Source organism: Strix aluco, chromosome Z (assembly GCF_031877795.1).
Source record: "Strix aluco isolate bStrAlu1 chromosome Z, bStrAlu1.hap1, whole genome shotgun sequence".
NCBI lineage: Eukaryota > Metazoa > Chordata > Aves > Strigiformes > Strigidae > Strix > Strix aluco.
Genome location: NC_133971.1, coordinates 17,356,753 through 17,487,714, shown reverse-complemented (window position 1 = coordinate 17,487,714; position 130,962 = coordinate 17,356,753). Strand labels below are relative to the sequence as shown.

Here is a 130,962-nt window from a genome sequence, read left to right as displayed (position 1 = left end):
TCCTGATGTTCATTGAAATGGGATACTTTTTTTTTTTTCCCAAAAAATCTCACAACTGAAGAGACAAGAAAAATATTAGATCACATTTATGCACTCTATGGCCTGCAACGGAAAGCTAAAGAGAAATGCCAACTTGTCATACCTACGCTACAAAAAAGTATTAGTAAGTAGCTAGCATTTAATTCATTTTCTTTTTGCTTCATAGTAGCTCTACAGCTTACTTCCTGAAAAGAAGTCTTTAAAACAATTGTTCTGATCACACTAGAAATAAATCAAGTCCAGATTTACTGGTTAATAGCAGCAACAACTGCCCCTGAGTAAGAAAAGCAAAAGCTCAGATATGGAAAGCCAACACAAAGTTCTGGTTTGAACAGCTTCAAGTTATGCAGTAAAATAACTAGTATGTCTTTCAGTATTTTATTTGATTCTTTATATAGCCAGATTAAGAGATTATACCTTTTCAGATAAAGGTTATAGTAAAGAACACATTAGACTACACAAGCTTAGAGAAAAAAAGAGGGAAAATAAAATGTCTATCCTCTTGAACTCCAGAAAAAAATTATATATTATATATTAATACTTATATATAAAATACACCACTCCACACATAGGTACAGAGACTTAGATCAGAAGAAAGTGCTTCAGTTTAAATGCATGCATCTCTTGTGGGGGAATAAACCTACAGAGATAACATCAATTAATACAGCTTTATTTTAACAAAATCATTACAGTTACCATTATTAAGTGTTTAACAAAAAGGTAGAGACACTTACCACAGGCAGACTCATACCAAAGCTTAGCATTTACACTTCTTGCTAACTCAGGAGTTTCTTTGGTTCTGCTAACAAAACTGAGACTTGTAAATAATAAACCATATCAGAGCTGAAAGGAAAAAAAATTAACAACATAGCAAGGTCAAGAGGCTGAAGCTTTACATCCAGTCAGTTAACAAATATGATGATATGACAGGCAAGCCATTTATGCTCCAAATACACTGACTTTTAACATTTAATAGCTTATTTCCAGCTCTTACATTTGAGTACAAATAACTTCCTGACAAAGAACAGAGGGATTTGCTCAGAGTTAAGGAATCATTTCTCTGGGGAAAAAAAAAAAAAACAACAAACCAAAAACCAACAAAACAAAAAAAACCCAACTATGGTTTAATTTATTTATTGTAAAGGATTGTTAGTTTGATTTATTTAATCATGTTTTGTCTCTGGACCTAGGGAACACATAAGCAGTTGTTGTGAATGGAGTAGCTAACTCAGTGCATTCTGAACTGCTAAATATGCAGAAACACCCATGTATGGAATAGGTTTGGTAAGAGTTGTGTACACTGCAAAAAAAATTTTTCCATATAACACAAGTCCAAAGTTGTTAAAACCACATTACAGCTTCTGTTTCTACACTCCAATCATGTAGCACAAACCCAGTATATAAAACCCCACTTAAAGCCTTATTTCTCTTCATGTCTGATTGAACTTGTCGGCCCACAGGATGCATCTGCTCCTTCACCAGCAAGAATATAAGGAAACATCTGCGCTTCCAGCCCTTCATCCTAGACTCCAGAGCAACATGGTCACGCATGAGATGCTCCTTTGGCAGCATCACTGGTGTCCATGTGGATGATGGGGGGTGATGGTCCAACGGCTGGACAAAAACATCCCAGGTCAAAGGCCCTGGCAAACCTCCTGAGTCAGTAAGTCTGGTCAGTAAATGTAGTCTCCAGCCACCATCACTCACTCACTCTATCCTTGTGAGGGGACGTGTGTTTCAAGCTCAGGTGCCTTTCCTGACTGAGCTTGTTCCTGCTTATCTGCTCTCAGGGTGTTGCACCTGAGTGCCTTCAGCTCACATCTGCATGAGCAGAAGGAGCCATTCTCCTGCTGTCAGGAGTGCCAGCCTACTACAAAGGCAAGCATAGCCTTTAGCTGTCCCACTGCTTATGCAGCTGTCACAGATTAATTATTAAGAGAAGTCATTGTTGTGGAATTAACTAAAAGGTTGTTTTGATTATTAAATGATGATCAAATTATAATTAATTGATGATTGGATGATAATTAAACAGTGGTTTGACAGTGATTTGACAATGATTTAAATGATTATTTAAATGGTGATTAGACAGTGGTCAAACACTCTACACTTCTAATAATTAAGCTACAGCTGCATATATAAATGTTGCTAGCATACAATATTCTTTTAGGCCCAATATAAAATGCCACTTACCTCATTATGGTATCATATGATACCAGATGCCAGGTAAGGAGTCTCTCAACCTCGAGGAGTAACCTTGAGGAGGCGTCCCTGCTCAAGGGGAGATCACCACTGCACAGCCACTGTTCTACAGGAGAGTTCAGTGGGCTTGGGGAAGCTACAGATACCTATAGCATAAAGTGACTTGACTTGTACTCAACCCTCCTTTGCTGTATATGCAGGAGTGCAGCTGTAGCTGTTTTAGTTTTGTCCAGTGCCAGCTCAGGCTGGTACTGTTAGCTCCTGATAAGATGTTTTCTATCACCCCCCCATACTTTAGAGAGATTAGTAAGATTTATTTCCAGCTTCTTTGTCCTCTTCCTCCTCCACCTCCATATAAATAGGACGCAGAAAAGAATAGTGAGCCTCAGTTCTTAGCTTTTGCACTGAACCTGGCTCTGCTTTCCTCTCAGTTCTGGAAGAAGTTTGACATAACCTTGTACTATGACTGAATGAGTTGTCTGAGAGTAAAAATGATATTGTGCAAATAAGGCCTAAAAAAGCACTGAAATTAATGTCAGCAGGTGGATTAAATATGCACATAGATGAATGACACCTAAGGCAAGTGAAATATTTCCTGCTGCTGTTCTTGTGTCTTTCATTAGTACTGTAGTAGCTTTTATTTGTTATTAGAGCAAGACTTTAACTGTTCTGTGAGCCAAAATGTCTTACTAACAATTTTTTTTTAAATTCATCTTGCTTTTCATCTTGCTAAATATTTTTTTTGAGAATGAAGTAGGTCAATGTCAATGTAGCTTCTGGAAGGTGCAGCTGAAGGTTGGTGCTTTTGTGAAGAAGAAAGGGGTTTGAAGATAAGACAGTAATAAATGGGGCCTATTCTTGAAGGTAACAGGAACAAGGTCAGGACAAATCAAAACAAACCAGCTCAAGATACAACACAGCTGCACAACACCTCCTAAACAGACCTCTGTGAGCGTGCGTAAGCATGGACGTCAACCAGCAGACACGGTGAAGAAGACTACCAACGACCCCCAGGGACCCCTCCAGACCACCACCCAGCAAGAAAGTGCATGCATAATTAGGATGCAGATATTGTAATTAGTTCCAAGAAATCTAATGCATATGTAACTCATTTCTCAGAAAAATTATGAGTATGTATAATCTGACTGTATATTAGCTGCCACTTACAGATACGGGGGTGCGCTCACCTTTGCGAAGCTATTTGCATGTGCACCCAGTGCTGCAATAAAGAATGCCGCTTTCTAACACTCCAAAACAAGTCTTAGAAGAGTTCCTCTGCTGGCTTTTACCATAACAGTTCTATTTAAGTATAATTATTATCCACAGGGACTCCAGAGGATATATGTTAATGTAGAGCCTTCCCCTTAAGGTAGTAAGACATGTCCAGATGTTTTTTCCTCTCAGAAATTAGCAACCAGGGATACAGGAAGAACAACACTGTCCTTTCTACTTAGTGTAGTCGTGTGCTGTTTGACCACTGCTAGTGTGCACAGGCCATGGGAAAGACAGATCTTTGCCTCCTGATTTAGAGCCCAGGTGCTTCACTCTTCCCAGAGGCTTACAGTAAGTTTTGCACATTAAGTCTCTCACTGCAGGACTAAAGTATTGTCTGAGCAGTCTATAAAAGTGAAAAGTGACAGTATGCCTCGGTGCAAGTCACAACAGCTCCACTAAAAGCTGAGCCGCTACAGCAGCATGGATGTGAGCAAGTCAAACTCCAGACTTGGAGTTTTTAGCCAGTGCAAAAATAGTTCAGTATTTGCTGAACGAATTACTCTGAACCTTTTCCATCATTGATGACTAGTATATTAATTCTTGCAGAATCTATCCAGAAGTTAACCCATATTTTTATGATAACAGTGTTATTTACTTATGAATGGTTTCCTACTCATTTCATTAACAGTGCCTGTCTTGGATTTCAACACATTTTCTTTTTGGCCCAGTTTACTCTTTTTCTAACCTGCTTTTATTCTCAAAGCATTCCTTGTGACTTGTTCTCACACTCTTCATTTGGAGGATCATTACACGATCCTTATTTTTTTAAATGACAACAACTATTCTGACATCATCCTTGTGTCCTATGTAATACCTTCATACTTTATGTCAAACTGCTTTTATGTAATTTCTACCAGTGGCAGATTTAAACCTTTCATCCCAGTTGATTCAGGACACTACAGCAGTGATATTTAATGCATCCAACAAATTGACATTTTATATTAATGCTTTCTGCAAAGCAGAAATTCTGAAATTTCAGGTCTGGCCATCACCTCTGTAAAAAGTTCTTTAGGCTGGTATGGCTGCAAAATGAAAACAGGTAGCTTGAGAGTGGCCACATGATATACAGTATAGCAGCCTGGGGTCCGGAGCTTGTTTCTTCTGCCAATTTTCTGCATTAGTTTACTCCCCCCTTCATCCTGTTTGAGCTCTATCAGATGAATAACATTTTCTGTCTGAGTCCTGATCTCGGTAAGGGAGTGTTAGTGCAACTGTGATACAAACTATGAAAAGCACAGATCCAGCTTGTGTGCAAGGGTGTGTACATTGTGTATACACCAACAGTTTATTTGAATATTGGTTGTTTTTAGGGTGAGCATGCCCAAGAATCTAGTCCAGGTTAAAGTCCTCTACACTTTCCAGTTATGCTGGGAAATACACTGGTAGCCAGCAAAGACTTTTGCATTTACTGCAAGTTACATCATTACTCTCAATAGGGAGAGCAACTGCACTCCCACTTGCTATGGTGCCCGTAGTTCTTCTTTTCTGATGCTTATTGCAGTGACTATAAGATGATCGATATTATCCACCTCTGAAGAAATTCTGCAAAAACATTATGTAGTCTGGTGTTGAAGGCCCAGTGCTGACAGTCAAGTGACAGCAGTTTTACTTGTCTCAGTCTCAATTTATGCTTTGATTTTGGGTACATAATCCCATTATCAATTCCCTTTTCTTCAATTCACGTGGTGGAATCAATTTTATTCTGCAAGAGAACTGTATTGCTCCTTGACAGTACACCTGTGCCAATTTCGACTCGGGAGCAAAATAAGTATCTAAACTCCCAAGCCATTGCACTCTTACCGGGAATGACACCAAGCCTCTGCTAAACCCCATTTAACCAGTAGATGGCAGAACTTAAATGTTTTGATACTGAAACTAAACTAATAAGTTCAATAAGTATTACTGCAATTACATGAATTGAAGACTCATATTAAGAAAGTCATTTAAGTAAATCAGTGCTAAGACCAGCAGCAAATTATATTTATTAAAATATGTTGACCACAATTTCCTTTAGAGGAAGTACAATTATCTAATTAAAGATAGAGAAACAGCAGCCCCTCACTTACCTAAATAACCAGAACCCATGCCAGTATCTCTAACAGGTCTTCTGAGAGACGCTAGATTCTCTCTTTTCAGACTGGTACTACTGTTGCACAGTGGCAATTCAAACAGCTTAAAACAGTTGGGTGTATATGACTGACAATGAAATCTGAGCATGAACTCCTTTGTGAGCTGCCAAATTTATTTTCCTGTACTCAGGACAAGCTGTAGGCCATAGCCTGCAAGCTACTACTTCACCAGTTCCCAAACTTGTTCACAGGTGGCCTCCTGGAGTGAAACACTTTTGCTGAGTGCTGAGTTCATTTGAAAATGTTAATTCATATCATGCCTTGCAGAACATAGTATGTTCCATGGTGTACCCTTAGGTGCTGCTTGTGGGGACACAGCACTCCAAAGCAAACTTCAGGTAATTTCATTGTACTGCAGATAGCCAGGAAAAACAGGACACATGCAGATTGTGCTACTGAGGGACACTTCTTTGGGATGGCTACTTCAAAGGGCAAATACCTCACTGTCCTCTAGACTGACAGCTCTAGTTTATTGTGTCCCTCTCACCCCAGTCCTAGCCCAGTTTGAAACCAATTGCAGCAATCATGTGATTGCTGCAACTTCAGTGATCAGCTGAGACTACCGCAACCCTGAATTCTACTAATCACAGAATGGTTTGGGTTGGAAGGGACCTTCAAGATCATCTAGTTCCAACCCCCTGCCATGGGCAGGGACACATTCCACTAGACCAGGTTGCTCAGAGCCCCGTCCAACCTGGCCTTGAACCCTTCCAGGGAGGGGGCAGCCACAGCTTCTCTGGGCAACCTGTGCCAGTGTCTCACCACCCTCACAGCAACTAATTTCTTCCTTACATCTAATCTTAATCTACACACTTTCAGTTTAAAACCATTAACCCTCATCCTATCACTACATGCCTTTGTAAGCAGTCCCTCCCCATCTTTCCTGTAGCCCCCTTTAAGTACTGGAAGGCCGCTATAAGGTCTCCCCAGAGCCATCTCTTCTCCAGGCTGAACCCCCCCAACTCTCTCAGCCTGTCCTCACAGGGGAGGTGCTCCAGTCCCCTGATCATCTTCGTGGCCTCCTCTGGACCTGCTCCAACAGGTCCCAGTCCTCCTTATGTTGGGAGCTAACTGCTAACTGCCAAACTGCTGTACCTTAAGGCTTTATTGGCTGTAGTAAGCTGAAAGCTGTCCCTTGGGAATCCCAAGTATTTGTAACTTCTTGGTAGGATTAGAATGAGTGAAATATGTTTAGAGGCATGACACTGAAGTCAGCTAAGGTTTGAACAGACATGATACACCCCCTGGACTTCTAGGACACTGCTTGGTGAATAACCTCAAAGAACAGTCTGGAAAAAATCTGAGGTTAGGCCAAGCCTCTTGTAAATGGATTTCCCCAGTAAGACAGAAAGGAAAAAGGACTGACACACAGTTCCTCATCTGCTGTGAAATAATTAAAGAAAAACTCTAAAAAACAGGAAGTCACAAGCACTGGGACGCTCATGACTACAACATGAAAGGCATTGTTACTATTTGTGTCCATCTTCAGTGCAAGAACTGAAAATTATGCCCTTTCACCCTGATCCAGCACAATGCATGATTGCCCAAGAAAACTATCAGATGTCCTTGCAATCTGATATTAAAACCAAGAACTCATTTCAGTAAACATCTTCCTTACAAACAATGGATCTAATGTAGTACTTACCTCCTAGCAGTAGTGGGAGAGACAAACCCACAAACTTTTAATCATTTGCTAAATAAGCCACATTACTGTAAACTCAGTTCTGCTGAGAAGAATGACAGTCTCAAATACTCGTGCTGCAAGCACCAGCCTGCCGTAACCCTCAGACAGCATTACCATAAACCCTTGAATGAACAGCCTATCTTCCAATCCCATTGTGGCCTCTGTGTCCTTACATATAACCAGCAGATGCTGCAGCAGTGCTGTCTCTCTTTCTGTGGTAAGGAATTGTTTTGCTGATCGAGGATACCTATTAAACTCAGACATCTGAGTGAAAAGAGTAGGCTTATTTTACTGTTAATAATTAAAGAATATAACCAAGTAATACAGAGAATAAAAAAATCCACGGAATAGTACACTTAATTATTACTACATACAGTTATGGAAAATGAGAATAAGCAAGGTAATGCACCTAATCATTGCTACATGACAGGGGGAATAGTGATTAAGAAAGATACCTCACCACTTGCATACATGACCAACATTCAGATCCGCAGACATTAGGGATCCCTGGTTACAGTGAGGATTTGGAGCACCTTTCCCTGCAAGTGGGAAGTCCTACGTGATGCGTCCATCCGTAGGTGAGGCATCCAAAGTCGTGGCAATAGGGTCCAGCCTTATAGATCAAAAATCAGCAAGTCAAAATGACTTGCACCTTTTTTTTGAGCAGAAACATCTGGTTTCATCCTCCTGTTGGATTCCACCCAAAGCCTGGCCAGGGCTCCGGGGGAGAACTAAGGGAGTTTCTAACAAGGCCAAACACTTGGATTCTCAGCCTTGAACAAGGCTAAACAGAACCAAGGGATTCTCTTTATCTACTTGGTTCTGTTCCCACAAAGTTTCCAACAAGACCAGACACCTGGTTTCTCAGCCTTGAACAAGGCCATACAAGGAAAGTTGGATACATTCTCATGACATTTCATACTCATTACTGATCATATTTTGTCTAAGCTACATCTTTCAGTAATGAGCATACATATTTTGTTAATGATCAGATACTAATAATAAATGCTAATGGTAACACAGATTTTACTAATTAGCAGATACTAATAATGGATAACATTCGGTTGTGAGGTTCATCTAGAGGTCAACTTTGTTTCAGGGCCTGTTATTCAGGCCCTAGCACTACAGAAATCTTCCCCACACCCCCCAACCTTGGAGGCCTCCCCTCCACACAGAACAGAAAACACAAACCTTGCAGATACTCACTGGGAGAAGTCAGAGCTGATAAATGGATTTCCCATTTCTGTTGCTGACCTGCTATTTCACTAGTCTTTGCTCTTCAACCAAGAGATTTTAGGTCAATCAGATTTTGCAGCAATTGCTTTGGTATCTAAGTATGAAAGATTTTATTCATGATTCAAAACTCAGTGATGCACATGGGCCTTGGAAGTCTGTTCTGTTAGAAACAACAACAAAAAAATCAGAATCCATTTTTTCAAAAGGAAGTGACCCAAAGAGTTACTGCAGGACTTTATCTCACCAAGAGGAACATGCTGAAATGCTTTTATTACTGTTAACTAAACATACACAAAAATGAAAAATTCTATCAGTTAATGAAACATCTAAAACTCTAAGAAAAGTAGTTTTAGAAATTCTCTGGCTTCTCATACCACCAATCATCTACAATTTTGTGGTGTCGTGAAGAAAACACAGGCCTTCTCCTTGCGCTGCCAAACTACAAATATGACTTTGTTCTGAAAAACTCAGTCTTGTGAACCTCTCTGGCCAAAAGTTTGAAAAGAATATTATGAATGAATGCCCAGTTTCATGTCCAAGTTAACCATTTGTTAAAGCAAATTATGTGGTCTAAAAACTCATTGAATTCTAAAAAGACAACTTAGTGCCTGTAAATTACTCCACAAGATATTTATGCTGAACAGAAGACAGGACAACCTGGAAAAGATTTTGAATGATAACTCAGAAGTACCATATTTTGTAGATGACAGGACATTTAGAGGTATCAAGTCAGAAAATAGTAGGTTTAACTACAGAGAGGCCCTAGAAGTCTTAACTGTAACAATAAAATCAGGTGTGCCAAAGCCATGATTTCAGTATTTAGTTTAAAAAAACCTCTACACAATGTATCTTGTTTGCTAGACCCTGAGGTCCTACCACTGATTTTCCCTGGGCTGCAAGTTCTAGCTGGACAGTGTGCAGGCAGGAGGATCTGCTAACACAGGTCAGTCTACTGGAACCCAACCCACAAATAACCAGGAGAGCCATCTTGAGCATTTTCTAGGTTTTATCCTTCTTTCCAAGCACGGCAAAGCACTTCCATTTTCACTCTTTGCATCAGCTTGCTCATCTGAGACCTGCTCTTCTGCACCAAAGCCAGCAAGTAGCCCTGTTTGCACTTAGCCTGTGTTTTCTTCAAGGAAAAACCAAAACATTAATGGCCTTCTCTTCCTCCAGTTCAGACTCTCAGTGGTTAGCAAGCCTTCTAGCCACTGCTCTCCAAGACCTTCTCCAGACTTCTAAGCCACATCTACACTCTTTCTATGCAATTCCCTTTTCCTATTTATCTAATGATTTTCCTAGAATTTACTTTGTTCAGGCCCAAACTATACACTGTTCTACTGTAGGCATGGCGGACACTGAAAAACAACCCATAGCACTCGGCTGTGGAGGTGATGTTGATGAGGTCCTCTAGGACACCCTGTCCTCTGACATTGTTCATCAATACTGGCACCATGATATTGATCTTGACTAGTTTATAAGTAACAGGCTGCTTTCGCTGACAAGCCCGTGAGCTCCAGGAGGCTACTAAAGGTCCCTCTCCTATTGCGCTGCTACAACGAAGCCGTCCTGCGCGTCAGGCGGTGTCCCGAGTGAGACCCCTTCAACCATCGTTTTCAGGTCCCGGCCTCAGGGACGGACTCTCGGACCCGCTCCGAAGCCCGAGGACGAGCGCAGGCAGCGAGCGCCGCGCACTCGTGCCAGGGGCAGCACTCACCACGGCCCGCTGCCCGCGCCTCGGCTCGTAGCACAGGCCTCACCTGGTCCGGCCTCGGCCCCGCTGCCACCCCGTGCCCACCCGCTGGCCGCGGGGACCAGCCCTCCACATTGATCAGTGTTGCCTCGCCTCGTCCCCCCCAGCGAGAGGCGCCATCCCAGAAGGGCAGCGGCTCCAGGAGGGGCCAGCCCGCGCTGCTGGCAGCTAGCTAGCTGCCTGCCCACTCGTCTGGCTGCGCCTCCCGCCTCCCCTCGGGCAGCCAGCCTCCATGCCGCCGCGGCCGGCCTTGAGGGCGGCGGGGCGGAGCCAGCCCGCCCTTAGCCCTTCCATCGCTGCGCCCGGCGGCTCCTGACGGCGAGCGGCCGCGGTCTGTTCCTCCTCGCTCCCCGGTGAGTGTGGGCCGCGGCCGCCCTGCTTCCCTTCCTCCTGGTGGCCGCGGCTCGGGTGCCTCGAAGCCGCCGCGCCGCCTTTACCCGGCGGTACCGGGCCCTGCCGGCCGTGGGGGAAGGTGGGGGGTTGAGGGGCGTCCCTCGGGGCAGAGCTGCGGCGGGTGCGGGTCCGGGCGGAGGGCGGGGATCGGTGGTGAGGCAGGCCAGGCCGGGCTAGGCCGCCCCGGCGGCGGAATGCAGGATCCTGCGGTCTCCCGGTGGCGGCGGCGGGGCTGGGCGGCCCCGGCTCCCGGGGTCGGGGCTGGAGGGGGGCGTTGGAGCGGCTCGGTGCTGCGGCGGAAAGCGGCCCTGCGGGCGGCTTCGTGACCGCGTCTCCCGGCAGTAGCAGGCTGTGCGGCCCCCCGCCGCCCTGCAGGGGGGCAGGGAGCGGAGCGGCTGGCCAGGCCCTGGCCGGCTGAGGCGTGGTGTCTGCGAGACCTGGCTTTGAACCTGTTCACACCAGGTACGGGAGTCGGCTATTGCAGAGCTGAGAAAGAAGAATGGATTAGCGAGAGGTGAAGAGCGGGAATGGCGGAGAGTTGTGCTGCCCTCTCCTCACCGGGGCAAACCTTTTTCATTAACTTTCATACTAGAACAGCTCCAGCCTTGTCTGTTGGTGTTTCAGTAGCATCTAAATAGTAGAGGATAGTGCACATATCAAGTGCACAGAAACCTTGCTGTGTTGCAAAAAACCAATAAATCTGCAACGTAAATAGGTAAGACACAGAAGGGATGGAATGAAAGCGTTACCAGGTGAAGTTTATGTTAAGTAAAGAGACAGGTTTTAATAGTTTTGGTTTTTTGTTTTGGGTGACAAAATTCATGGCACAGACAGCAGGTGCAGGTGCTCAGTAACAATAACAGTCATGGAGGCTGCAGCACAGATGCAGATATTCACCGTGTAGTCTAACCTGGCAGAGGTTTGTGGCTGTGGAGATGCCCGGTTTCAGAATCTGGATTAGGTGTATGTATGGATTAGGCCTTGCGTATCTGTTCAGCACATTGCTGTGTTTCATAACACCACCACAGTTCCTTCTTATTTTTTAACTGAAGGTTGTACTTTGATATTTGGTTTCCACCTCTAAAGCTAGCGTGGGTGTGGGGGCGGGGGGGGGAAAGACGGAGAGATCTGGACTTCAGTATTCTTTAGTATCTGCAGGAAACTTGGTCTAAAACAGAGGATTCTCTTTCCAAACAACTGAAATTGAATTAATATCTCTGAGCACTCAGTGCTGTTGCTATTGTTCAGACTGGCTCATTATCAATCCATAATACTGAAGTAAAGGAAGACCACCCTAGAGAAATATTAACACTGGAATGTTTATTTAGTATTGCTTTGCTTAAAAGCAATTGTGCTCTATCAGAATGTCCCAATAAACTTCTGGGGATTGTTACTTCTTCAAAGAAAGTAAGAGGAATTTAATATGCATAGAGTAGGAAGTGCAGCTGACTCTTGTGCTCTCCAGGGTCTGTGGTGTGTGTGTGGAGTTACTCGGAAAATTGTCAATACTTTACTCATCCTGGACTTTGTAAGATAGAGGAAATTGCTGGAGGGGTTTTCAATGTATGAAGGAGTTTGATCACTTAGTGATGCTTTGCAGACTGTATCTTGCAGACTACTGCTGAACTGAAGACTGTAGGGCCTTCAAACTGCATTTTTTGTCATATCACATGTAATTTGTCACCTTTCTTTCTCTCTGGTTCCCTGTAGCCAGAGGATAATACACTCCCACTTTAATACTATTCAATTAAGTTTTTATAGTAATGGTGGGAGAGATGAAACAATAACTGGAGAAAACCACAGAAGAACTGTTAATAATTAAATAGTAAGAATAGCAGCAAATCTTTTTTTGCTAGTGTTTTCCAACTTAGACTCTCACTGTAGGATTTCACCACATCGTAGCAGGAAATTTTCTCCCTCCCTGCAGTAGCGATCCACATAAGATGACTGGAACTATGTGAAGAGTGGTCCCTTTCCTTCTTTTGAAACAGACAGAAGGTAGAGAGGAGTCTTAATTTCCAGTCTGCTCTGTTTGTGTGCATAGGAGGCAAGAATTTTTCAGGGTTCTTGCCTTCAGTGCTGCCTTAGGGAGTGGTTAGTTCAGAAGATTTCCTCTAGGGGTTGGGCACTCTCTCGCAGGAATTGGGACATCCCACAGTTTTAGGGTTAGGACTCCAGAAGCTTGTGAAAGAAGGTGTTTAGTTTGGTTGGGGTTTTTTGTTTGGTTGTTTGGGGGTTTTTTCCCCCCTAGCCTTTTTGTGGAAAACTGTTCTGAAAAAGCCAGTTAAGTTAAAAATGTTTTGTGGAAACTTAATTTGCCTCCCCAGGGGGCTTGGCTAGTAAACTCTGATGACAGCTAGTTGAAATTGATGAAATCTTATCAGATACGTGTTTATTCTGCTTACAGACTGAAGCCATGGGTGTGTGAAAGCAGGAATCATCTACATGAACAGCTGAATAGCAATTTTTGTTGTGAGAAAATTATCTTTCATTATTTTCAGAGCAAAAATTCAGGATTTGTCTTGAAATGGCATGAAAAGTTTGGACTTCTTTCCCATGATGCCAGATTTATTTCACAACAGTAGTAATCCTCTCATCAGTTCTTCATCCTGAAAGGACTCGTTCCACCTACATATCTTTGATAGCTCTGAAATGGTTCAAGTAGCAAGTTACACAAAAGGGGTTTTAGGGGTGCAGAGACAGCAGTTCACAGAGTTGGTAGAATGGTAGTTGTGTGAGTAGAGGGCTGATTCACAGTAGTCTCATTTTGTTTCCCCTTCCTGTGCACCTCTGCAGTGTTCCTTCCCCCCTTCACATGAGCCTTTTGAAACAAACAGACCAATACTGCAATGTCTTTTAATCCTGCCTACTGAAATTGTAAACAAATTTCAGACCAAACCGTTGTACACACTTACAGGTCTCTCTGTATTCCAGACTTCTTGCAGTGCTTCTGTGTTAACTTATCAGTGGGAACATGTTTCTGTGTCTTATATGGGATTTTTTTTTAATTTTTTTTTTTTACTAACACTGAAAACTGATTCTTTGTTAAATCTGGTCCATGCTACATATTTGTTAATGAACAGTCTAAGACATAGGGAAAATAAGCAGCAAGTTTGTACAGAGGTAGGAAGTAGGTTAAAGTTCAGAGTTGCTCTTTCAAGGAAAAAAAAAAAAACCTCAAGGCTTCATTTTTCAGTGTTCTGTAGCCTCCAAATAAGCTGCCCTGTATTCTCAGGCATAATACTGCTCATTTTCCTGCAACAAAAAGAAAATTAGTCTCTACTTTTTAACTAGGACACTCAGTGATGAGTCTGCTGACACAGCATTCTCTTAACACTTATGCCTGCTTAATTAGGATCTGGATTTTGTTAACTGTAAGGCTAGATTGTGTTCCAGGGGCTGTCTGAGGGTACTGGATATGTGTGCTTACCTGGGTCACCAAAAGCTGGCCAGATGTATACAAGAGAAGTGTTTTGACTGTCCCTTAAGCAGTAAGTGAACTGACTATGTTGAAGTGAAGGAGGAGGTAGCATTTAACTTTCCAGAGGAATGTCTTGTGGGAGTTTAATATCCACATCTCAGAAGTGGGCACACATCTAACTTCCAGCTCACTTGGAGCTGGGGTTCCTTTAAGACCTAAAGGTCTGATTTCACAAGCTTGATCTCTGAACTAAATCTTCAGTTCCTATATGTGCAATACAGAGCTGGTAACAAAGTGAAATAGTCAGAATGCTTATGACAACCTGTGGAATATACAGATTATAGGAATATGCACTTAGTAACCCGTCCAGTGCACTGGAAGAGTAGCACATTATGGCTCTGAATAAGTAAGTATTTTAGCATTGCAATAAAAGTTTTAGGCATCTGGAGAAAGCAGTAAAGTATGCAATCCAGCGTCCCATTTGTGTTCCAGTACAGAGTTCATCTTGAGTGTTACAGTTGATAGGGGATCCCTGAAACTTTGCTTGGAGAATGTTTAAAAAAACCCTACTTATTACTTTATTTTTTTCCGGTGTGAAATAATGGTGTAGTTTATACCAGCAGAATAGTTGCTTAGTCATCAAATTGTTAGTGGACTTCTCTTTAAGGATCTATATGTAACGATAGACTGTGTAATGGAGAAACACAAAGACCCTTTCTCAGATCTGTTAGCACTGAAATCTTGTCACTCAACTGCTTACAGCAATGCAGCACTGTATATTTCTTATATAGTGGCCTTATCTGTCATAGTAAGAGTTAAGTGTTAAATATTAAGAGCTTCTCTTAATCAAAACAAGAAACCTGTGTTTATTGCAACAGTAGCTGTACTCATCTGTTCTGTGCACATCCATAAGTAATTATAGCTAGATATATTATAAAACAAGACTCTGCTTGTTCTAGTAGTGGTGGTGAACTCTATCCAAATGCTAGGGGCATTTGTGGGTTTGCGAGGGGGGGTGCTTATTCTTTGCCAGGTTTTTCTATGTGTGTGGGTTTTTTTGTTGTGTTGCTATTTATTTTTTTATTTTTTTTTTTTCTCCCCAGGGTAACAAAAACATTTTTCTTGGGCAACTTGGATATTTAAATAAATATTTTTTTTCTACCACACAAATATCTGTATTAGTTTTTTTCTAAGCTGACTTGAGTTATGGATGTGTTTACTTACCAAAGTTTTACTACTTCAGACACCTGACTGATACTGAAGAGGTTGCCTTTCCGTATCAAAAATGCAGACTTCTGGCAATATGCTTAGCATTGATATTTTCCTTCCTTGCTTTTCAAGCAAGGTAGGCGTACACTGAGCATGGTGTAATTCCAATAGGACAGAAGTTCCTACATGCTGGACCTGCTATGAGATCTTTGTTCATGGCTAAATGATCTATAACTTAAGTAAACTGGAAGTAGTCATCAACATTTCTAATTAAGGCCCATTGCTGAGTAGAATGTGAAACCATGAGAAGAGTTACAGAGACTCATTTTCTGTTGGGGAACTGAGCAATAGCCCTCAGTTTAAGAAGTGCTGTTCAGCTATATGTAATTCTTAGTAATGTGAGAAAATGCACGCTCAGCCTGCTGCTCTGCTGGAGCTCCCCTTAGATGTTTTAGTTGGTTTTGCTATTTAGAGGTGCTTGTCATGGCAGCTAAGTACAGATACATGTACATATATAAAAACACACACAATGTCAGTTGGTTGAGTGGACAAAACTAAGGCAAATAACTTGGGAGAGTAGGAGAAGGAATGGTAATCACAGTGGAAGGTGGTAAGATCATATTCAGCATGTGTGGAGAATGCTGTATTTTCCAAGCAGGGCCATGAGTGTTCCTGATGTCCTCTGTCTTACCACCAGGCAAGGGCTTTTATCATAGCAGTCCTGCCAGCTCAGCTCTCCTTTTCCCAGTTTTCAGTTGGAAGTTTCTTCACAAATTTCCTGCAAGTACCAGCAAGTTTGAGCCTTCCCCCTTTTCTTGATGGCTGATAAAGTACCATCTCTGCTTTGGCTGAGTGTAACCTTTTCTAGCATTTCTAGTGTCTGGTAGAGTGTTCAACTAGGCCGCCCCTTTGCTGAGTGTGTGCTTCCCAGTGGTGGCTGAGAATTTACCCACTCTGCAGGAAAAAAGAGCTTTTACTGCTTGAAATCTGTTTTAGTCAAGCTATTAGGTGTTTAGTTTTATGAATAGATGCTTAAAATGAACTCTTCCTGTTAATAATGTAGCCACCCACGCATAATTTGAAAGAAAACTGCGAAACCAAGGATGGAATAGAAAAGGCACTGGTGGAGACGTGTTCCCTATCCCTGAGTGAGATTAATATGTCTGTACTAAAATGCTGAATGACTGTGCCTGTTCTGTTCCTACTTTATGGCCTGCAGCTTAGACAGAAATTGTCTCACCCAGAGGCTTTTTTCCTTTTTTTCCTTTCTTCAGGTCAAACAAAATAAATCTGTGTCCTTGGTTTGTCCTCAGGCATTTTTGTAATAAACATGATTGTTAACTAATCAGGAATCTTTTGTCAGCACTTGTGTCAAATACTACAGAACGTACATGACTTACTCTCAGCATGTATTTTAGCAGAAAAGTACTCTCTGTGCTAAGGTTTTCTTTTATTCTGGATGGTGAGAGATGGGTGGGATCCCTTGAAATTCCTAAAAAAAATACAAAACAGTATCATTGCTGGTATTGATCTGGTAAAACAAATGAAGATAAAAGCAGTTATGTTTTAAAAAAATAATATTATTTTTGGTGGTGTGAAAGAGATTGTTGCTTTTAGCCTGATTAGTGGTATTCATTTTCACCTTCAGGCTCTCCTGCAGCTCTAAAGAGAGTAGAATAATATGTTAAAAGTGATGTCTAGAACATCTCTGGTGTCTTTAGATTCTCTCTTAAGTACAGTGGGAAGCTTTTTTCCTCTCTTAAGAATAGTGGGAAGCCATTTCCTTCTCTATGGCCTGCATGAGATAACTTCTGCAAGTGCAAAACTACAGGATGTATCAGCATGCTTTCTCAATTCCATTCATTTCAGTAAAATTTCAGCTTGTTGAAATTGTTCCAAGTCACACTGCTGCTTTTAAAGTGTCCAGGGCCCACAGTCAATCAAGAACATGCTTTAAGTAATACCTCAATTACTGAACTAAGTCCTTTTCCAATAGAAGGTGTTGTGATGTGACTAGTCCTGTGTTTATGTTGGATACTCAGAAAAGTTACATCAGTTTAAGATTTGAAATCAACACATGCAACATGTTTAAATCTCCAGTGAATGTTCCTTTTTTTTTTTTTTAAAAAAAAGTGATCTTAAGTTACATACTTTAATCCTTTTTGTGGAGATCTGCATGAGACTTTACTGTGCTTTGAGTGTATTTGATTTAGTTGTTTAACTTTTAAGAGAAGATGAGGAAAGAGACACTTTTTTCCTTCTGTCCCCTTGGGCTTGTGCATACTTCCTATGTAATGATCATCAAATGATGTGGTCTTCAGTCTGCCAGAGAGATACACACACACAGTACAGACAGTAGACATTTTTGCAATGTTCTTTTGTTGCTAGTAAACATCGGAGCTCTCATGGTAAAAGCTGAGTTTGCAGACCCACTCAATACAGATGAAGTGAGGAATATCATGCTCAGATTTTGCTAGTGCAAATGCTTTGTTAGAGTATCACAATGTAAAAGTTGTGTTGCCAAAGAAATTTGAACTCTCCCGTATCATATCTAGAGATACGGACACTATGGAACAGCTGTTAAAGCCAAGGATTCATTCTCTACTCTGAAGGGCAAATGTTGCATGGACAAAAAACAGCTTCCCTTTTTTTATATTTGGAAAGTTGTGACCTTGTCCAAATAAATTTGCCCCTTCTCATATTCATGGTTAGAATCCTTCTGCCCTTTTGCTTCTCTGGGGGAGAGAGAAGCGGAGCTGGGAGAGAGAAAAGACAGAAATCAGACTTTGTGTGATGAGCTGATGTTCAGTCTGTGGGTGAAATCAAGGCATGCTCTGACGAGAGATGGAGCTGGGCGGCACAGTGCCAAGCGCCTGTATTTTTGTAACAAGGTGAGTGGAAAACAATATTGATAGTTAGGGAGTGTAGATTTAAAGATGATCAGCATTAGTATGAGCCAAATTATCAATTGTATTAGTAGGCACAGGAAGGGCTAAAATAAAGTTATTGTTTGTCTGGTACACTTTATACAAGTTATACAAGCCTCTGAGAAGATTCCGGTAAGGAGATTCTGCTCCCTTTTTTTTTTTTAATCTCCCCGGTTGAACCATTTTCATAGATTTCATCAGCTGAAACCTCTGGAGTCCTACGGCTGTGTCCAGAATTGCACAAACACTAAAGAAAGTGTGTCTGGGTAATTGGAGAGGGGGAGTAGCTTGGGCTAGAGTTGCTGCTGTTTTCCAAGGCCAGGATGAGCACTGTTTGTGTGGGTAGCTGATGGCTCTTTCCATTAGAAACCTCTTAATCTGTACTGTCTTCCTGAGGGTCACTGTGTGGAATCCCATTTCAGATGTGACCTCCACACAAATAGTTTTTGAAAATCAAGTGCTTTCTTTGGTATGTGTGGTCAGCTGTTACAGTGGTCATGGGGCACTGGACATGGTCAATGCATGTGACCCTGCACACTGTGCCAATCCCAGGCAGACAGATGTTAGCTCTCCTGCCCGCTAGCCTGTTTGCATATTTACATTTCAGTGCCAGCAAAACGTGAATAAATATTCTGTGCTGCAATGACAAGTTAATCTGTATCTATCTCAGTGATTACTTAAAAAAATTTGGTGTCCTCGATCTGCAGCGTATTGCTCCCTCACATCTTTTTTGGCAGATCACTAGCTTGAGTTCTGTGCTGTGGTCGCTTGGTTTATAATTTACTGTCTGGAAATAGTAGTTGGTATGACTGAGGCTTCTCTGACTCTGTGAAATTTGCTACAGTAATGCTGCAAGTTGCTATCTTTTATAGATACTTTACATCTTTGCTGGGATTTCTAAATGGTTGCAAGGTTGTAACAGCATTGTTAGTATCCATGTGACCAGGCAGGTGAAAAGAACGTGTGTTGGTCACCCCACAGTTCAGCTTTTTTGTGTAACTCACTGATGAAATCAGGTTTGTAGTGAAGCATCTCATACTGTGAACTAAAAAAGCTGTGTTCAGGGAAGAGGGTGATGTCTGGCAAAGAAATGGGAGCAAGTAGATAATGTGTCATAGCATCTTGAATTGCTGCTGTGGTTTGCCAAGACACTGACTTGGATGGGAAATGTTACAGCTGCAATTTATACTCAGATGAGACTATGTGAACTGAGTACAGTGTACTTGTTATGGTCATATCAAAGTAATGATCTGCTTTATCTGTCAGGGGATATCTCAGTGTTTTCTATCTTCAGTTACCCTTAGACTTTCCCATGAGAAGTGGATATGCATAAAACAAAGTTCTCCGCTTGGACGGCAGAAAATAAAGCTCATCAGGAGCATAGCTGGCAAGGAGAGGAAGGAAGGGGTTTATTTTGATCGTGTTTAGTCATAGAAGCAGAGAGTTTGCTTAGAAGAGGAATAGCGAAGCAGTTCATTCTGTTTAAAGAAGACACCTAAAACTTGATGTGCTTGTGTGCAGGATGGGTATCTGCAAAGCTGGGAAGAGGAATTTCAGAAAATAACACATAGATGGGAATGTGAGAGGTGATGTATTTGGGGGAGGTGGTGTGGGGTGTGCCTACATTTCTGCCTTCTCTGGGCATTAAACTTTTTTATCTAGAAATTTCTGTTATTTTGTTTGATAGAATTCTGGAAATTTTTCTTTCTTTTATAGTATCTTGCTGCTTTACACCCTGGACCTTCCTTTGTCACCATTTCTGCTAACTAACTCTTCATCTCAATCTAACCTCTAACTTGGTGGTTGTCTTCAAAATATGTGAAATATGATTTGTGCAGGAATAGTTTAAAAATTCCCTATAAATGTACTCCACATAACAGTATTCCCTGAACAATCAATGAGCCTGACAGGTGAGATAAATTAATTCACTCTTTGGCCTTGCATTAACTGTTTTTAACAAATACTGGACTTGTGCATCCCTTTGCACCAAACAGTCTCCAAGGCCTGTCAAAGGATGTGCATCTCATTCCTTGTTGGCAGTGTTTTTGTTTGAAAAACTGGGACAAAGGAAGATAATGTAACTTGAATGAAGACAGGAATAGTGCTGTGGGAAAACAACAGCAGATCTGGAAATCAGGGCTGTGATTATCTCTCTTCTAAAAAAAAAATTTTAGTCGTGACTGGGAATGTTGCCAGGCACTGGAAAAGAATTGTCCTTACTGTTAAATCGTTAGCTTGTTCCTTGACATGTGTTGGCCTAAGCCAGTGCTCCCAAAAGAACCCTGGGCAGAGTTCAGGTCTTAAGAGTGTCCTATGGACTGTTCCATTAGGCAGTTTGCATGCAATTAATCTTTTCTGGAGATTGAGGGACGTTTCTAGAGTGAATTTAGGCCCCTCTATGCTAATTGGCCTTGATACTGGGAATATCTCAACGTACTTTAATTTATATACGTGAACCCTAAAAGTCCTAGGTCCCAGTGGAATGCTTTATCCAGTAAACCATTAGGATAGCCACAAAAAAGAAAAGATCTCAAACTAAGATGATGTTTACAGTACAGTCTAGTTTAATTTTTTTTTTTGGTGGTGACAAATCTTTCTGAAGTCAGAAGGATTCCTTGCATCTCTGATAGTCAGGGTTTGTAATCTTAGTCTGTAACACTTTCTGGCTCAAGTAAAACTATTATGTTTTCTGGGTTCAATTTTGAATGCAAATGCCTGTCTGTTTAGCTTTAGATCAATGCCACTTAAGAAATGGGACCACATTGTCATGGTGGTTCATGGATCACAGAGACACAAAGGGCTGTCTAGAAGCAGTGTAAAGAAGAGAATAGTACTGACATTGAACTTCCTTTGTAAACCATGTGGTATATCCATATTTTTCACCATGCTCTTATACTTCTGCAGACCTTTTATCTCTGAGGACATGTTACAAGTAGATTTGTAGGGGAAGGGGCACGACTAACACAGGCTGTGCAGTACCTTTTTGTCTGGTACAGGCCTTGTATGTGGGAGAGATACATTGTGGGACTGTGGGACATGTACTTTGTATGCAGGACAGATGTCCCATAAATGGCTTTGATTTTTCTTTTGTGTTCTAGTGATACTAAGAGTCTTGAATAACCATGAGCAACCCTTTTGTACGGATTGTGGAGCCACTGGACCCTAAACAGCCTTTGAAGAAGTTCTTTAATCTGAGCAAATTGGAAGATGTGAGATACGGTACGTTGACAACATAAGGAAAGCATTTCATTAACATTGATGAACAGAACCTTGAAGAGATGCTGCAACATTGGATGGTGTTTGGTCTCTGGAGAGAACTATGAATTCAAAAGATGGTTCTTGAAAACAGATTTTTAGCAAAATTCAATTCTGGCTATTTAGAACTACAGAAATACTGGCAAGATCACAGTATTATTTTCTCAACATGCTGTGCACGCAGCAGTCTTGTTTTTCTTGACTGGATGAGAAGGACTAGGCAAAACTAAACGCACAAGTTTTCTCACATACTGCTCTGCTGCTGTGAAAGGCTGGAAAGGTCCTAACACTGATATATGACTGAATCATCCAGAAAGATTGTTCAGCTTTAAAAGAGCTTCTCCTTTCAGAGAAGGCTTTTCCTTTAGTTCCTCTGACACTTCCTGAATGTGGCATCTTCCATGTGGCACTGGTAGAAATCTTACAATCTGTGCCACTGACTTAGAAAGCGAGTATGGTTTAGAGCTGTCTATGTTGGGTATTTTTCCCCTTTCAAAAAGGAAACAGATGATTAAGGAGAATTCAGGAAGCAAGAGGAGGAACATTTTCTCTGAACATCAGCAGTGCATATCCATTGCAGGCTCAGATAGTGTGTAAATGAGAAATCAATTAATGTCGGACTTGGTGTGTTCAAAGCAGAGATGAGTCTTAAGAAGAAGACAAATACATATATGGTATTACCTGCTGATCCATTCTAGGATTCTTTAAAGAAAAAAGGATGCAATTTTCACTGTCCATCAGAAAAATGGAATAACTTAACAACAGAAGAATGGGGAGGGGGGGAGGAGGGTAAGAAGTTTTTAAAAAACCCAAAACAAAACAAACAATTGATTCTGAATGACTGTGTCCTGAAAAATAGTTGGGTGGTTTTTTATGATAGCAGTAATGATGTCTCACAGTGCTTAAGTGACTTCTGTGTCTTGGGGCCCCAAACTGCTCAAGAGATTTTTGAATGTAAATATTCTGAGAGGAAATCAAATAGCTATTATTACAGTGGACCAGGGAAGGAAGGACAGAGAAACTTACTGGGTTTTGTCACACTCATTGCTTGTAGTAAAGCTGTCAGGACTGCTCTAACAATATTTTGTGTTATCTTCTGTAAGTATTTCTATCCTGAAGTAAAAGATTAGCAGATACACAGTCCTACTGCTGTTCAGTTTCATTCTCCATCTCTGGAGAACAAGGGACTGCCTAGATCACTAACGCTATGCTTTCCAACATGTCAGGTAGAAAATTATGTTCTAGTGCTTTTGTATGTGTTCAGCGGCAAGAGTGAGAGGAAAGTGCAAAGAAACAAGGTGAGCACAGCATGTTTTCAGAGTAGTATTGTTGAGGAGGATGGAAGAGCTGTGGAAAAGAGTCCTTTTAGCAAAGATGCCTGCTGTCTCACAGGGACTGAGATAATAAATCTGCCTAAAAAATTGAGTAGAACAGATCAGTTAGCACTGACCTGACAAAGCTGAAGGCTGGGAAAGGGTGTCTGATAATTTGGGATAAAGCCTTGTGAGAATATGGGGATGGCACTTGAGGACCCATCTGCCCTAGACATGGAACCCTACACTTGCTGACATATTACCCTAAGGTAAAAACTTAATTTGTTTCTTGCCTCTTACCCATGCAGCACGCCTGCCATTTTCTATTCGAGTCCTTTTGGAAGCAGCAATCCGTAACTGCGATGAGTTCCTAGTGAAGAAGGGAGATGTTGAGAATATTCTCAACTGGAAAGTGGTGCAACACAAGAATGTTGAAGTGCCGTTTAAGCCTGCAAGAGTTATTCTGCAAGACTTCACGTGAGTCTGATGCTCTCTAAAGCTAGGAAAGTGCAAAGCTCTTGAAAGTGCAGAAATGTTGAGCTTGGGGTGGAGGGGTGAGCTGAGGGAAAGAGTAGCAATGAAATGTTTGGAAAGAGCTTTTTCAGCTTTCCTGCGTGTCAGGACAGACAACACTTGGAGAAATAAATATCTTTATGAAACTCTTCAAAACAGAGGGGAAGAAAGTGGGATGCATAAATTGGATCCAAATGATGGAATTCAAGAGTCTAGAGGTTTTGTTGCTGGAGGGGCGAGGGGTTTCTCTCTCTCTTCCCCTCCTCCACCGCCAAGGGACTCTTCCTTTCAATTTTCTACCCTTTTCAATTCTCATTTATAACCCACATCATTATAACCCACCTTGACAGGTGGGTCTGTGCAAACCTCATGAAGTTCAACAAGGCCAAGTGCAAGGTCCTGCACATGGGTGGGGGCAATCCTAAACACAAATACAGGCTGGATGATGAGTAGATTGAGAAAAGCCCTGCCAAGGAGGATTTGGGGCTGTTGAGTGACAAGAACCTCAACATGAGCTGACAGTGTGTGCTTGCAGCGCAAAAAGCCAGCTATATCCTGGTGCATCAAGAGAAGCGTGACCAGCAGGTCAAGGGAGGGGATTCTCCCCCTCTACTCTGCTCTCATGAGACCCCACCTGCAGTGCTGTGTCCAGCTCTAGGGCCCCAACATAAGAAGGACTGGGACCTGTTGGAGCAGGTCCAGAGGAGTCCATGAAGATGATCAGGGGACTGGAGCACCTCCCCTGTGAGGACAAGCTGAGAGAGTTGGGGTTGTTCAGCCTGGAGAAGAGAAGGCTCTGGGGAGACCTTATAGCGACATTCCAGTACTTAAAGGGGGCTACAGGAAAGGTAGGGAGGGACTCTTTATCAGGGAGTGTAGGGATAGGACAAGGGGTAACAGCTTTAAACTGAGAGAGGGTAGATTCAGATTAGATCTAAGGAAGCAGCTCTCCACTGCAAGGGTGGTGAGACACTGGAACAGGTTGCCCAGGGGGGCTGTGGCTGCCCCCTCCCTGGCAGTGTTCAAGGCCAGGTTGGACGGGGCTTTGAGCAACCTGGTCTAGTGGAAGGTGTCTCTGCCCATGGCAGGGGGGTTGGAACTAGATGATCTTTAAAGTCACTTCCAACCTAAACCATTCTGATTCTATGATTATTTTCTCTTCCAAGTCAAATGTTATTCCAAAACATTTTTAAAGACTTCTCTGCTATTGAAAATTTAATGTCTACTTTCTCCCAGAAACACAAATTGAGATTCCTACCTAATGGACTCTGAAAACTGGGCCTTGTTATTGCAGTGTGGTTAGTCCCCATGTCAACACGTAATAGTTCCTGATAGATGATATGGAAAGTCAATTTTTGGGTGGAACAGTAGCTTCTAACTGGTTTTAGTACAGCATTTGACTTGCAAGTCCACTGTCCTTTGTACCTTTGTCCTCTGCCTTTGTAAGAGAGTTTAGTTCATCCGTGGTAAGCCCCATGCTGCTAAGCTGTCAGTTGATTTCATTTCTCAGAACACTAAAGTGTCTTAGCTGTCATACCTTCTGTTTTGCATTTTCCCAGAGGTTGGCCAGGTGCTAGAGACCCAGTACAGCTCAACTCCTAAAGGCATTAGGAAAAATTGGCAAAGTCTCAATTGAAAAAAGTGCTGTTTTTCTAGCTATTTTTCACCTGCTGACTGTTGTTAGGATTTTGAAAAGCTCGACCACAGAGGAAGCCAAACTTTCAAGCAAACATTGTTCCCTTTGTTACTGCACTTCTTTCTTACCCCCTACTTTCCTGCTGACTTTTAAAAATTTGCCTGTAAGTCTGTAGAGCAGCTGCATTCATGGAAAATGAGCTTTCGAACAGGCTCCTGAGTGGGATCTTTTGGAAAAGGCAGCTTTGGCAACTTTCCAGAAGCCATACAACAATTAGATTCACATGTCCTGGATTAGAATTATCGAATTTCCTAGATTTGATCCTTCTGTCATTATCCTGAGTTCTTCTAAGGCTGGAGATGGATGTTGTATCTGTTCCTTTTCAATTATATAACATTTGTAAGCTGTCAGAAACACTCTTCCACACTGTTCCTCCCACCCCTGCCTTCCCCCCAAATCCACCTAGGTAGCATAACATAACATTTGCTCTTTTTCTTGGAATATGCATATCCTGGGGCAACAAATTGCTTCAAACTGCTGAACATCAGTTAATCATGTCAAAGTTAGATAATGTGGACCCTTTTTTCTCTTTGTTTTTGTAAACACTTCAAGGTGACATTCTGTGGAAATTGCAAAGCCTTTTCTTCATTGTTTCTGATATATTTTAAAATTACAATAGCTTCCTTATAAGCAGACTTGAAAACATAAACTCTCACTGCTTTGGGCTGCTCTTGCAGAAACATATTCTCAGTGGGTTACTGAATGATGCCAAATCCTTACGAGCATATCAGGCAGCTCTTTCTGTCTCAGCAGCCAGCAAAATCAGATACACTGGTATGCAAGAGACTTTCCAAAACTGATTGAAAAATGTCATGGTAGTACGTACCTCTGTAGAAGCTGAGTGTATGTGCTGACAAACACCAGAAGCATTGTTAAAATAAATATGGAAATGTGTGTGATTTATTAGGTAAGGTGGGTGTTGAAGTGCTAGAAGTTATGGTTGCTACTCCTTATTTGCCTATGACTAAACTTGGGTTGGAAGACTCTTGCGTGCATTACTCTGACCCTCTGTATAGTTTACCAACCTCACTTGGGAAGGAAGGCTTAATTTAGGGATTTAAAAATCATTTTGGATGAATGAGACATACAAGCATAGAGAAGAAGGCCTGTTAACATTTTTCTGAGTCACTTGGAGTTCAGGGGCTTGCAGGATTGCAATAGGATATGTGAGAAGGCAGTAATGTGAATGTTGGCCTGTAGACTGAAAATGTGCACTTTGAGTGTCATTTGTGATATAAGGTCTTTTGTCAGCGTAAGTACAAGAATTTGTTAGTAAAGATGAATGGTACACCTTATTTCTGCCTTTCGTGTTTGTCCAGTGATCTGCCAGGGCACTTAAATCCGCTTCTGAAAATACAGTTAATCTGCAAAGGGGTTTTGTAGTCATGTTCTTTGTAATTTAAGAAATCAGATGCTCAGCTCTGCCAGTTTCACTTGAAGTGTGGAAGGTATCAAACAGCCCTAATTATGGAGAAGATTCTCCTGTGCTTTGCAAAACTTGGAAGAGATGACCATTGGCTTAAAATCAGCTAAATAAACATAGCAAAGAATCAAAGAAAGGACCTTGTCATTTTCCCCCTCCCCCTTCCTTTTTTAAACAGACTGCGAAGTAGAGAGAGGCTCAGAGCAAAAGAGGAGAAGCCAGTTCAAGGTCTCAAAGGAATGCTGACTAGGACTAAGTTTCCAGATTGTCAGCCAAGCAGTTAAACTGCTTCTGCTAGTTGATGAATTTGGGCTTTAGCTTGTCATTCTTACAGTGCTCAGGATATAGATACAGTTCTGTCCCTTCTGCTCTTCTGGCTTTGTCTTCCCAAGGGTACTGTCTCTGCCATAGAGTATTGATCCCAAAACTCAGGATAAAGCTGTGGTTTGCTTTTTATGGAACAGTAGGTGTCTGTTCTGCATCTCAGGATCTCAACTGTGTTTGTTTTGTTGTTTGTTTTTTTCCAAATTGTTTCACCTTGCCTTTTTCTCTTCTGTTTTAGTGGGGTACCTGCTGTGGTTGACTTTGCTGCAATGCGTGATGCTGTGAAGAAACTTGGTGGGGACCCTGAAAAAATCAATCCTATCTGTCCTGCTGATCTAGTGATAGATCACTCCATCCAAGTTGATTTCAACAGGCGGTAAGGATACAGAATTACTCTTACTTCTTAATGGTAGTAAGCTGAAGCTGATTACTGATAATGAAGGTAGTCCCATTGGTGATATTCTCAGCATTTGGACTGTTAACATCCTAGATTCTTAAGAAGTCTTTGACTGTTGTTTCAGTTGCTGTGAATTAGATGGGGGAATTTTGTTTTTTCTGTGGTACGTCTCTCAGCAGCACAAGCCTGGACTAAATGTTAATAGAAACAGGCTCAGTCCAGACCTATTGTAATCATAATTTTACATAATAATACTTCATTATTATTCGTTGCTCAGAAATAGCTTTTTTCCACACGTACTTTTTTTTGACCCTGTAGGGCTTTTTGGAAAGGACAGGTGAGAGTGTCTCCTTTATTTTTTATTTATATAAGAATTTATATGTTTATATATTTATATAAGAATTTATATATTTGTATAAGACCTGAGCTGCCCTAGCCCAGCTCTGAGGAACTGTTTGCAAGTTCAGTGCCTCCACACAGAAGAGCACAAGACACTGATTAATACAGCTCCTGTAAGTACAGGAAAGAAACATAATGCTATTCAATCCTCAGCATGCTACAGAGAGATGAGCACTCACTTGCACTGACTAGACCCACAGTAAAATACAAGACCTCTGCATAACGGTCCTTCTACGCTTCATGATATCTAAACTTGGGCCTACTGAACTACTCTTCTAAACACATCGTGCAATTGCATGGTTCTTGATGGCTTCCTTCCAACTTCCAAACTCCTGGAGCTTTTTGGTCTGCTAAAATACTCTGTATTTATTGTCCTCTGTAGGAGATAGTTTTGAAGTGGCCACTTAAGTTATAGCATTGTAAAGAAGAAAATTCCTAGAAGGTGGAAATTAAAGAACACAAAGAGGACTTTTGCAGTGCCAATATTTAGAGGCTTCTTTAGAATGAAAATACTGAACTTCTGAGCAGAAATGTATTGCGAAGCCTGCTTCATAGAAGAATGTTGCCAGTTTTCAAATACAACTTTTTTCCTACTGTTTTTCTAACTGTAGCCTAGTAAGGATACAAATTCTCACTGATGCCATTTCATACTTGGCAGGGGAGAAAAAGGGCCAAAAAATTTTGACTTATGTAACTGTCAAAAATCAGCTCCCTTTAACTTTTTTTTCCTAGAGATGCTGTATCTGTTCTTAATCTTAACACTAAGGAGTTTAGAAACAGACACAAAATAACCATCTAAAGACTGATCTCTCGAGTAATGGGTGTTTTAGCACTAATCTATTAAACTAGAAACCCAACCTTTTTTCTTTTTAATTTGCATCACATCATTTTTTAAGATCTTTGCAAAACAGCGTATTCCTTCGTGAACAAGACATGATTTCATCTTTACCATAGGACAGAATCAACTGTTATGGTTCTTATTCTGTATTATTTTAATATTCATTTTATGCTATCAGTAGTATCTGGGACTTCATTTAGATGATTTTTTGCAAATAAGTACTTTTTGTCACAGCCTTATTTTATTTCTATTAGGCTCATGTATATATAGAGAGAACATTGGCCAGCCTTATGCTTCAGTTCTTTCAAACTCTTCAGGCCTAAGTTATGCAGCTGATTCAAGTGAAATATTTGTTAGCCCTGTCTGCTTTGAAACACAGGGGCTTCAGGCAGCCCTATATCATCAGTGATAATCTCTTTTTAACTGAAGTTACAGAGCAGTTGTGTTCCAGTTCCCTTTACTGCTTTGCTGATTGCCTCTGATTTAGGTATTGGAAACTTCACGTTGCTCTAACATGTAATGTAGCTTTCCCAAGTTTTAGGTCTGCCACATATGTGATAGACAGAATACACTCACATTTGAGGCAGACATCAGGTATTATCTCTTAAGATTTCCTTTTCATTGGTTGCCTGCAGTTCACAGCTGCAGTGAGATTAAAAGATGAGATTGATCAGCATTAACATTAGCTAGTAACTCTTCTTTTCTTTCTACCTTTCAGTATATCTGACCAGACATAAATTTCAGGTGGATACTTTTGGTTCTGACAGCTGATTATTTTCACTTGCAGATCAGACAGCTTGCAAAAAAATCAGGACCTGGAATTTGAAAGGAACAAAGAAAGGTTTGAATTCTTAAAGGTACTGAAAGAAGTAATTCTATTTGCATGGAGAAAAGTGAAATGAACAAAAGTTCTTCAGCGCTCATGTGCATTGAAAATTTTTTACTCCAATTCCTTCTGTTTCAGTGGGGCTCTCAGGCTTTTAAAAACATGAGGATTATTCCACCAGGCTCTGGGATCATCCACCAAGTGAACTTGGAGTATTTGGCAAGAGTGGTGATGGATCAGGATGGCTACTACTATCCAGACAGCGTGGTGGGCACTGACTCGCACACCACCATGATAGACGGCTTGGGAGTTCTTGGCTGGGGTATGTGCAGTAGCGTATCATGAATAGTCTGTTAGCCAGCTAAGCTGTGTTTCAGACTTGGGTGAGTTGACCCTGGCTGGCAGGTTAGCCCCCACCCAGTCGCTCACTCACTCACTCCTGCCAGCAGGATGAGGGAAGAGAATTAGAGACAAAGACAGTTTAATAAGTGAAGGAGAGAAGAAAAAAAAGAAAATGAAAGCAAGTGATGCAAAGACAATCAGTCACCACCTCCCACGAGCACACCAAAGCCCGGCCAGTCCCTAGGCATTGGCTACTTTGGAAAAATTCCTCCCTTGCCTTGTCTTCCTGTTTTAATGCTGAGCATGATGTTATGTGGCATGGAATATCTCTTTGTTCAGTTGGGCTCAGCTGTCCTGGCTGTGTCCCCTCCCAGCATCTTGCCCACCCCAGCTTACTTGCTGAAAGGCAGAGTGAGAAACAAAAAAGACCTTAATACCGTCTAAGTACTGCTCATCAATAGCTAAAACATTAGTGTGTTATCAACGCTGGTTTGGTCACAAATCTAAAACATGGCACTTTATAGGCTGCTGTTAAAAAAAGTTATCTCCATGCCAGCCAGACACACTACACAGAATAACCCCAAACTCAAGGAACCTGATAAGGTCTCTTACAGTTATTGAAGACTTTGTAACTAACCCCCCTGTTCTGATAACAGTCTCAGATGATTTCTGGTGCATGTGTTGTTTGGGTTTCTTTTCTTTCATGTACTTTCTATTCTGCATTTAAAATACAAGGAAACGGGCAAGGAAAATAGTAAGACTTCTGGAAGCATCTTAGTCATTTGAGAAGGCAAAGGAATTGAAGCATCACTGAACATCCATTTGTTCCTTAGTCACTTATCTATCATTGTGGGAAACAGCACTATGAATTACATTCTAATACCAGTAGTCTGCAGAATACTTGTTGCAGAAATAAATACAAATAATCCATTTTTTGCTTGTAGGGCAAACTGCAGTGTTTGAATTACTGACTAAAGTAGTTATGAAATCAAAGTATTTGCAATCATCCCACATATGGTAGCAAAAACTTCTTATCTCGCTGTGATATGGTGATAGGAGCCCTATTGAAATAGATATTGTACAAATACAGAAGACATTCTGGTTTTAGATCACATTTGCTAGTTGTTCACTGAGATGCTTGTCAAGTTCTGAGTACCACCTGTGATAGAAGTGGGACATTGTGTTTTTTCTACTCCACGCAATACTGGTCGTCTGAGACTTTCTGTCAAGGCTGGAAGAATTCCTGCTGGCCTAGAATACAAATGTAGACAAGTTCAGTTTATTTAAAACCATGACATCTTTGAGATAAGAGATGTCTCTTTATTCTATATTTGATTTCACCTTACGCATGGAGCTGTCATTTAGATGATGTCACAACACAACAGCTGCTTGGAAGCGTGTCTGTAAACTTACCCTCATTTTTCTCCAGAACTTGAAAAGTATGGCTGGACGTAGTCCATACCATATGTGCTCGAGGCGCAAACTCTTGGATCCAGCATTTCTTGCTAGTGGCTGGTAATGCTGAACTTGCTTCATACCTGTCTGTGGTAGCCCATCAGTCATGTCAACTAACTTGACTGTTTAAAAATTATTCAACAGCTAGTGAAAGGAGTTGCATGATTGGATCTGTCACAGAATTATCTCTTTAATTAACATAGATATATCACTTTTCATAAAATAAATTGGAAATTTTCTTCAGAATCATTATTAGATTAAGTGGGAAAAAGGGTAGGAGTAGTGGTTTGGCATACATAAGCAACTATTACAGGCAATTTGTTCTAGCTCAGTATTAATTAAGGTAAGCAAAAGGTAGAAGGAGGTTTGAAAGTGGAAGATAAACATGAAAGGGACTTCCTACAGGCAGGAAGTTATAAAACTGCCACCTAATGCCAAATTGTTAGTAAACATCATCTTGATACTTTACCTTATTAAATCAGCAAAATGAAGTAGTCACTTGAATTGCACTTGTCTAATACTGAAGGTGTGCTTAGACAAAGGTTCCCACCTGTGCACACCCCAACGGGGCTTGTTGAAACTTAATAGACATAAGGAAGATATTTCTGTCTTAACAAGTAGCTTTTCTGTTAGTATTTTTAGAACAGCCTACAGTCTTGACTGTAATAATCTTTCCTTCCTTCAAAATAACTTCTAAGTTTTTGTTTGACGACCAGTAGTCGTGGTCTGCATACATTTAATTCACAGCACACCATGTTCAATGCCATCATGTCAGTCATTCTTGGTTTATGCATTGCATGTTTAAGTCATTAAATAAAATTTTTACATCTGCTATTGTAAAAGCCAAACATCCTCAGAGTAAGTTACTTAGATTTACCTAATATCCTATGTAATGGCTGAGGAACAGAGGTGAAAGTATGAAACAGAAAAAAATTTAAAAGCCCAACTTGCAGAAACTGAACCAAGATGAGGAGTGCCTCTTAGCAGAAGGCTAAGCCCTCTGGCTGTCTGCCTTCTCTCCCCTTTCACACCTTAAATCGAGTAATTATCTGTCAATTGTACTTCATGGGTTTATCTTTGACACATTACTGTCTCTGAATAGAATAGTTGGATTGTATACTCCTGTTGCATACAGGTGTTGGTGGTATTGAAGCAGAAGCAGTGATGTTGGGCCAGCCGATCAGCATGGTGCTTCCTGAGGTGGTTGGCTATAAGCTGCTAGGAAACCCTCAGCCACTGGTAACATCCACTGACATTGTGCTCACCATTACCAAGGTAATGAACATGTCTGCTGTTTTGCCATTACTGCTGAAAGCTATGCATGTTCTGTAGGACAGAGCCACTGTACTGCATGCTTAGGAGCCTGTGTGTGCTTCCATGTAGTCGTTTTGGACTTTTTTTAAGCTTTATCACTCTGTATGGGTTGGAATCAGCTGCCCAAGGGCAACTGCAAATCTGCTAGGCAAATCTCTTTCCCAGAAGGCATACAAAGTAGAACAGAGCTGATATTTCATGGCCTGTTCAAATCCTTATGTGCAGACCTGTTTTGGAACAGCAATGCTTGTAAAAGGATCCTGTTTCTCTACTGCCTCGAAACACAGTGACTTTCTTTTTTGAAGTCCTCCTTTAAAATAAGGCAATGTAAAACCTGAAAACAGACAGTAAGCACTGCAGTCTGATTTCTTTGATCTGCAGGTGTTTGGCTCATATGTCATATACTCATAGTATGTACCCCAGAGTGTTCTCCTCTCTGTCGAAAAATAACAGTTGTTCTGAGGTAGACTCTAGTTTAAATGAGGGGAAGAGCAAGTTTGGAAGGAATATGTCTCTGTGTTGTACCTTATTATTGAAACTTTACATCTGTGTGTCCTCATCTTCGTGATTTAGTTTACCAAGGCTTCCTGGTTTCAGATGGCTATAGAAACCCTCAGAAAAGGTTTCTCTGAAGTTGAAAGCTGGATTTCATAACATACATGCTCAGGTCATTTGACACCTAGCAATGACACAGGCACTGTATTTTTATAACAGCACCTTCGCCAAGTTGGAGTCGTGGGTAAATTCGTGGAGTTTTTTGGTCCTGGTGTAGCCCAGCTGTCAATTGCTGACCGAGCCACCATTGCCAATATGTGTCCAGAGTACGGAGCAACAGCTGCCTATTTTCCAGTGGATGATATTAGCATTGGGTACCTGATACAAACTGGTGAGTGTAAGAAGAGATCACAAGTTAAAGATGTAATTGAAAGCAAGGACTCCATGTCTATATGGTGTAGTCAGCAGTGAGGTTGAATCAGGTGGAACCTTCTGATCTTGAATGCTTTTTTTTTATCCATACTTGCTTATTCAGGCTGTTTATTGCTCTTAGGGTCCATGTTTAGGAAGAGCCAAGTTCTAGACTGTTTCGCAGCTAACTGCCTGCTTAGCCCTGGCCAAACCTAGCTTGTCCAGGTGATAGAAGCAGGAACCTAAGTTTTAGTTCTGCAAAAGCCATTAAGTCTGCTCAATTGCTTTGTTTCTAGAGAGTCTCTAATATTTGTGCTGAAAAGGTCTTGTAGGCAATGTACAGTGTGAACAGTGAAATAGTCTGTTATGCATTTTTTTCTTTTACTGTCACGTAGTAGTTCCTCAGTTTCATTTGCATCTTGTTTTTGCTATATCTGCCTTTCACCTTAGGCCGTGATAAAGAGAAAGTTATGTGCACAAAAAAGTATCTTGAGGCTGTAGGAATGTTAAGAGATTTCAAGAACTCCTCTCAGGATCCAGACTTCACACAGGTTAGAAACTACTTTGTCTTCTGTCTCCTTGCTTTGTGCCTTGCCCTGTTTCAATGTGACAATTGTCTGTTTGTCACAGAAGCTAAGAAATAGTCAAGGGACTCCTTATCCTTTGGCTTGGTCCACACAGCTGTCTTAACTTAGGGCCCAGTGGAATGAGTTGGCTGGCTTTCCAGGTGTCAGAATTTGGGCATAGATATAAATTGGGTCTCAACTGAGCTCTAGCTGGTGCAGATTCTGCAGTTTGATCCATGCAGTTTTGAGAAGTCCACTCCAGACTCAAACACAGCTGTGAAGATAGTGTGGATGTTGTTTGTATGAGCCTTGTCCCAGTTTTACCCTTCGCTTCAGCAACTTATTTTGCTGTGTGAATCAGGACACTTAGTCTCTGTGGTAACCGCAGACCACACAAGCCGTTTTCTATGCAAGAAAATCAAAATCTTACTCTGTGTCAAGGAAACTCAATTATATTCCTGGTAAGAATTTATCCTGTAACTTATGTTCAGGTTTGCATAATTATTTGAAGACCTTAGTAAATAGAGAAAAATGCAGCACACTCTAAAAACAAAGTTGAAACATGAGTGAGGAATAGGAAAATATGATAATCTCCATTTTATAATAGATCGAATGTTTTCCCCAAGGCCAAGATGAATAGTCTGCTTTATTTTATGCCAGTACGAGGATTTCTTCACATCATTGTCTTCTGAAGAGGACCCTGCTACTAGCATGTGAAAGAACATAATTCTCTGAATAATCAATATTGTTTAGATGCTTTAGTCACACACTGGGTTTTCAACAACCAGGGTACTTTTGAGAGTCATACCTGGGAGCTGGCAAGGTCTGAAAGTAGAACTGTTCCTTTTCTTCTGATCTTTCCCTTCTCATATGTCTTTGATAATTTCTGCAAACATGAAGATGTGCAGGCTTAGCCTTGATTCAATAGCAAAGGTAAACATACCTGTGGCTTAACTGGCTTCAACTTCTCATACGGTGCTGAACCACTCTCTGTTCCTCTTACTGAATAGGTTGTTGAGTTGGATCTCCATACTGTTGTGCCTTGCTGCAGCGGACCAAAAAGACCTCAGGACAAAGTTGCTGTGTCAGATATGAAGAAGGACTTTGAGACTTGTCTGGGAGCCAAGGTACAGACTAGGAACATTTGGGCATACAAACTACTGCATGCTTCTGGTGTGTTGGTTGTTTGCCTCTTGAAAAATAAATGAGGATGTTTGCCATTTAGATGACATTAAAAAATTTAAAGTTTAAAATTGGAGTGATGCTTCTTCCACATGCAGGTGTTCATGTCGTATTGAAGTAGTAGTTCTTTCTGATTCTAGATCAGTCTTAGGCCTAACGTGGTTTTGACATAGACTAGGGATTTCTGAACTAGCCATGATGGGTGAGTGGACCAAGTAGCTACTGCACTGAGCTGTGTGCTGCCTACCCAGCTCTTCAGCTTTCCAGGCAGGTTATGCCCTGAGCTCCACAACATAATTTTGCATTCAGTACTGAAACTATTCAGTAGATCAGAACTACATGTGTCTCCATGACTCTTTGATGTTGGTGGAAAAGACAAGAAAAAAAGACTTCTCTCTACATCATCCAGTCAAAAATGGTCATTGAAAGAAGAGCAAAGACATTCATTTGGATTAATATGCCCCAGACACTTAAGTTTCCAAAATCAGTTTGAATCCTTACCTGATACGGTAACTGCCCTTGTTAAAGGCACTACAACACTCTAGTGATGTAAATCAAAAAACTTAAACTACAGCAATTCCCAATAATTCCTGTTTTGTTGCATGTTCCAAACTCCATTAAATGACCTTATGCTTTCAGATTTCTAAGCATAATTTTTCACTGTTAACAGTGCCTTCTTCCTCTTTGTTTGTTTTTTTTTTTTTTTTTTTTTCCCAGCTGTCAGGCTTTTGCCTCTCAAGTCAGCTCTCCGTATAAGTTTGAGCTGTTTGATATTCATGACTTAAAATTCTTACAAGTTACAGCTAAAATCTCAGGACTGTATTGTGTAACAAGACTATATGTAGTCAGTAATCTGGAGCATACAGGAGCAAGAAGCATCTGAGTGATCTGAAGAAGGGTATATTAATGCAGGAAGAAAACACAAATACATTTTGCTGCAAAGGCTGCCTCTTTTACCAGTAAACAGAGAATAGGATAGACCCTAGAAAAATAATCTTTGTGCACCACTTTGACCAGAGGTGCAAGCCTTCACGACCAGACCTGAAAGTGCAAGCATGGATGTGACTGACAGACGCTTCTCACTCATTAAATTCTCAGCTCACCTGTAAAAAAATATTTTACAGTCAAAATACTTACATTAACCACATCCTTTTGATTTTTACTTTCTGCTCTTACAGCAAGGATTCAAGGGATTCCAAATTGCCCCAGATCGACACAACAGCATAGTGAAATTTAATTTTGAGGGCTGTGACTTCGAGCTTGCTCATGGTTCAGTGGTGATTGCTGCCATTACAAGCTGTACAAATACCAGTAATCCTTCAGTTATGTTGGGAGCAGGTAAGTTTATTTGCTTAATGTGCAGTAATTTCTCTATGGCTCTGGCTGCGTGTCCTAAAGACAGATAGAACACTGATGTAATTCTACAAGCACAGTGCTGTTTTTGTCATTTGGGGTGCTAAAACTGAGTTTAGTCCCTAAGGGTAGCAGGAGGAGTTCTGGAAATGGTAGCTACAAACGTGGGTTGAAGAAAATGTATTTTTCCTGCACTGTCTTCTCTACAGGGCAAGCTGGAACTGAATTAACCAGCACCTCTGACACTTGTTCAAATGCACAGAAGCTGTTCTATAGAGCTGAGAAGAGACTATTGAAAGTCAGAGCCACAAGAAGAGGGACAGTGAAGAACGGTGTATGGGTTTAAGTCTGAAGGTGCTATGATCTGGCAGCAGAGTACAAAACAGAGACTTAGCTAGAGGTGTATCAAGTTGTTAAAGCAAGAGTCTGATGGCATGTGGGATGTGCATAGAGGAGAAAAAGCGTGTTCTCGTGGACTGCCATCTTTCAGAGCCTTGTCATTTACATCTTAACTGCATCCAAGAAGTTGTCGGAGGTGGGCTTTTAATCCCCCGCTTCCTTGCTTACCACCATTCATATGCTATAAAACAGTTAGTCTGAGTTGGTTGTGTTAAATTTCAGATCAGGAGGTTGTTCACTTTTAACCTGGTTAGTTTGAGCAGAAAATGTCTCATTCCCAACGTGTGCTTCTGGCAGCAAAATATGAACAAAGAAGGCAGCTCAAAGGGTTCAGTCTATACTAGCCCAGTTCAGCCCTCTTTCACAGGTGCTTGGCTACATGCTCACAGATTTCTTTCTCTCCTCTGCAGACATATACATAGGCATCTGTCACTGCAAGATCATCACTGCATTAGGGCTTCCTAGTCTGTCAGACTATACGATGCAGGCTTATTTTCTACAAAGATTGGAAAGGATGTGCAATGGGCAATGCAAGGACCCTTGACCAGAGAGGATTACTTACTGATCAAAGTCACGTCATTTGTTTCCTTTATTCCTGTGCTGGGAAGATCTTGGCTTGTGGACAGCCTCTGGCAACAACCACTTTGTGTTTAGTTTGTCAATGTGTTATTTGTCCCCTGTTCTTGGACTAGTATCTTTGGGTACTCTACAGTACCTGCAGCTAACTCCCTTCCCAGGCACAAAAGGTCTTTTAATTCCTGGCAGTAGGAACAAAGTCCCATCATAAACCAGGATGTGGGGTGGAAAGGGAAGTGGAGGAGTGACCTGCTTACTCCTTTGAAAGTAACAGAACTGAACAAAGTCTCCCAGTTCACTTGTCCTTGACAGGACAGCCACATCAGCATACTTCTTTCCTCAGGTCCATCCTGATCATGATCACAGAAACAGAGCTGTATTTCTTTCTTCCAAGGATCAAGAAGTAGGTTTCCTCCAGGCAGACTTATCTTTGGTCCCATCTGTTCCCTTAGTTCTGGGTGGGTGTATCCCTCAGTTGTGCCACCTGCTTAGGATACTTGAGTTTCAAGTGTTTGGCTCCCAGGCTAATGGCATGCATTTTTAACACTCTCTGTGGCATTGGAGATGGTGATCTTTCAGCCTGCTAGGCTTAATATACAGATTTAAAGTGTAGAATGCTCTGCAGATACAAGTAAAGTTGGTACTTTGAACACATTCACTGCTCCTTAATGCACAGCAGCCTGGAGAATGTAGTCCGAAGGATCTCAATGTTTGCACTCAAGATTTAGTGGGTACTCTTACCTTTGCTGCCATTCCATCCAGCAATGCTTATGCTTTGACCTTTGACAAGGAGGGAAAAAGTAATTCTGTCAGTCTCCAGTAACTGTACGTTATGGTCTTGAGAACCTCTGAGATACCCACAAGAAACACAATAATTTGGCTTTCAGAATAGGGTTTAACATGAAAGTAAATAAAACATACAGTGCTCCCACACTAAATAACCAAGCTAAAAGAAATCCAGAATATGAATAGTTGTTTTGAACTACCACTGTATATCCTGTGCACTAAATGAGGTGCAGGGGCTGTGCATCTGTAAGGATAGTGAGTGTATGCTGTTGTAGCCTCAACAGCCTAATCTGACTTTACAAAGATGTTGGATTAAGGTTGCTCAAAACAACTTAAGTTCTGGCATTTCCTTGTCAGTTTTTAGAGTTTGACTTTACATTCTTTTCAGAACTGGTATTGTCAGGAAAACAGAAGCCAACACTTTCAAACAGGCTGTCAGGCTCTCAGGTCCTAGGATGAGCATTTGTTCATGGTCACATTTTTGAAAGTATCCAAGAGCTCCAGTTTCCACAGCTTCCTCTGGCAGCTGAGGAGCCTCAGCAATTTCAGGAATAGGACTGCCTTTTTAAATTCACGTGTCTACCTTTAGGCCTCCAAATCTATCAGCGTTCACCTTTTCACACAACACTTATAAGTGGAGATCTGCAAGGTCATGTCTAACAGAGCTGCCGAACAGCTGGCAAAGACAAAACAGTTTGATGTCTTCCTGTTGGATCAAAGCAGAGCTGATGTATTTTTTCTTATCTAAGATGTACGAAAGAGAGAACGAGGCATGGAAATGTGCAGTTGCATAGTTTGCGTAGTTGCTTTTATGTCCTTCCTGGGAAAGGGCTGGAGGGGGTTTGTTTTGTGAACATTGTTCTATGTATGGACAATTCCTTTAAAAGGAAAAAAATCAGGATAAATGTGTGTCTGTAACATGTACACTCCACTAAAACATCTCTATGCATTTTACAAATCCAGGAGTGGTAAAACAGCACTCCTGCAACAAGCTGTAGATTGTGAGGTACCATGTTTGTGGAAAGGGCCAGAGTTGGTGCTCTTATAGCCATCTGCTTCTGGGGGCAACCAGTCATATGTTGGCAATTATTTCAGCACTGGGTCACTGGACCACCTTAAGTGGAAGTTAACAATTCGTCATTGCATTTTTTGAGACACCTGTGTTATAAATAGTGTTCTGAGGTTGAATGTCTACATGCTGCCCCAGTATGAGTGCATCTTATTTAATGCAACTTCCAGCAACTTTCCAGTGGAGCAGAAATTGCAGACTGGATCTGCAGTTCAACAGAGCGCTTGAGCTCTAGTGGGTTATTCTGGGATTAGTGCTGTTGGCTCACTGTACAATTTTATTGCTGGAAATGGAGCCTTTTCTGTTTTCAAGTTATTTAATGGTACATCTGTTAACCTATTGATCCACCAAACTGTCCCACTTCCAGGAAAATCTGCAAATATCCTTTGCATTTTTCAGGATTGCTTGCTAAGAAAGCTGTTGAAGCTGGTTTGACAGTGAAGCCATACATTAAAACTAGCCTGTCCCCAGGAAGCGGGGTTGTCACTTACTATCTGAGGGAGAGTGGAGTTATGAGTTACCTTTCCCAACTAGGGTAAGAGTGCTTTTCTTACTGTTGTCTTATGGCTGCTTAACTAAAAACATTGACAGCAAGCGATGCAATAGAATAACTATTTCTCTGTACAGCTTAAAAGATATGACAAGTACCCTATGACATGATCCTGCATGAGTTAATGCATTGCTTTGTGCTGGCTGACTTTGTGCCAGTGAGGGAGAGGGCCTGTTGCCTGCTGTAGCGTCTTGAAGACTCATGTTCTTAAACAGGAAAATGGGTTATTTTTCAAGACTAATGGCTTTAAAACAGTATAAATTACACTATATTGTTGTTCATCTTGCTAGATAACACATTTCCAGATCTGCATTCTGTGTGCACGGACAGTCTCTGCAGTGATAAAAATTGAGCATTTGCAAAAATGCTGTTTTCAGCAGCATTTCATTTGTTAAAACAGTGCACCTTCTGAAAGTAACCCTAGCCAAGTGCTAAGGGGTTAAACATCCTGTTGCAAAATTGCTTTTTGTTCACTGATGATTTCTGTGCTCTGTCTAGGTTTGATGTGGTGGGTTATGGCTGTATGACATGTATTGGCAATAGTGGACCCCTACCAGAGTCTGTTGTTGAGGCCATTACACAGGTATGTAGTTTTTCCTGTGCAGCTTCCTGTAAGCTGTTCTCTGTTGTGTGCTGTTCTAAGCTGTGCTGTACTGTGCACTAACTCAGCTGCGTGTGAAGTAAATTCAGTCTATATCCTCTTTTCTGTGGGAAGTGCTTTGGTATTGTTTGGAAGGAGACAGTTCTGTGACTGTCCAGTCGTTGATGTTGCATCATGGTGCAGCTCTGCAGACCTGTTAGGTGTGTGGAGTCTCTAAGCACCTTTGTCTCAAACTCTCTTTTACAGGGAGACCTCGTAGCGGTGGGTGTGTTGTCTGGCAATAGGAATTTTGAAGGGCGTGTCCATCCCAACACCCGTGCTAACTATCTAGCCTCCCCGCCACTGGTAATTGCCTACGCAATTGCAGGGACTATCCGGATCGACTTTGAGAAAGAGCCTTTGGGTAAGACAGTGTCAGAATGCTTCTCTTCATAGCTCATAAACTGGTTGAAGTTAAGCTCTTCAGAAACATTTGTTGTTGAGCTACATCAAATGACTGAGTACCTCTGGGATACAAAGCATGCAGTCATTAAGAAACCGAGCAAGAAAGTCTGTATGATGGAGAAAGGGGGAAGCCAAGCCTCATCAGTATTCTAATTCCACAGGGGCATCTTTTTGGTTATATCTGGGTGACAGTCTCTCATAAGCAACCTGACACAGTAGACTTCCTGTGAGCAGGTAGTTCAGCTAGACAACCTCAAAGATCCCTTCCAACTTAAATTATTCTATAAAGTATTCTGGAAGACCATTGGAAATTACAAAAGCAGGCATATGTACAGACATCCTCAAGTTTATGAGGCCCTCTTCTGTCAGACCCCTGTAGGTGAAATAAAGTGTCTTAGAAGAGTTGACATGATTAGAAGGACCACATAGCTGAAGGACACCATGATAAACTTTTCCTTTCTTTCTTAATGGAAAGTTTATGCAACAAACATAACCATATCATGTTCTACAGGAATAAATGCTTCAGGGAGGAAGATTTTCCTGAAAGATATCTGGCCAACAAGAAATGAGATTCAGGCTGTTGAGCGTCAGTTTGTTATTCCTGGGATGTTCAAGGAGGTCTACCAAAAAATAGAGGTGAATTAATCCTCTGCACAGTAGTTTGGTTGATGTATTGCACTATTCTGAAGATGTTAAATAAGGTGGTCTTGATAATGAAATGAACCTTTTCTTTCTATTGCTGTTGCTCCTGTTCTGACAAGTATTCAAATGAGATTTATTTTTTTTTTAAATGTCTTCTGGTTAGTTAACTGGTTCTTACACTGTTGTGTTCTGAAAATTGCTCCTTAATGATTTTTTCATTGTAACATATAAATGATGTGTTTTAAACGGTCATCCCAGGCCGATATTAGAAAGTGAGATATACCAGCTTCACAGATGTTTGGTTTTTTCAACTGGCATAGAAGTCATTTGCAATACTTATTGGCATTCACATCAGAAAAAAACTTGTACTTGGCGATGTCTTCCTTCAAACGTTTTTGAGGTGTTGAAACAAAATATTCTTAAGGTTTACATTTTAGGAAAGCTTCTTAAGATCACTGATAAATAAACTTGAGAATTATAAAGTGTTATCTGTGTATATAATATAGGTTACTGTCAGAAAACTGGATGAGCAGCTCTTCTGTAATGAAGTGAGGGGTTTTCTAATGCTTTTAATAGAATAATTTAAAAAACAAAACCAACAAAGAAAAAAAACCTGACAACAACCCAAACCTAATGTATATTGTCATAATTTTCCAAAGTGCTTTAAGAAATACACAAGGCTTTTGGTTAAGTGAAATTTGTAATTTTACTTGTACTCTGAAGTAATTCCCTTGCTTCTGAAAAACATAAAAATCAGTGGGATACTTTTGTGTGTGTTTCAGACAGTAAATGAATCTTGGAATGCCTTAGATGCTCCTTCAGATAAACTATATACTTGGAATCCCAAGTCAACTTACATCAAGTCTCCACCTTTCTTTGATGGTCTGGTACGTGCACGCTTTCCCTTTGAATCAAGCCAAAGTGTGTAGTGACCTTAACTGATGTGAAGCCACTTCAAGGAGCCTGGGAGCATTCATCATAGCCTATTGAGGCCTTGGTTCTCAAATGTTAGAATTACAGTATTGTATTTATTTTAATACAGAGGCATGAGTCAATCTGAAAATTGTAAGGATTCTCTGTCATTTCAGGACTTTTGAAAAGTCTCCCTTTTAAGCTGAAATACTTTTAAATAGTCACAAAGTAAGTGAGGGAAAGAACAGGAAATGAAACCCACAATTCTGCCTGCCTGCATTTTGCACCAAATAGTTCAGAGTTCAGATTGCTATTTCAGTGCCATTTAAAAGAAAATGGAGATCTCGATGCATGCAGATGTCTAGGAATTCTGGATTTTTGTCTGCATTCATGCATGTACCACAGGAAGCCTCGGCTAATTTTTTTGCCTCATCTATTTTCTTCATGCATGAACTTTCTGACAGACAACCAGGACATCATATTTTCTTGAAGAACATAAAGATTTTTGATATGGTTGGTTTTTTTCTCTTTCTTCTAACTTGTATTAAAAGGGAGACTTTATTTTGCAGTTTACACTTTTGAGAAAGGTAAAAGAATTCTGTGTTATATTTTAATGATTTTGTTTGTATTTATGATGGTTTAGACTTTGGCTCTTCAGACTCCGAAAACAATAGAAGATGCTTATGTCCTGTTGAGTTTTGGGGATTCTGTGACAACTGACCACATATCTCCAGCTGGGAACATAGCAAGAAATAGTCCTGCAGCCCGTTATTTAACCAGCAGAGGGTAAGCACTACTACTTGTTTTTGTTATAAATTGGGAAAAGGAAACAAACCACAACTATTTTACCACGTTAGAGGCACACATATCTGCTCTCTGTTCACATATGGAGAATATATAAAGGAAGGAAAAGTATTTCTTTCTCTGCTGTTTCAGCAGCTCTCACCAAGTGTAAGAACTTGCATAGAGTGTGCACATCTATTACACTGGAATGCTGAAAACCTTTGTATGGAGAAGGAGGAAGAAGATAATTTTCAGGCTAGTTTTTGCAGTAGGTCTATTCATAAATAAGGGAATTGGGATTTGTCTCCCTATCGAAGCAAAATGATCATGGTCCTTAATGGCAACAAATGGTTTTATACTCACTTCTTCTAGCATGTGCAACTATTTCAAAGATCTAGGCTATCAGGAGAACATCCAGAAGCTTAGGTTTCAGTGCAGCTGCAAAAACTGGCAAAGCTATTGTGATTGGAGTCCAAATTGCTGTAAAATGTTGGTCTTTTTCTATGGCCAGCCTATCAGTTTAGTGCCATGGGTTCAACTTAACACAAGAAGTATTCTCTGGTTTAGCACTTCTTGTAATTTCAGTAGTGTTTTGAGGAATAGCACTGGCATAAAAAAACATAAATTCTCTAGACCTAATAATTCTGGAGAGGAAATTGATTAAAACAGTGTGATCTACTGAAAACTAACTGCTCTGGACTCTTTGGCTCTCTGCTGTCAGTCACTTTGAAATCTAAATAGTCCTACACACATTACAAAACAGATGTTGTATACCATAGCTGCTGTTTGGATGCAAACAGTCCCATTTTCTGTCACATTCCAGCATAGTTTTTGTTTACTGGTTAGGCTGGAGTGTCCCCTCATTCCCATATCTTTATTTGCAAGTGGGGTTTTTCTTCTTTAGTTCTGACTTGAAGCAGGGGCTCTCTCTGCCTTTTAGATGTTTAGCACAGTGGTGTCTGTAACCTTTGTTCCAGATTCTATGGTAATATTACAAGAAGGATTTTCAATAGCTAACTATTAAGAAAAGAATTGTATTGTGTCTTCTGACCTAACGTGAACTATATCTTTGCATCACTATCAGATACTTTTTTCTACGGCAAGGGATGAGAATACTATGGAAGCTGCTTTCTGTGACCAAGCTGTAGGCAGACTTCTATTTTTTAATTTTTTTTTTTCTTCAAAAAAAAAAAAGTAGAAGTATCAGTTAACCAGATGCTACTGCCATGATGAGAACTATGTACATACCTGCCTCAGAAACACCAGTTCATTACTTTATTTTTTTTCAAGCACAGAGTGCTTCAGTCTAAAAACAACAGTTTCCTTTTTTTCTTTCTGTTCTCTTAATAGCTTGACTCCTCGAGAATTCAATTCTTACGGCTCCCGCAGAGGGAATGATGCTGTCATGGCCAGAGGAACATTTGCAAACATTCGCTTGGTGAACAAATTTATCGATAAACAAGGACCTCAGACTGTCCATTTCCCTTCTGGGGAAACTGTAAGTACACATGCTGCTCTAAACGGAGGCTCATTGACAGTAGAGTGGATTAGTATTGGCTTTCCTTCTTACAGCTTAGGTCATTTACTTAAGTGCATTTTAAGTAAAGCTAATGAGAGGACAGGAGCTGTATTGACCGAGGGAAGCAGGTTGCACATACCTATCTAATGTGGTGCTATCAGGGCTGTCAGCGGAGTGTATATAACCACTGTAAAAACAGTAGTGGAACAAACCTGCACCAGGTTTGTGTTGGGAGTGAGATCAGGCTAGAAGCCACAAAGCACTGTATGGTTAATATCCTTAAAGTGCTGCTTGATGGGGAGCGTGGGTTTCAGTTATTTAAGTGGGGACACTTTTTTCCTTGTTTCTCTGAAACTGTGCTTCCACCCTGAAAAAGTGTGTAAAAAGTTTGGCATTTTTATTCCAGCTGGACGTGTTTGATGCTGCAGAAAGATACAAGCAGGCTGGCCATTCTCTGATTGTGCTGGCTGGGAAGGAATATGGTGCAGGAAGTTCCAGAGACTGGGCAGCTAAAGGACCATTCCTTTTGGTGAGTGACTACAGTAAACTAGGAGAAGGACAGTACTTAAAAGTGCATTGGTCAGGCAGAGACTAGCTTATGACCAACATCCTGGGTAGCTTATTCTTACTTCTGGTAGGAAGAACTATTTTGAAATCTCAGCTGCCTTGAAGATCACAGAGTTGCAAAAGCTACTTAAATATTGATAGATCTTCTTCAGACTGGAAGCCTTGGCTGATCTTGAGCTGGAAATCCATGGGGCTACATCAGAAAGGCCAGTTCCTTTACTTCTGCTTCCCATAACCCAGTAAACCTTGGGTCTGCTTCCAGATGCCTCCTTCAGCTCACTTAGCAGGGAGGATGGGAGGTGTAAGAGAAGAGTGGTATCAGTGAAAATGAAATTTAACAGGCTTCACCATGCAGATTAGATTGCAGGGATGCTTAGCAGTATTGTTATAGGAGCCTAATAGAAATCCATGTAGAGTGAAATATCTGTTTCATTCTTTGTCTGTCTTGCCCTACGCTGTTTACCAGCCCAAACTTTGATTCAAGCTTTCTTGGTGTGGAATTTGAGAAGGCAATAGCGTGTGTATCATTAAACGAAGTTTTAGAAGAGTTGGTTTCTAAGACTATGTTTGTCCAAGATTTTGGTTTTTTTTCCCCAGTGGTGATTTTTTTGCCTTAACTGTATCAACATGTAAAAATTTAGAAATTAATTAAAGTGCATCCTGAAGCTTGTAGTGTAGGAGAGCAATACTAAATTAGCAAGAGTTACAGAAATGACTGGTAGTGCTCTATGTAAGACACACTAAAGGAGTATGCAGGATTCCTGAGAAAGCATATGTAATTTTTTGACAATCAGACTTCTTAAAGATGTTTGAAAATTGATGCCTAATCAAGTCATCCTAGACAGTCTGCTGTCAGACAGACCTGCTGACTCTACTGGTAGTTGGTAGATGAAATGGAGGGGACCACAAATGTACCAATTTCCTTCCTCTGACCACAGAAGGACTATCCTGAACCATGAAGATAACTATACCTGTTGTGTATTTCCCAGGGTGTCAAGGCTGTGCTTGCTGAAAGCTATGAGAGAATTCATCGAAGCAACCTGGTAGGGATGGGAGTGATTCCGCTACAGTATTTACCTGGAGAGGATGCAGGGACTTTAGGACTCACTGGACGGGAGCGTTACACGATTATCATTCCTGAAAAACTAAAACCGCAGATGAACGTTCAGATTAAGGTATGAGACACCTAAGGGCTGAATTTTCTGAATCACTAATTTCATTCAAAATTAACTGTCTTTTCAAACAATGTGCTTTCATATGGCAGTAAGCTTCTTTCACTTCAGGAAGGCAGACTTGAGGTGGTGAAGGGGATGGAAAAAGTCATTCTGATAGGGATTTGCTACGATGGTATATTAAAGCAGCATGCCCAAAGCACAAACCAGTCCTGTATTTTGGACCAGCCTTTCAAAGTCCAGTATACATTTTTCTGTCTCAGTTAGATGTTTGAAGCAGAATAGAAAGTGAACTGTATTAAATTAAATAAATAAAACTAATTTATTTAAATGAATTTAAAATTAAAATAATTCATTGACAAGTCAGCTGACAGAATATTGTACACTGCAGCATCCAAAGTGAAGTCTAAGCATACCCAGCATAAAATCTAGTTAAACTTCAGGCCCTGTATTGAAAGACTGCTTTTTGTCTAGCTTTGCCTTGAAACCTATGCCGTTTTCTGAAAAATATTAGTATCTACAATACAAATTTGGTTTATTCTTGATTGGAATATCTATAAACTGACTGACTTAACCTAATAGCATCAAAGTCTGCTTTTTTACTGCAGGTAGCAAAACAATCTACTTACTGCATGTTCATTTAATACAGGTGGTTTCCCTGGATTAGTTTCTAACAACAGTTGTTTACATGTGTGTCTAGCTGCCCTGAAATGGAGAAAGTATAGATGCTAAAGAGTTGGTCAGCTTATCAGTCACAGATGAACATTGTGCATTCATCTGAAAGTACCCGACTAGGGGACTCTTCAGTAAAACACAGTGGGTTTATTGACTTCATGCACTTTTCTTTGTGCTTTTCTGATTCCCAAACACTAGGCCTCAGAGAAAGATAATGAAATTAGTATTGCTGTTGTACCTAAGCCAGATGAATGAATCCATAGAAGAATATCAAGAATTAGTATAACCACTTAAAAGGATTGTCAGCTTTCATGCCTCTAGGATTATATCAACAATAAATCTAAATGAGGCAGCAAATGCAATGCACGGAGACTCCATACTGTGTTTATTATGGTTTTAAACCACTTTTGTCTTAAGCAGCTGGCTGTAGTCTAGTGTGGAAATAAGTATGGATGTCCAGTGCCTGTTCACTTTAGCTTTCTATCACAATTTCTTAAGAAGGCAAAACTATTGTAATAGTCCTTCTTTTACTATGATGTCATGTAACGTGGTGGTTCTGCTGCTTGAATAACTTTCTTTGACCCCAATAGCTGGACACTGGGAAAACCTTTCATGCCATCATGAGATTTGACACTGACGTGGAGCTCACTTACTTCCACAATGGCGGCATTCTGAACTACATGATCCGTAAAATGGCATCCTAATCAAAAACAGTAAGCAAAAACGTCTAGGTACAAGCCTGCTTCTGGTGAGCTTATGAGATGGTAATCAAAGTTGAAAGTGTGAACCATAAAGTGAACAGTTTTTGTATGGATTGCATTAGGAGGCTTGTTTACAATACTGAATTATTCTGTGTATCAGGAAACTGGACACGCTTGCCCAATTAAAGTAAACAGCATTTATCATTTTTGTATGGTGATTGGCTTGACTTACCTTAGAATACAGTGCAAAAGTCATTAAAATACTGCTGGATTCTGTGGAACTCTTGAAGATCACGTGCTGATTTCATATATTTGGTCCATTTAGTATGACACTGAAGTTAAGTTCTATACTTATATCAGTGGTCCAAAAATTAACTGACAGTAGAAAAAACAATTTTTATTCCTCCCGATTACCTGATGTTGACTTGCTTTCTTATTCAGTTGACCAGAATCTAAATCTAATACTGAAATTAATTATTTAGCTGTTTATTCATTCTAAAAAATGTGAACTTTGTTGTTTAAAATCTAAGCCTTTGTGGAAAGGTGGACCTATTGGGGATAATATTTCTAATGGATACAATTAAACTTATTTTCAAGAATTTTGGCGGGTTTTGTCGTGTTATCCTCAGTACTGAGATGCAGAACAAAGCTTTGACTTCAAACTCATTGTCCCTGTAGGAGCAGAGTCATACAAGTCTTGACTTCTCATATTTTAACTCTTGTTTCTTTAAAAAAATCTACATGAGACAGGATGAATACAAATACTGGTGGTCTTCTGTAACCCAACAGAATACTGCTGTGATGTACTCCCCTCTGTTTTGTGTCCTCAAGAAGAAAATCTGCCACAATTTCAAGATCCTTGTCAGCAATTTTTATGGCAGTTGGCAACCAATGATTACACTAACGCATTCACTAAAGTCAATGACTGCCCAATCCACAATACAACATGAATCTATTTACAATGATAACAAATATCCTCTTACTCAGAGATAAACAAGGCTATAGTACTAATTCTTTCTCTTACTGTAACTTTAACTGTATTTAGAGCAACTGCCACAACAATTAACTTAGTGGAAAAATTCTTTCAAAGTAATCTCCTAATGTATTTTTAGTGCCGTTGGTTCCAGCTGTATCTGCAAAAAAACCCCAATGGAAATAGTTCTGAAAGAAGTCAAAAGGCTCAAGGAGCAGATAGAGATTGCGCTGTACCTGCAGCAGGCTATTCTTGCTTGGTTAAAACAAACAGAGCTCCTCTAGTGAAACCAGCAGAGGCCCAAGATGTTGCAAGGTCTGGGGTAGCTCTCACATGAGGACAAGCTGAGAGAAGTGGGACTTCTTTAGCCCAGTGAAGAGAAGCCTCAGGGGCATCTCTGCTGTTTGTGTACAACTACCTGAATGGAGGACATAAAGAAGATCCAGCCAGGCTCTTTTCAGTGGTGCCTAATGCGAGGGCAAGAAACAGTGGGCACAATCTGAAACACAGGAGGTTCCCTATGAACATCAGGAAACAATTTTTTTTTTTTTTTTTTTTTTTTACCATGAGGGTAACCAAGCGCTGACTGAAGAGAGATGGCCCAGAGAGGCTGTGATGTCTCCATCCATGGAGACGTTCAGATGCTGTCTGGACATGCTCCTGGGCCCATTGCTGTACATGACAAGATAACCTCTGGAGGTGCCTCCCAACTTCAGCTGTTCTGTGATGCTGTGAAACATCTTAACAGAGACCTGTTAATATGGTCATAATCTTGAGCATTATTTGGTAATAAAAATGCAACTTTGGGTTCAATTGGAAAAAAAATTCAGGTGTTCTCAAAGGTCAAGTAGAGTGCTGGTGTTCTTCCCTACCCTCCCATCTCCACTGTGTACTGAACTGCTTGTTGTTTTAGTCTTCAATCCTTGCATACAAACAATAGGAAAAGACTAAAACTACTTAAATCCCTTAACTTTACAGTAGTTGTTACTATAAGCTGTGAAACTTAAGACTGATTATTTTTTATGACGAGTCCCAAAATAGATGGCTCTTTCACACAGCAAACTGATACTCAAGGTCTGTGATTTTCCATGTACTTTTAATTTGAAAGCACTAAACCAGCCTTTTTCAAAATCTTTGTTCCTGCTATTTTTGAGGGGGAGGCATTATCCAACCACAAAACTGTTTCTTTTTTGGAAGCAGCTATAAGAACAGCAAATTTACTAGATAAAAACTAAGCACAGAGAAAGTTACTGTAGGACTGAGAGTCAGGCTTCTTGTACAGTGCATACAGCCTTCACAGTAAAAGGCATGGACTGGAGTGGAACATGAAGCAGTGCTTAAAATGTTGTTTTGCTTTTAATGTGACATAACACTGTTTAAAAGAACACCACAAGTCTCGCTGACTAGGGTTTAGGTAGTTTAATAATTTTTGGACCCTTAGTTAAGTTCCTGTTCAAGGTGGTTTTCTTCAGAGTTCAGGTGTTTCACACCCATAATTCATCTGTGTACTCCACTATCAAACACATGAAATGAACTGAAAATATATTTGATCTTGGTTCCAGAAATATTGAAGATTAAGCTCCTTGAAGATAAGCAGAATCAGCAAGTGCTTTAAAGTGTGCAAGTTTAACAGTGTTTCATAGCTGTATCTGTAGCAATTTCTGTTTTTCTGAAAGAACTCTGGGATCTGGGTGGGGAGGAGAGATTTAAACACACTAATGCCTAGGCTTTGTTCCAATTTTAGACTAGCTCTGACAAAAAATCTGTAGGACTAATATTAGTGTCTTAAGAGATTTCAGATGGCAATTCATGAGGCAGGACATGAGGGTAAATGCTGATCACCATCTAAATTAAGCCTTCACCCATCTTACAGGGCACTGGCCTCTCTCCCTTGAGACTTGTTCAGTTAAGCCACACATAGAAGGGGGTCCATTCTGCAACTTCAGTAACAGCAACTTGACAAATGTGTAGTGATAGAAGAAAACAGTGCTACCATTTTAATCCAGAAGCCTCCTCCAAAAGGGGTCAGTGAAGCCCTACTGCTTTTCTCAGACTGTTGTAGAAACATTCTCTATTAAAGATGGATTTAAAAAATGCAGTATCTTCCTTACAGAAAAGTTACTGGACATTTTCTCTTAATTTTCTCTATATCAAAATACCTAGAGTATTAAAAGTAATTTTTAAGAAGTTTTAAAGATAGCTAAATAGTGCCTGAAGTGTCACTGTGCATAAGCCATGTTGTCTGTGTAGAGGTACAATTAACTGGAAGTTACCAGTAACAAAGAAGATTCTGATTCACACAGAAATGCTTGAAGTTGTGGCCTGTCATCTAAGATTAGATGTTTAGTTATTCATTCAACTTGATTTTGTTTTTTTCAGAACAACTCCTTCGTAGCAGCAGGGATTAAGATCTAGATGCTTAGGCACATGTTTGTCCATGCTTATATTAAAACTTCTAGTGAAACATTTCATTAGATAGCAAATTTCTTTTAGTGGCCACACTAGCCTTTTTTTAATCTAGCCAGATGCTCATGACAGGCCTAGCATATGAGACAGCATAAAGAACAAGATTTTTTTTTATACACGGAAATAGATCATCCACTATTTCAGCTTACTGAAGTAGGGTGATACATGCATTAAAATGCTGGATTCAGCTGGGTGTTTCTTCAACATCAAAATTCTTCAAAGAAAAATCAATATTTTTCCATTTCTGAAGTTCCATTTGTGTCCCAGTTTCAACGTTCTCTACTACAAAGCTTTTGATTTTGATCACTGGTAGGTTATCAAATGTCTTGTACTTCACTATGATTCCCCAGTCATGTTGGCAGTTAGTATTTTGGCAATGCATCTTGCTTTTTTTCTCAAAACAATCAAACTGGACTGGTTTCTGGTGAGGCTTTGTTATGTAACGCTCCTTGAACGCATCTCCTAGGACAGTGTGATGAGATTCCTGGAACAACATGAGCCAGAAGTGCTTAATAGTAGAAATAAGATTCCTGACATTCCCCTTCCCCTCACAAATACCATTTCCCTGGTAGGGTGCTTCCTGTCATTCAGGAGGCTCACCTTCCAGCCCCCTTGTCTCATCACTCATTTTTTCCCCATTCATTAGATACCAGGTACTAGAAGGGCCCAGGCCTGGGCCTATAAAACCAAAATTACTATATGTCACCAGCTTATACATATCTGAATTTCTTAGCTTCTCTAAAAATCATGTTTGCAGTATTTGAGCTGTGCATAAAACTAACAGTCATCCAGACAACAGTCAGTTTGAGAGACTCCTGCTTCCCACTCATTTTAACTATATGACCCCACCTTTCTGTGAGGGGTGATACAATTACTTTGGAGTGGTAGAAAAAGTAACCCTAACAAGGTAAAGGAGTTACAGTTGTTGTTTATAACATATAATCAAAGATTTAAAAAAAATAACAACTTAATTTGAGAGCATATGTACAATTTGAGCTGAGTGTGAAAATGCTAGTTCTTCCTGGAAGTGCAGCTTCCATTAAATATATAGGCTGAACTATGACAGAACTCAGTTTGTAAGGACTACTTAAAATATTGTGAGGTGTTATTTGTAGAGTATTAATCAAAAACTCTTTCTGAAGAGAAAAGATCACCTATACCTATTTGCATGGGTATAAGTGATAAGCCAGCAGCACAAAATGGAGTAACAGAGATGCATGTTAGAGATCCCTTGTTATTTGTCAAAGAAATGTAACTAGGTTTTCACAAGACTGAGCTATTCCCAACGCCTCCCTGTGGACCTTCCCTGTACAGAGGAGTAGTGAACTCCATCTACATTCCAAAAACAGCTGGTAAAAAAAAAAAAATTTTCTTGATTTGAAAAGGGAAGTGCCTGAAGCCAAGCACTCTGCAATGCTCAACTGTGGCTTGAAGCCCCTTATCACATCACAACCATGCTTTTCAGAGTAGCACAAATAGAAGAAGCTTCAAACGGAACTTATTTCAGAACTAGAAAGGTTCAAAGGGCCCAGAAAAGGTTCTCATTCATGATCACCCTCTATGTGTAGAACATTGGCTTCTTGGGCCTAGAGAGAAATTCAAGTTCAGAAAGAGTATAATAAAAATGTCCCCATGAGATACATAGAAGCAGTGTGAACTACCTAAAGAATGCAAAACAAAGTAATATTTAAGAATTAAAGGGCTCCTCTTAAAAACCATGGTTTGTCTTGCCTTTCAAAGCTGAAAACTGGCCCATAAGCCAGTGAGCCAAACAGTGAGCTGATCTCAGTAGTTTGTACAGATAACTTTCAGTCAACAGAAATGGTGGGAGAAATCTCTCAACTGCAGGAAGACTTCCAATCTTACGCTAATCATAAAAGTAAATATCCAGCAGTTACACTAGTAAGTTATGTCATTGAAGGTCATGTAGTTTTCCACAAAATTCATCAATTTCTAACAGAAGGGAGATTCAGGAAGATTGAAGTGATTCCTGTCGTTTCACATATTTGCACACCTTGGACATCATCAAGTACCATCATAATATGCTACAGAAGTAGTTATAATCGGTCCTGTAGTTTACCAATTCACTCAGAATTTTTTTCTGCTCCAGGTTGCACAGAATAGCCTACTTTAACATTGATAAAAATTCCTGTTTGTTAGTTCAATAATGCTGACTGTCCTGGTGTTCATGGATATAGATTTGCATGCAGAGACATACCTTTATAACTCTGATGTCATCTGTACTACAGGCATATGCTTTGCATTTTCCACACAGAAGATTTTTTTTCCCTTCCACTACTGTACGTCTTGTTTCTTTCTTCCTGGAATCTCGTAATACCTTTTCCTTCATTTGCAGGTCATGTATCTTTAGTAAATAAATAAAAATCAAGATCATTATGAAATTAAGAGAAGCTCCAATGTCTGTCTAAACATGACTCAGGATATGTAACGTCTAGGAAGCTATTACTTGAAAGCAAACAAAACATGCCTTGTTCTAGGAACTCACACCAAAGAAAGAACATGGTACATTTGTCAGGTTACAAATGTAAGGGTAGAATAAAACTACATGATGGAGAGCATTTATGCCATGTGTTTCTTCCTCCCTTCTACCCCCCTATGGCCGCTTTGGTCATAATGCTAGTAAGTCCTTGAGAAGACTTAAGTCATATGAGACTCCCTACAGCAGAAGTAGCACTACTGCTCTGGGAAGCTCACAGTTTGGAAAGAAGACTCCAGAGACCACAGAAATTGTAGTCAGAGAAAGAGGCAACAGCCACAGCCTGGAGCTGGCAACCTGCAGCTAATGCAGAAACAGAATCCTCTGAGAAGAGGCAGGAACAGCCAAACCAAGCCTCAGAGGTGGGAGAAGAAATTTCACAAAAATAAGAGGGCCTTGGATATCCTTTGTTGCACAGCTCAGTGTCTGAAAGCTTGCCTGGAATCATGGAATGATCTGCCGTAGGGATCATTGGGGATTTGGCAGAACTGTGTACAAAGCCTTTTTATTTGTAGTGGCTGCCACTGGCTTATTCCAGTATTCTCTGAGAAATTCTTTACAAAGGTCTAGGAAGATAGAATCATAGAATCATTCAGATTGGAAAAGACAAGATCATCGAGTGCAACCACAAACCTAACACTGCCAAGCCCACTAAACCATGTCCTTAAGTGCCATGTCTGCATGTCTTTTAGACACCTCCAGGGATGGTGACTCAACCACTTCCCTGGGCAGCCTGTTCCAGTGCTTGAGAACCCTTCCAGTGAAGATATTTAATACCCAGTCTAAACCTCCCCTGGTGCAACTTGAGGCTATTTCCTGTCATCCTATCACTTGTTACTTGGGAGAAGAGATCGACACCCACATCACTATAACTGCCTTTCAGGTAGTTGTAGAGGGCAATGAGGTCTCCCCTCAGCCTCATTTTCTCCAGACTGAACAACCCCACTTCCCTCAGCCACTCCTCATAGGACTTGTTCTTCAGACCTTTCACCAGCTTCATTGCTCTTCTTTGGACACACTCCAGCACCTCAATGTCCTTTTTGTAGTGAGGGGCCCAAAACTGAACACAGTAATCGAGGTGCGGCCTCACCAGTGCCGAGTACAGGGGTAAGATCACTTCCCTGTCCCTGTTGGCCATGCTATTTCTGATACAAGCCAGAATGCTGTTGGCCGCCTTGGCCACCTGGGCACCCTACCGGCTCATATTCAGCCGGCTGTCAACCAGCATCCCCAGGTCCTTTTCCACCAGGCAGCTTTCCAGCCACTCTTCCCCAAGTCTGTAGTGTTCATGGGGTTGTTGTGACCAAAGTGCAGGACCCGGCACTTAGCCTTTGTTGAATCTCATACAATTGGCCTCACCCCATCAATCCAGCCTGTCCAGATCCCTCAGTAGAGTCTTTCTACCCTCAAACAGATCAACATTCCTGCCCAACTTGGTATTGTCTACAAACTTACTGAGGGTGCACTTGATCCCCTTGTCCAGTTCACTGATAAAGATACTAAACAGAACTCGTATAGGTACTAAACAGAACTGGCCCCATTACTGAGCCCTGGGGGACACCACTTGTGACCGGCCACCAACTGGATTTAACTCCATTCACCACCACTCTCTGGGCCTGGCCATCCAGCCAGTTTTTTACTCAGCGAAGAGTACACCTGTCCAACCATGAGTAGCCAGTTTTGCCAGGAGAATGCTGTGGGAAACAGTGTGAAAGGCTTTACTAAAGTCCAGGTAAATAACATCCACAGCCTTTCCCTCATCCACTAAGCGGGTCACCTTGTCCATAGGAAGAGATCAGGGTTAGTCAAGCAGGACCTGCCTTTCATAAACCCATGCTGACTGGGCATGTCCTGTGTGTGCCATGTGATGGCACTCAAGATGCTTTTGTCCATAACCTTCCACAGCACCAAGGTCAGACTGAGAGACCTGTAGTTCCCCAGATCCTCCTTCTGGCCCTTCTTGTAGATGGGAGTCACATTTTCTAACCTCCAGCCAACAGAGACCTCCCCAGTTAGCCAGGACTGCTGATAAATGATTGAAAGTGGCTTGGTGAGCACTTCTGCCAGCTGCCTCAGTACCCTTGGGTGTATTCCATCTGGCTTCATAGACCTGTTTATATCGTAAGTGGTGTAGCAGGTCACTAACCATTTTCCCTTGGATTATGGGCACTTCATTCTGCTCCCCATCCCTGTCTTCCAGCTCAGGGCGCTGTGTACCCTAAGAAAACTGGTCTTACAATTAAAGACTGAGGCAAAGAAGGCATTGAGTACCTCAGCCTTTTCCTCAACCTTTGTCACTATGTTTCCCCCTGCATCCAATAAAGGATGGAGATTCTCCTTAGCCCTCCTTTTGTTGCTAATGTATTTATTGAAAGACTTTTTATTGTCTTTTATGGCAGTAGCCATATTAAGTTCTAGTTGGGCTTTGGCCCTTCTAATTCTCTCCCTCCATAACCTCATGACATCCTTTTCCTCCTAAGTTGCCTGCCTGTTCTTCCAATAAGGTCATAAACTTTTTATTTTTTTTCCCTGAGTTCCAGCCAAAGCTCCCTGTTCAGCCAGGTGGTCATCTTTCCCACTGGCTCGTCTTTCGGCACATGGGGACAACCTGCTCCTGCACCATTAAGATTTCCTTCTTGAAGAATGTCCAGCCTTCCTGGACTCCTTTGCCCTTCAGGACTGCCTCCCAAGGGACTCTGTCAACCAGACCCCTAAACAGGCCAAAGTCTGTCCTCTGGAAGTCCAGAGTAGCAGTTCTGCTCACCCCCTTCCTTCTCCAAGAATCAAAAACTATCATTTTTTGATCATTGTGCCCAAGATGGCCTCCAACCATCACTTCACCCACAAGTCCTTCTTTGTTCACAAACAACAGGTCCAGTGGGGCATCTTCCCTAGCTGACTCACTCACCAGCTGTGTCAGGAAGTTATCTTCCACACACTCCAGGGACCTCCTAGACTGTTTCTGCTGTATTGAATTTCCAGAAGACATTGGTTAAGTTGAAGTCCCCCACAAGAAGAAGGGCTAGCAATTTTGAGATTTCTCCCAGCTGCTTGTATTTCATCTGCCTCTTCATCCTGGTTTGGTGGTCTGTAACAGACTCCCACCATGATATCAGCTTTGTTGACCTTCCCCCTGATTCTTAACCACAAACAGTCAACACTTTCATCCCATCATCAAACTCTAGACAGTCAAAGCACTCCTGAACATACAGGGCTAACCCACCACCTCTCCTTCCTTGCCTATCCCGTCTGAAGAGCTTATAGTCATCCACTGCAGAACTCTAGTTGTGTGAGTCATCCCACCATGTTTCCACGATTGCAACTTTATTATAGTTTTCCAGCTGCACAATGGCTTCCAGCTCCTCCTGTTTGTTGCCCATACTGTGTGCATTGGTGTAGATACACCTCAGCTGGGCTATTGATCCTACCACCTTTTTTGGGGGAGAAGCCCTAATTCCTATGTGACTGTTCTCAGGCACTCCCATGGTTTCTAAACGTCAAGAACCCTTGAGTCTTCACTGCTGTGTGGATCTCCATCCCCTGCCTCCACTGTGATGGCAGACCAAAGGACCTTGCTAGCACACCATCCCTCAAACATTGGCGTCCTGCCTCCAGGCTTATCTCTAGCAAGTCTGGTTCTATCCCCTTCCCCCTTCAAATCTAGTTGACTCTTTCAGTGAGCCCTGCTAACTCCTGCACAAAGATCCTTTTTCCGCTTTGAGACAGGTGTACCCCATCTGTCGCCAGCAGGCCTGTTGTCATGTAGACTGGCCCATGATCAAAAACCCCAAAGTTTGCTGGTGACACCAGTCATGGAGCCAGGTACTGATCTGCTGGGTCTTCCTGTTTCTTCCCTCATCATTCTCTGCAACTGTAAGGATAGAAGAGAACACTACTTGTGCTCCTGATCCCTTAACCAGTTGTCCCAAGGCCCTGAAGTATCTCTTGATTGCCCTCGGACTTCTTGTTGCAACTTCACATAAAAAAATCAGTAATGGATAATAATCTGAGGGCTGTGCCAGGGTAGGAAGTTTTCTCTTCACATCTTTAACCTGTGACCCACAGAGGCAGCAGACTAAGAAGTGGGTCCAGTCAGCATACTGAGCTTCTGTTCCCCTCAGGAGAGGGTCTCCTATGACAATGACCCTTCTTTTTTTGTTTATGGAAGTCATTTTGATGCAGAGCATAGGCCAACTTAGCCTTAGCAACACCTCCAAGCTAGATGAACCATCATCCTCATCATTTTTTGGTTCCAACTGCAGAGCTTCATACCCATTATGTGAGAGCACCTGGGAAGGTAGGGTGGTCACAGAGGAGACACACCTGCTGCACCAGGCAGGACCTTGCCTGACCAGGAGTCCATCATTGGCTTAGCCCGAGACACCTCTTTCATGTCACCTCAGCACCAGAGTTCTTGACACTTCTTTCTACTCTCACGATATTTTTTGATCTGGTGTGTGTGCAGCACTCAGCAGGGTTAATGTAAAGCACTGAATGTGTGCTGAGGTGTTCTACTAGGCTTGTTCATCTGCCAGACACCAGTGCTTGAAGCAAAGATGAACAGTACTGTAGGCAGTACAAAAGAAGTCACCAGCAGAAGAGCATGTACAAACCCAAATGTCATCCTATTAAGAAAACATTGCCTGGGACATTAAGTGTCCCAGAAACAACTGGTTTGAAATTCACAAGCACTTGGCACGGCAACAAACATCTTTAGAAAAGCACTTGTACTGGTCTGCTGCTAAGGCTCATGTTCAGAGGCACTTTACATGGATGGACATATTACAACCGTCTGCATAGTTTCACATCTCCCTCTCCACTATCCCAAGCAGACACAGCAATATTTTTCTTCCAGTGGCCATAACAGTTTATGTTTTATTTCTAAGCTGAGAAGTTTATATGAATTCTACCTCCACTTCTAATTTTTTTACAGTTACAGTAGAGATGACATTCTGCAAGCTAACAGGACACACAATCCCTTCTCTGCTGATCTAGCCTTGGTCTGAAAACAAGTAACAGTGAACACTTTTCTCAGGTTATCACTTGGTCCTAGATAGAGTGCCAGTAGATGAGGCTGATGTAGATTATACCTGTAGATTTGAGTATGAAAATTCTACAAAAGTACAAACCTTTCTTGCAAATGTTGTTTCATCCCAATTCTGTAGCTTTTCAATAGCTTCATTCATCATTTCTTCCTTGTAACGGTTGTGTTTCTCATTCTCAACCACTTCTGTTTTGCTTGTCACAAGGATGCACTTGCTACCTCTTGCCCTTCCACGACCTATACAGCAATACATTTATCCTCTTTAGTCACTCTTAACAAGATGTGCAAAAGCGGCAGCTATGGCATAAAAGAGCATTAAGGACCTTCTGTGTAGCTGCTTTTGTTTTGCATGTTCAGATTCAGATAATGCTGCTTCTAAAGAGGATTTTCTCAGCTCTTTCTCCTTCAATCACAAACCAGAACAAGATGCCCCCTTCCAGGTATCCTCATGGATAGCCCCCAGCCAGTGCTGTATTGGCTACTTCTGTGGCCTGCCTCACTGAAGCTCAGGCGTGCTTGACACTTCAGTTATTGTACAGCATCTTGCTGTCTTGTGCAGAAAAAAGCTAGAGGAGAAAAGTTCATCTTAGCCTTACTTACTAGTTTTCTGCCCTGCTAATTGGTGTCTATTAAAAAAAAAATAGTCTTATCACATAAAAAAGCCTGAGGAACTGGAAATAGAGTGCTGGCAAGAAAAGAGACAAAAAGAGCAAGTGCTATGTCTTCCACCTTCTCTATGCCTACTGCCTGCCTGCTTTTTGCTGCTGTGACATAGACAAACTAAGAACTACAGGGATCTCATGCCAGTTTAGAAGTGTTTCAGTAAGAAAGTTTTCACATATGCTTTTGAGCTCCCATTCCCACAAAGTCATGATTTTATGTGGTTTAAAACTGATGCAACCTATTTTCTTTCCATCTTTAACGGCTTGTAAGAATAAACACTATCACCCATAAACATGAATTCTGGACCAATTATTTCATTATAAGACAAAACTAAGAAAATCACAGGACACAAACCCTGATAGCAGAGGAATAAGTACAGTGGAGATTGCTTCCTGTCAAATTATGAAGTTAACTACTTGGGTGATAGGATAAAATTTTGCGGATCCACCCTTGAAAGACGTAAGCAGTTTTATGACATTCAGGAATGTTAAACAGAAACCAGTATTTAGTGTGGCTCTTCATTCCCCTCTACTGGCTGTATCGTAAAATCACCAAGATTCAAGACCGAAGTCAGACTTGTTTAGACAAGCCAAGACAGAAACAGGGTTTCCTCTTTTTTTTTTTTGTCTTCAGTGTTAGAGGTCTGCACATGCAAAGGCCTCGGGTACCTGCGTGTGGCTGGGTTGCTAATAAGCCACTGGGCGGGTGAAGGTCTTCAGAAGGCAAAGCAATGCACGAAACTCCATTGCAGCAGTCCTTTGTAAATTGTCACAGTCAGAACGGTTTGCGCTATTTCTAGCCATACTTCTGCTTATATGTATAATTACCCACCTAAGGGATCAGTCCTCAACAGTTCAATAACCTTGTGCAGCATGGCTAATTTGCATGGCAAAAGAAAAGTCACACAATATCCAGGACTCAGTTCTGTGAAGAAATTGTCATGTCTGGTCCCATCATTCATCTGACTTCACTCAGGGGCACAGAGGAACAACAGCAAGACATGCATATATTACTACAGTATTTCCAAAGTGCCATTAAGTAGCACTTTATGTCCACTTCTAGGCCAAAACAGGTTTCTAAAGTAATAACTCTGAAATTTCATACCTGTTACTTGGATCATTTTGGTGACATTACCAAAGTATTCATAGAGCACAACAAGGTTGCACTCAGAAATATCAATGCCTTCGTCAGCAACAGAGGTAGCAATTAGCAGTCTGCTGTCTTTGTTGGTTTTGAATGCATCCAGTACACCCTTCTGCATTGGGAGCGTCATACCTACAGTACCAAGAAACTGTGTCAGGAAAAAACACTGAAGAGTTCCTTGAGCAACATACCTGCATTTGCTCATTAGAAATGAGCATGTCCTCTTAATCTGGAAAAGTACTTTAAGTTTACATATCCATCTGACTGCATACTGTACTCACTGAGCAGGAATTCCTGTTGATGTGCCACAGGAATTGTCATCCTGGGAAACACCATTTCAGACACAACACCTAGCTGATCTTTATTAGAGACCTATACAGCTTAGTTAGTTTAAGCCCAAGCTAACTCTTAACTTAAACCATGCATAAGTTGGCTGTAGGTTCCATTCTACCTTAAACTATTTGTGCCAACAAACACAAAATAAGAGAGGGATCTGTAAAAGGAACAGGGAAAATACCACTAGAAATAACCACAAGAAGTCATGATAGTGAACAGTTTCTAAAATTATTTTGAACTAGCAAAAGAATACTGCATCAAAGGGTCACTGACAGTATAACCACTGCTTTAACCAAAGATTCTGGACAGAAAAAGTAGGCATCACCTTAGGAATGGTTAAAGGCCTTCCAGATACGGAAGAAAGCGCAGCACAACCTTGCATGACCTTCCTCTGTTTAAGAGCACAGAAGACGAACACAGGAGAGTAGGACAATTTTAGCATAGCCACCATAGGTCTAGCAACTGGGATTCCTCAGTGCAAACCTGTGTACCTGTTTTTTGATCTCTTCTTCCACGACCCATCAAGACATCTGACTTTATGTGGCTAAGCAGAGGGTTTGCTTCTATCCACTTCTTCAAAGCCTGGAAAGCAAATCAGGGTGTTAGATCACTGTCCAGATGAAATGTTACTTTGGATAGATAGGTAGATCCTGCCCATGGTTGCCTAGACAATTAATACTTCTGAGAACCAAAAGCAGAAAAGAAGGTGGAACTTTTGCGTCAGGAGGGAACATCTATTAATAGGTGAGAAAGCAAGGGTGACAGCCATGATGCCAAATCAAACTATGCCACAGCTGATTTCCACTTTTCCCACCCCTTCAACTTAAAGACTGGCTAGAGAGCAAGGAGCCTTTCACTGCTAAAAAGTATGCCTTTTTCTCTTATAAACAAACAGATCAGCGAACACTACACCTCTGGAATCCAAAGGAAATGAGTTGCCATTTACAAACTGCACTTTCCCACTGCACACTGAAAGCAGCACCTTCAAACTGCTTTCACGTAAGAACAAAATTCAGCCAAGCTACAGTAAGCTTTTACATCTATAATGGCAAGTTGCCAGCACATGCATGGTGTTGTTAGTTTGGACTTTAGCCTGCCTTTTATTTTTTTCTGGTTTGCAATTCATCCAGCATGTCTATACCCAAGGGTAAAATGGGGGTTGGGACTCTCACCTGATAAATCAGTAGCCAGAGACTATGACATCTTGCAGTAAATATTTGAGAGCAACAGAAGCTAATGATTAGCAGCACTCTTACTTCAAACATGAACTTTTTCTGGGAACATGGTGTTGGAAGGGAGACCTTTTTAGATTAGCCAGCCTAGATCCTTGATCCTAGGCACATATGTAGTAGACCAGTGCATCAGAAGGGTCCAGAGGACATCTGCTCCACAAAGTCTTTCTTTTTTCTTGATCAAGAACACAGAGACCTCCTTTGGACCCATATGAATCCTCTGGGAAACCTATATATACTTCCAGATGTGCAGTCAGTAATAGAGCAGAGCTCCTGGTTTGTAACACTGCCACATTAAAGCCAAAAACCTTGTAACACATCTTGTTAAAACTGACTTCAGACCTAAAGTAAAAATCTGACAACTTAATGATCAGCTAGGGCATGTAGCAAGAAGAAGTGGTGAAGGACACCATCCCTGTACTGTAGTTTTTAGAAAAAAAAACAACCCACTCATCCTGTCTCAGAGCATCAGTGCTTAGGAAGATACAGAAAGATAAATCTTTTCTTAGGAAGATCAAATACGTATATATTTTTCTGTTTCCAGATCAAAATGGGAAGGGTAATAGATGAGGCATTATATTTTCTCACTTCCCATTTTAGAAGCTTTAAAAAGAAATGTCTTACAGCTACTAAGGCTCTTGTCTTAGCAAAGAGAAGAGTGCGAGTCTGTGGGTTATAGCGGTATGCTTCATCCAGGATGCAAGCAAGCTCTTCCAGCTTGGGATTCTCATTTGATTCATCTTTTGAAAGGGAAGTCAGTTCTGGTTCTTTCTCTGGAAGAAAATAGCAGTTTCTTGAATAACTTACCTTCTTTAATGCAGAAAACAGAATTCTCACCCAAACCTACTTTCAAATGCCACCCACATTCTCTTTAGCATTTATTTTTATTTTCTATATCATTCTTTCAGATGCAATCAAAGAAAGCTATTGGTTAAATGCAACAAAATCCCCAGAAAAAAAAATTCTGTAGCAAACTGACAGGAGAACCTCTGTGACATACTGTACATCAAAACACAGCATCAAAACAAACTCAGTTCTTGCAAAGAGCGGTGCTATTCCTTCTTAGGAAACTACTGACAATAGAGGGCAGGCAGTCCAGTGATTTGAAACTGCAGTCAACACTGCAACACACCAGATCACAGGCTGGTTTACAACACACTACTACTAAATCAGAGGTTAGAGAACAGTGCAACCTCTAACTTCTAATCAGAAGGATACAACGGCCACTGCTTCTTCCCGAAAGTTAGGGATTTATCCAGGAGCATTGGGCAGGAGGAGGCTAGGCAGTGCACTGAGCAATGTATGTTGCCCTATCTAATGTTGCCAGCGTCCATGATTGTAGACCATCCCCCTACTTCGTGCCACACACCCTTATCTCCAAGTCAGGCATGTAAGAACCTACTACAGCATCTAGCCACAATTACTGCTACTTCCTTAGCTCCTTCACTAGATGCTTGCAGTCCCAGAAAGTAAGTCCCCCAGTGCCTACCCTAAGACTACATTTGCACCCACACAGACACTAGATCTTTTGAAAAGTGCAAAGTTTCTGGAAAACAACTGCACTTACTCTGAAGAAAACACTTGAATCATCTTACCATAAGCCACCTTCTCCTCTGCACCTGTCACAGGTACTGTGTGAAATACCTTGAAATTTGGCTGTTAGTTGCTCCTCTAATTCTGTATATGGTCCATTTTTAACATTTGTGAAAAATTCAGTTAGGTAAGCTAAAGCATCTTCGATGCGGGCGTCTTCACTGATGATGAGAGCATCATTGAATTTCTGCTCAGGAAGAGAGACATACACATTTAAGCCTCATTTTCCATGGAACAGGGGATGAATGCAGATTTTATTTAGCTAGAATAAGTATTACAAACTTGTGTTGTTCTTCCATTTGCATGACAACATAGGCATTACAAATCTCCTCTGCACTATACTGTTCTTAGCATCTTAAGACATAACTCTTACACGCCATGCTTTAGCCTGTGTCAAATAAAATGATTAGGTTTGAAACCTGCTCCTAAGTGAATATACCTGTATCAGAAGGAACAGGATGACTCCATCTCTGTATGGAAGGAGAGAAGATACAAACTTACCCGCAGGTGCTCAGTGCAAATGAAAAGGTCTCTACAAATGCTGCTCTCCTTCTCCTTATCTGCCAGTTGCAACAGCCTGCATTTTTTCTGAGTGGCAACTATCCAGTGTTCATATTTCTGTGTTCCAAAATTGTTCTTGTTGATTTGGGAGATAGTATCTAGTAAAGAAGGAGGAAACAAACATTTATTCATCTTGACTAACAAATAACCAGAACAGTTAACTAGAAGATAAAATATTTTCCATGAATGTTAGATCTAAAAAGCCTGTGCAGAAGAACACAGAACCACTGAGGCTGGGAGGCACCTGTGGAAGGTTTTAGTCCAACCCTCTACTCAAAGCAGGGTCACCTAGAGCCAGTCACTTAGGATCATGTCCAAATGGATTTTGAGTACGTGCAAGGACAGAGACTCCACAACTTCTCTGGGCAACCTGTTCCAGTGTTTGACCACCGTTGCAGCAAAGAAATTCTTCCTGTTTAAGTATTTCTGTTTGTGCCCCACTGCCTCTTGTCCTGCCTCTGGGAACCATCTGAGAAGAGCCTGGCCCTGTGTTTCAATGTATACCCAGATTTTACTCTAAAATTAACCCAGTACAATTCAGCTGAGGATCTGTGTACGTACACACATCTGCAGTCTATAGCAGTAAAATTAGAGCTCACTTATCCTATAAGAAGCCTACAGTATTCAAGAAACTGCATGTGCATTGCTCCTTGAATTACCAGCTACTCATCAGTTAAGTATTCATTTGCTGTACAGTCCATGGTACCTAAAAGCCTATTATCCAAGGGCCTGTTCTTGCGGCAGAACTAGTTAGTACCTGTTTGTTGAATACATACTCTGAGTGTTTCACAAACTTCAGTAATCAGAGGGTCCACAGAAGGGAAGCCAATGGCATTCATGCAAGAGGAACTGTGGTGCAGAAATACGCTTCAGAAGCGTCTGCTTAATTTAGCATGCACTTTGAAAATTCCACTGTATTTGTTCTTTATTGGTGTTTCTTGGGTTTTAGGTTGGGGTTTCTTTTTGGTTAGGTGGGGTTTTTTTGTTTTGGTGGGATTTTTTAATTCTGCCTTCCTGCCTCAGAATATAGTTCACTCTCCAGTATCGGGAGGGGTGGGGGGGGTGGGCGGGGCAGAAATCTAGAAAGTATAGAAAAGGTACCCTAGTCAGTTTGCAAAGGCCAGTCCAAGCACAGACAAAATCCTTTAATTCAGAGCTGGACAGACCAGAGCTGATCCTGAGCATAGCCATCCATGGGTCTCTGATTTGTACCCCCTGTAGTTCTCAAATTTCTTGATAACAGTCATTTACTGGACACCAGTTAGGAACTCTGCAAAAGCAGGAAAGATCAATTTATTTCTGAAGGGCTGCAGAATTAGGTCTCATGACCATCAGGCCCATTCTCTTCTCACAGCCATTCACCTCCCTCTCTGCAAACCTTCACTGCAGCTTCTGAGGGTGGAACCCTACATACAAGTGTTTCCTTTCTTAGGCAGCCATATCCTCTCTCTGGTGATGTTTATGTTCCACAGATCCTCCTCTGTGAAATTACCTTAAATGTGTTTAATAGGAAATAATGGAGACCTGGTAAACAGTGGAAATAGGGATACCCAGAGGTATAGAGAGGACAAAATGCTGGCCAGAAAAGGCAGTCAGTGCACCCCTAGAAATAACTCTGAGTGCAACTCGGAGAGGCCAGAGAAAATATGAGAAGTGTCAGAGCAGCAAGAGTGAAAGTAAACTTTGCTGAAAGGAAGAAACTACACCATCCAGAGTAACACCATAACCAAGACCCTTCTTGATTTCCTTAACAGAGACAGATTTAAGTACAAAGCATTTGGAGAAATGCTTAAATAAGAACATACAGGTATCTCTCATCAATGAAATCCAGCACATCACATTTTGAAAGCAAGTGCTTTGGTAGTTTTGTTTCAGATTCTTTAAACATTCAAAATTATTTGACAGTGTCAAAAGCACACCATCCTTAGCTGCACGAAAAACAGGTTGAAATCCAAGAAAACCATTTATGATTATCAAACTAATCACATATAACAGGAAAATAGTTGGCTCTTCTACCTGTAATCTGTTATGTAGGAAATATTCATTAAAGGCACGTAAAAAGGAAGGAGGAGAAAGGAAGTAGGAAAAGAGTGACTGTTCTGGCAGCCATGAGAATTTACACTGATGTAATCAAAGACTGAATCCCAGTTACAGGCATATTACAGTTTCTTACCCACTGAGTAAATCTTCCTCATCAACGCCTCTGTCTCAGACATCAGACCTGAGATAATGTCTGCAAAGTGATTCTGAACTCGCATTTTAACCCATCTGACATCTAGAGACAAGAAATGGAAGTCAGTGGCCTGAATAAGTAAAACATTTCCCTGGGCAGCACAGAACAAATTCTTCTCTAGAAGAATGCTACATATGGTGCTCTATGCAATCTTAATGATGTTTATCATTAATGAGCATTATAGTTGCACAGGAAGAAACAGCCCCCAGTCTTCACTGGCAGAACTGAATAAAAACCAGAGATTGTGGATCTCAGCAAAGAGAAAATTTGCCTGAATGGGCACTGGCTTACTGCAGGGCAACAGTGAGGTGCATGCTTCTCCTTTCAAGCCAGCAGGAAGCAAAGCTCCAGCTTAGTTTTAAGCTTTTAGCTTCACCTGACCATAGGGGAATTGGATAGGTGCCTTAATTATGGTGCTTTGCATCTCATGGGAAAAGAAAGTGTGCTTACATGTTTCTGGCTTGTTTCTGAATCTCTGCAGATCCTCTTTGTTCTCTCTGACAGTGGACAGGGACTGTATGTCAAGGTAGGAGCAGAGGGTACAGATGTGCTCTATCGTTTCCTCGACATTCTTGGCATTACCAACTCCAACAGAAGCAGTTAAACCTACAATCTGAGCACACACATGAATAGCAGTGGTTGATCCTTTGTCACAAATGAAAAACACCCAGGAGATGCTGTTACCAATTGCCAAGTCATCTGTGTCTTCAAAAACAAGGAAACAAAACAGGCAGCTGAAGTAAACATGAGTGCAAGGACTAAATCTTGAGAGCCTAACCATGTCCCCAGGGCCCCTCTCCAGGGCACTCAAGCTTAGAGTATTCAAACTGAAAATACATAATCCACCTACTTAAATTCATAACCAGCTGTATTCATCAGTGCTTATTATACGCAGAATCAACAAATCACCCCCAGAACTGTCCTCTGCATTCATTCAGAGGAGATGTCTTCTCAGCTGAACCAAAACTTCCTGCCAGTGAAGGCAGTGGCCCCATTTTACTGTTGCAGAAGACAGCAACAGAGAGGTGACAAGGAGATTACTGAATTCTGGGGCACATACTTTCTTCCTAGGCCAGCAATCCTGTTTGCTCTCAAGTACTCTGGTCTCTGTCATGCTTGATCAGTCCTTCTCAGCAGCTGCAGGGAAGATAGAATATGAGAAAACAGCCTGGAGGTGCCTGAGAAGAGGGAAAAAGTGTTCTATATGCTACTGTTTCAATTTGCAGCCGTTGTTAAATGGGAGTTTGAACTGGATTAACACAAAAGGGAAGACTTCAGGCTTTGCTGACTGTACTGCAAAATACTTTAAATGTTTCCACCACTGATAGTCTGGGTCTTACCTGAGGCAGCTGGCTTGCAGAGGAGTCAAATTTTTGTTGCAGGTATCTGGTCATTAACACATTGTAAGGGTGATTGCCCGTGGTGTTGTGGCACTCATCAAATATCATCAGAGTGAAGATGGAGAGGGAGCTAAGGATCCCCTCCTCAATGCTATTCACAAGAATCTGGGGTGTTAGCACAATGATGTCACTGTCCTGTATAACCTTTTCTACAGAAACATTTGCAACTGTTTCACCACTAATTCCTTGAACAGAATATCTAGGAAGAAAAGGAAAAAGTTAGGGTATGAAAAAGGATGTCTTGCAGGGCAAAAAAAGCTAGAAGAATGGACTTGTCAGCAAGCCTGAAGGGTAGTGACTAAGTTCAAAATGTCAAATTGTTGCAGCCAGCATTTTGACCCACAGAAGCCAACAAAAAACCTGGGTTTTCAATTCCCATTAACCAAAATACATTATCTTTGAGGGGTAATGAATTTGTACATTTAAGCTGCATCTGTCAGTTCACATGTAAGCTTTATTTGGAGATCCTTCCCTTCATCCCTTTTCTGTATACGATTGACGGCATGGGACTGTTTTCTGTCCAGCAGCCTCATTTTCCTGTAGCTATAATGATTCATATGTGGATGTTCAGTAATCAGTTCCTTCAAAATTAGAAGCTATAGGTTGTCTATACTTCGACCATTTCCATAGATGCTGCACAAGCAGTGCTTAAACTCTCCAAAAGCAGACTTCAGACTCTCCAGTCTATGATGGTAACTTGCAGTTCTTACCACTAGGCATCATTCTTATGTTAACGCAAAACACTTACCACCGGTAAACCCATTACATTTTGCCCTAGCCACAACTGACCTAGACAGCAGTTTATTTTGTGTGGAGGAAGCCACCAGGTAGAATTATACTTACCCACTTCTTTCAAAATGCTGCCTGAATACATTTTTCTGTTGTTCATACACTGGCACTTTGGTTGCAAGAAAGACAACTTTTGCTTTTTGTCCTGAGGACATGTTTTGGAAATGGTGTTCACAAATCAGAAGTGCGACAAACGTTTTTCCAGATCCTTTAAATGAAGAACATGAAAGGTAAAGCACTAGTATGAAAGGGTGTGTTTGTAAGCAGGTACCTGTCTCATCTGTGTGCCTGCAACAACAGGGAGCCAACAAGAGGGCTGTTATACTTCCAGACTCTCTGCGGATAGATTTGAACACATGCTTGCTGCTTACTCAGGTGGGTAATCATCCCTTCCTCTCTCACATTCTCAGTCTGTAAAGACCATGTAGCAGTCACTGAGAAGGAAAATCCGTTTGCAGTTTTATTTTAGTTCTTTGAAATCACTGAGTCTATTTCTGCTCTTAGAACGTGCTCCCACATCAAATCGGACCGTGGTACAAGCACCAGGCACTTTGCGCTTCCACCCTTCCCCACACAGCCTTGCTTCTCTCACATTTCGTTTCCTTCAGCACTCAGGTTCACTGTGCAGGCCACCCAGAGCTCTGCTGTGTCCGTGCCTCTGCTACCCCACCTGCCTCTGCAGGGCCCAGGGGAGAATCAGGCTAGCAACATGGAGAACACAGGTGTAGAGAAAGAGCCGATTTATCTCTCTTTTGCTGCTGAACTTCAATATTCTTAATTCAGTCCTGAGCTATTGCCGAAGTTCCCCATGGTGTTTTGATGTTGCAGGCATAGCAGTACAGAAGACAGGGGAGTCTGATGGCAACTCATCCTATTTTTCCTTTAACTTGCAAGTCAAATTTCTTTAAGATCTGCAAACATCAGTGAGTGATTTTATCTCAAAAATCCACACTGGGGAGTGAGAAAGCAGAGGTCAGAACATTGAAATCTGAATACAAGCACTGAAGAGACATGTCTGTCTTGCTCAGTCTCTGTGTTGCCCTTGGTCATTAATTTCAGGTTAGATCTGGATCTACTCCTGCAGGGAAGACTGCTTTTAAATAAGCAGCTGGAAAAGTTTGTCTCAGCCTTTACCCTTCCCTATCCTTCACAGACCTCTCCACCAAGAGAATTTTTCTAAGAAACATGTGTTTTCTTACCTGTGGGGGCACATATCAATGTGTTTTTCCCATTGATAGCAGGCTGTGCAAGTTCAGTCTGGTAGCTCCGAGCCTTCTTTGGTTCATAAACAGGTGAAGACTGACAGGTCCCTTCTAGGAGAGAACCATGCTTTTGTGAAGAGTGTTGCAACAGAAATGCATAAAATAAGTGCCCCATACAGTCACTATCTAAAATGATAGAGGTAGAGTCCTTGCAGTCTACACAGAGCAACTGTGACAGACAAGCCTTTTAACAGGACATACACACCAGACAGGAATCTTGTGTAGGTTTGATGGCACACTCTGTTACCATTTGACTGTGCTTCCTAAGCTTAACTCATTTCAAGATCTTGGCTGACAATTTTCATCTCAACTGGTCTTTTTTCAACTCAGAAAGAAAAGATAAGGGCTTATTTTCCCCAAAATAAATGCACAGTTCCCCCAAATAAATGCACAGTATTCCTTTTAGCTTTCTGCTCTCCAGACTTTTGAAGTTAATACTCTCTTAAATTGTGGTCTTGTCAGAAGGTGTGCACTTATGAAACCGGAACTAGAAAACACTGCTGGAGCAAAATTTGCCATACAAGACATGACAGCCGTGGCACAGATCCTTTGCAGCCACATTCAGATCTCTAAACTGGCTAATACCAGGTCATGTGTGAACTAGTTATATCAGAGGAGAGATGCATCAACAACAGTCTGGTGTTTGGAGACCTTCTTGATAATGTGCTGACAGAACAACTTTTCACTAGAAATGTGGTAAATGAAGGGCAACCCCTAACATGTGCATTGCCCATGTGATCCTTTAAACATTAAAACAGAAGACAGCTAAATAAAGTCAGAGATTTGTACTGTTCCTCAGTACCTTCCTGTGTGGTACACTGTGTCTGTGTCCTTCAGGAGTCTAAGGAAATGGAGAATTCCAGCCACAAACTGCTTTAAGTTTCTAAGTCTTACCTGAAGCTGAACAAAGATTTTCACTGAGATTATTATCACATTCTGCTTCTTCAAAAAACGTAATTGTGGTTTCAAAGCTGTTCTCAGAGACGTCTGTCATTTCACCATCAACATCTTTGCCATTATCTGTACAATCACCAAAAAAGGCATGTTACTGATCCTTTTGATTCTAAAATGTTGTATTTTCTGGGATGACAAGGTGAAGGAGTTGGTTGCTAGCATGGAAAGACTACATAAAATGTTGCTGCATCCAGGCTCCCTTCTAAGTAAGATGGATAGCATGGAGAGTCTTGGGTTTAGAAGACCCACATACTCGATGCACATTTATCTAGTGTTTAAATGTCAAAGGAGGTAATAGATTGGGAGGAAAGTTATATCATCTGTGTTTAGTGACAAGATCACAGATTTAACAGGGACATTAACCACAAGCATGAGAAATACTTAGGAGTTCAAAGAAGCTTTATAAATTCAAGATGTTGTTCTCCCTTCCGCCCCCCGCTTTTTGAAGGACCTAAAAATTATAAGATTGTTTCCATCCTTTATCTTACATGATAATCAAGAGAGGTTCCAAAGATGCTTGCTAAAATTTTCTTTGGCCCCATAATTATTACCTTCTCAAAGAACTGTCCCTGGGCTTTGCACGAAGAGTCTCATTGCAAACAGAACACATGATCACAAAGTGCTGCTTTTGGAGAGGGACAAAGAGCACATTTGCACCCTAATCCAGCTTCAGAAAGCACACAATATCTGCAATTAACTTCTACTAGCAACTCTTTTTATCTGCCAGTATTAAAATGCTTCCAATATGCACAACATTTCTTTAGTTGGCTGACTTTGACTTTATTAAGGTGTATGTTAGCAGAAGCTGCCCCAAAAGATGGTGATATCTTTAACTTACAAAATATAACTGTTAACCAAATAATGTGTATAGCCATCAGCAACATAAAATAATATCTATATGCATATAAGCATTATATATTATATCTAATTATTTATAAATTTATTTACTACATATATGATTTTATATAGATATGTAATAATTAAATGTCCAGATAAGAAATTACACACATTTGATTACAACAATAAAAACATTTCAAAATTAGAAATACTGTTTAAGAAGGCACTTAGAAGTACCTTGTCCCAGTTGCTAATTAAAAACAATTCAAACAATCACTTATGGTTTGGGAGAAAGCAAATGTAGATATAAAGAAATACAGTCCAGTTTATCTAAAATCACTTGTCTTAATTATTTTGTAGTGAAATACTTTATGATGCTCTAAATTCTCCCATGCTGCAGGGTACTCGGGCATTTTTCAAGTGGAGAAAGATAAAATCAATGACAAAAGCAAAATCTTTTTAGGGGAAATTCTGCATTTTTACAAAATATGAACATAGTCACTTGGTAAATGCTGCTTATCAATTTCTCAAAGAGAAAAGCATATGATCTGCTCTGTGAATCATGGAAGTGTATCACTTTCTAGAATATCAAATTACTGATCATATTTTATCAGAAAACATTGCATCTATCACAACTTAAGCAACCAAAAAGATGGAAAAAGGTGAATTACAGTAGAAGCGAGGAAAGATTATAAACACTTTGTGAGTTCTGTACTTTCAGAGTCTGGTATGCCGTTCAATTCTGTTTAACAAAAAAAAAAAATCATCATTCATAACCATATGGGAGGAAAAATACTCAAAAATTAATTTTTGACTGTTTGTAGGGTAGTACCTCTATTTCATTTTATATAAAAGACATTTTAAATAAATTTTTTAAAAGGGTTTTAAACAACAATGAGCAATGCAGTCTGAGAGTATTCTTTTAAATTAGTCTTAGTCTCCTGAAAAAAAAACTTTACTGTCTGGTACAATAACAGAAAAAGAGCATCATAAAAACAATTCACAGTTTACCTTCTCTCATATCCCACAGTTCACTTGCATTGTAATATCCTGCATTATCTAGTGCCAGCTGAAGGCTTTTCGGCCAGTTTTCCTTATCCGATCGACAGAGGCATTCAATGAGTTTAGTTACCCCAGCTGCTTTGCTTCTGTATTCGCTAATCTGCACACACAACAAACAGAAGTTGCTGTAGCTTCTGAGTGATCAAAACCACTGTTCTTGATTGATATCTTGATTTGTTTTGTTTGGTGTTCAGTTGAAAACTGCATTTCCTTCTCACAGAATAAAAGGTCTCCAATAAAATTCGGTCATTTACCTACTACTGCTGCAATTCAGCCAGTCTAGGTGTACACTAAACTTAGCCAGACTGTATCAACAGGTAGGCTATTTGCTTAAATATTCACAAGGTCAGAAACGTCACAGAGCTATACCGTGAATTTTCATCTGGCAAGGTCCTTGTAATAAGCTGTATCACCATAAACCTCTGAGGCTGAACTGAATAAAAAACATTCCAGAATTGGAAAATGCAGAAGTACAAAATTTATGGCAGGCCTGATGTTTGGTCAGATGCAATAGCTTTCCAAATATTATGTGTCTCCATAAAGAAATATCACTTTGAAAACCAAATAGCTGCAAGCAATCCTTCTCAGGAGTCACAAGGAGCGAGAACACCTGACAGACTCCTTCACATCAATAACATTATTAGCGAGTCATAAATGATGAGTGATTGGTAATATCACTTGGTATCAGCCATCCATAATGACACTGAGCTAGAACTGGGTAACAGTACAGCAGCTTCACATCCAAAGGCAATGAAAATGTTGTCGACTTCTGCGGCACAGCATTCAGCTAATGTCTTCAGATCAGAAGTTTCATTTTACCCTATGACCATCCCTTTGGGTGCTGACAAAATTCAGAGCCACACAAAGTTTCTAGGGATTGCCACAGTTAAGGTAATAGACTATGTCAAATCCCATGACAAGCATGAACCAATTTAGGCAACATCTAAATGCAATTTTGCCTACTTCCATCTGTATTTTTAGGAGCATTAATGTAGCATGAACACTCCAGAAAGGAGTCTAATTCAAACGCATGGCAAAGCACCCATTTCACTGTAACGTGGCACCTTCCAGAGCCCCTGAGGTCTCTTCAGGGGACCCTGGACCCTGCAAAGACACACATCTGGGCACTACCAAAGCCACCCCATCCTGCTTCCCTGCCTGCAACCCTTTCACAGGCCACTTCATCCACCAAGCTGGAGGGGTGAAGAACGAGATGTGTGGGTGTTGCAGACAGCACTGCTGTGTGAAGCTGCAGCTACACAGCAAAGCCTCCTCTAAGCAGAAGAAAGTAAAGTCCCTTCCTAGGGAACTATGGCTGGTCATCCCCCTCACTCGGCAGCTGATGGATGGGCAGCAACTCATCCCACAAATGAGACAGCCAGCACTTTTCCACAGCAAAACTAGACAAATACCAGGATTTTTACCATTAACAGTACCTGCAGGATCTCATCACACTCCCTTTCTATCAGGCACGTGTTTATGTAAGGCATGAGTGCTACCGGATCAACTTCTAGCATTGTTGCTTCTATGCGCTTCAAGAGCCGTCTGTGCAACTCCAGTTTTTCCAGTTTGCTGAAGTCCCAGTTTTCAATTGCTTCTGCCAGTCCAGTGTAACCTTTCAGAAAAACAGACACATTGTTACTATGAATTCAATCTCTAGCTACAACAGGTAGGAACAAGCTGAAAAAAACACACTGGAGAAATTAAAATTATTTTGGCCTTTTAACTGACAAAAACCTAGGTGAACCACAAACAATTTTTGTAGATTAAAGTGACAGTTTTCCTTTACAGCACTTGTATGTATAACGTGAAAAACCCTGTGCTAAAAGAGAGTAACACTTGCAAAGAGGAAAAAGAGCTACACAATGTTGCAGCTTACATCACCCAAGCAACAATAACAACCCCCTTCCTTTGATCCATACAATACTGAGATCCTTGCAATCCATGACAGTCTTCCACAGATCTCCCAGAGCACAGGACACTCACTCACTCACTCACTCACTCAGAATCACAAACACCTTTGGTCCCCTTTTCTATTATTTACCAACCCTTTACCTTTTAGTCCTGTCCTTGGCTCCACCCTCCTTCAAAAATCCTTATTATATTGGATTCAAGTCAGTCCCTGACTGAAAGCAACACAGACACCTTCAGCCTTGACAGTCAGCAAACAGCTGAAAATACTGTCCTGGAATAGACTGTGGCAGGGAATTATATTTAGAGGACTTATGCAATTTGCTGTGTAGGCTCCAGAGTTGGAAGAAAGTAAGTCAGGGTCCCAGAGGAACTCTGGGCAAACAGAAGGAATTTGCCAAACTTTTTGTTTTGGAGGAGAAGGAGAGTGGTGTGGATACTTACCACCACAGTGGTTTTAATCTAATTACCACCTAATCTCTACACCTGCCCAATACAAGAGTAACGCTAAATTCTAGTCTCAGACCCAATTAATAAGTACTTGGGATAGTGCTTAGAGTCAGCAGGTTAACTTTTCCAGTTTTCTGCTGAAGATACACCAAACTGAATGCTATGCACATGTTCAAATAAGATGTTTTTGCAGTTCAGAAATCGGGACTATCACAGCCTGGTACAAAGTTGCTCTGGACCTGGTATTTCCTTTAAGGGAAGAGTGGGCTACATCCAAGTGATAAGAAATTTTGTAATAATTGCTAACTGACATACTGTAACTATCCATAGTTAATAGTGAGTAAATGAAAACAGAAGTGGCTTATGGCATGAGATTTTGGGGTTCTAGATGTCTAGTAAATCACCAACAAGAATTCTATAATAGAATCTAAATGTATAGATGAGAGCTAGCAGATCCCGGTAATTTTACACCTTCACAATCTCTTCTGTCACATTTTGGAAAGGAAATTGCATTAGGATCTCACACACTAAGCAGTCATAGCTAGTGAGGAACAATCATCTCATTTATAAACTATTAATGGTTACTTCTTGAAACACAAGACTTTTAAGATCTCTGAATAATTTTTAAAAATCAGTTCTTAATTTAAGACTCTGTCCTTGAATGAAGTTATCCCATGCTACCAGTTAACTGCCATGCATATCCTGAAACCCATTTAAGCTTGCTGTTTCAGAGGACTTAGTTTCCTTTAATTATATTTGATGAGAACAACAGCTGTCTTATGTCGTCTCTAAACTCTCTGAGACAGACAAGTCTTCTGTCAACGAGGCTTTATTCTACATCCCTTCATCTTACAAATCAAACCTCCATAATCAAAATTGTTCCATCTGCTTCTCAGATGGGCATTTCCCCATGCCTTCGAAGTTTTATTTCCAACCTCTGTCAAACTCATTTTTCCTAACGCATCTCATCTGATGTGACAAGACCCGATGGCAGAAGCCCAAGGGTAACGGAGCGACCCTCCACGTCCCGGGCCCACGGTGCTGGTCTGCTCGGCTAATGCCGGCGGCGGCCGCTGCGGCTCTGGCAGGGACGGGGAGAAGCGGACGAAACCACGCTTGCGAGTGGGAACCGACCTGCTGCAACCAGGGCGTCCAGGAAGGCCCGGAGCCAGCCCTGCGCCTCCAGCTGCAGGACGGCGTCCAGAAACAGCGCGGCGGCCGCCGTCACCCCCTTCTCCTCCTCCTTCCGGACTCTCTCCTTCACATCTAGCAAAAACCCGAAGCAGGCAAAGAATGAGGGAGAGGGCCAGCAGTGGCGGCGGGGAGAGGAAAGCTCCCCACCCGCGCCCGCAGCAGGAAGGATGCGGGCGCAGGGCAGCGCCGGGGGAAGCCCCTCACCGTCGGACAGCCAGTCCGTCATGTTGCTCAGGACGTAGATGGGGTTCAGGCTCCTCTCGATGTACCGCCTGCAGCGCTGCAGGTTCCTCTTCTCCTCCGCGGTCATGGCAAGGCCGGCTTGGCACCTGCACCGACACCGGCACCGCTCCCGGTCCCGGCTGCGTGCGGGGTTGCGGAGCCCGGCCCCTGCCTTGGCACTGGGAGGGCCGCCGGGGAGTGAGAGGAAACCCCCTAGAACACGCAGCGATCGGGAAATAGAGACTTCAGGCCCTCGAGAAAATGGAAACCGAAAGTGGCCCCGGAGGAGGGGGCCGAGCCTGCGGGAGAGGCACAGCGATGCTTTCCGCTGCTGTCTGCCCTTAGCAAAACGGAAAGAAAGAAAGGGGAGAAAAGAAAAAGAAAAAAAAAAAATAAAAAGGCAAACATATGCGCATGCACACGGTTGGAAAGCCTGTGACCAGCCGCTGTCCGGGTGAGGGAGGGCACAGTGAGCTAATAGGAATAAAGGCATCACTCTGCCCCCCTCTTCCCTTTGCCCCCCCCAAACCCTGAACTGTTTTTTAAAAGACTGAAGAATAATTTTCTATAGCAAGGCAATATCCCTACTTGCTCTGAGCAAGTGCTTGCTAAACTGCTAGCATAGCTTGGGAACGTCAAAATTACAAGGTCTGTCCAACTGCCCTGTAGCAGGGAAGTGAGAATCAAAGCATAAGGCTCACAAAGGGGGCCAGCAGGTTGCAGAGCTGAAAGTATCTACAGTTCAGAAGTGCTGCTAAACCTGACAACTCCATATGTGAACCTCCCTCTAAACATTAATATATAGAGCATCCAGCTGTTTGCAGCTTCATAAATCTCATATTCAAATAGACGACTAACAGGTACTAGCCCAATACAAGATGCCTGCTTCCTAAAATCATGGCAACACAAGACCACTGAGTGATGGGCTTGCACTGGAAGGACAGGGGGGTGGGGGAGGCAGAAGGAAGTGCTACCATTGGAATTGCATTTTCTACTCTGTTCTAGTCCATCTTTACTCTTAAGTATTTAATATTCTTTCTTTTCTTTCTCTTGAGTCTTCTTTTTTTCTCCTTTCCACCCAGTTCTAAAGGGATTATAGGAAATCTCATTTGAACCATCCCCTATACCACCACCATGATGTAGTATCGTTGGCCAGTATCATCTCAGAGGGCCCTAGGATAAAAAAAGTCTTGCATTTAGACTGTTAGTATTAACCCTATGCAGTGAAATGGACCTGGGAAATGCCATAGTCAGCTGAATATTATTCACCCCTAGCTGGAGAAATGTCAAACAACCGGGAGAGCACAGCTTCTACAGCAAGAAATGGCAGCATCAATTACTTACTTCTCCACTCTTTGAACATCCTTCCTGTTCTGTGAACAAAGCAGGAGCTCCCAGACCTCACTGTGCACAGAAAGGTACATCAGCCCTCAATTACAGAACAGAAATAACAACTGATGAGTTTAATATTAAAATGAGCAAATGGGTGGGTTAAATTTGCCCCCAATCATGTCTTGTGCCTTCCCAGAGGAGCCCAGATTTCCTTCCTAGATAGAGCTGAGAACTCAAACCTTCTCCTCCAAAACCCCCAAAATTATTCTTCTCCTTCCAACCACCTGAAGAGCCAGTATTTCCAGGCAGAGCCCCAGGCCACTCTGCCCCTTAGCTCAGTGCATACCTCCAAGCACCACATCCACACCTCAAGAGCACATAAATGGTTCAAAGTAAATAAATCATATACACAATTACAGAATTGGTCCTGTAATGAGTCTGGAATTCTGGTTTGACATTATACCTTCCAGCTCCTTATTTGGTATGGAAAGGAAGGACACTGACTGTTCCTGTTCATCTCTATAGAATAAGAGAGGTTTGTTAATTTGCAGCCTACTGATGTGGCAAACAGCCTGATTTGACTTCTCAGAGATCACTTTTGTTTTTATTTATCCAGTCTGCTTCAGTAAGAAGATCCCTTAGGGCTTAATTTCCATGTGCATAACAGGGTGGAAGTATTAGCCTTCAAGTTAGTCATACAGCTCAACCTGCAGAGTGCAGCTCTCAGATGGGCCAGTAACAACATTCCCTGCTCAGCAGCTGACTTTACAAGTGCCTGTTACAGCTTTCACTCTACCAGTGACCATTTTTGATTTTAGCACTCAAGCTCCATCTAGCACAGAGAGAGTGTGCTCAGAAACTCAAAAATCAGTGCTGCAGCTGGATAGGAAACATCCTCCCATGTAGATGCCCAACCCCATGCTTTGTCTGAGACCAAGAGAGAAACAAGCTCCTTGTCTTTTGCTTCTCCAGCTTTGGAGATTGACACGCTGCTCTTAAACAAAGCAGGCACAGGAAAAAAGCACCTGCATACAGGAGGTAGGATGGCACCTACTGAGCAGGGTGGCTCCAGGCTGAGTCCTGCAGAGTGGCAACCAGTCCCACCAAGCTGGAGATGCACCTGATAAGAGCAGGCAGCTCTCCCAGGCTTGTATCTGCTTTTATGTTTGGAGGATGGTGGTGCAGCAAGACAGCTGTGGCCTGTTGAAACTCTCATGTTTGTGTCCATGGTGGCTGTTTTATGCTGCTCTTGCACTCGGTGTCTGGGTGCTGCAGCACAAGCAGCGGGTTGCAGGTGGCTGAGAGGGTGCTGCATTGTGTTATGTGAGAACAAGCCATGGAGCTGAGAATGCCTTAACCTGCTCATGCTGCTGCAAGTCATGGTGATGAGCAGTTTCTTGGAGACCTTTCTAGGCCAAGCTGTAGAAAAAGTGTTAGTTTTTCCCTCTGAAACTCTTGTAATGCTTGGAAGGATGCCCAGGTGACCCACCAAATCCTGCTTTAGGGTGCACTCCAGCAGCTGGTGGGGAGAATGTTGCTGCTGTGGTCTATGAGTCACATTTTTCTGTCATTTTTAGAGCAGAGCCTATGGTCGTGGTCCTCAGCTTTAGATTTTGCACGTCCAATATTTGCAGGTTATCAGATGTATATTTTCCCCAGGATCACCACCTGGAGAGTGGCAAATAATTGTCTACATGGCACAGGTGGTCTTGAGGCCGATGGGCAGCCTTAGCCCAAGTTTAAACTGATAGGACCACAAGGAAGGAAATTACCAGGTGTGACAAACAGGTGATGAAAAAGTGTTTGGCCCACACTGGCCTGCCTCTGAAGTAGTAAGGCAGTAATGGGAGAAGCTACCAGAGAAAAGGATGGAAGGATGCTGTTGGGGAGCCTGAGGGTGACAAATGACAGAAAATGTTGAAAGGGGGGAAATGCTGATTTACTGGTGTCACTGAGCATGGGTGTGGAGTCAGCAAATAAGGCTGCTGCATCAGCAGGATGGGGGCAAATGAGGAAAACAGGAATGGGGCAGGTTAATTATTTCAGAGGGGAAAAGTGGGGGGAAGGGAATATCAGGTCAAAGACATTTAGTGGGTAGGCTGAGTGTGTAAGGACAGTTACTGTAGGGACCTACAGAGCATCTGTGTGTGTGTGCACACAACAGTCTTTAGCCCAGCCACAGGTGCCCACTGAGCACATGTTTAACTACATTTCTGAATCCTGGTGGTTTCTAAAGCATCATAAAATTAAGTAAAAACATCAACTGAATCATCTTAGAAAGTTTTCACCAAAAGATTACCCCTCATCCCTAAAGCACACTCAAGCCTTCCACTGCAAATAAATTGCTCCATACCTCAGTAAAAATAAATTGTTCTTTAAAATGCAATTTTACAAGTACTGTTAAATATAATCTTTTCCATAACCCATTGACACTTTCCTTTTGCTCGACTGAGTCCTGTGAGCACTTAAAAAATTCCCAGCACTTGGTGGAAACACTAACTGACCAGCTGTTAAAACCAAACAAAAAAAGTGCTGGTGTTTATGGAAGCTTTTTAAATACTGACACATACACACCCACACTTTTTCCTCTACTTGGAACAACAAAAGCAGCTGGAAAGCAGATTTCGGAATGCTTAACAGCCCTAGGAAGGATGTAGCTTTGTGTCTCAAGTCTTGTAACAGCTTATGAGCACATGACTTACCTCACACAAATGCTTCCACTGAAGAGGATGACTTAACATGCCCAAAGCAAAGTATTAGCATGACACATGTTGAAACACCCCTACGTAAGAGGCATTTTCACTAGTTACAGAGATGTCACCCAAGAGCCTCAGTTCAGTGGTATGTTATGGAGAAAAAGGAAAAGGCAGCAGATATAAATGCTTGGCGTCAACCTTGTTTGCTCATAATTACGCTCCTTGACACACGTTTTCGTATGTAATACAGCCAGTCACAACTGGGAACTCCATAACTTAATCACAGAAGAAAAATTTCGAGTACCAGCGTAGAAGAAACATCTCCTGGTCTGCAGGTGAAACAATCCTTACAAACCAACATGCCTAGCTGCGGTGAACGGGAACGGGCAGGAGATGGCGCTCGGTTTCTGTAGGTCTTTCCAAGGTTTGACTGCTCTCTGGTGCACAACACGAGTCTATGAAAGAGAAAAGATTTAAATATTGTACTGACTAACCCTATTTAATATGCAAGAAAAAAGCCTAAAAGCAGACCTTAAAGTACGACTTCTAACCAAACGCAGTATCGTGGCTGTTCTTCAGAAACTGTGATTTCTGCTATCTGCTGCATATCTCCTAAGTGTCAGATACTGAATATGCTCCCTCAGAACTCCAGCCAGCCCTTCCCAGGACTTGTCTGAGGTAGCCACTTTCATAATTAACCATTTTCTGACATCCTTTTTCCTCCAGATACCCCTGGTGAAGTTCCATTGACTTAACAGAGGTGAGGGCCTGCCCCATAATATTTTAGTACCTTGTTTTTTCTCATTGTAACTGAGGTCAGAATCAGGCCTGAAATCAAAATAGTTAGGGGTTTTTTTCCCAACTAGATGGCACTTTTTCCCAACTTAGACAGGAACAAAACCCTGATGGCACTCACTAAGTGATTGCAATTATGGTCAATACAAACCTTGATAAAGGATGTGAATAAATCCTGAATCATGAAGAAATATTGGTGATGTTTTCTCTTTGTAGATAAAATATGACAAGTTTGTAGTTGTATACAAGGAAACTTTCAACCTAAGTCACAGTTCAGTACTAGAAGGGGTTAAGTAAGTTCTGCAAGTCTTTCCCATGCTGCTCCAAATGGGAAAAACATCCATCTTGATTGATTAATTTCTAAATCAAGTGTTTCTGAATAATGAAGGAAATAGTTCTGTTCAGAAGTGGTATATACAAAGGAATGGATGTATTCTCTGAGTAAAAAGTACTTAAAGTGGCATGAAGGAATTAATTACTTGGAAATATGACTTAGATAATTTTATACATTTGAAAAAGCTAGAAGTCTTAATAGAGAGGCCACACTAGGAGCCCACAGCAGAAATGAGAAATAAAATGCCATCTTCTAAATTAGAAACTTTGAAATGTCATTCTGATACTTCAAATTTAACAAGCCAAACAGAATCTGGATCCTGATGTTCAGAAAATACATCTTCACAGCTTTGTAAAGTCTCTTGTAATAGACACCCAAATCATGACAGCCAGCTTTCCTAATGTCTTCTCCAAATCTTCACTCTAGTTCCTCAGCCTTGAGGTTAGCTCTGTCTCCCCTTCTCAGCCCCTCAGATTATTCCTGTAGATTTTTAAAAGACAGCACACCACTGTTTATATGTTCTGCACCCCAGTGCTTGCCTGCAGATGCTCAACACTTGTTTAATCATCACACCAGAAATGTGCCATCATCATTTGGGTTCCAGCTTTTTGCATCAATGTAATGCCTGCTCAGGAAAGCTCCAGCTTTGCTCCAGTGAAGTCCCTGTTTACTTCAGCATTTGTGATGTCAGCACCCCCTGCAGAGTGCCCAGAGTCCTCATCCACCCCCAGCTGAGAGGCACAGTAGTTCCTCTGGTTTTGTAACTCCAAGGAGAGAAAACACCTGATCAGCAATGGAAATACACTGTTGGAAGGAAGAAATTCCTCCTCCAGCTCTGTGTCCTGCCAGCAGAAGATCATTCATATGAACAATGCATGAAGCAGTTTGGGAAAAGTATATGAAAATTATTTTCTCACTGAGCAGTGAAAGTAGAAACCACTTTTCTTTGTTGGAATACAAATGCACTAATACACAGAGAAATATCTTTCTTTCAAAGGCTCCTTGTATTTTAAATCTCCATAACCAGTGAGCAGCCACCATAGCTGTATGGCAACAGTGCCTGGTATCCATTTTCCTATAAATGTCATTTCTGTGAGCTCAAACTTTGCTAATGTATGAGAATAGGCGTTGACTAAATATCAGAGGTCTGTAACATTAATCAATTGGTTAAGAACTAAGGATTTTCCATGTGTCTCATATTTTTGATAGCTTCAGGAAACTCTTTTATGTATTTAACACTGGTGAATCTTTGGATCAGGTACTAAAACAGTCTGTAGAACAAAGCCAGACTCCTGGAGAACATCCTATTCCATGTTCGTGTAAGGCAGATAAAAGCAAGAGATTATCTCTTTGGGATACTAATTAATCTAGGTGGGATGTATGTGCTTCTATGGTATGTCATTGCCCTGGGAGTCCATGTCCAGTTGCTCTGTCTCCTTTGCTTACATGGTGCAAGCAGTACACATAGCTGTTAAAATGGCTCAATCTCATGGTGGTTTATTAAGCCACTACTTTAGGGACACCAGTGCCAAAAAAGCATGTTGATGGGCTGATTTTGAGTTGCCTCTGTCTTTTGTGATCTTTCACATGAGAATTTGCTTGGACCACAAGGCCTTTCAAACTTAGCAGCCAATTACAGATTTCAAACAAAAGTGTAACATAAAGGCAAAAAACAGTGCTACCTCTCAGGTATTACTCTCCTGGTTTCCAGTCACCTGAACCGTGGACTTCTTCACCAGAGGTGGTATCTTTATGTGTTATAGTCTTTAATGTTTTTTTTTCTTTCGTGAACTTCTCTAAGACTTGGAATCCTTCTACAGTTTCATCATCCACAACATCTTGTGTCAATCACTTCCACAGATTAACATGTTGTGGGAAAAATTGTTTCATTCCCTTTTGAACCTGAAATCTTTTGGTTTCACCTGCTGTTCCCTTGTTCCCATAGATAAGTAATTCTTTTTTTCTTTACTTTTTCCCATCCTACTCATGATTTTATACATTCTTACCATATTCATCCCTTATTGTCTGCTTTTTTGACCAGTCTGCTTTTCTCAGGGGAAAAATCCCACAAATTTGAGCTTTCATGTTGCCACTCTGAGAACTTGAACAGAGCTTTTTCATTCCTGCTCTATCTTTTTGTGATTGGGGGTGGGGATAGGACCTACCTACAGCATTCAAGAGGTGGGCACACCATGGAGCTGTATAAGGACACAACAAAATTCTCTCTTTTATTCTTTACTCTTTTCCTGCTAATTTCTAAGATCCTGTGGTTTTAAATTTTTTTTTCCTGCTAATTTTAATATCCTGTGGTGTTTTTATTTTTTTCCTAGTGGACACTTAGCTACTGTTTTCATGTTGGTATTTATTAGGTGAGAGATCCTGACATTCCCATTTAGTTTTGGTATTCAGTCACAATTTGCTAGCTTTTAGCCCTGCTCAAACAAGGGATCTGAGCAATCCAGCTGCCTCCCTCAAGACAGCATCATACATCTTGGCAGCACTGGCAAACTAGTGTGGAGGCTGCTGGGCTGTGTAGGTACCCACCTGCGCACAGAGGCAGGGGCTGCCAAGGCTGTCCTTGCTGGGAAGCCCTGGAAACTGGACATTTTTTAGCCCACACACCATGGGAGCAGGGAACATAGTGTACATCTGACATTTCCCTCGCCCCAGCACTCCCTCTGATGTGATATTTGCCAGGTATCTCTCAGCCATCTTAGGAGGTTGCAGTCACAGTTATTGGCAAGGCTGCTGGTCCCTGCCCTCATAAGTGCAACTGCTGAAAGAGCAAGGCAATGGAATGGGGGCAGGTGGTTTTTGTAAAAGTTAATTAAAATAATGTGACATTAGAAATTCCAACATGCACATCAGTCTTTGCCTGTTTACATTTTGTCCTCATGTCATGATTAACATTTCACTGGGCCCGCAGGAGACAGGCAAGGAGAGTGCACAGAAAGGGAGATTGCAAGCAATTTATCATCCTTGGATTGATAAAATGTCTCACTATTTTCCAATACAAATTGCAAAGAAAACCTGCTGTGAAAAGTTCTATATTTGTTTTTCTTTGAAGACCCAGGCAACTGTTTAACTTTGTGAGCTGATTATGACTGTATGCCAACATAGAGATGTTCACTATTGATGTTTTGTTAATTGGAAAGAAAACAAAGACAGGGGAAATTAAACTTACCAACTCCCCCAGACTGTACACAGCCATCACTAACAACTCAAAGGCAAGTACCAGGAGGCAACAGAAACTTCAGACTGTAGGCACATTTAATAGAGCTGACATGTTTGTGTGTTTGTTTGTTTCTATTAATTTGTTACTATTTTCTTGTCCTAAGAGTAAAACGTGAAATATTTAACATGGCTGACAGATATCATATGAGGATTTGTGTTCTCTACAGTGGGTGGAAGAAAGGACAGTTAGCCTGGGAGGAATACAGAGAAATTGTCTGAGCAGCCAGGGATCAGGTTAGGAAAGCTAAGGTCCTGATAGAATTAAATCTGGCCAGGGACATCAAGAGCAACAAGAGAAGCTTCTATAGGTATGTTGGTGATAAAAGGAAGACTAGGGAAAATGTGGGCCCTCTCCAGAAGGAAAAGTTGGTCACCCAGCATGTGGAGAAAGCTAAGGTACTCAATGACTTTTTGCCTCAGTCTTCACTGGCACAGGCTCCAGCCACACTGTCCAAGATGCAGAAGGTAAAGGTGGGAACACTGGGAGAAAGGACAACTGCCTACTGTAGGAGAAGATCAGGTTTGAGACCATCTAAGGAACCTGAAGGTGCACAAGTCTTGATGACATGCATCCACGGATCTTGAGGGAACTGGAGGATGAAGTGGCTGAGCCACTATCCATCATATTTGAGAAGTCATGGCACTCCAGCAAAGTTCCCACTGACTGGAAAAGGGGAAATATAACCCCCATTTTTAAAAAGGGAAATAATGAGGACCCGGGGAACTACAGGCCAGTCAGTCTCACGTCTGCGCCTGACCAGATCACAGAGTAGACCCTCCTGGAAACCATGCTCAGGCACATGGAAAATAAGGAGGTGATTGGTGACAGCCAACATGGCTTCACAAAGGGAAAACTGTGCCTGACAAGTTTGGTGGCCTTCTATGACAGGGTTACAACACTGGTGGATAAGGGAGGAGCAACTGATATCATCTCCCTGGACTTGGGCACAGCATTTGACACTGTCCCATGCAACATCTTTGTCTCTAAATTGGAGAGACATGGGTTTAATTGTCAGACCACTTGGTGGATAAGGAATTGGTTGGACGGTTGCAATCACAGAGTTGCGGTCAACAGCTCGATGCTCAAATGGAGAATGTCAAGCCTCAGGGATCCATGTTGGGGCCAGTGCTGTTTAATATCTTTGTTGAAGACATGGATGGTGGGATTGAGTGCACTCTCAGCAGGTTTGCTGATGACACCAAGCTGTGAGGTGTGGCTGACACACTGGAAGGAAGGAATGGCATCCAGAGGGACCTTGACAGGCTTGAGAGGTGGACCCGTGCAAACTCATGAAGTTCAAGAAGGCCAGGTGTAAGGTCCTGCACATGCGTCAAGGCAATCCCAAGCACGAATACAGGCTTTGTGGAAAATGGATTGAGAACAGCCCTGTGGAGAAGGACTTGGGGGTGCTAGGGGACAAGAATCTCAACATGAGCCAGCAATGTGTGCTCACAGCCCAGAAAGCCAACTGTACCCTGAGCTCAATCAGAAGAAGTGTGACCAGCAGTCCGAGGGAGGTGATTCTCCCCCTTTACTCTGCTCTCATGAGACCTCACCTGTATTATTGCATCCAGCTCTGGGGCTCCCAACATAAGAAGGACATGGACCTGCTCAAGTGAGTCCAGAGGAGTTCTTCAAAGATGATCGGGGGCTGGAGAACCTGCCTTATGAGGACAGGCTGAGAGAGTTGGGGTAGTTCAGCCTGGAGAAGAGAAGGCTCTGGGGAGACCTTATAGTGGCCTTCCAGTACTTAAAGGGGGCTACAGGAAAGATGGGGAGGGACTCATTATCAGGGAGTGTAGGGATAGGACGAGTGGTAACAGTTTTAAACTGAAAGAGGGGAGATTCAGATTAGATCTAAGGAAGAAATTCTTTAGTGAGAGGGTGGTGAGACACTGGAACAGGTTGCCCAGGGGGGCTGTGGCTGCCCCCTCCCTGGCAGTGTTCAAGGCCAGGTTGGATGGGGCTTTGAGCAACCTGGTCTAGTGGAAGGTGTCCCTGCCCATGGCAGAGGGGTTAGAACTAGATGGTCTTTAAGGTCCCTTCCAACCCTAACCATTCTATGATTTTTTAGAATATACATCTATCCTCTGTTATAAAGCCACACATTGATAAGTCAAATCTGCAAAAAAAAGAGATAGAAAATTAGTGTAAATCCTATTTACATTTGTCTCACTCAGCAAAAAAAAAGGAGACCACCTCTGAATCTCTGGAAGAATGTATAACTAGGAACATTTCACTCATTATTTCAGTTTGTCCATGGCTGATAAGCCTGTGTTTGTGGTCCTGCAGATAAACACCAGGAACAACCCAAGAGTTCAAAAGACAGGAAGTTAGTTTCAGTAACTTAGGCTTGGAACTGCATCTTCCCAGGTTGGACGGGGCTTTGAGCAACCTGGTCTAGTGGAAGGTGTCCCTGCCCGGGGCAGGGGGGTTGGAACTAGATGGTCTTTAAGGTCCCTTCCAAGCCAAACCATTCGATGATTCTATGTTCCAGAGCATAATTTGTTGAATTTATTCATTTCCTTGTATTAGAAATAAGAATACTTTAAAAAATAAAGAGCCAAATAGCAAGCATTTAGGTGTTGCTGAACAAGCAATAACATGAAATTAGCTAACCATAGTAGCACAGGTTCTTCATATTTAATGTTCAGGTCTCTTTAAACACACTGGTGACAGTTAATTTACTCCTGTTGTACATTTCAGAGGTCTTCAGATGAAATCCTTTGTAAGTTAGGTACCTAAATAGAACCTAATATTTTTGCAGACTTTGGTGTTCATAGCTGACAGATTTACAGCTGGCTCTGACTTAGAGCTGACTCCAATGCACCTCTATACTAATTTTGTCATAAAATGTGATTTGGTTTTATGGCCATGAGCAATTCTGCAGATAACACAACGTGGGAGTTGTCATGCTGAAAACCTGCCACCTAGGCTCTCTGCTGTGCCGTTATCCTTCCTGCTTTGTGGACTCAGTCATCTAATTTGTTTTCTGGCTCTGGTGAGAAGAAATGGGCCAAATGCTCCGCAGAAGCAGCTTTCAGTTAGATTCCACAAGGGTCAACTGCCAGAATATTGCAAAATAAGGAAGAAAGAGCTGCTTCTGCCTTTGAAACTGGCACTGGTCACTCTACAGATCAATCCCATTTCCCCTCGGACTAAGCAGAAATGAAAGATCTAGGAAACAGTCCATCTATTACATTGAGAAAGTATATCCTTTATATAAACCTCAACCTTCATCTAAGATTTGTTGTGACACCATTATGCATTAGTCCTAAAGACGTCTCCCTCCCTTGTTGCTTTCAAGCCTTAATTAAACAAGTATGTAGTCATAGCAAAAGGTGGAGAACCTGCTGTTTGAAACAGTGGCAGACACAAAGAAGAGAAGGAGAGAGGTGTTCTTTCACGGTTCATTTACAAAAATGGAGCAAGGGAAAACATGAAGAATAAAGGAAAGAGCTAATTTAGGGATAGTGAGTTCAAGAATGATTTAGTAAAGAAGAACAAACATATAATATAGAAAGCTTCGCCTTTGAGCAGGATTACCTTCTGAATACCTCCTCCAGTTACATGTGTTCAAGCTTTATTGAGGTGGGAAGGTTAAACAGAAAAAAGAACAACCCAAGACATAATTTATTCTTCAGATAGCATGATAATATCTGAAAGAAAATTAACTGTTTCTTTTAAAAGTGTACCTTTTTTTTCCCAAACATGGTATGTTAATTGGAAGGCTGTTTATCTTCCTTTTGTGTTCCTATTATTTTCTTCCTTTTACATCCTTTGTGGTCAAAGTTTCCCAGAGGTCTAAAGCAAATACTCCATATAATCCAGTACAGCTCATATCTGTCCTCAGCTTCCCCTGAAGCCCAGAAACTCTAGGGACAGCAAGACACAACATAACACTTGATATTAGATATTAGATGACCCACTTGTGGCATGGATCAGCTGAGGAAAGTGCGGCTGATTTTCAGATGACTAAGGACAGGAGTAAAAAGCCAGGTGATGAGACAGCCCTAAACCCTGGACAATATGTACAAAAGCTCAAGGAAAGGAGAACAGAAGTCATTGCTCCTCAATCTTGCCACAGAATAATGCCAGTGAGGTTGGAAAAGCAGGCAGAAGAGACAGCAGATAAGACAGAAAGGATTGTAGTGAAGATTTGCCCCTAAATGACTGAAAACTTGCCTTTTACAAATGCCAACCCTATTACACCTGATACCTTTGAATATCCGAGTCAGGAGTAAATACTGGCCTCTATGGAAATACACAGGAAATTCTTCCCACTATGATTTTCTGAGGGTCCATTTTCCCCCATAATTTTCTGCTCCATCAGAAGAAGATTATAAAAAGAGTAACCGCCATTTTTTGTTTGTTTGTTTGCTTGTCTGCTTGTTTGTTTGTTTGTTTAGGCATGACAGCCTCTTTTCCTCTGTTACAGTTTGATATCGACAGAATATTCAGTGGGGTACAGGTATGCTTTCCAAATTTCTCAGAAATCACATGTACACCTGGTCATGTGGGAGAAGCATCAGTCAATTTGTTCAGTTTCAGATTAGCACATAAGTAAAATGAGTTTGGAGGCTGAAGCTTACCAGCAAATTTTCTGGAGCTGCTACCAAGTGCAACTATCTTCAGGTATCAAGTGAGTACCTTCAGGTACCTCCTTGCACTTTGAAAAAATAAACAGCTGGGCATATTCTAGAAGAAAAAAAACAACCAAACCCAGCCCAAAATGCTAAAGTTTATTTTTGCTCTTGCAGATTGTCAGGTGCTGGGAAAGTATCACATTCTTTGTACACTAACTAGACAACATAAAAAAGTTTTATGTATACTAAGAAGAGTACTCCTTAGAAACAGTGAAGTATGATATACATTTTTGCTTCAAGAAACAGGCTTCACATTGTGCCATTGAGAGATACACAGATCAAAAAATTGAACAGATCTTGGCAACTACGCTTAACCCTCATGGTAAAGGCAGGAGATATATACTAAACAGCACTAACAGTTCAGGTCCTTATATGACAAACTTTCTGTGCATTACAGACAAAAATCAGTGGGATTGGTTTTTTTCATCTGTGGCATCTGGAAAATTTCTGAGCGTGCAGGCTGAGACAAATCCCTCATTTTGAGGGAACATTGTTTCTTTCAGCTGCAGTATTACTTTTGATGTTATTGCATCCATGTTTCCAAGAGACTGAGCATCCACATCTCACTTTAATCTCAGACAGAATTTTAATTATTCCATAAGGCTGAAAATTGAGTGTTTCTTGAATATTCAGACAGATGTAAAATGGCTTGATTTTCATAGATGGAAAAAACATACTGTTTCCCTGTCCTATTTATTTTTTAGATTGCAATCTTCACACCAATTTCATACCACTTCCATTTTATAAAGAGGAAACTAAGGCATAATCAATACCCAGAGATAAATGTCCATATTTTGTACTGTCATTTTAGTGGCTTCCAACTTTCATGCCTGTGAACAGGGGTAACGTACTACCTGTTTGGTTGCCTATGCTGCCACAGATAGTTTATGGGAGTGGTGGAAGAACTTTGCACATTCTCCATCTACCAATTTAACCATCTTCTTCCAATATAAGTCAACAAGGAATGCAGTGCCCAGCAGTTGTCCAAAAAAAAAAAAAATAAAAAGATGAGGCTCTCATGCCTAAAAGTGTTTGTGAATTATGTATCTCTCCTGAGAAAAACTGCAAACTTGAAGGGAAAAACCCTATATATTCCTAATTTGTCTTTTTTTTAAATTATTATTATTTCAGAGGCTTGAATGATTCATCAGCTCCTGGTTTACCTCAAATGGTCATTTTTCCTATCTCTATGTCAAATGAAGTAACCACTTCACTTAGAGCATTTGAGACTGTTTTAGAAAACCAAGATTTTTGGGGATCAGCCTGACTTCACTAGACCTGACAAGAAAAAACAAAAGCCAGCCTAGATGAAGGTGAGACAAAAGTGATCTTAGTTTCTTGTAACCTGCAGCTTCTTCATATACTAGGTCAAGATGAAAAGTGAGATGATAAGACATAAGCAAAAAGATGATTACAGCAGCCGAAGTAAAAAGACCTTGCTTGTTTATTTTTTCACTTTGTCTGCTCTATCCCAAAAAATAGATGATTGTTATTTTATTTCTGTTTTACATGTTAGCCTAAAAAATTGCTATTCATTTGTTCAGGAGAGGATATAAATGGAATAGAATTTCATTGTGGGTTTAGAGGATATTTTTAAATGAGTGATTTTTTTGGCATCTCCGTAGATTAAATTTGGTCTTGAGAAACCTGTGCTGCAAGCTTTCACTGGGGAGAAGTTGCCCAATTGAGACATGTTTTTCCAAGTCTCTGGTCAACAAAAGAAAGATGTGCAATAGCTTAGGTTTTAACAGTCTTGCAGATGGATGTGTTATACATTTTAATAACAGTGAAATGAAGAATAAAAAACCCCACTGGAAGTAAGGAACCTGGTTTTTAACAATAAGGTCAAATGGAAGAGTTTATCAAGAGAAGACATGGATTTCTCCTTACTTTGAAATCTTTAAACAAAGTTCGATGTCTCCCTCAAAAGTCATGTTTGTAGTTTAAATAAAAAATATATGACTTGAAGGGAAGATAAGTGGTTCGTGTTCTCCAGCCTACGTTTTACAGGATGTCAGACCAGATCAGCTTAACAGACAGTTCTGGCCTTTGCATCAAGAGCATGTGTAGTAGCCTTATTAAAATCATCAGTGAAATGCAAGCCTCTTGGTTACAATTTGGCATCTGCTTAACAGGAAATTTTATTTGCAAGCTAAGATGGAACAGTGCTCCACCTGAGAAGCACCATAATTCTTAGGAAGAACAGAATGAGTCAAACTCAGAACTTGGCCAGGACAGTAAGTTAAATCTTTTGGGATTTCTTATATGGGTTTTAATTACCCACATCCCCTCAAGAGCCAATTCTGATGTTTATGTCTCATCTAATCAATTAAACATCAATCACTGAAGTCCCATGTCAGTGCCTTCATTTGATCAGATCTGGTTACCAGTGGGGATATGGAGCCCTATTCCATAGAGAAGATGCTCTTTTCTTAAATACAACTTGTTTTAACGTAAAAGAGAGAGAGAGATGGAGTTAAGTATTGCCTCAGCCCTTTCCATTAAGGTAAGTGGCAGGCAGCCACATTTTGATTCAACACAGGGACACACCTTTCTTCAAAGCTGTTAAGTCTATGAATTACTTCTGCTTTGGGGTCACAGGAAAAGGAAAGGACACTTTTTTTTCTCTTATGGAATCAAGTTATATAGAAATGCTGTTAACAAAAGATTTAAGCAGCAGTACAATTTGTAACTGAATAAGATGCCACTTAGAGAAGAGAGATTACTTCAAGGAAAGCTTCCTTTCAGTGTTTGCTCAGCCCTAATAAAAAAAAAAAACCAAAACAAAACATAGTACCAAAAGCCAGACAAAAGACAAATTACACAGTTGTTGAGCAGCTTCTTTTTCCAGCTGGGGGCCAACACACCACTACAGTTCATGGACACATAAAGTCTAACTTGTACAGTGAAAACAAGCCCTATAATGTCACCAAGTCAATTTAATATTTAAAAAAAAAAAAAACAAAAAAACCAAAAAATGTGTTCTTCAACAAATTATTTCAAAGTTTAAAAGTATTCTTGGGTGCAATGGAATGAAAAATGGAATTGCATCAGTAGAGCTGAACTAAATACTCTATTGCCAACAAAACAAAGCTGTACACATTTCTTTCCACTCACAGATCTGTCTTTTGTTTCACCATCAGTGACTCACAAATGATGATTGTTCATCACATCTGAAGATAATGATATGGTCAAAATCTCTACCAAATTTATTCTATTAGGATTTTTCAAAACTTCGTGAATATTGGAAAGTAAAATACTTTAACGCAGGAAAAGTTCTGTGCCACAGTTTGGGAAGAACAAAAGCAAAGAATGATTTTATCTTCATGGAGAATAAATTCTGAGAAGCCATATTACTACAACTGAAATCAATCTTATCTTCTTTTTTTCTGCCAATTCGCCTTATCCTCACCATTGTGTCAAAACAAACAAGATCTTGCTCTGTTTTATGTTTGGGATTTGTGGCACTGAGGGATGATATTAGCAGTATGGATGTTGTGTGATCATCTGGTGAAGTGGGCATCATATATGAAGTGAAAAACTATGTACAGCTCAGCCTTCACAGTGTTTTTGTCCCCCCACACCATTCTTTAGGACAGAACGATAGTGGTGTGAGCACTGAGGTGTCTGGACTTGTTCTGGTCACACAGCTAGTGACACAGGCAGCATAAAAATTGACAAACTTATTATCCCTAATGTACTGTGCCTCCTCACAGTAGTAACCTGCTCAGCAGTGCTGATGCCTAAAGAAATATGGTTGCTCATTTCAAGCGGCCATACATGGACTCAGCAGCTTCTGTCAATGGGAATGGAAATCTAAAAAATAAGCGAAAGCTTACCTTAATTTTTCCAGGATTTAGAAGCCAAATTACATAATTCAGCTTCAGCTCAAGCAGATAGTGGTTAGCAACTACAGCATCAGTAAAGTTTGCAATATAGGATAATTTTTTTAAATTAGGATACATAGGATATGTATATATCCTATTTAGGTTATATCTTAAGTATGGGATAAGTTTTATAAATGTTGCCTTGGTATTTCTCATAAAATAGTGCTATATATATAAAAATATAATTTTATATATAAAATATATTTTTATATATTTTTAATATAATTTTTATATATATATATATATGAAAAAATCCCCGATTCTCTAGACACTCATTCTATTTATGATATCTAGACATGCCTTTCTCACTGGTTAATGGGTACATTATTTAGAGTCACCGTGAACAGAGAAAACATGTATTTCAGCATCTCATCCTTTCTTCCAAGAACTTTCAGCCAAGAAATTTTAAGGTCAAGTGTAAAAAATTTCCTTCCAAATCCTCCAGAAAAAATCAGCCTGTTGTCAGGAGTTTCCACATAATGTAAATACACCTCCTCTTCTATAGAGGAGAAGAATTTACCCTTAGGAATTAGATCTTTAGTCCTTCTGCTACAGATAGATGGTGGCAATGACTAAACCATTATTCACATTTCGGATTGTATAAGACTGTTAATTATGCATCAGCAGCTCTGCACACTCAAGAAGCTAAGAGTTAGGAAATAGTATTGTCCCTGCTGTAGATGAGAAGTGAATTTGTGTTTTGTGGAGACAGTTGACTTGAATGGCCATGTAAGTAATGACAATATACAGCAGAATTAATTGTGGACCTGACTATGTCTCCCTAGATCCCCAAACTGCAGAGAGATGAGGCATGGCTAAAGCCTTTTGAAAAAGAAATGACAAGAGTCTTTTTCCTATTAAAAAGATGGAGGAAAAAATCTTGATATAAAACATTATGGTTCACTTTCTTCCTCTCACAAGAAAAAAATGAGAAAACCCAGGATTTCCCTTTTTCCTCATTTTCTGACAAGTTTGTTAGGTATTATTATTTAATCTCTGTTGTAGTATATACACATGAAGTTCATACAATCACACTAAGGCATGGATTACTGAAACCATTTGAGCAAATATTTATATCCTAAGTACTTTTGTACAAATCCCCCAAAGTCTACCAAATAAATTGCCACTAATTCTTGTTTTGAACTAAATCATAGCAAAGGCAAAGACAACACTGAACTTTAAAATCTACACTAGTACACAATGGCACACAGAAAGGTGCGTCTCAGTATGCGCCAAGAAAGAAAGAAATAGTTTTCTGGAAAGGAAATAAAGTGTCTGTAACACTTCTACACAACCATATATTATTTTTTCTTTAAAATTAATTTTTTCCCCCCAATGGAACTCAGTTTTCTCCATCAGAAACTGGGCAGTGCAAGTAGATATGTCTATTGGTCATTACTCAAACACATGCCAACCTATAAAATTGCTCCTTATGCTTTTCAGATTGGTTTAACCTATCTTCGATTGCAAAAGATCTTTAAAATAAATGAATGCAGTGTTTGGACTAGAAATCTAAACTTGGTTGCTTTAATGATTTATGAGGCCTAAACCACTTCAGCAGAGCAGACGCACACATTTTACACATGCCATCATTCAAGTCTATGTAAACAATCTCATGTAATGGTAATAGTTCAGAGTCTGTGTGAATTTATTCATTCTCAGTCAGTTCTTGTCCCAGTCACATCTGTTTGCATAATTATATCTGTTCTGAGGGTATGATAAAGTGCAATATGCACAGGAACAGCTACTGTAGCCCCAGGTTGCCCAGGTGTTTGTACAGTTATATTCTGGTGTGTCTGAGTGGGGCCAACTCAAGACTTCTTGGCAGAGTAGGTCAGACTGAATTTTGTCACCTCTGGGATGAAAACAAATTGACTATGCTGCCAGAGACTGTCTTACATGTGCATTAAGTACATTTCATGAAAAAAAACCCAAAGCCTGCACATATGAAGAACACCACTATTTAATCAATAGAAAACAAATCAGGCTTATTTGGAGGGTTCTTTCATTATTAACTTAATACCTGAAATGACACCACCATGTCAAAAAAGTGGTAAGTAAGGTACCTAAAAGAAATCACACAGAAATAAACTAAGAGTGTCTGTCTAAGGAAAAGATTTTTTTTCTGTAAGATATATTCAGTCACCCAGACAAAGAAATGCTGGGGAGTAGAGGAGCTCAGGTTTCTGCAATTTTTGCATAGTATCATGCTCTTGCCCTCTTCAAATCAATCCTTCCAGGTTTTAAATTATTGAATTTCAATATTAAAGCCTCTGATTTAAAACAAACAAGGCAGCAGGTTTTTCTGTTCTGCAGATGACTATGCATTGAAACAACTAACTAATATGAAATAACACACTTACTATATCCAGATCTGTATGCTGCCTAGAGACAGTCTGCACTGAACCGTGTGTGACTGGTCAGACTGGGCATGTCTCTGGGACGCTTTTACTTCATTGCAAGAGACCTATGATGACAGGTACTGCCCACGCACCACACCACAACTCACATTTCAAAACTCTCTGTTCTTGTGGGGTCATGTAAAGTATCCAAGCAGGGAGGAGAAATTACATATTAGAAGAAAACAGCATGATATATTTCATTCTCCTTACTGATCTGCAGTTAAGATGATGCATATTGCTAACTTTTATATTTTAAAAAAAAGTGCCTAAAAACCTCAGAAAACCTAATGCCATACCTTTCCCTCCCACAGAAAATACAGAGCAGAAGACACAATTTATTTCTTCAGAAAAAAATGGGATAAATTTTATATGGCATATGTTTTTCAAAGGAAGGCTGTGCTAGCTCTTCCGTGTGCTGAGCGTCTTTGAAGGTTTACCGACACGCCTGTCTTTTGAGCTATGTTTTGTTAAACAATTCAACATGGGTTACAAATTCCAGAGCATAAATTTTTTGGTAGATGCAAACAAAGAGGATGTCATTTAAAATGGGAAACCTCCAGCTGTATCTTAGTTTTCTTTAATATAGTATGAATGGACACCCCGTAGAATTCGGCTTGCTGCTGCTGTTTGTTTGTATGACAACTCCAGGAACTGTATAATCATGTGGCAAGAGACAGGTGCTGCCCTGGAGAACTTACATTTTGACTGCACAGAGCAACTGAGATTTGGAAAAAAAACATATGGTGTTGCCAAAGAAGTCCAGTTCCATTCAGGAACCACAGGCCTCAAGTCTAAAAGAAAGGCAAAATAAAGTCCCAAGCGTTTTCAGGAGTTACTATTTAAGATTAAATATGAGGCTGGTCTAGCCCAGCATCTTGTCTCCATCACCTGGTACCATTTCCTCAGAAGGTGCAAGACCCTCATGTTAGACAGCTTGTGACTCATCCAGATCTCTGACTGCTAAGATTAGACACATCTGAAGCATGGCATTTACATCTCTTCCAAAATTTGCATCAGCTTTAAATATTGGCATCTCTGAGAATTTAATTATCCTAAAGATGTACAGTTCTGCACTAAACCCATGAATTTTCTCTCCAGGCTGAAAACTTCATGAGATTGTCTGCACAGCACTGGCATGAATCTCAAAGCAGTGCTTGCAATTCGGGTCAAATCTTGTTGTCAGACACATAGATGAAAGGCCTACAGTTTAGAATTTGGGATACTTGCAGGTTTTTCAGCAGTCTTTTTCCCAGCTTTACTCCAGGATTTTCTTTCATCTGAATCCAAATCCTACAGTTTTCATGATATTTTACATAACTTTCAGTGTAAAATAAAATACAATTATTCCCGCATATTTCAATCCTATAAGTCAACTGAGAATTAAGAGAACATGGACATATTTTGTCTGGAACTGTTATTTTTACACTGCTGGAGACAATGAGCACCCTCTTCTGGTTTTTGTAAAAGTATTTTACAAGAAAATGTCTAGAATTACATTTGATGAACCACTATGTCAAGATTTATAAGATAGTACAAGAATAGGTTAAGAACTGTAAGATATAATAAGAATAATAAGAACTGCTGAAAATAAACAGAAATTATACTTTGTCAAAAAGAAATTTCATTTACCTTTAAAGAAAGAGAAGTAAATAGCTACACATTAGCATCACAGCCACTAACCACCGCACTTTTTGATCATTATGAAGTCAGCACAGGTTTTCCCTTAAACCAGAACTGAAATACTTTACAACTCTTCACACAGGGTATATATAGTTTAATGTATTCAGTGCCAACAACATCATAAATTGTATCCATCAAAGATGGCATCCCCTTTCCAGCCCCTTCCCTCAATCTCCTCCTTTCCAACCTCATTGATCAATCCACTCCTTTCTGACCCCATCCTTCAATCTTCTGCTTTACAACCCCATCCCTCAATCACCCACTTTCCGACTCCACCCCTCAATCCTAGTGTACCTCAGGGTCTGCAAACCAGATCCTACCTGAAGATGAGGGGGCTTGAAGGTTCCCAGCATGGAGAAGTGCCTGAGGAAGATGCAAACCTGGTCATGGCTCCAGCCTTGACAGTCCAGCTCTCCCTCACCCACAGCTCCAGCTTACCTGACAGTCCTCTCCCAACACATCACCCCATCTCACCTGGGACTCCATGGTGAGTCCTAAGTGTTGGTGTAGGCTGGTGCAGAAACAGACTTGCACTGCCCCTTGCCTCAGCACACACCCTAATGATAAACACTAGGTTTCAGACTCCAAGGCCTTTGGACCAAGGTGCTGCATTAAACTGTACATTTTACTGTTTTTCCTATGTGCTAGGTTTGTGTGGCAGGGTTTTTGGTAGTGGGAGAGGGGGCTACAGTGGTGACCCCCTGTGAGAAGCTTTTCAAAGTTCCCCTGACTCCAAGTCAGACCCATCTCTGGCCAAGGCCAAGCCAACTAGCGATGGTGGCCATGCCTCTGAGATAACATATTTAAGAAGGGAAACTAAAGAAGGGGGGGCTTTGAGGATGAGTTATGAGAAAGACACCTATGCGAACACTGAGGACAGTGGAAGAAAGTGGGGGAGGTGTGCCAGACCTGAGACCCCTCCCTGTATCCCATGGTGAGATGGCAGGGCTGTCCCCATACCACCGATGGAGGTCACCAGTGAAGCAGAGATCTGCCTGCAGCCTGTGAAGGACCCCCGGGACTCTGTGGGAAGAAGCAGGCCCTGTTGTAGTTTGGTGCTGGGAGGACTGCAACACGTGGGGGTGACCCACGCCGGAGCATCTCAAGAAAAATGCAGCCTGTGGGGAGGACTCACATTAGACAAAGTCTGTGGAGGACTGTCTCCCCTGAGAGGGGAACCATGTGGAGCAGAGGGAAGAATGCAGAAGAGTGCTTCCCCCCACCTTGGAACAGGAGGCAGCTGACTGACTGCACCCCCCAAGCCCTGCCCCTGCACCACTGAGGGAGAAGGCAGAAATATTGGGAATAAAACTGAGCCAGGGAAGAAGGGAGGGGTGGGGGGACGTGTTTTTAAGATATGGTAACACTTCTCACTGTCCCATTCTGTTTGTTAATTGTTGTTATTAGCGTTTTGAATTAAGTAACATCCTTTTCCTTCCCCTAAGGAGTCTGTCTTTTGCCTGTCATTGTTAATGGGCGAGCAATCCCTCTCTGTCCTTATCTCGATTCCTGAGCCTTTTGCTTTATTTTCTCCTGCTCAGTGCTGGCAGGGAAGGGATGAGTGAACACCTGCATGGTGCTCAGTTGCTCTCTGGGCTCAAACATCCAAAGAGAAAGAAAATCCTGACAAGCAGGTAATTTCTGCAAGATGTATCAAAGTATAGCTTTTTTGTGGCAACTCTGATGCTGGATGTGAAGACTTTGGGTTTCTTAGAGTAAAAACATCAGTGCTGAACATTCACTGATGCTGAGGTGCTTGGTTTGCCACTGGGTTTAACACAACCAAAACACTTGCTATGGTTGGCAGTTCCAACCAGCAGTGAGCTTTTAATAACAGCATCTCTTCTGCCTGTAACTCATACTCTATAGGTTCACCATTTCCTTAAATTAACTTCTTAATTAATTAGCTAATTACACAGCTGTGTGAAATGCAACAATAAACACACATCTTGCACCAGATGCGTTATATGCTTCACCACTCTACCACAGTCACATTTTTCTCCAATTACCCTTCTTCCCTCTGTCATGTATCCACTGAGGAATTAATCTATTTATCCTCTGTCACAAGCCTAGGTCTTCAGCAAGAACACTGTGTGCCACAAATGAATATTCATGTTTAACTGCTATTGCCATAACACAGTTTAAATTTGCTTCAGTAGATATATGTGACAAAACTGACATTTTTACATAGCAGCCTTGTGGGTTACATACCAGTTAAGTATGGCCCTGGATTTTTTTTCCTTCCCACCAAAACCGAACTACTGTATAGTAAATTAAAGGTAATAGCTTAAGAACATTTCTGCAATGTGCTGCAAACAGCCTTAAAAAAAGCCTATTTTAAGGAGTGGAATGGTGCAAGTAGAAACAGTGCTTCTGTGGTTGATTTATAAATTATCTTCACAGTAATACAACCTTGTTATCAATACTAATAGTAATAACAAGCAGTAGAATTGTAATACAGTATTACTTGCAGTAATATTATTGTGTAGTAATATAATGGTGAGGTGTTTAGTAGCCATTTAAGATATCATTTGTTTTTCAAGGATGTGCTGCTTAACCCAATAAACCTTACAGCTGGTCTCTTTTTTCTTACACTTATATAAAGCCTCCCAGTAACCAGAATACACCCCTTTTATCACTGGCAACTGAAATGAATTCTGAATTGAGGAGACTTTCAGGGACAGACAAGAAACAGCAAGAGCGATTGTTGAGACCATCTCCATACTTGGAGGGTTTTGAACTCTGACCAGGAAAAGCCCTGAGCAACCTGGTCTGACCCTATGGCAGAGCATGCTCAGAGCACGGGTTTGGACTGGAGACCTCCCATGGTTCCTGCCAGGCCCAAGTGCCTGATGGTCCTATGACCATGAACGTGAGAAATGTCACACCTCACAGACAGTTGAATCTGCTCATTCCCCTTCCCACAGGGTAATGCACCCTAATGTTGGTGTTAATATGTGATCAGTGTGGCTTGGGGAATGTCAGTTATAAAGAGGACAAGTAGTGAAGGGAAATGACAATTTGTGAGTGTCCCAGCTGCCTTTGCCATTTGCATTGGGATGTGTGACTTTTGTGTTGATCAAGAGGAATTAGAGCTCTGAAAAATGCATTGTTCACATGTTATCTGGTGGATGCATTTGTCAGGATACAAATACTGATTTCAGTAACTAATGGCCATAGCTCACAGAGCTATGAAATGATACTCCAGTGTGATAAATAGGGAACATATTCTCATATATCCATGCCCAAATGAAGTAACATAATCTTGTATTCTGCTCACTCACCCCTAATATGGTATTACTGCTCTTTATTGTAGGACTCAAGAGTTCATCTCAATTATTTCACTGATGCCCTTTACTAAATTATTCCATTTCTGTTTTCCTGCTATTTGTATATTGTCCATCCAGAAAAACAATGGTTCCAATTCAGCAAAGTGATCATATCAGTTATTTCAGAGTAAATGTGGAAAATATTGTTCTTCTAAATCCTATTGGCTTTATTGAGAGAAGACCTCAAGTAGGACTAATTAATCAGCATATCTGAGAGATTGTTTTCTAATACCATCGGACACTGATTGAAGAGGCATCACGGTATCATGGTCAGAAGTAACAGAGAGGTCTCTGAACACAGCTGGCTGCTGCATCTCTTATGGAGAGTGATTTTGTGGCAGATAGATAGGCAAATACTACTGCTTCCTTAGGTGGAATATATCCTGTCCATGAATCCTGCTCTATGACTTGGTACATATGCTGCCAGCTTGTGAAAAAGTGATGAGATGATGGCATGTAGCTTGTACATCCTCCTCTGTTTGCTGTTCCTCTCCTAGCTCCCTTCCTGAGAGAGACAGATTTGGGGACAAGCTGCTCTCAGAAAGTGTCCTGTTGAATGCAGGTGCAAGCCAGGGACAGCAACAAGCTGCTATCATCTGAAACATTTTACAAGTAAGCATTAAAACCAGTTTTAAAATTTGTATGCCTGACCTAATTTCCATAGTTTCACTGCCTGTCTTCAGACAGGGCAGCTGAAACTTGAAATTTACAGCTTATGATCAGAGACCTGTACCACAAAACACAGAAAACTCCGAGAGAGACTGAAGAATCATAGGCAGCTGTTTTCCCCTCCCTGATAGCCCAAACAGAGGGCTATAAAGTTCACTAGGGAGCTTTGCAAAAGCATTTGGCATGGCTTGTCATGCAAACCTGACACCAGACAGCGTGAGCCAGAGCAGCACGTGGATTGCAGCGACAGGGTGGACAAGGGGCAGTAGGTCTTCCATGCATAACTAATTGTGTTTCCCTTCTGTAAGTCAAGAGGATATTAATAAGAAAACTAAGGAATTTCAGAGGCCCTCTTTCCATCATAGCAGTCTTTTGCAAAAATGCTGCTAGTGAGCTGATGCCTCTGTTTAAGGACTAAACTGTCTCCAAACACAGGAGTGGAGCTGCTGAGGGACAAGTGGATCTGGCAGCAGGCAAGGTCCCTGGGGGAGTCAAAGTGGCCTTTTCCCAGCCTGGCTCTTAACATGCATTCCTGCCTCACTCCCCACGGATTCTCTATTCCTTACACTGTCCTTGGCTGTTCGCAAAGTGCACAGACTCCTGCTTAGGCTTTCATGCCTAACGCTGGTACAAGTACACAGGAGCAACTGTTTCTTTTGCACTGTGACCCAAAAGAGCTCTTCAATGGTCCTGAGTGCATAATATTATATGTATAGTGAGTAATTAAGAAACATTAACTATTATTATCAATGCAAAATTAATTAGATCTGTTAAGTCCCTCGTGTTTTTTGTGGAAGACTTGAACCGACTATACTCGCCAGAGAAATGTTTTAGTAAACTATGCTGTAACTCCCCCTGGTGACCAAGACTTGTATGAAACCTGAAAGTCAGCATCTTTCTGAGCATAGTTTTCTTTCTACAGAATCTAAGGTGATCTTTAAAACTGACCATTTTCACAAGTTCCTCAATAACTATCCATTATGCAGAGAATCATTAATTAGTAAAAATTAATTAAATGTAATAATTAAATAGTAATTAATGTCATATGAGACCAGATGCAAGATTCTATTGTGACAGGAGAAAAGCATAATATTTTTGATGGAGGACAACACGCAAGGAGGGCTGCAAGCACTAATCCTTTCCTTACCAGGGAATGCATGGGTATGCTTCAGAATAAGATGCAGCACCTGGGCTAGATGCATCACTGCAGTATCTAATGTCTCTCTGGCAGCCTCCACTTGCAGGATCCTCACAGGTCTCTGTCTCTAAGCCAAGGCTCCAGAAGAGCATTTGGACAGACACTGTCATTCTCCTTCCTTGGCGACTCCTCCATTTGATCCCAATGAGCCTCTCCTCATGTTAACCTGTAAGACCAGCCAATGCTCTTTGAAAATGACATTTGGCATGACGCTTTATGTTTCACAGGAAAAACATGGTGTCTGTGGTTTAAAATTGTTTTCTCTACTTTAGAAAAGTGTTTCTCTTTTGTGAAGATTTCTATATCCCATCATTCACAAAGGCATGAGAAGGCACAATGCAAAGCTCTTAGAAGACAATAAAATTATGATAGAGCTTATTTTCACCCTTGGCAAGGCAAAGGATGACAAATGGAAGAAAATATTATTTAAATTACCTTTACCTGTACTATGTCAGGAACTGAGCAGTGTTTGTAAGTAGCCTTGTAACACAGAAGTGATCCTTGTTGCACTCTTTTATCCTTAGCTCTAGGAAACTCTTCAAGGTACTGTATTTGAAGGAGACCTGAATCTCCTTTAATTCTTCCACCATTCTCCTGTGAAATTAACATCATTTTTTATTCCAATATGTTTTATCCCAAGCCCTTTGTGTCCTGATACAGTGAGACAGAAACTACACCTAAATCCTGGAGTCTGACATACAAAAACACAGAGGGAAGAGCACAGGGTCTCACCACTGCCATTAATGTTTGTAGCCTGAGGAGCAGATCCAGTAAGTGCTGCCAGCAGTGTTGTTCAGCACCTCTCACTGAAAAACCCTGCCCATCTAGGAGCTAAATTTTTTTTTCACAAGACTTCTAAAGTTTCTGTGTCAATCAATGTGTATAATATTTCAGTCCTGTTTTACAACAGGTGTTTGGTACTCCACAGTCCTCCCCTTCAAAAAACTGTGGGACCCGTTGGTACAATGTATTTTTTAAATCCTGAAAAGTAGTGCAATAGAATGATAACAGGCATTTATGACTAATAGAAACTAAAGGACCTAAACCCTTCATTATCTCAATTATTTTACTGTCCACTTTTTCATTAGAAGGCTCATACAGGAAAGCAAATCTCTGGGACAATAGTGTGAATTCCCTACATTATTCAGTGCACACATGTACCATGGGTAGCCAGAAGCAATTATATTCAACTGATTAATGTGCATTAAAGAGTTTACAGGCTAGACTGGCCAAAAAGGCTCCCTTCTGTGTGAGGTAATGAATAGGAAATAGTCAGAATTATCAGCCAAGTGAGAATTCATGGACTTTATCTGTGGCCTGAGCAAAAATGTAAAAATAAGTGTATAATGCCTGACTTGCAGATGAGCAACAAAACCAAGCTTCAACCAACACACTGGGCAGGATTTGCTGCTAACCTCATGGTTAGCTCTAATAGACTTTAGAAAGAGAATGCCCTGTTCACTAATTTCTCAAAGACACGTGTGTTCACACAGGAGGACCTACATCCTGGGCAGTGTCTGTGGCAGGGAGTGTCTGCTGAAAAAATAAATTATTACTACTTCTACCAGCTTCCACCTAGAAAAAGCACATTGACAGGAACTACCTGTAATATTTCCATGTTAAGACCTTCTTTCTTTTTTTAATTAGAATTTGACTTAGTGTAAAAATTTTGAGACATTTTCAACCTAAGGACATGAGCATATTTAGAAAGTCACAGTGCAGACAGACAGAGACATGCAAAGAGGAGCAGCCTGAACCTGTGGCTTGATGGGTGCTCAATTTTTTAAGCAAATGCAAGCTGTCATATTTTCAACTCTCACTCTGGTGTCCCTTCTGCACAGTTTTGCTTACTACATAGGTGCATTTAGGCTCATTTTCTTGCAGATCAAGCATTTTCACAGTACCAAAGCTCACTCGTACCCATGAAAATATTTGGTTTCTACCGATGCTGTAGATTCTCAGTCAACAAATATGGACCTCAGGTGCAATGCAGTGCCATGACCATTGCAGTCATATATAGTCCCTGTTTTCTTTGCACCAAACTCTTGTTCACATGAAAATCCAGTTGGATTCAATGGGTAAAAGTTGCTGCTATAAAAGCCAGTTGGAGATCTGCTACCTTTCTCAAGGGCAGCAACACTTCATGTCTTCACAATAAGACTTCATGTCAGTAAGTTTGTCTATGTGTATAAACGTAACTATGCCTGGCTGACCCTCCTTTGCTTTCACGTTTGAGTGAATGAATGAATGAAAAATGTTTACATCTGTCCTGGTTTAACCAGGATAGGGTTAAGTTTCCCCAGCAGTGGGGGGGAGCTCTAGCCGGGTTATTCAGATACCATGCGGATGTCACATCCTGGCAGGTCACATTTTTCCTGGTGCAGGAGCGAGGTACATCGTGCTTCCCACTGCTGTATTTGGTAGCTATTTTGCTCTGTTCATTGCTATCACTATTACTGTTATTGTTATTGTTGTTGTTTGTTGTGTTGCTGTTGCACTGTTGTATTAAACCTTTCCTTATTTCAGTCTTGGGGCTTTGTATTTCACTCCCTTTGTGGGGGAGGGGCAGCGGCCGCATGGTCTCAGACCCCGGCTGGGACTAAACCACCACAACATTGAACCAGCATACTACATGTTTACTCAAACACCAATGGTTCCAGAAAAGTCAAGATGTCTTCTCTTGCTACTAAGTCAAAAAAAGAAAGAAATACTGGCAATTATATTACTGACTGCGTAACTGGGTATTTTTATATCCCTATTAAAAAATTGCATGACACCCAACTCTTGTCCACTAAATATTTCATTTAAAAATACTTTAAAATCAATAATGACTTGATTTGATTGCAGAGTTCACGAAAACTCTTATTTTTTTTCTCCATTTTATGACTCGTAGTCTGTAGTAGAGTAACAGAATAATTAGAATCTAATGGCTTACAGAAGAGGTACAGCTTTGACATACGGCAAGAACAAACTGTACAGCTTCTGTTACGAGAAGTTGCAAGCAGGAAATTGCACGGTCAGTGTAGTCAGCTTCTTTCATTATGCAAATGGAAAAGTATTTTTTACTTCCATGTGAAGGTCAAAAGACATTTTTTTGTCCAAGATCAAACATCCTCAGTCTACTATAAAATATTTAAAACTGGAAGAAAGCTGGTCATAAGTCAATAACAATGTTGGAGCTTCAATTTTAGTACTATACCCTAAACTGTGAAATTCACTACATTGTGTGTAACTCAGTGATGTATGCACACCGATATTTTAGTCTCAGAATATAGTTTTCCTCTTACAGCGGTATGAAAAAAAGAAATCAGTTTATATTGCCAACTTTTACAGAAAATTCTTAATTCCAATCCACAGATTACAGTAAGAGCTTTTTTTTTCTTAGAATCACAGAATATCTCAAGTAGGAAAGGACCCGTAAGGATCATCGAGTCCCTGCTCCTCACAGGACTACCTAAAACTAAACCATATGATTAAGAGTGTTGCCCAGATGCTCCTTGAACTCTGACAGGTGTCATGTTGTGAGCACTTCCCTGGGGAGCCTATTCCAGTGACTGACCACCCTCTCAGCGAAGAACCTTTTCCTAATGCCCAGTCTGAACTTCCCCTGACACAGCTTCATTCGCTTTCCTCGTGTCCTGTTGCTGGTCACCAGAGAGAGGAGATCAGCACCTCCCCCTCTGCTGCCCTCCTTGAGGCAGCTGTAGACTGCAACGAGGTCACCCCTCTGCCTTCTCTCCTCCAAGGTGAACAAACGGAGTGACCTCAGCCACTCCTCCTATATCTTCTTAATTCCTTTTTCTTTAATCCACATACAATTTCTCCTTACTTACCTTTTCCATTCTCTGATTTATACCTTAGTTGAAACCAGTTCAAACAAACTATGCAATGCATTTGACCCCTTGGTACATTCAAAACTTCAGCAAACTCAGGTGTTGAGAGGAGCTGTCCTAGGAAAGGAAAATATTGTTGCCAGAAACTGTTAGCAGATTTACGGAAAATAAAAATTAATCATATCATTTAAAATAACAACAGTAGCCATTTAACACAGTTAAGCAGATGCTCATTTATTAACTGATCTTTGGCTAGTGACATGAATCAGAAACTGAACTTAAATGCATGCTAGGCTATTCAAATATGGCTGGTTATTCCTTCAGCCATTATCCTGAGTATCTAACTTTTCCCTTCAATATTTATCATAGGATGGTAACAGGTTTTATTGCCAAAGTGCAAGGGAAAAAATTCAGTATGTCCAGAGCTGTCATCAAGTTTTGTGATTTATTCAGAGCCAAGAATTTCTGCAAAAGTGGGAATTGTTGTCTCAGCATCTGTGCTTTAAGCACAGTAAAGGCAGTCACAACAGAAAGCACGAATGAGTCAGTGGACTAAGCACGGGATGACAAAAGTGGGTCTGACAAGTCCTTTAACTGGTGACTATCCTCTCAGGCTATCTTTCCGCTGATGTGACACCAGTGACCTCAGTGAACCTACCCCTGACCCACAATCCAAGCAGCAAGCCAAGAAGCAGTCCCACAGTCCCTCAGCAATGACCAGCATGGTGGTGTATTTCCCTGAGGGCGTATGTTGTTATCCTCTGATAAAATTTCTCTCTGTGAGACAAATGCACAGTTCTTATTAAATGAACATACCCAGCAACTTTTCATGTTTGGAATTCCCACATGTGTTCCTACTGCCCAGTCACTAAAAAGGGGCTTACGGAAATGCCACAGCATGAAGTCTAACTTCTCTGTGAAAAACAAAGTGCCAGTCTATTAAAACATGTGGAATTTTTTTTTGTCAACATCAAATTGTATTTGCTAAGCTAATTCTGCTTGCTGGTGCATTTCAGAAAGAACTAATAATTTAATTCATGTTCACAGTGGCCTTCTGGATAGAAATCCGTGATATGTCATGGATTATGGACTTGGAAACTAGGAGCCAATTGTATCTGCTGGTCTCAGTGGCTTGTACACAATTGATTCGCATGTAGCTACTAGTCCAGGTCCTAACCCCAGAAAACAGACAAAGAAATCATCTGTGAGCACAGAAAATCTGAAAGACCTGGGAGGGAAGATGAGGCAACAGTTCCCATGCTGTCCTGCTCCCATGGTGCAGGCACTGCTTGTCCATATCTCACCAGGGGTCCAGGCCAGGAGTACACCTGCACCATTTGGCAAAGGCATTCCCTGAGGACGTGCCTGCCTATGGGTGATGGACCTCCCTCCACTGGGAATGTGAATTAAACAATGAAATATTTCTAAAACTTTCATGCTTAAGATACGATGCTGCTCATTCTGACTCTGCTGATGAGTATGTATCCCATGGCACTGAAGCAGGGGTCTTCTCCAAATGTAATACTTCTAGTCACCCTAAAAAATGTCAGAAGTTTTTTTCCAGCCAGCATAAATACTTTGAAATTTGAATCCATTACATCATTGCACAGAGATCTTGCTCAGTCACACAAAAACATAATTGTACATGGGAAAACACCCCCTCATTTTGCAATTCTGTAATTACAGAAATTATTAATTATCTGTGTGGACATCATTGAATTTTTAATGGAAAATGAAATTAAGGAGTCAGTTTGTTACTCTTTTGAGAAAACTCATCTAGAAGAAAATGATGAAATACAATAGATCTGACTCTTCTGGCTGAGCTTGTGGCTGTAAGAGCTCTTCTGAACAAATTACAAAGCCCAAAGTAATCAGTTAATCATTTCAAATGTCACAACATCAGGTGATAAGGTAGCGTGGGGAGAAACGGCTTTTGTCAGTTAGGGTTGATTCAAGTAATAATTTATGCTTGTGGGCAGCACATCAAGCTGTTAGAGTCTGCCTGAAAAATGTGCACCATAGCAGAACTTCACTTTAAATCTCAATTCCTATGCAATTCTGGGAAAACAGCAGTTTTGAAGTATGTTTTTCAAAATAAGATAAGAGACCAAGGAGCCAAAGTCCAGATTTGCAAACTAACATAAAACCAGATGGGGCACATGTTGAGCTCTCAAAACAGACTTCTGAGACTTAGCTCTTAAAACCTCAGTAATACATTTTAAAATATTTTAGGTCCTTAATTCCCTTGACAATTTACTATTAGTGTATTGAGTGTTATTTTTTTATTATTGGGGTTAATCTAAAATCATAGAAATTATTCTATATGAAAATGTATTTCACACAATGACAGAATGGCTGAGGTTGGGAGCACCTCTGGAAATCACCTAGTTCAGTCACCTGCTCAAAGCAGGGTCAACCAGGGCAGGTTGTCCAGGCCTGTTTCCACTCAGGTTTTGAATATTTCCAAAGATGGAGATTCCACAACCTCTCTGGGCAATCTGCTCCAGTGCTGAATAACCCTTACAGTAAAAAAAAATATTAATTACATTTAAGTAAAATTTCCTGTATTTTACTTCATGCCCACTGCCTCTTGTCTTTTTACTGAGCACTATTGGGCAGAAACTGCCTCTTTACTTACATTTCTAACCAGATATACCTGTATTTTAATTCTCCTGAAATATACACAGAGAAACAAAAAGCAAGTTATGGGACACTTTTTACGAAATATTACCTTTTCCCAGTTGGCTTTTTTCCATTTGAGAACCCATAGTAATGATCTCAGACTGCTTATTATTTCTCTTTTATTCCCTTCTTTGTTCATCTAACTTAGAAATCCACATGGTGAGGCCTTTCAGGTCTTTAAACAAGTCACTGCCTTTTGCATGGTTGTATTTAGAGATACACACACAACTTCTGATCAGTCTTTGATGATCTGTAAAAACTTTTTTTGTGGCCGTTCTGGCCAGAGATGTGAAGGACCACAAAAAAGTTTTTACAGGTATGTTGGTGATAAAAGGAAGACTAGGGAAAATGTGGGCCCTCTCCAGAAGGAAAAGTTGGTCACCCAGCATGTGGAGAAAGCTAAGGTACTCAATGACTTTTTGCCTCAGTCTTCACTGGCACAGGCTCCAGCCACACTGTCCAAGATGCAGAAGGTAAAGGTGGGAACACTGGGAGAAAGGACAACTGCCTACTGTAGGAGAAGATCAGGTTTGAGACCATCTAAGGAACCTGAAGGTGCACAAGTCTTGATGACATGCATCCACGGATCTTGAGGGAACTGGAGGATGAAGTGGCTGAGCCACTATCCATCATATTTGAGAAGTCATGGCACTCCAGCAAAGTTCCCACTGACTGGAAAAGGGGAAATATAACCCCCATTTTTAAAAAGGGAAATAATGAGGACCCGGGGAACTACAGGCCAGTCAGTCTCACGTCTGCGCCTGACCAGATCACAGAGTAGACCCTCCTGGAAACCATGCTCAGGCACATGGAAAATATGGAGGTGATTGGTGACAGCCAACATGGCTTCACAAAGGGAAAACTGTGCCTGACAATTTTGGTGGCCTTCTACGACGGGGTTACAACACTGGTGGATAAGGGAATGGTGGATAACTGGTGTGAGGGGAATATATGGGGATTTTCAGCACAGCAGAAGAGACACATTTCACAAATATACCTAAAGCACTTCTTTGAATCCCATTACTATGAGAAGTGAGAAGCTTACAATTTTGGTGTCAGACAGGGAAGACATATTGTCTCCATTCTCTTGAGCAAAGAAGCCAGATGCTGCTGCTACGTTTTACATACTGTAACTCAAAATCAGTTACAGTTTTTCCCTTTCAGTCTCTGTTGGCAAAATGAGGTATTGCAAGTAGTTGTATAAACAACATTCCTTTCATGGATGAAGCTGCCTATTTCTCATGCATATGTAAATATCATCCATATTCTGAATCTTTTATAAAATAAAACCTTATTTTGGAATTGCTCAAATTACAGCCAATATACACATATTTACCAAAGATGCCTTTAAAGTCTGTTAAGATATTTTCTCAATCAAAAAGTTGGTTCATATTCTGACCAAAAAAGAATTAAACACTCAAACAATTCCTACCTTTTTCAAGCAATTCTAGTCAAAACATATTGATACTTAAATAATGCTATTGTGGGTAATTAATTACTGATGATCAAACTCTATACTGCATAAACACTATATTCAAAATATATATTCTATACTATATAAACACTATATTCAAAAACATGACAAACATAAATCTGCAGGTGTTGTGGTGACTTATAAATTAAAAAATTGAAAGACTCAGTGATCGACATTGTATGAGGATATAATCAACTAGAAGTCCAACAAAGTTCTCCTAATGTCAATTTTCCTTGCTTGTCCTACCATATTTGGTTTTATTTTGTGTACTATGCTTTTCTGAAGATCTCTTAAGAACTTAGTGCAATGTCACTTGTGAGTCACTTAGTACTTGGATCTTTCACATGTGGTACTCCTAATGAGGTGATTAATGCATGTGTTTACAATTAAGAGTGTTAATTTTCACTATCATAATAATGTCTATACAACCCATGAAATAAGCAGAAAAGTAATAGATAAAAAGACACAAATTGTGTCCAGCACTAAAACTCCCAAATTTTTTTCCCATGAAACCCTCTAACAGACAGAGTTTTGAACTCCGTTTCCACCAAAAGAATGGTCATAACTGGTCAAAAAACAGGCCTCAAACCAGCCTCAAGCAGCCTGGCAACATCTAAGACACATTTCTGTACTAGTTCCATACTATTTCCTTTAATAGATCCTCAACATAAGAGGTTGGCCCGACTTTAACCACTAACTGCAGAAAGAAACAGCAGCCAGCAAACTCTTCTAGGGAACAGGTATTAAAAAGGGCTGCTTGCTTGTTTTGACCACAGCACAGACCTTTCTCAACAATGTCCAATACTCACTTAAATTCAGCTTTGACAAAGGCATCAGTGAAGGCCTACTGAGTTGGCCCATCCCAGAGAATATCCTGAAGACCTTCTTTGGTGCCACTTCTAAAATTGTCTGGGTCCAGCTTTGCAAGCACATAATATCCTATCTATCTCCATGTTTTTCCCATTCCTAAACCCTAAACCTACCCTACACTTAACCTACCAAGTAACCTGTTAACTCCAGAAGGGAACACAATGATCTGTTAAGAGCCATAAAAGGGAATAGCTCCCCTGACCACACCACACCACCATCACCAGGATATCTTCCAGCCCTATCTTGCATTTCCCCATGGTCCTCCCTTTCAGAGGAGACATAGTCCACTCATAGTGAGCCCAGGTCTGACCATTGCTCAGTGATCTTGACTAGAAACAGTTCTGAATTGGGGTTGCCTCCACTTTTCAGAGCACTTTAATAACCCAGATTGTATTCCCAGCATTAGAGTTTACCTACCATATGCCTACTCATTTGGAAGAGACGGCAATAAGGAAACAGCTTTTTGGTAGGAAATGTAAGTGGAGCCTGCTTTCCTCTTCCCTTCACACTTTCCCTCTCCCTAAGGTGGCTGCCAGCCCTTACCAACATCTTAGCATAGTCACCTCCTCCAACAAAGACATCAACACCTTCTAATTCCAAGTATGCTATGATCAAATTGCGTTGCTTTCCCAACCTTAAACTGACTTAACCTTCTAAAACTGAAATAAATTACCCAGGTTCACGCTTTCTATCTTCCCAAAAATCTAACCCTAAAGCTCACCATGTCTTTAACCTTAGAGATGTAAACTGGCTGTAGTTGCTCACATTATCAGTGACAGCTGTCAGGGGAAGATGCTTGACAGCCCATTAGTCTCCTCTCTTTACAGCAGTTGCTTCATCTCCCCTTGAGATCCAGAACAATTATGCCATTCAAGTAGTGTTCATGGATGGAGTTTAACTCCAGACCACCAAGAGCAAGGCTGTATGAACCACAGGAGGGTTGAAATCAGCTGGAAGCAGACCTGGCCTCAGCACGGCTCACCTTTTGAAACACACCGTGACCACACCACCCTTTGAAGTGACTGGCACAGGTATGGGAAAGGAGTGTGAGGCTGTGGTGCATGAGAACGGGAGAGGGAGCCCTCAGCATGCCAGCCACTGCAAGCCACCACAGGGCAAAACCTGAGCCAAAACACACCCAGCCCAACTGCTGACTGCTGTGTTTCATGGACACTGGAAGCACGACTCTGGCCTCTCGTCCAGGGCTGTGTTACCCAGTCCCACCACTGCGTGGTCATCAGATGACACCCTGCAGTTTGAAAGTCAACTACGCAAAAACCCATGAAGGTGCTAAAGAAAGTGCAGATGTGCCCCTACTGTGCTGGGAATAGTGAGCCTCTGCTCAGGACCTACCCAGGCTTTAATCTATGTTGATCTCTTCCCATCACTTCCTTCAGGGCTGTGTGGGCAGCAGAGAGAGCTCCTGGATGAACTAGCCAGACTGGCAGTGCAGTTCTGGGTTGATCCATCCTCGGGATGAGAGCTTGCAGGGTGCTGCAGGAGGTGCTCAGGGCCTTTTGGCAGAGGTGGGGTGAGGTGTTGGCAGCATAGCAGACTGCAAGGGGATGTGACACAGTATAGCGCTCACAGTACATCAGCTGCCAGATCCTGTCTTTCAAATATTAAAAGACCTTCCAAATCAATCACGAAAACTTGAAATGATCTTTTTCTTTCTAGAAATTAACTAAATAGAAAAAAAAAAAAAAAAAGATATTATGTCACACTGTCCCTTTTGCAGGAAGTAAGGCTTGGAAAAAAACCTCTAAGTCAACGTCTTGTAAAAAATCTGAAATATTGGGCCACAAGGCAACACCAGTTACAGTTCTAGGGTACCAACAGACAGTAAAGCTTAACATCAGTAATAAATACATCCTGTGAGTAATCGGGTCAGTGGCAGTCATTTCACCTTGGTTTATGCACACACTGAATTACTTCATGTCATCTAAATTGGAAACTTGTCTCTCTGGGGGTCCCCTGTTGTACTCAAATGAGTTAAATTTCTCAAGAGCACCTGCTGGAAATGCCTGGCTTCCCCAGCTCATCATACAAGAAGATCAGACTGTTGAATTTACTGGTCCAGGTGGGTGCATTGAGTTACAGGGGATGGATTTTTGCAAGCATTTAAGACTGAACTGGCTTCTCTTTAAAAGATGCTGCATCTTCAGGAAAGATGCAACAAGAGTGCAAGCTCAGTGTCTGTTCCTCATTTATCAACACTGCAACCTGCACATCTTCCTGCAATTTCCACGCTCTCTGTTGAACACCAAAAAAAGCCCCAAACACCCTAAACACTATAAAATCAGGGTGAAAAATCCTTCATATCAAATTTTTTAGACACAAGCATGCTTGTGGATTTTTCTCCACAAATGAAGTCATGTATATTTTTCTCAGGTATGATCAGAATCAAGATTTATATTAGAGAGACACATTTGTGGACATGCAGGTCCCAGTCTGGCAAAGATAGAGGCCCAAAAACACTGCCATGAAATTCATAGAGGCAGCTTGCATTAGGAGAGATGTCCCTTACACCAAGAGTACTCACTTGATTGGGACCAGAACCACTAACATCTGTCCTGTCTTCTGGAAATCTCATTAACAAAGCCTCAAATCAACTGTCCTCCAGTTCTGTGTGGGTGTTTGGGGAAAACAGGAAATGAAAAGCACGTGCCTGCTTAAAATAACTATTATCAGGAACTAAGAGAGAAAATTATTTCACATGTAATTAACTAAGCACATAAATAGTGTGTGGGGATTCAAACACGCAGACACAGACACACGGAGACACAGACCACACATATATCACATCACATCGCTCCATTCCACCGTTTTAACTGTTTCTGAGATTTCCAAACCGAGACTAGGCCGAGTGTTTTCTTCGGGAGGTTTAGGGACACCCTCTAGCGTTGGCATTTGGAAATGCACGGTGTAACCCAGGTCGGTAAACCCTTGTCCCACTGTGGGACAGGTAGAAAGGTGGCAGGAAGAGTTACCGACTCTGTTAGCACATCGGTCATTAGGACAAAGGGTAAAGCGAACAACCTGGATGACAATAAATGAGACATCCTGGAGTCCATCCTTCCAGAAAACGAGGTGCAATGCCATGACAGCTTTAGTGCTTACGTTTCAGCAACTCAGGGAGCTGCCAGGCTTAGACAGCTTTGCTTTACCACGCTTTGAGCTTACTGCCCAGACTGTTCTCAATGAAGCCTTTGGTTTAAGGATAAGAGTTTTGTCTCTGCTTTATTTATATTACTTAGGAGAAAAGAAGCGAGGAGTTTGTTTTCACAGTTTCTGAAGACTAAGCATTAGAACATCTGAATGCATGCATATTTCGTGGATAAGTCTCACATGTATTTCATATGTGCATTTGTGCACAGAGCAACCTCCATCACAGCAAGAGAGAGGTCGTTTTCTCAGCTCCAGTTCCCCTCACAGCAGATAACAGGTCTGGCAATATCATTATTGTCCACTACAGCGACCTCAGACAGTGTCACCACAGAGAGGGAGCCCTGCAGCATCTCTACTTTGTTAGTACAAGAGGAATGAGGGTCTAAATGACTCTGTTAGGAAGGAAAATGAGCCAAAGCAGAGATCCCCCTGCTCCTGCGGCACTTCTGGATAGAGACCCTTGAGGTAGCTTGTTCCAGTATCTTTCCACAACCTGGAAACATGCTATGTAGTTTGATTTCTTAGACATGTCCGTCCCAAGAAATCTTGGACAAGGACACAGAAGTGGCTCAAAGCCACACCATACTTCATGCCTTCCATGGTATAATTTCCTTTGTTGATAGATGTGCATCAGGCCATGTCCCTCGATCTATCCTGCAAAGCAAGATGCTCATGACCAGGGAATTTTCAATGACCAGAAAAAAAACCTAAAGGCAAAAATTAAAAAATAATTAGTATTATGCATTATTACACCTTTCTCCAAGAGTTTTGAGGCCCTTTCCAGGCACTCCAACACTATCCATAGCCTAAAAACAAGCAGCCAAGGAGATAAAGTCTTGGAACAAATCTCTACCAACAGGCATCTCGGACAGAGGTCAGCCTGGTTTGCTCTGTGTCTACAGAAATTTGTACGAGGGATTCAAACACAAATACACAAGGACAAGGAGACCGTTCTGTGCACATAGCAGAAGACAACACCAAGACAAATATGAAAGTCAGTAACAAATGCATGACCAAGGATTCCTTGCAGCTAAAATAAATAGCAATGAACATTATTTTAAGCCCTCACATTCACTAGATATATACAGTTAACTCATGCATAATCCCACTAATATTTCAGCACAGAAATTTAATCTTTTGTTATTTAAACATATTGAGCTCAGGACTCAAACATGAAAGGGAAAAACTCATCCTATCATTAACTTCATTCAAACCTGACTTGTTAAGGTTAACTTGGCCCATTATTCTTAAAATGTGCTAAAAATAGTCATTTAATATTTGCTACTTTTATTCCTAAATATATAAACGAGAATTTATTTTCTAACATTTTTTCTAACTTCTTCTAACATTTAACTCACCATATTTCAAGCAGACTACAGTGAATTCCAGCTCTTATGAGAACAGATTTTAATCTAGTGTCTAAGTTGCTATCTTTCTTTCATTTTCAAATCCTTTATGTTTTAAAAGTTAGGTGTGATTACAGACATGTATGTGTTATTCCAGAGCAAATGAGTGAGTTTTTGCACAGTTCTCAGATGGACTACAACCACTCTTATACTGCTGAAAAACTGAAAGATAATGATTATGATCAATTGTATATGCATGCAGTATTTCTTGTTTTTTAACTTGGTACCAAAATATGACAAGACTCATTGAAAAAAAGGCCAAGTTTGAAGTTAGTGGGGAGTAAAACCAGCATAATACTACATATATGCTTACTTTCGGAGATGTGGCCGGTCCCACTTACATCAGACTTTGGTGGAAAATGGACTTTCATCATGATTTCATTTTTGTTCTAAATGCATGAGCAAGTAAGTTGTACACCTATATTTTGCCTGAAAGAGTTCCCACCCCCGCTGGATTGTAAAAACACTGATACATTTGTTTATTTAAATATTTAAATATTAATTTACTCTCACTGTAACTAATATCTGTCTCAAATACAAGGTTGAATAGGTAAATAATTTGAAATCCAGACATGTCATGGACTGGTTGATGGTATGCAAGATATGTTCTGGCAAAGCTTATGCCTATTTCTTTTTCCACCCTAGTATTTCTAAGACAGATATACTGTCTTTTGGAAATTATTGAAAGTCAGTATTCCCAATATTGTTGCTGTTGGAAAACAAACTAGCGATTACCCACTACATGTGAAAATATCTTCTCTGGGTACGGCATTCTTTTCTACTACATTTCAGGGAAATGTACGTGTGCATAAATATGCCATTTCTTTCAACTGCTTGCCGAGCTATAGGAGGCAGGACCAGGAACTCCAGATGCATAGGTGGGAGACCTATGATTCCTGAAACCCAGGGCAAACTGCAGAACTGAGCTGCTCTCCTGCTGTATTTAATTAACAAAGCAGACAAAAATCCGCACTCTAGCCCAGTGGCCTCAGTTTGTCTTGAAAGATCTATGTTGTTGAATACTTTGTCCTTGAACAGTCTGATTACACAGATAGATCTCAAACAACACACTCAGGCCTATCCCTCTCTATCTATCATTTTGTTTTAAGACATCTCCCTAACTTTATTCTCTCGCTCTTACTTATCTTGTTAGAAAAAGTGCAGTTACAAAACTACAGACTCACTTTCTTTCATTCTCCAGTACTCCCTGTTGTATGGTAAAAACAAAAGTCTTAAACTGTCTTATGAATGCTATTTTAATAAAAGAGTTTGTCAAATATGCTTGTGTTCCTCCCACTTCTATTGTTTCAATAATTCTATTTATGGCGACTCACTTGCTTAAGCTTTTAAGTGTGAAGAAGCTGGAGATATCCGAGACATCCCACAGCATGTAAAACACTTTGATCCTTTTTCTGCAGCAGACTGGGAAATCCCCATGAATAATAGGAAAGGAAATCTAGGGGTTTCCCTGAAGATCAACAGACCGTCTGAGCATCTTTTAAAGTACTGTGCAGCAGGAACACTAACAATAAAGCTGGGAATTGTATGTAAAAGTAGAAGTGGTTTGGTGGATATGCTTAGGCTAAGATCTTGCAGGAAATTAGTAATAACTAACACAAAGGTTTTCAGATAAGATAATTTCTCTTTTCTTGCTCTGCACCACATCCAAGGAACAAGGAACTGCAGATAATACTTAAGTGGCTTTCAGCTTTGCATTCAGCAAGCAAGTGGCTGGAACAGAGCTGGACAAAACATTCAAATAAATTGTTGCTTCACTGGAAAAAAAAAGTAGCACAGAGAGAAAAACTATTCACAAATCATAGGCAAATTTATCAAAATGTATATTTTTAAAAAAGTGTAGAAAGATTTTTAAAACTTCACAATCATTTGCTTTTCAGCATGTATTCCATTTGGAAAAGGTCTGCACTTTTTCCCCTTTTTCAAAAGAGAACACTTTTAGTTTTGAAAATACTTTTTTTTTGGTTTTTTTTAATGGGACTTAATTTAAGAAGGAAAAAAAAGGGTGGGTAGTTAAATAATCTAGAAATAAGGAAGAGGTGTTAGTGAGGAATATACAAAATGTTTGGTTTGAGGGAGAACCCAAATAAATCTGAGGGTAGTTCTTGGTTTGCTTTGCAAACTGTTTCTGTCAGGCTTGAGTTAATTTCTATTCCTTTTTCAGTCAGCAGTTCCTCCCATTCAGTCAGTATGACAAAAGTGAATTAATCACCCAGCCCTAGCCTGGAATAACCTTTCTAACTACAACTGAATATTTTTGTCAGGGATCTAAATGCAGGGATCCATGTCCTGAAGAGGTGATAACTGATTTTGCTGCATCTCCCTGCACCATGAGTTCTGGATGCACTTCAGTTTCCCACTGAAATCCTACAGAGATGTCACACAGACTCTGTCATGCCATGCGCATCTGCATTTCAAATAAACATTGTTTTTTCCCTTACTGAGCAGGTTAAATGTTGCTAGGTAAGGGGAGGGGTTGTTGTTGCCTCATACTACTGCCAGACAGACAGTATCTGATAAGAGCAACAAAAAGACCTACATGTTACAGACAAGCTGGCATGAAAACAAGAACAGATGAGAAAGCAAAGTGTGGCATCATACAAAAGACTATTTATTATATGGCAATTTGAGGACTTGTGCCAGTAAATACTGCCAACAGCAAAGCCAATGTAATGGGTGAAAAAGAGTTCATGGTGTTTTGGCCAGCTTCACCACAGGTCAAAGACAGATGACACAACATTTCTGTCATGAACAGTGAAATACTCCAATACCCAATTTTTAGGGTTTCCACCATTTTAATGAAAATGCTCCCTAAGAACAGTTCTGGAAAAATAAAGAGTACATAAGTGGACAGTAATAACTGTGTCTCAGCCCTGATGCAATTATCATTTTCTTATCCTACATTAAACTGATTTGGAATAAAATGAAGAGTAATTTTTCGAAGAAGGATATGCCTTCTTGTTCTGTATGAAGGCCACACTCATTGTGTCCTTTTCCCTCTCTGTCCTTGTACATGCCCTTTTGTGCAATGGCACATGTTCAAGTGTGTTTTGAGATCAGCTTCTGAATCAGGATCCCCCAGGGAAGTAGACATGCTCTATTCTGGGCTTGAGTGGAACACATGGAAAACAGTCCCCTTCACATTACAGTTGGTCTTGGGCTGCTCAGAGATGCAACCCCTGGTTCCTAATAAATTTCAGATAAAAATATACAAGAAACTTGCAACCTTGGTGCTAGAGGACAGGACATAGTATGTTAGTGACATCTAGTTCTCACTTTAGCTACCAAAATAATTCTTTTGGACCTAGTACCAACTTCCAGCTTCAAAGTCTTCTGTCATTTCTTGGTGGGGGGTTGGTCACTGAAAATGAGACTGTAAAAGCAGATTTGATAGCAAAATTTGAGGACAAAGAGATTCAAGAATATTTAAGGTTTAATGTCTATTGAACTTTTAACTCAGGCTCTCATTATACTTCAAAACTTAGTGCTTCAGGACAAAACAAAAAAAGATAAAGTTATACAGTTTTAGATTGACATGAGAGAATACAATCAATGGTTATTAATCTGACACACTACAGGTAGTTTTGCAGTATTGAGTAATATTATTTGTTTTACTACCCTCCTGAAAATTTATTTAAATAATTATTGTTTTTACATTTTTTTCACTTGAGTGTCTCCATGTTTGAACTTATCTTCATGGAAGTCATCTATATTTTCCAAGCTTCTAGGTGTTGTGGTCAGTAACACCTAAGTTAGTGATAAGATTTAAAACCTGTTAAAATTTATTCAGTCATCCATTGCACCGATTAAGACAGCATTAATAGAAATATTATATTATTGTGAATGTTAGACGTTCATACATTTAAAGGACATACGACCTGTATTTTTAAGCCAAGTGACTGATCTAACTGGTATCATCTTTATACACCTCAAACCCTTCTCATAAATACCTTTCGTGTTTGTTATTCACAACGATTATCTTCCACAAAAATCTACTGTTATTTGCCAAGCAGCCCACAATAATTCACTTTCATAGTCACCGAACTGTATATCCGTTTCTCTGTGACCTGTGTGCTCTCTCACATAAACTTCACCTCCTTCTTTACAAGGAAATTGATCCATAATTTCAAGGTATGTACATCTGTATATGCAGAAATAAGATGGACTTGATGTTGTTGTTGGGCCTCCTCAACGTGAAGGAATTCACGTCTCAGGGTATTGTTATCTTACACTATGCAGTGGGAATTTACAAACTAACCGCAACAGACTCTGATTCATCTTTCTACTGCTGAATTTCACATTCCTCTCTCAAACACCTGAAAAGAACATTCTTAATCATAAAGCAAACAGATTTTCACTCAGACACCCAGGGTAAAATTGGGAACTTAACTGTTTACTTTCCTTCACAATAACCATGTTGGCTTGGTTTTTCATCTCAAACTTAGTTTGCTGAATTTCCTTGCTTCCTTCCCATGCTCTTACAGAGTGTACACAGTGCTGGTTCTGCTCATCTCTGTGGACATTGCATGTCTCATGCAGCACTTAACTGCAAGCCCTGCTCTTGCTCTAATGCACAAACGAACAGGTTGGAGATGTTTTTTTACTGAGGAAGGATAGTGCTTTGGGAAGGCTGAAGAAGATCCTGGAGAAACAATGCATGTGGTGGAAGGGAGGGATATCTCCTTCTATGGGAACTGGTCAGACACCTAGGAGGAAGTCTGGGAAAAGGCAGGAAAAGGAATTCTTGGACTCATGGATTTGGTATGTCTAGTGAAGAGAAAGAAGATTTGAAGGTCATGAGGAAGACAGATGCTCCAAATCCAAGTCAGAGATATTCATGGCCTGGCTGTAGTAGGACTTTCTATATTTAACAGAGATCCAAGGGGGGCTTAAGGAGGATTCTCAGAGGACCATGATCATAAAGAGATTAAAAATGACTCTATGGATGAAGCTGAATGGCTATAAGAAAGAGATCAGTAAAGTCTGAAAAAATCTTCCATTGAAGTTTTTCTTTGGTTATTGACAGCAACATCAGGTGCTCTCCAGGTAGCAGGTAACAGTAAGAAATGGAGAAATTAAATGCATTTTCTACATTCAGAGCTAGCAGTCATGAAAGTCAGAGCAAGTTGCTCTGAAAGAAAGAAAAGGAACTTTACCATTGTTTGCTTCCTTTAATTTATGATATAAAAGTAAATTTAGCTGCAATACCAGTCTAGTGTAGGAAATATGGAGGGACAGGTATGTCTGAGAATGAGTCTCTGCTTAGATAGCTCTCTTCTTGATGCCTATCACTTTTACTTCTCATAAAAGCTATATGGATTGTTTTTTAATTGGTATCCTATTGAGTTCAAAGTGTAGTGTCACTGGTAATCCGACAGATTAAAGAAAATAGAGGTCTTAATAAAATAACTTGTGCTAAGGTAACACTATCCACATTCCATCAGAAGTCTGAGCTGCCAGCACAGATAATGAAATGAAGAGCCAGGAAAAAGCAAACAAACCAACCAACCCACATATATATATGTATATATGTGTGTATATATATATATGCCCTGAAGAATTTATGCTCTTGTTGAGATTCCTTTGAAATCAGTGGAATTTTCTTATTCCTACATGCTGTTAATTTTTAAAAACATACGAAATTTAGATTTTAAGCAACAATTCCCATCTGCAAGGCATGTTATGAAAAGCACCTTTGTTGGTAGGAGGAATCTCATTGTGAAGGAAATCCTCCAAAAGAAATGGGTTTTAGTATGTTATGGGATCACAAAATGGTGTACACAAATGTAGGCACATTATAAATACTGAAAAAAAAAAAAAAAGTAGTGCCCTTCTAAACACCTATAAAGACTTCTCCAGAAGTTCTACATCAGCTGGCAATTGGTACCACTTTTCAACTGCTAACAATAAAACCCTAAATGTTGGGTTGCAACATCTTATCAGACAACAGAAGGCCTGAGAAATCATGCCATTCACTACAGACACCTTTTGTGCTTTATGTCATATTGCTTGTAAAGAAGAAGAAAGCTTGGAGTCAAATTTAATTTCCTTGATTTCAGCAAGACACTTGGTGTCTGTGACTTGCCTTGTAAGGTTTTTTGCTAGGAGAAAATTTACAGAACGGAAGTATATGCTCCACAGATATTACTTCTGAGTGAAATAAGAAGTCATAAAAATATCAGTCTGGTGGAGGTAGGAACAAAAAAGAACCCCACCCACATATGTTAACTCTTTTGGAGGGACTGGATGCGGAGTGGTTCTCACTAATCTTTGAAATTGCCAACAAGGAGACCAGTGTTGATAAAATATCTTGACTTGATCCAATATTTACTGAACCTGAACCAAACATGTCTGCTTAGTCAAATCAGCGCACAAACAGGTTTTCTAATTCTTCTGAGACATTCTGTTATTTAATTTCCTACAATGAAACAAGTTCTACGTAGTGAAGAAAACATCAGTTACGCTTTTGTCCTGACTTCATTCAATACTGGAAAGAGAATGCAGGAAAACACTTGGTGCAAAATAGGAAAGAACTCTGTTTTGTGATTCAGAATGAATTACATCACAATAAAATATGACAAGATCAATCGCAGTCCTTTACACCCATATAAAATGCCTTCATTTTCTGGGACTGTCATTTTGCTTATAACATCAAATTTCTCCAAAAGTTAAATAGATTGCAAACCATGTTGTGGTGGTTTAGCCCCTGCCGGGGTCTGAGACCACGCGGCCACTACCCCTCCCCCACAAAGGGAGTGAAATACAAAGCCCCAAGACTGAAATAAGGAAAGGTTTAATACAACAGTGCAACAGCAACACAACAAACAACAACAATAACAATAACAGTAATAGTGACAGCAATGAACAGAGCAAAATAGCTACCAAATACAGCAGTGGGAAGCACGATGTACCTCGCTCCCGCACCAGGAAAAATGTGACCTGCCAGGATGTGACATCGCATGGTATCTGAATAACCCGGCTAGAGCTCCCCCCCACTGCTGGGGAAACTTAACCCTATCCTGGTTAAACCAGGACACATGTCATGTCAAATTCCTGACCAATGCATGTGATGCAGGTGATTAGCAATGGCACAATATTTCCAAATAGTTTATAAGATTGCAAAAGTGAGCCTTATATTTTTAGAACAATGAACACCAAAGCCACTGCAAACATTACTGTCCCTTTGGAGTGTGTCAGGCTCTGTATTGGCAATTAAGTATTTAGTTACAGTTCCTAAACTTACTGAAGAAGACTCTAACAGAGCACGTGACTGGTTTTCTGTGAACACCTTGGGAGGTTTATGGAGAGTCCCTATCAAATTTAAGAATGAATCAATATCCTGTGGAAATCTGTATGGTCCTCTGTAACAGAATCCAAATTACACAGGATTCTGGGTTAAACAGAGTTCAACTTAATCCTCCTGGGTAATGCTTCATACAAATTTTTGCCTTTTTCCAAATTAACCACATTTTAAGTTTCTCTTCCCTAAATTGCTGGGTTCAGAATTAAAGTGAAACACTGCCCAAATGAAAATCAAAGGATAGTCTGCCATTTCTACCTCAGCTGAGAAGAATTTCACCAACTGTACTTAACTTTGTTATTACTAGTATTTTATTGGCTGCAACTCTCTTCTTCACTGTAATTCTATTTAACCAAAAACTTTGGATGTCACCCAGATATTCACATAAATTATCTTTTACTTTACTTGAGCGTGACCTCATTTATGTCCCACAGCCATAAAAAGACTTGGCAGTCTTTTATAATTCTCTCTTCTTTCTAAGATCAGTAGAATCATTAATCATATTTTGTAGAAGTGATATGCATTCTTATTGTTATTCATAAAGTGACTGTCAATATAAAGGTCACATGGAGAATAAGCTTCTTATAAGGCACAGTACACAAAGAAAAACAGTTATTATTTCAAACTACAACATACTTTACTACACTGGGTAGGCTATTGGTCTTACTCATACACTATGATACTCCTACTTAAATAATATAACACACTGTAGCTTTGCTCCAAACTTAAATGCCATGGACTTGGCTAAGTTGCTCCGAATACCTGCATAGGCATCGCTCACAGGGCACAACAGAGCAGTGGTGTGGTCCAAACCACTGCAACACTGTCAGTTCCTTCACAAAGTTATTGTTAATGCTAGTGTGCCCATGTGCTTGAGTAGGGAAGAAGAGGGCCCATGTGCAGATACTCTAGTGAAACAGCAACTTGGTTGCTATCTATAAAGAATCCTTTTAAGCACAGGAGAACTATCATAAGAACATCACTTGAAGTTCAGCCTACAGACTCTGTAACTCATCCTTCAAACACTACACAAGTCTTGGTGTTTCAGGCACTTCCTAGAATTTGTATTTTCTCTAAATTTTTAGAAAGCCTGCTTCTGTGGGATGAAAGATCATTGAGAAGATTACAACACTATTTAACTTTTCTAAACTCACATTCCACAATTCTCCAATGTGTTGTTCAGCTTTACAAGCTTGCTGAAGTAGTCAGCAATAATTAGTCCCATGGAGTCCTTTTATGCCTCTTTTTTCCTCTTTTTTTTCTTCCATTGCCAGGAAGAAGAGAATTTTCTCAAAGGGCACTTCTGTTCACTCAGTGAGCAGCCCCTCAGGCAAATACACCCTAGATACATCAGTGAGAGCACCTTAATGCTCTTTTGCGAAATACTTCTGTAAAATGTTGGAGATCCCACACAGTGATAGCTTCACTCTGAACATAACAGGAGAGTAAAAAACATTTGTTTTAATTCTGCATCCTATTTGCCCATTGTGTTAACATCTTCTGTCACAACAATCTGACACAATGACATTCCCCCTGATTTCAGGAGGGTATAAAGACAAAGAAATCAATGGCAATTGCTAAGAACCATCTTGAGAAAGCACCACAAGAAATCCACATCAGTCTGGGGAAACATATTTAGTTTAGTCTGCTTACATGTCATTGGGGCAACTAACAGAAAGTCAGTAACAATGGACATCTTCCCATCATGTCTTGTGAGATAGGATGCACCCTGACAGCTGAACAGTGTCACACAGTTGCACAGGTCTGCACATCAGTTCAGCACATGGACAACCATTCAGGATGACTCCCTTGTTTCAAGGAGTCTGTTTTCTAAATTTTATTTTCTTCAGCTCATTAGGAGAGCCCTCTTCTAGAAACCAGTGGCACTTCTGAAAAATGACACGTGCCTGAGGGGCAAAATCACAGAGGACCATATACACTCACAAGACCTCCACACAAAACAGTACACCCACAGGAGAAGAAAAAAAGCCATCAGCAGACATTTCCTATGAAATAATGAACTTCCTTATAGTTTTATTTTCAAACTGATACTTTTTCATGGTGTCTGATAATCACAGAGAGCCCTTCTCCTCTCAGGATACACAAACCACAGGATTCCAATGACTCACACAAAAAGAGCTTTCAAACACATGGAGGACGGAAGGGCATGCTGTTTCTGCATTAAAGCTTCCTGACAAAGCCCAAAACTAAGCCTACATAAATATATTTGGACAAAGTCTTAGCAACAATGAGAAATTCACCCACTGTAACCCTTCCGGTGAGACAGTCTTGCCCATCTTATGAACTGCCCAATTGTATCCTGTTTGTCATACACTTCCTTTTTGACAATCACAGCTGAAAGCAAAACACTTGTGAAACTTTTGTGCAATACTGACTTTTGATGAAAGGATGTAATATGTCTCTTGACTGCTGGTCAGCAGAGAAGGTGACTGGGCTGAAATTTTGGGTTTTCATTGGACAGGACTTGTAACTTATTATATCTTCATATGACCTTTATCACAATAAGCTCCTAATTGGTCAAGGTCTTGGTCTAACATCAAAAGTATATTAAAAAGTAAAGTGAAGTTCTCTCTTCTTGGAACTGTAAAGATAAATCCTACAGCTGTGGCAGCATCTCCCCAAAGTAGTACTGAGCTCAATGCTCTGTATTGTATAGGAATCCTTATGGGGAAACCTTAAACAAAAAAAGGTCTGGTGAGACCAAATACACACAGGGGTGAAAGTACAGTCTGGTGTTGTTGCTGTCAGTAAAGCCATTTGGCCTTTTCTGCAGTGCCTCTCTGGAGACATGCCATTACACTCACCTGCTGTTTAACACCTAGATAGCACTGCAGGAGAAATAATGAAGTCTGTCCAGCCACATCTTTCTCAAAGTAAAGGGATACTCACCCTGAAGTATCTATTTCACTGAACTTAGGTAATTTCTGAGGCTTGGAGTTTGATGGAAAGGAGTCATCGGAAGCGCAAACAAAATAGAGAAGCTAAGTGTGAATGGTTTGCAAAACAGTAAACTTCAGATTCAAACAAACACCAGGGGCCAGCAAAAGACCTGTATTCTCAGAGTCTTTAACTAGATTTAGTTGATGTTCTATACAAGAGTGCAGGAACTTTCATTCACACCTGGAGGGAAAGGTGTGAACGAAAGTCATGCAAAGCCTTGAGCAGCTGAGCTAGTCCTAGAAGTGCAAAGTGAGACACTGATGGGCTTATAGAGGACCTCAGATTTTGCAACTTGAATTGCATTCTCTGCAGCTGCAAGTGCACTGCTTTCAGTAACTTGGAGTTAATTTGTGTATGCTGCAGTCCCCAAACCCCTTACTGACTGCAGCTCCATTACTGAGGACAGAGGTAGGTGCTATCCACCCAGGCTATAGCACCCTTCATTCATATAGGCAGGATTTCCTAATAGGGACAGAGCAGTAGGGATCACATGCAAGGGACATTGGTGATTTGTGGGGTAGGATGACATCTATTTGTTGGGACCCTCTGGGTGGCTGAGAGAAAAACTGTGTGGGTGGAATACAAGCACTGAAAGGGTACAGTGAGGACAAAAGGCAGGAGGTCTCACACCTTAAGAGGATGATAACCATCTTTATCCACCCAATTCACAGCCCCATTATCATCAGTGTGTGGAAAGCAGATGACAACAATTTCTCTGGGGTGATGAGTACATCCAGCAGTTTATGCTTTTGTCACTCCCACAGAGAATTACTGTGCTCGTTTCCCTCCTTCTATCAGCTGCATTTGTAGCTGATGGAACTGCAAATTATTCTCCTAAGGTATCAGTGTAAAATCCAGGGAATAAAGAACACCATACATGAAAGATTTAGTGGGTTTTTCCTCTTGCCATTTTTGCCTTTAATTTTTTCCATCCCATTTGAAGTTCTTATGAGGTATCCTTTCTCCTTTATCCATGTAGATCCAGCCATATTATGGTGCAATTACTATACAAGATCTATAAAGGGCCTTGAAGAAAATAATTTTATAAATGCATAGTATTATTTACTGGAACATTGGGGTTTTTACCTTATTTGTGTTAAGCTCCCATCTGTGACACCATCCAAACTATTCCCTGTATGAAAGTTTTCCTAAAAAAACAACATAACCTGCTTTTCATGAAGATAATGTAAAACAATGGTTGCAGAGCCAGCTGTTAGTTCCCTATTTTCTATGTCCTATTTGGTGGTTAAAAATCTGCATCATTCTGGATATTTGAAGGAAACATAAATTTAATATCAAAGCAAAAGGGGGTATGTGCATGACGTAACAGGACAATAGGTCCTGGAAATAAAGGAAAAGCATGCTAGGTGCACTCTGGTATGCATTTCAATTTTTTAGAGGTCTGGATTTAAATAAGACTTTTGAAACACAGTCCTATATGACATTCTCTTAAGTGAACATGGTTTAGAATATACTGTTCTAAAATTTTTGTTAAGCACTTTAGAAAAGCACACTTCAGGCAATGATGACAGAAATGTCAAACAGGACATAGGTATTGAGTAAGTTTTCCTGGAGTCTATCTCAGTAAGATATTCAATATTCTTGTTAACTTAGATGATGGAAGAGTGAATATTTATTGCACCATCAGTGTGATGTGAGCTGCAAGGTTAGATGTGATGGAAAGCAAGGTTAGAGTTCGTCATAATTTTTAAACATTAAAGAAAAGGTCTGAAAACACTGGGTTCAATTTTCAGTAATAACAAGTGCAACATTCTAGACAAACAATGGCAATCAAACATTTCAAATGCAGGGTGGGAAATGATAGGAGAGTGTAGCCCTGCAGAAGGGCATTTGGGGGAAGGTGGTTTCTAAATCAAACAAGCCAAAGTCTTACATTGTGACAAGAAAGGCTAAGAGTTCAGACTGGAACATATGATCAGGTGTCTAGTTTGAGAGACCCAGGGAGAAGTTGCTTGTGCTTCACTGATATATCTTCAAATTATTTTTGTGCTCAGCTTCAGGCATCCCCTCTTAAGAAAGGTGAAATATACCTACAATTACATACATTACAACTGGAGATCCAAAGAGAAGAATGAGCATGATCAGTTGGCTAGAAAATACAGCTGATAAGGAAAGACTGAAAGAAGTGAAGTCATCTGCATGAGAGGGGACTAAAGGGAGACTAGAACAAGAGTAGGAGTGACAAGCTTAGGGAACCTGCAATAAGGGAGGTGGAGATCAGACACTACTGGCATGGTCTGGATGGTGCAGGTCACCTGGGGAGTCTGTGAAGGCTCCCCACCAAACATTCTTGTAGACACAACCAACAAATTATCCTCACTAATAACTGTCAGAAAGAAGAGATGGACAAGATTTGTGTCTGAACCTGCTCCAGACCTTCCAACATGTCACACAGACACCACACTGTAGAGAAAGAGAAGTGGTAGAAAAGTTTTTAGTACTTCTAGAAGGAATGGGGGGATTAAACAAACAAAGATAAATTGTGAGGATATCTTAATTTGGCCAGTCTTGAAGGCCTAGACCCTCATCCAGAATTAGATCCTCAAAAAAGGTCAAAAATCAATTAAAGTGAGAAAAGCTTCATTTTAGTGGAACTAAAATTAGAACACTTCATTAATTGGGAAAACTTTAAGCAACTAGGTCAGACACTCTAGAAACAGAAGGGTTTATATGCATTTCCTCCTCTGTCCACTGTGTCTCTGCAGGCAGATCCTCTATGGCTGGTTGCAGCCAACTCATTGACTTTTTGAGTAGCAGTAGATTCTTCCCAGTACTCACTAGGAAACTCCCTTTTCCAATGCTCTGACACTTGGACATCTGGTCCCTACCTAGGCAACAGCAACCTACACCCTTTTCCTTACAGAGGATTGAAGCCAACCTCTTCACTTCACTTCTCAAAGGAACGCAATATATCACTGAAGACATCCAAGCAACACAAACACCATCCATTACACCTTCATGTTGAAAAGCATAACAAATTAAAATGACAGTAAACAAGGACCAAGCATTTCTAGAGCACAGGACCAAAGAGATGACTCCTGTCATCTGGGCTAGCTTCTTCAATAACATAGATAACCAAATGTTATCTTTATGCGTTATTTTTTATCTGACAAGAGCAGATTATTTTAAGCACCAGAATTCCAACTTAAAACTTTCAGCTGAAGAACATACCACATTTTAAAATATATTGTTCCAAAGATTAGCTAGCTTCACTGCTGAAAATCTGCACTTCATTTCTAATCTTCATGTGTCTTGCTTCCGTTGTCATTCACTGGTTCCTGTGATATTTTCATCTGCCAGGTTTAAGAGATAAAAGTCAAAGGCTTGCTCACTATGTGAGTGCTGACAGGCTGTGATCAAACCATCTCCTAACTTCCTCTTTGGTAAACCACTTATTTTGAGTATCCTACTATGGGACATGCTTTTCAAGCTGTTACTCATCCCTGTGGCTCCTACATGAACCCTCTATATTTTATCAACATCTTTATTAGTATAGCAGAAATAGTTGCATCAGTGGCACACATAGAAAAAGTAAAAAAAAAAAAAAGCCAAAACTTCATTTCCACTTAATAGATTCCAATAAATTCTTAAGCTGTTTTGGCACTGGAGTTACAGGGGGAACTTACGTACCACCCACAAATATCTTGTCACTTGTTCCCATTTAGATAATGTCACCTACATTCGCACCCTGAGCTAACATACACTGTTGTACACATATATATATTATATGTACATAAATCAGATTGCTAAATCCATAATGCAGTCTCTTCACAGTTCAGCAGTTCTCCAATATTTGTCTTATGCAAATTTTAAATACTAGCTGTTTTACTATTTTCTTCTAAGTAATAGACAGAAGTGTCACATGTGTTAGATTTAAACTTAATGGAATGGAAATGGGAAAAACATTTCAATCCCTGCTCCAAAATTCATAAAACTGTAACAATCTTCAATTTGCATGATTATGTATGTGAATTTTCATCTTTTGTTTCTGTCAAGTTTTTCTGTTTGCATATCTCTGTGGGTATGCTTCTGTATACAAAGAGTTAACCCAAAACCCTTCTGATTAATCCTTTGAAGGAAATAATGTTTTTTGTCAAAATCACATTTCAAAACAGGGCTTGTACTGGTAGGACTTTTTAAGTGTTGTTTTGGTTGTGTCAAAACTTGCTATTGACATTTTAATAAAGGAAATTCTGATTTTTCTGTTCAAGCAATTTTCCATGTTTATTGAGGAGATGTTTAGAAAACCCAGCTAAAATCAGAAGAAAATATTTTAGTATCAAAAATGCCTCAAAATTTTTAAAAAAGCAGTCAACCAAAGGTGCTTTCAAAGTGTTCACTCCTGTAGGGTTTTCAAAGGTTTCTTTTATTTTATTTTCCTTTGAAACAGATTATAATTGTGAGATTTCTTAGGAAACAAAAAATACTGTACCCAGCCAAC

The 130,962-nt window shown here is 40.7% G+C and overlaps 2 protein-coding genes across 7 annotated transcripts; one reads left to right on the top strand and one right to left on the bottom strand.

The window, feature by feature from the left end:
- The first annotated feature begins 10,486 nt into the window (after positions 1 to 10,486).
- Positions 10,487 to 48,362, top strand: ACO1 (aconitase 1). 3 transcript variants are annotated; one of them, XM_074811796.1, is made up of 21 exons: positions 10,487 to 10,668; positions 21,364 to 21,484; positions 23,142 to 23,310; positions 27,028 to 27,165; positions 29,211 to 29,280; positions 29,388 to 29,571; positions 32,182 to 32,321; positions 33,075 to 33,246; positions 33,717 to 33,817; positions 34,843 to 34,959; positions 36,193 to 36,352; positions 39,597 to 39,732; positions 40,246 to 40,330; positions 40,595 to 40,751; positions 41,304 to 41,428; positions 42,217 to 42,321; positions 42,990 to 43,132; positions 44,480 to 44,627; positions 45,055 to 45,177; positions 46,205 to 46,390; positions 47,653 to 48,362. In XM_074811796.1, exons 2-21 carry the CDS (start codon positions 21,388 to 21,390, stop codon positions 47,764 to 47,766), a joined length of 2,670 nt encoding a protein of 889 aa, XP_074667897.1. In that variant the 5' UTR covers positions 10,487 to 10,668; positions 21,364 to 21,387; the 3' UTR covers positions 47,767 to 48,362. The 3 variants fall into 3 exon arrangements, with proteins under 3 accessions (XP_074667897.1, XP_074667898.1, XP_074667899.1); XM_074811797.1 differs by lacking the exon at positions 10,487 to 10,668 and adding an exon at positions 11,155 to 11,170; XM_074811798.1 differs by lacking the exon at positions 10,487 to 10,668 and adding an exon at positions 12,691 to 12,706.
- Positions 48,363 to 51,166: 2,804 nt separating this feature from the next.
- RIGI (RNA sensor RIG-I) lies at positions 51,167 to 77,989 on the bottom strand. 4 transcript variants are annotated; one of them, XM_074811794.1, is made up of 19 exons: positions 77,930 to 77,989; positions 76,568 to 76,925; positions 76,304 to 76,435; positions 74,245 to 74,423; positions 72,758 to 72,908; positions 70,850 to 70,975; positions 69,893 to 70,006; positions 68,748 to 68,901; positions 67,845 to 68,103; positions 66,955 to 67,117; positions 66,445 to 66,546; positions 64,212 to 64,369; positions 63,762 to 63,897; positions 62,742 to 62,890; positions 61,377 to 61,467; positions 60,511 to 60,681; positions 58,829 to 58,980; positions 53,421 to 53,567; positions 51,167 to 51,686 (listed from the first exon to the last, which is right to left on the bottom strand). In XM_074811794.1, exons 2-19 carry the CDS (start codon positions 76,671 to 76,673, stop codon positions 51,387 to 51,389), a joined length of 2,790 nt encoding a protein of 929 aa, XP_074667895.1. In that variant the 5' UTR covers positions 76,674 to 76,925; positions 77,930 to 77,989; the 3' UTR covers positions 51,167 to 51,386. The 4 variants fall into 4 exon arrangements, with proteins under 4 accessions (XP_074667895.1, XP_074667893.1, XP_074667894.1 ...); XM_074811792.1 differs by lacking the exon at positions 77,930 to 77,989 and having other exon boundaries at positions 76,568 to 77,105; XM_074811793.1 differs by lacking the exons at positions 76,304 to 76,435; positions 77,930 to 77,989 and having other exon boundaries at positions 76,568 to 77,105.
- Between the last annotated feature and the right edge of the window lie 52,973 nt (positions 77,990 to 130,962).

Bases quoted from the DNA above. Each gene is read 5' to 3' on its own strand.
- ACO1 (XM_074811796.1), top strand. From the start codon at position 21,388: ATGAGCAACCCTTTTGTACGGATTGTGGAGCCACTGGACCCTAAACAG. The intron at 33,247-33,716 runs GTGAGTGTAAGA...CTTTCACCTTAG, and splicing joins TGGGTACCTGATACAAACTG to GCCGTGATAAAGAGAAAGTT. The intron at 40,331-40,594 runs GTATGTAGTTTT...TCTCTTTTACAG, and splicing joins TTGTTGAGGCCATTACACAG to GGAGACCTCGTAGCGGTGGG.
- RIGI (XM_074811792.1), bottom strand. From the start codon at position 77,078: ATGCCTTTATTCCTATTAGCTCACTGTGCCCTCCCTCACCCGGACAGC. The intron at 67,118-67,844 runs GTAAGACCCAGA...GTGTGTGCTCAG, and splicing joins CTGCAAGCCAGCTGCCTCAG to ATTGTAGGTTTAACTGCTTC. The intron at 51,687-53,420 runs GTATGTCTCTGC...ATGTTGTTCCAG, and splicing joins ATGACATCAGAGTTATAAAG to GAATCTCATCACACTGTCCT.